Source organism: Cynocephalus volans, chromosome 1, assembly GCF_027409185.1.
Source record: "Cynocephalus volans isolate mCynVol1 chromosome 1, mCynVol1.pri, whole genome shotgun sequence".
Taxonomy (NCBI): Eukaryota; Metazoa; Chordata; class Mammalia; order Dermoptera; family Cynocephalidae; genus Cynocephalus; species Cynocephalus volans.
In genome coordinates this window covers 44,488,110-44,632,288 of record NC_084460.1, presented here as the reverse complement: position 1 = coordinate 44,632,288, position 144,179 = coordinate 44,488,110, and the positions used below count along the sequence as shown (strand labels likewise).

General features: G+C 43.2%; 2 protein-coding genes and 1 non-coding gene across 3 annotated transcripts; 2 read left to right on the top strand and 1 right to left on the bottom strand.

The window, feature by feature from the left end:
- Positions 1-13,983: 13,983 nt before the first annotated feature.
- On the top strand, positions 13,984-24,692 carry SPATA2 (spermatogenesis associated 2). The gene is made up of 3 exons (XM_063099108.1): positions 13,984-14,084; positions 19,798-20,236; positions 21,350-24,692. Exons 2-3 carry the CDS (start codon positions 19,901-19,903, stop codon positions 22,574-22,576), a joined length of 1,563 nt encoding a protein of 520 aa, XP_062955178.1. The 5' UTR covers positions 13,984-14,084; positions 19,798-19,900; the 3' UTR covers positions 22,577-24,692.
- Positions 24,693-35,859: 11,167 nt separating this feature from the next.
- Positions 35,860-118,555, bottom strand: SLC9A8 (solute carrier family 9 member A8). Its single transcript, XM_063100574.1, has 16 exons — positions 118,482-118,555; positions 116,197-116,378; positions 106,983-107,063; positions 87,193-87,251; positions 73,660-73,743; positions 69,511-69,612; positions 68,258-68,292; positions 62,966-63,109; positions 57,406-57,544; positions 55,650-55,755; positions 48,438-48,554; positions 45,765-45,847; positions 42,996-43,107; positions 40,041-40,261; positions 37,720-37,866; positions 35,860-36,677 (listed from the first exon to the last, which is right to left on the bottom strand). Exons 1-16 carry the CDS (start codon positions 118,505-118,507, stop codon positions 36,570-36,572), a joined length of 1,746 nt encoding a protein of 581 aa, XP_062956644.1. The 5' UTR covers positions 118,508-118,555; the 3' UTR covers positions 35,860-36,569.
- Positions 36,970-37,087, top strand: LOC134365738 (small nucleolar RNA SNORA36 family). Its single transcript, XR_010022162.1, has one exon. It is a non-coding gene; the product is annotated as a small nucleolar RNA SNORA36 family (small nucleolar RNA).
- Positions 118,556-144,179: the final 25,624 nt, after the last annotated feature.

The window sequence follows — 144,179 nt, the reverse complement described above, 5'->3', positions numbered from 1 at the left end:
ACTATACTTTTCTAAATTAGTCAGAATTTATGTCATTATATATTGTTGCTACGTTTATAAACCTGTGGGCAGATAATTTCACCTTGTTTTTCAAGATTGCCAAACTGCTGAGTCAGGAGGAATTCCTGCCACTAGGCACCGCTAGAGGGCATATGAGTATCTCACAGACTCTCCTGGCCCTACCAGATAAACACTGCCTCCTTTATCCTTTCCTGTTTCCTAAGTGTTTACTGCACCTGCCCATTATCGCTTGCTGTACTTGGCCTGGAAATAAAAGTGGAAAAAGACAGTCTCAGCTTGCAAGGAGCTTTAACGGGGGAGACACTGGCATGTAAATATTCATTCAACCAATAACTTCTATGTGCCAAGCAAGCACCCTGCTAGGTGTTGGGGATACGGCAGTGAAGGATCTGGACACACACAAGAACAACCCAGGGGTAGAATCACATAAAAATCCTGCCTCTAGAAAATCTCATTTCATCAGTTACTCCACCAGCTCATTGCTTTTGCACAGTGTTTTACAGTTTCTATTATATCAAGGGCCAGCCACGTATTGAGGTAAAAACAATGATGATCTACTAAAATCTGGCAAGAACTATGACCAAATAATGGATATTATTAAGAAGAGTGATTAAAATAAAGACTTTTAAACTTGAAACATAATTGATTATACATATCCGTGGGATACAGCATTGAATATCAATACCTACATGCAATAGAAATAGGGATTTAAATCTAGCATCATCAACAAGAAACTGCACTCCATGCATATATTGTGACTTGAGACATTGGCTAATGGTAGAATGAAGTCATCCCAACAAACAAGACATTTTAAAACTAAGCATCCATATGAAAGTGGAATTTCTGGGTCATTTGGTAAGTGTGTGTTTAATTTTATTAGAAAGTACCATACCAAACCATTTTTCAAATATTTCCCACTGCCACTAACAACATATGAGTTGCTTCACAGTCTCACCAGCATCTGGTGTCAGCCACTTTTATTTCTGCCATTCTCGTAGGTGTATAGTGGCATCTTGTGGTTTTAATTTTCATCATGATGAATGATGTTGAGCTTTTTCATTTGCTTTTTGGCCATTTGTATGTTTTCCATTGCAAAGTGTCTATTCGAGTCTCTCTTTTTTAATTGGGTTGTCTTTTTGTTCTTAGTTGTAGGAGTTCTTTATCATGGTATCCCCAAAATCTTAGTCCAATTTTGAGCTTAAAATACTTTTAAAACTGCACCAAACTTTTACACACTTTGTGTATTCTGAATCCAAATCCTTTATCAGACTTATGTATTGCAAATATTTTTTCCTAGTCTGTGGTTTGCATATTCATTTTCTTAATAGTGTCTTTTTTTAATATGCCACACTGTAAACTTTTTTATTATGGAAAACTTTAGTCATATATAAAGTAAAGGGAATAGAATGGTGTATTTACATGTACCTATTACCCAGCTTCAATAATTATCAACTCATGACTAGTCTTGTTTGTTCTATATCATTATTTATTCCTCCCTCTACCCGCCACCTGCATTTTTTTTATTAATATCATTTTTTTATATTCTATGATGTTGTGGAGCAGTTGGGAGGGAGGGGGAGAGGAGAAAGGGGAAGGAAATGTGATGGAAGAAGGAGGAAGGAAGAGGAGCGGGAATGAGGCTTGTGGCACTCCGCTCATTCCCACAGGGGAGACAGCAGGCTTCCCGTGGTGGCTTGGTCATTGCCAGGCTGGGTGCAGATGTTGGGGGGGTGGCAAAAGCCCTCGCCCCCTACCTCCCCAGCTTGGGATCCTGGGACCCTTCTTGCTGCAGTCTGGTGGTTGTTGCTGGGCTGGTTGCACGTATAGGGGGGGCATGGCTGAGGCCTGAGGCCTCCCACCACCCTTGCTTGGGAGAGCCTGGGGCACTTCCTGTGGTGGCTTGGTGGTCATCGCTGGTCTGGTTGTGCAAGTCGGCACCTGCATTGTTTTGAAACAAATTTAATCACGTCTTTTGATGAGCAGAAACTTTTAATTTTGATAAAGTTTGATCTATTATGTTTTTCCTTTTATTGTTAGAGCTTCACGTCCTAACAAAAAACCTTTATCTACCCCAAGATTGCAAAGATATTCTCCAAGGTGTTCTTTTAGAAGTTTTATAGTTTTAGGGGCCGGCCCGTGCTCACTCCGGAGAGTGTGGTGCTGATAACACCAAAGCCACGGGTTTCGGATCCCGTATAGGGATGGCTGGTTAGCTCACTGGGTGAGCATGGTGCTGACAACATCAAGCCAAGGGTTAAGATCCCCTTACTGGTCATCTTTAAAAAAAAAAAAGTTTTATAGTTTTAGCTTTTATGGTTAGACCTATAATCCATATTTACTTAATTTGTGTTTATTTTTTTCTTCTTTTTTTAAAATTAAAAAAATGTTTTGGTCTTATTTTTGTTTGTTTGTTTCTTTTTTCATCTTTACTTAATTTTTGTTTATGATGTGAGGTGTGGATCCAATGTTATCTTTTCCCAAAACCATTTATTAAAAAGTCTACTCTGTGACCCCAAATTTTGCCCAAGAAAAAACTTTGGAATTTTTACCTATTAGGCCTCATGGCTAGCTTAACATCAGCACAGCCAGGTTAAGCAACTTTCCCCCGTTCTCCCCCTCCCCTTTCCCTTTTCTGCTCTGGGAACTGAGCAGTGAAATTCCTCTCCTGGGAAGGGGTAAACATGACCATTATCATCAAAGGAACATCTTGTGGACTGCAGGAACAGGCTTCAGGCTGGAGTGCTTAGGCTGGAGCGCTTTGCACTGATACAGTAAGAGCACTAATTAGAAGCCTATGCCCTAACCGACCAGGTGTTAGCAGACTACAAGGACTGTGTCACTTTGCGTACCACTGATTTCAAAATTGTCCATTACTTTGCGAGAACCCTCAAAGTTTTATAAACCTCTGCTCTCCTTTGTTTGTGGGAATTGATCTGGCTCAGTCTCCCCTCCATGCTAGTGGAATAAAGCTTTTTGATTGAAATAGCACCTGGCTCAGGTCTCTCTCTCCCTTTTCTCCATCTTGCCGAACCTAACATTATCCAAGAGAAATGTAAACACATGTCCATAAAAAGATTTGTGCAAGAATGTTCATAGTAGCTTGTACAAGAATGGTCAACTAGCTCCAAACTGAAAACCACCCCAAAGTGTGCCAACATGTGAATGGATAAACAATTGTGGTGTATTCATTGGAATACTACTCAACAATAAAAAGGAACAAACTATTAATACTTTATACTACCATGGGGCTAAATCTCTACAACATTGTGTTGAGTGAAAAAAGACAGACCCAAAAAGTTACACAATGTATGGTTGGATTTTTATGAAGTTCTAGCCAAAACTAATCATGGTGAAAAATAAGAACAGAGATTGCCTCTGTCATGTACTTGACTAGAAAGGACACAGTGGAAATTTCTGGGGTGTTGGAAATATTCTATTTTTTTAATAGGGATGATGTATGCATTTGTCAAAACTCATTGAATTATAACTCTTAGGATCTATGCATTTCACTGTATGCAAATTATAACTCAAAATAAAAATTAAAAGGCAAACAAATATATAATACATGTAAAGAACTTGCTATGGAGTCTAGCAAATAGTAAGCACTTAATAAAAGTTATCTGCTATTGTAAAATTTTTAATTATGTACTTTTAAGTAAGAAAAAAATACATCTTAACAATGCCCCTTTTTTTTTTTTTTTCCAGTTCAAGGTCCTATCCAGGATAGCATCTTGTATTTGGTTGTCAAATCTCTTTAAATTTTTTAATCTGGAACAGTTCTTCTGTCTCCCTTTGTCTTTTGTGACCTTAATATTTTTGAAAGATACATCTTTTAAAATTGTGTGTATGCATATATTTCTTAAGGTCCATAAACAATGGGAATTGTGATTACTTATGTTTTATTGTGAGTTTATGCTCAAATTTTGTATTGATAGGACAGATGATTGAAAAAATTGGGGGACCAAATTTTATAATTTTATATTATTTTATAATATGCTTGCATGTACATTTTCCTATTTGGAGAACTACGTTATTTGATGTGTAATGCTGAGGAAAAGTGGAGTTGCTGCTAATTGCCCATAGCACTTGTTTTCAGTAGCAATCATTGTTTCCAGCAATGTACTTTGGTTGCAGCAGCAGAAACTGACCTCAGCTAACTTTAGCAAAATGAGAGAAAAGCTGTAGTTGCAGACTTGGGAGGGACAGGTACCAGTGAGTTCTACACTGGAGGAATTAGTTCTAACTCTTTTCAGTCTCTGTGTAATCTGCAAGCATCTGATTGGCTTGGCTTAAATCATATGCCCATGCCTTGGGCAAGGGTGCTTTGGTTGACAGAAACTCCAGGGAATAGCCAATGGAGGCAGAGTGGCTTCCCAAAGCAAGATTGAGATGCTATTATCAGAGGAATGGGGGATGGACACTGGATTCACAAATAACCTATGTCCACTGGTAGAGGAGTTGGGCTCAGGAAGCTCCACTAAAGCTTCCATGCCCACAGCTCCTTCTGAGCAAAGTGGGGCCACAGGTTCACACCATATGATTCAAGTGCCCAGGCCACAGATGATTGGACCAAGACCCAGGGCCTAATCTAAGTTTACCATCTTCACCCACCTGGACTGTTGCAGTAGCCTCTTCACTGGTCTCTGTCTCCCATCCTCATCCATCTTCCTCCCTGTTTTGGTGCTTGCTTCCCTCTGGTACCAGTCTGACAACCACACTCCAGCCACACCGGCCTTCCTTCTTTTCCCCAAGCATACCATGTTCATTCCTGCCTCAGGGCCTTTGCACCTACTGTTTCCTCTCCTGCATGCCTCCCCCTAGTTATCTGTGCAGCTTTTTATACTTCTCAGGTAAACAGCCACCTCCTTAGAGGGGCCTTCCCGAAGCACCTATGTGAAGTCACCTTCCAAGCATGCCCATCACATGACCTGATTTATTTCCTTTCCAGGCTTTATCAAAATCTGTGGCAATCTTGTTTGTTTGTTTGTCTGCTTGGTTACTGTCTCTCTCCCCACCTCTAGCACATAAGCTCTCCCACAGATTGGATTTTATCTCTTCTTGCTGCCCACCCCTGGTGCCTGGCACACAGGTTCTCAGTAAAAAATTATTGAATGAATGAATGAATCAATCAATGATAAATTAGGCAGTTTGTCGACAAACTCAGCCTTCAAGCAGATAAACCAATCAGCCCAAATTCCTCTCTCCTTTTTATTTTCCATGTTCTCTCCTTTCGAAAGGTGGAATAGCAGCAGGAATGATATCTTTTTCTTTCTTTCTTTCTTTTTTTTTTTTTTTTTTTTGGCAGTTGGCTGGTAACTTTTTTCTTTAAAAAAATTTTTTTTATTGTGATAAAATATATATAACATAAGAATTGCCATTTTAACCATTTTATTTTTTTTTTTATTTTTTTATTTTTTTTAAAAGATGACCGGTAAGGGGATCTTAACCCTTGATTTGGTGTTGTCAGCACCACGCTCAGCCAGTGAGCGAACCGGCCATCCGTATATGGGATCCGAACCCGGGGCCTTGGTGTTATCAGCACCGCACTCTCCCGAGTGAGCCACGGGCCGGCCCCATTTTAACCATTTTAAAGTGTACAAGTCAGTGACATTCATTATATTTACAATGTTGTACAACCATCGTCTCAATCTGTTTTTTTAATTTTAGCGTTTACTTGTACATATTGGTGGGGTACAGTGTGCTGTTTCAATACACGCATATACTGCACAATGATTCACTTAGGGTAGACAGCATAGCTTTGTACCTGTTAGTCCACTGCTTCTCCTCCTCCTCCCCTACACTCCCGGCCTCTGGTAACCATTACTCTACTCTCTACTTACATGAGAACCATGTAAGTAGGAAGTATTTCATTTTATTTTAGATTCCACATATGAGTGAGATCATGTGATATTTGTCTTTCTGTGCCTGACTTACTTCACTTGATGTGATGGTTTCCAGTTCCATCCATGTTGCTGCAAATGATATAATTTCTTTTTATAGCTGAATAGTATTCCATTGTGTATATCTACCACAATTGTTTTATTTATTTATTTATTTTTAAAAGATGACCGGAGGGCCAACCCGTGGCTCACTTGGGAGAGTGTGGTGCTGATAACACCAAGTTCGGGGGTCATGATCCCCTTACCAATCATCTTTAAAAAAAAAAAAAAAAGATGACGGTAGGGGGATCTTAACCCTTGACTTGGTGTTGTCAGCACCACGCTCTCCCAAGTGAGTGAACTGGCCATCCCTATATAGGGATCCGAACCCGTGGCCTTGGTGTTATCAGCACCACACTTTCCCAAGTGAGCCACGGGCTGGCCCTCAATTTTTTTTTTTTTTAAATCCATTGGTTTTTTTAAATTGTTGTTTTTAAATCCATTCATCTGTTGATGGGCATTTAGGTTGATTCCATCTCTTGCCTAACGTGACTAGCATTGCGATGAACACGGGTGTGCAGGTGTTTTTTTGATGTATTGATTTCTTTTCCTTTGGGCATATACCCAGTAGTGGGATAGGTGGGTCATAAAGTAGATCTACTTTTAGTTCTATGAGGAGCCGTCATACTGTTTTCCACAATGGCTGTACCAGTTTACTTTCCCACCAATAATGCAGGATTGTTCCCTTTTCTCTGCATCTCACCAGCATTTGATAACAGCCATTTTAATTGGGGTGAGATCCAAATTTTTTTCATCACCCCAAACAGAAACTCCACATCCATTAAGCAACAGCTCCTATTCTTTTCTCTCCCCAGCCACTGGTAACCTCTAATCTACTTTCTGTCTCTATGGATTTGCCTATTACAGACATTTCACATTAGTTTTGTTACTGGCTTCTTTCACTTAGCATAATGTTTTTTTATTTAATTTCATTTTTTTATTGTAACATAGTTGATTATACATATATGTGGGGTAGCATAATGTTTTCAAGGATTATCCACGTGTAACATGTATCTGAATTTCCTTCCTTTTTGAAGGCTGAAGAATATCCCATTCTATGTCTATATAACATTTTGCTTCTCCATTCATCTGTTGATGGACACTTGGGTTGTTTGCAGCTTTTAGCTAATGTGAATAATGCTACAATAAACCCTGGTGTACAAGTATCTGTTTTGAGTCCCTATTTTCAGTTCTATTGGGTATATGTTTAACTTTTTGAGGAAGTGCCATGCTGTTCTTCACGGCAGCTGCACCATTTGACGTTCCTACCAACAAGGTGCAAGGGTTCCAGTTTCTCCCCATCCTTGTCAGCACTTGTTATTATCCTTTTCAAAAAAATTTTATTATAGTTCCCTAATGATTAATGATGTTGAGCATCTTTTCATGTGCTTATTGGCCATTTATATATCTTCTTTGGAGAAATGTCTATTCAAGTCCTTTGCCTATTTTGTGATTGGGTTATCTTTTTGTTGTTGTGTTGTAAGAGTTCTTTATGTATTCTGGATATTGTATGTCTCCTTTTTTTTTTTTTTTTTTTTTTTTTTTTTGGTGGCTGGCCAGTATGGGAATCCAAACTCTTGACCTTGGTGTTATAACACCACACTCTAACCAACTGAAGTGTCTGGCCAGCCCCCTGTAACGGATATTATAAAATTCTGCTCTTTTGAGCAACATAAATGCAAGGTTCCCAGGACTGACCAGAATGACATCAAGTCCAATCCTGTTTCCCAGCAGTCTCAGGCTGACTGTGCACCCCAGCCTGGCAAACCCTGTGACTCTGAGTCAAGAATAATCATAGCTACCTTGTGTTGAATATTCATTCTGCACTTGGCACCATGTATTAGCTCATTTAATCTCTCAACCATCCTCAGGGGTACTATTAATCCCATTTTACTGATAAAGAAATTGAGCCCAGAGAGGTTAGATACCTTGTCCAAGGTCACCCAGATAGAAAGTGGCAGAGCTGTAATCTGAATTTAGGCCTTTTGGCTCCAAGTCTACTTAGTTTATTATCCTAGGGATAATGCTGCTATATAACAAGGACAACCTGGGTGTGGCTTTCCCTTGCTTGCTTCAACAGAGTGGGAAGTACAAAGACGTTTGCTTCCAGCAAACAGTCCTTTGAAACCAGGAATTTGTAACCTACGGGTTACTGTTTTCAGGTGCAATTAAGAATCATCCAAATGAGATGCTGAGCTGTCCACATCCAACCCCATAAGCTATGTCTCCTTGGAAATGGGCTGGGCTGGGCGGACCCCACTAATAACAGCCCTCGGCCAGCTGGGTTACCTTTGGACTTGTGGGTGACTCCCGCTGGAGACATGAAGACTTTTAAGCAATTGGCAGTTCCGTTTATATTTAATTTAGGGGAAAACGGGGTCGGGGGGGGAAGAAAGCCTTTTTTACTGATTGTGAAGAAGCCTGACAGTACCAGCTTTCACTTCAAGATGTGCCTTCTTCCGAGTTACAAACCTCCCCCAGACCCTGCCTCCACCCGTGGGAGGTCAGAACGAATTCTGAGCTTTGGGAGCCAGACAGAATCTGTAGCACCCAGCAAAATCATATTACACAACAACAATAATCCTAATCATGGATAACATTTGCTGAAGGCTTTCTCCTTCTAGGCGCTGGGCGAAGTTCTTTCTGTGTATTATTACCCCATTCAGTATGCAAAATAACCTTATGCAGAAGGTACTATTATTAGCCCCTTTTTACAGGTGGGGAAACTGAGGCTTAGCGAGGCAATGCCACAATGCAGCCTGACTCCACATCATAACCGTGAAGATAAACTGCCTAACACAATTAAAACTATGCTCTCAGACTACAGGGAAGATCCTGGAATGAAATCAATAAGAAATAAGAGCTAGTATCGACAACACTGTAAAAATTTCATTGAATCAAGAGAAATGTAATAAGCAACTATGGGTAAAGTGCCTCTCTAGGCTCCTGGTCAAAGGGGGAGTATAAGAGGACTGATAATGATAGCAAATGCTGATGGAGTACTTACTATGTCCAGGGATCCCATGGACTATCTCATTTAACCTGCATTTTGGCAGGTACTATGGAAGAAACTGAGGTACAGTGAGTGTAGGTCATTTTGTCCAAGGTCACATAGATAGTAAGAGCCCAGGCTTATTGGCTCCAGAGTCCAGTCTCCTGGAGGGCGGAAGAGAGATGGATTGGCTTGCCCAACTCATGGGGCTACTGAAAGCAGTACCAGGAACTTCAACCCCAGGTCTCACTGGCTACAGAACCATTTCTGTTCCACTGTGGCATGTTTCTGGGGTTCAATGACAATTTCTTTTTTGGCATCTGGCCAGAACGGAGCTCTGAACCCTTGACCTTGGGGTATGACACAGAGCTCTAACCAACTGAGCTAACTGGCCAGCCCGCTGATGCTGATATCTTATCCACCATCTTTTGTTGCCTACAAGGCTTTGGTCTGGACAGCAAGGGCTGTGATCATCATCCTTCCTGCTCACAAACCTTCAGCTGCACCCAGGTACCCACAGGTACCTGACTCATAGCTTGTCATTTGAAGTCCTCAGAGACTGGAATGATCTCCCATCCCTCTGATGTCCCATTCTGCATCCGTATCTCTAACCAGCTGAACTGCTTGCTGTTTCTCATCCATCCTTACTGCAGGGGACAGAGCTGGGACCCAGGGCCAAATACAGCCCTCAGACACGTTCCTCTGAAAATCATGTATTTTATTTTATGTTCAGTATCAATATGGGCTCATAGCTTCTTCTCCCCCTACCGCCACACTAAGGTATTATAATCTATTACTATCATATTAATTTTGGTGCTCAAATTGTCCCAGGTTTGGTGAGGAGGAATCCCTGCAACCTGGCTTTTGTGTCCTTCTGGCATGTCTCATCATGCTTTTGGCACTTCCTTACTTTCTGGCTTAATAAGATGTTCCAGGCTCATGTCGTAATTTCCCTGCCCCATCTCTGGGAATCAGCCATTTCTCCAGAAAACCCTGGTTCCTTTTAGTGGAGAATGGTATTTAGAAAGCAAGATCTGGGTGCTAGGTGCTTGCTCCTACAGGGGTGTCATTTCTTCTAGGCTCTCTCAATAGATAGAACTAGGAGGTATATTTACACATTGTCTTTATAATTGAGAAATTTTACTTTAAAATCTGGATTTCTAGCTCCTCTTCAAGAACCCGAATATCTGGCCACGTCTGGTGAGCTGGGAACTTAGCAACAACCAGATGGAGCATTGTAGGGGTTCAACAATATTTTTTTTTTCACAGAAGTATTTATTAAATGCTTACTGTGAACCAGGTATTATATTAGGCCACATTACTACTAATTTCAGGTAATACGGTCGTCTTCCCTTGTCCTTGGAGGATACTCTGCAAGACACCCTGAAACCTTGGATAGTATTGAATCCTATATATACTACATTTTTTCCTATACATACATACCTATGATAAAGTTTAATTTATCAATTAGGCACAGTAAGAGATTAATAACTACTAATAAAATAGAACAATTATAACAATATTCTATATAAACATTATGTGAATGTGGTCTCTTTCTCTCAAAATATCTTATTGTATGTAATATTTTCAGCCACAAGTAACTGAAACCATGGAAAGTGAAACCTCTGATGGGAGGATACTGTGTATAATATGAAGCTATTGTACTTTAGTACCTCCTATGAGGCAATTGAATTTTTAACTTCTTGTTCTTGCCTTTCATTTCTTTCTTTCCTGCAGCTGGAATGAAGTCTGGATATTCTCACAAGTCCAAATCACTCAAAGCCCAGCTCAAATGCTACCTCTTCCTTGAGGCTGTCCTCGCTCTACCTTGTCAGAGGTCACTTCATGCTCTAAGCTCTATGTCCCTCTTACAACATTTACCACCTTCTAGTCTGAATGGTAGGTTTTCAGTTCATCCTATTCCTATTTCATTAATGTTCTCTTTCTGATAAGGACACATATAGTAGTGAATGTATAGTAGCTTATCAGCCCATCCTTGAGGGCAGGGGCTATGTCTGTCTTGCTCACAGTTGTGCCCTTTACATCTAACATCAAACCTGGCACATTGTAGGCATTCAGTGAGAACTCTGATCAGAAACATATACAGTTGAAACCTCTATTGTGTGGTGGACAGTGTATATATGTCAGGTAGTACTGATATAATTGTGAGCAAAACAGGTAAGAGTTCTGTTCTCATGAAGTTCACTGTCTTCTGGGGAAGAAAGATATTAATAAAGATCACATAAATATGTATTTGTGGAATGACTGAAAAAACAGGTATTTGTGTGTATTACTGTCTCCAGCTGAGTTTATACATATGTATGCACCCTTAGAAAATATATAGTACTAGTTGCTATTTTGTTTTTCCTTCTCACAGTATGTCTTTTTTCATTCCACAGTACGTCTTGCAGTTACATAGGTTTGCATCATCCTTTTTAAGTGTTCTGTAGTACTTGTCATTATGGATATACCATTCCCCTGTTGACGGACATTTAGAATGTTTCCAGCTTTTGCTTTTGCATTATAAACAATGATGGAAAAGGTCTCTTTGTGCACTTGCATGTGTTTTTCTGGTAGATTCTGAGAAATTCAATTGCTGGGTTATGGGGTAGATTTTCTCTTTCACTTTTTGTTCTATACACCTCTGTATTGTTGGAATCATGTGTTACTTTTGTGATTTAAAAAAAACTAAAAAATAGAAAGAAGTAGGTAGGTTGCTCATGTTGTTGGCTCTTAGGAAGTAGAGGTGCCTAATCATTGTCACATGACGTTACATAATCTGCTGATCATTATGCAATAAAACCTGAAAAGGATGCTCCTGTGATTTCCACATCACAAAGCAGAGAAATCACAGGCCTTCGACTGTGTTTAAAAGATAAGAAATGTGACTCTTCAGAGACTTTGGGTCTTTTCTGATAGGAGATGTCACCAAGTCTCAATGACCAGGATTTCCTACTGGTAAAACCCTTCTTAAAAATCTGTCACAGAACCACAGAGCTGGTAGGGACTTTTTCAGCAGTCTCATGTGAAAATGCAACCTTGTAATGGTCACCAAAGGAGCGTTTTGAGTTGTTCTAAAGGCAGATGTATTTCAGGTGGGACAGTTTTTCTCACTTGCAATTTCTGTGAACATCATCACTCTGTAGGTGATTGAGAGAGGAGCTTAAACATGATAAAGTACACAAAGACATTGAGTGGGTCTCAGGCAATGACAGATATAGTAATCACCACTGTTTGAATAGCAGATTGTGTTTTCTAAATGATTCCCCAGTATTATGTCAATGATTCTTCAGCCAAGCCCCACCAATTTTAGCTGGGGTCATCAAGGCTCAGAGAGAACCCTGCAATCAAGGAATATTTGTTGGGCACCTCCTCATCAAACATGTGCAGAACTCAAGGGAAATAGAGATGAATAAGGAGCTCAGGGTCTGGTGGGAGTGTAAGGTTAAATACTCATCTATATACAATCCACTGTGGTAAGAGGTGAGATAAAATTATGTAAGACAGTATTGTGGAGAACCAGAGGAAGAAGGATCCTTACCTGGAGAAATCAGAAAAGGGTTCAGAAAGGAAGTGAGGACTGAACTGGGGCTGGAAGCCAAGAAGGCAAGGAAGGGAAAAGCGAGGGGAAAGACATCTACACTGAGGGAACACCATACAGAAGCACAGAGGCCAAAAGGGTGAAAGAACATGGTAGCTGCAGGGAGCCAAGAGTATGTTGTAGGAAGAGAACCTGGCATGGAGTGGGCCGTGAGCCTTCAATAAACGTCTGGGGTAAGTCAGAGACAGAATGAATAGTTCAATTGCAGATATGTTGAACAAAGTCTTGAGCATGTACTAGCACTTTGTAGGCACTAGGGATTCAATGGTGAACCAATGAAAGGCAAGTCCTCAGGTAGCTCACTGTCAATGTGGTGGGTAGGGGTATAGAGAAACCCATGACCAGTGAAGTGACAAGCCACCAGGATTGATGCCAGTGTAAATCATCCAAGTATCTTAGGTGCCTGGTGCAAAGTCGCAAAGCAAGGTTTATTCTTCCCCATCTCTGGCTTCCATTTAGGGTAGCTGAGGACAGAGAGAGGTCATTTCCTTTGATTTAACCAGATTTAAAAAGCAAAATGTATTTAGTTCTTTACTATATGCTAATTACTGTAATAAGAAGGTTCCACATAATTATATATTTTTTGTGTGTGGCTGGCCGGTAAAGGGATCCAAACCCGTAACCTTGGTGTTATAAGTCTGTGCTCTAACCAACTGAGGTAACCAGCCAGCCAGGGCTTCCATCTATTAATATAATTAATCTCACAAGTTTCTCCTGAGGCAGGTACTATTATTATTCCATTTTACAGGTGAGAAAGCTGAGGCACAGAGAAGTTAAGTAACTTATCCAAGGTCACACAGCTAGTAAGTGGCAAAGCCAAAACTGGGACCCACGCTCTTAACCACAGCTTATAACCGGTAACATCTTTGACCATCTGAAGGCTGGATCTAGTCTGGCGTGATCCTGGCATCTCACTTGCTCTATCAGCCTTGGTATTTCCGTCTGTAAAATGGATCGAGGGATCCGACCGTGAGATCCTGCTCGCTCAAGCGCAGTCAGGAGCGCAGTTAGAAAATCATCCTGACAAGGGGCAAGTCTGGGAGGTGGAGGCCGGGGTTGGCTGAATCAACGTTTGTAACTCGGAGCCTCCACCTCCAGGCTCCAGACGGGTTTCCATGACAACCCGGCCAGCCACCATCCACTACCCAGTGGTGCGTCACTTCCGGATCTTTTATTTCCGGGTTCCGGCAAAGGTCCTTTAGGCCCCAACACCGGGTTCCACGGCTTCTGTGCTCGCTCTTCTGCACCTTTCTCCTTCCTCCACCGCCGATTTGTAGTCTCCAACTGCCGCGGGCATCGACCTCTTCCCGGGTCCAGCGCGCAGCCGCGGTCCGGCCTCCCTTCAGGCCCTGCTACGGGGGACGTCACTTCCGGGCCGAGTGTTTCCGGGTCGCCGCTGGCCTCCGGGTACTGGTCTCGGTCTTCTGCAGCCGGCCGGAGCAGCGAGAACCCGGGCGGGCCCGGCTCCCGCGGCGGCCGCGCCTCCCGCTTGCTTCTCTCAGCCGGGGCGTCCTCGACGGCAGAGTCAGGGGTGAGTGAGGGGCGGCCGATGGCGGAAACTGCCTTCGGGGCTTTCCCGGGCGGAGGGGGCGCCGGACACGGCGGGGATCGGCGGGCCCTGGAGTGGGGTCCCTTCGCAGCCGGCGGGGCTTCGGGCGGTTCCGCTTCTTTGGTGCCTCCAGGACCCCTACCATGTCCTCAGGATTTTCCTTCCCTCGGGGACTGCCTCACAGGCTCTTGGGACCCGCCGAGAGTGGCTCAGGGCAGCTGAGGAAGAACACCTCCTTCGGGGAGTAGCCAAGTAGGAGGACACCCCGATTCCACCGTGAGGCAGTTACCGCGCAGTGGTCCCCAGCCCAGGCTCTCGCGGCAGACCTGGGTTTGTACTCACTGTGACCTTGGATAAGTCACTTCATCTCAGTTGACTCATTGGTTAAATGGGAGTGAACCTGCTTGCTAGGACTGTACTGGGGATGAAATGAGATAATGCAGGTGAAACACGGTCTCTGGCACACAGCAGGTGTCCAATAAATGATAGCTCCTGTTAATTCGTTTAGAAACCCATGGGGAGGGCCTGAGTTTGAGACTGGGGTGTTTTTCACAACTGATATGGTTCCAGAGGCTGTAGGAATTACCGAGCTGGGAATAGCAGTCGCCAGTTTCTGTCCCCTGCAGGGAGGGGAAACAGCTTCCTCAGAGCCCCCCTTTGAGAGCGGCAGCTGCCCCTAGGGAAGCCCGCTTTCAGCACCGCTGAGGTTATTTTCACAGGTTTGGAAGGCTTCTGAATGAATTTCCCCGGAATCTAGAAGCAGCGTAGGGATCTGGTGTTTCACAGCCAGCGGAACGTGCCTTGAATGTGTCTCGGGAGCTTCCTGCTTGGAATGAGTGCATAGGAGTGGGGTAGGGAGGTAGAGGGGGTTAAACTGCCTTCCCCTGCTCCTGTTTGGAGGTCGACGGAACTCTGATCTGGCTTCAGCCAGACCAGGGATGTGTAAACCTGTGGACAGGGGCAATGCTGCGACTAAAATAGCTTCTGCCTGTGCAGAGAGGAGGCGCCTTCAAATGCTGCTTGGGGAACGTTTCTGCTTGAATGGGCCAGCTGAGGTAAAGCCAAGCTCACGCTTTGCTATCCAGAATCATTTCAATTCCATTCAGTGGGACTTTAAACATACAGGTTTCCTTTTAGATGTTTTAAAAATAATAATTTAAAAAGCCACTGTCACCCTGACTGTGCAGTATATCAGTTTCTCCTCACTGACTTGCTTTTCGAAGGGGACCTGGATTGTGGGTGAGGGAGGTGCTGACCAGGGAGATCAGCTCTGGGCATCTGTCTGACTCTATTTGGGATATTCACAGTGCCTTTTTTTTTTTTTTTTTCTCCCACTGCCAGACTGGCACAGCTTGGCGTTCTTTGGGTTGCTTGGAGAAATTAACAGCTTCTGTCACTGGGCTGTCTTGGTCTCCTGTAACCACGATTTTTGCAGAGAGTATGTTTTTTGTTGTTCTTGCAGACTGCTGGGAATAGATTGTTGGCTCTGTGCTGAGAAAAGACACGAGCTATGACCAGCGGTGGCCTGTATTCTCAGAAAATGTATTCAGCAGGAATGATGTCAGCTGCTTCACCACTGGCCAGTCTCTGGCCAGCCTCTTTCCATGGCCCTTGAGCTTACGTCATAGAGAAATTTGTGGCTCTCCCAGCCCCATTCTGTGTGGGAAGATGGGAATTTTGCTACTATAGGAATTTTTACCACTGGACTCTCCTTGCTTTGCTTTGTCTAACTTAGCCAATCCCTTTCAAGTAGAGCTGTCCAGCAGATGCATCAGAATGGCTTTGCTTAAGAGTTGGGGTTTTTGGCGTCCGACTTACGTTCAGATCTCAAGTCCACTTCTCCCTAGCTTTATGACTTAGTGCAAGTGAGTTGGCCTCTCTGAGCCTCAGTTTCTTCTTTATCTTGGGGCTAGCATGTAGATTTCATAGAGCAGTTAAAAGAGGGTTCTCACACACTGATCCCTTGGTAAATGGTACTGATCGTAACAATGAATAATTATTAATTAACGATACTTAATTAATTAATTGACTCTTTATAGCTCTGTTGGGCAGGTTCCTTAATGGCTGAGCCTTGGTTTCCTCATAGTTATTGTAAGGATTAAATGGGATGATGCAGTTTAAGTGGAAAGCCCAATGCCTGGCGCATAGTAGAACCTCACTAATTGTTAGTTTCCTTCTCTCTCGCCTTAATTATCTTTCTTCTTCTTCTTTTTTTTTTTTTTTTTTTTTAAATTCTATATAAAGATGACCAGTAAGGGGATCTTAAGCCTTGGCTTGGTGTTGTCAGCACCACGCTCAGCCGAATGAACTGGCCATCCCTAAATAGGATCTGAATCCATGGTCTTGGTGTTATCAGCACCACTCTTCCAAGTGAGCCACAGGCCAGTCCTTTTATCTTTTAACATTCACTTTCTTTTGCCTTTTTCCTCACCTCCCTAGGTTGGTTCAAGGTTCTTCTTAGATGGGTTTTCCATCCTTGTTTTTAGCATTTGGAACACCACCTGGGCTCTGTGGATTCCTTTTCCTTGTTTGTTGTTTGCCAGCAACAAACAAGGGTGTGGACTATGGTGTGATTACAGAGCAGCAGACACTGAGCTGAAGAGCTGAGCTTGAGGGTGGCTGACTTTGTATAAATCAGCCTCTTTGAGCTAAAGGCAGACTTCCTTGGAGAAAAATCATAGCAGTCTTTAGAAGGCTTGATGTCCCTGTTTAAATGGTTTTCAGATGTACCAAAAAACAGTCCTTTAGGCCAGAGGCAAGATGGAAGCTTCTTTTAGACAAGTAAAAATGGTAAATGCATATGATATCTGTTAGCAAGAACCGCAATTAGTATCTTCTTTTGGGTTGCAGTATATTTTTATTTTTTAAGAGAACATACATACTTTGGTAGTAGATGATAAGCTCTTCCAGCTAGAATTGAGGGGAGGATATGTCTTCTTCACTGCTGTCCTCTACTCTAGCCACCTTTCCGTATTCCCCCCACTGTACCCAGCCCAGGGCCTGGCAGAAGGTGGGTGCTGCAGAAACTTATTGGACATAGAAATCATGGGGTGGTTAAAGGAACACCAGTTTCAAGTCAAGGCCAGGCCTGGAATCATGGGTCCACCTTCTATTAACCTTGAACTGCTTGCAGTGTATCATGCCGTTTTTTGGAGCCTGTTTCTTTCTCCAGCTGATCTCCCAGGATTCTTGGGAGAAACTAAAGAAGTGGCATCATGAATGTTCATCCTTTGCATCATTCATGTTACCTATTTTATCAAACACCTACTATATGCCAGGCTCTGTGTTAGGTATCGAGGTGAACAAAACAGACACAGCCCTTGCCTTTGTGGAGCTTATCAATGGGGAGAGACAAAAGAGGAAGCTAGTAAATGAATAAGTAAAGTTGATAATTTCAGATCATGGTTATCCCAGGATAATGTGACAGTGAGGGACTGAGAAGGTGGGAGTGGTTGGGGAGGTGGGTGGTCAGGGAGGGCCTCTGAGGGCTGACATTTGAGCTGAGGCCTGAATAATGAGAGATGAGCCAGTTATGGGAAGAATCAGAGAAAGAACATGCAAAAGGAACAGCACATGCAAAGGTCCTGACATAGAAATGAGCTTGACATGTTTGAAGAACAGACAGAAAGGTCTGTGTGGGTGGAGCTTAGAGGGAAGGGAAGACTGCTATGAGAGGTGAGCAGGGTGCGCCACGTATATAGCCTTTGACCTTGGTTGGGAAGTAGAATTTCATCTTAAGTCTATTTATATTTGCCTCCTGTGCTCTTCAGGCTTATTTGTCCCTGCAGCACTGGGCTTTCTCAGCAGGATAGTGGGTAGGAGAAGGTGGCCGGTCTGTGTCCCTGTTTTGCTGCACATCCTACCTCTCACCCCACCAACTGTACCCCCAGGAGTCTCCCAAAAACCATGGAGAAGCCAGACTAGTGAGTCGTTGAGACATGGATGATTTTATTGACCTCAGGATAGTTACCAGCCTCGTAGGCCTTTAGGACTTCCTGAGCAGATCTGCTAACAGACTCCACAGATCAGTCCAATCCCACTGCAGCTTCTTTCTTGGCCCCTTGCCATCTCCCACAGTCATTCAGCACATGCTATGTCCCAGGCACTGTACTGAGGTTACCTTACTGAGCAATGGTCACAGTCCTGCACCCACGGAGCTTCTGGACAGGAGAGGAGAGTGTGAATATGCATGTTTACCACCCTGTTGGAGATATTTGCCCCTCTCTGATCTTAATGCTTGGCATCTTGAGGGTATGGCATCCTCAGATCACAAGAATGGGTGTCAAGGCCTTATTTGGAGCCAGCACTCTGCGAAGAGCTTTATATCCTGATTATGTATGATTGTCACACCAACTCTGAACTCTAGGTACTATTATTATCCCCCTTTTACAGATGAGAAAACTGACACCCAGAGAAGTGGAGTAATTTGCCCCAGTAACCTACAGAAGCAGACCCAGCTTTCACACCCAGGCAGCCTGGCTTCGAACTCCATGTTTGTAACCCTACACGTGTTGCCTCCCCTGGCCCCGGCACTGTCCCTCTATGAGTCCAGATTTGCTCCCAGCATCGTGGCACGTGTACACGTTCTACTAACAAGTGGCTAGGCAGATGACAAGATTGTATAAATCCTGTGTGTCCCAGCTCAGAACATTTCATACTCTCTCAGCAGGGGGCTGTAAAATGATCTTAAGGTAAAGGGAAATGCAGGCCCTTAAAGTCAGCTAAAATCACTGTCCAGGGGACAGTAGCCAGTGTGGTCTCTTTTTAAATTGTAAATACAGTCACGTCCCTCTCCCCTTTGCTTTGAACTCTTCAGTGGCTTCACATTGCTCTTTGAATAAAATATAAAATTCTTAATGTGCTCTTTGAGGCCTTGGGGATCAGGATTCTGCCAATGCCTGCTGCCACATCTCCTGCCACTCTCCTCTGCTCTTGCTGCTTTGGCCTCACTAGCCTTCTTTCTGTTCACATGCCAAGCTCCTTCCTGCCTCAGGAAGGCAGGGTGTGGTAGCTAAGGGCATGGACTTTGGAGCTGGACTGCCTGAGTTCTAATCTCAGCTCTTCCTCTTCAGAGTTCTGTAATACCAATCAGCTGCCAAAAAAAAAAAAAAAGAGTTCTGTAACCTTAGGCAAGTTTCTTCTGTCTCAGTTTTTGCATTGATACCATGGGAATAACAGTAGTACCTGTCTCTTAGGATTGTTTCAGAAGATTGAATGCATGAGTACATGTCAAGAACTTGAAGCACATGGCACGTGTGAAGTGCTCTGACAGTGTTAGCTCAGGGCCTTCCTGGCACCTCTACTGGTACCCTACGTTTGCCTCTTTGCCTGGCACATTCCTCATCCTTCAGCTCTAACTGCCTCTGCCTTGGGGGACTTTCCTAAACTCCCCCTTCAACCCATAAAACCACTTTAGGTGCCCCTATTGTACTCACGCCGACTTTTCCTTCATGAGTGTTAATCACAGTTTTCATTTGTGAGCTCAGCGTCAAGGACCTTATCTGTCTTGTTTCCACTGTAACCTTGCACATAGCATGTCTTCTGTAAACGTGTTGAACGAACGAACAGAAAGGGTCCAGGGCTGATGGTGCTGGCATAGCCTAGGCTGGTTCTGCTTCTTGTGCTGCCTCAGCTCTCAGTGTTGGCATGTGGACCATTTTGCAGAATGATGTGCTTTTTGTTCCTCTCTTTCCAGAGCACCCCACTGGTCCAGATGGGCAACATGTCATTGCTTTCAGTGATGTCCCTGCCTCTAACCCTGAAGCCATGGATGATATGACGTAGCCCCCCTCAATCGGATGGGGAAGCCCAGTTCAATGGATACAAAATATAAGGATGACTTATTTCGGAAGTATATTCAGTTCCATGAGAGCAAAGTGGATACCACCCCCAGCAAGCAGCGTCCGAGCAGTGATGAATACCTGCGGGTGGCAGCCTCAACCCTGCTCAGCCTGCACAAGGTGGATCCCTTTTATCGATTCCGGCTGATCCAGTTCTATGAGGTGGTAGAGAGCTCCCTGCGTTCATTGAGCTCCTCCAGCCTGCGGGCTTTGCACTGCGCCTTCAGCATGCTTGAAACGGTGGGCGTCAACCTCTTCCTCTACCCATGGAAGAAGGAATTCAGAAGTATCAAGGTGAGGTCCAGGGAACTAGCCCTCCATACTGGTCTTCCTTCTCCCTTCTTGCGCCTTCCAGTTCATCCTGAGAGGGGTTACACCAATCTGATCACATCCCTCCTCTGCTCTTAGGCCCTCCCGGGTTCCCCACTGCCTTTGAGATAACAAGCAGAGTTACCCCATAGCTCGCCACCGTGCCTGTCTCTCCAGCGTCATCTTCTAACTGGTTCCCTGCCCCTGGTGCCATATCTTAAGCTGAGGTCAGAAAGGCAGGCAGCACTCTTGGAGCCCAGGGCAGAGGGCTTGGGAAGTGCTGGCCTACGTTTGAAAGGGCTCCTCTGGCTGTTGTATGGGAAATAGACTGTAGAGAGCATGAGTCAGGTGAGGAGATGGTTAGGAGGCTGTTGCAGATGTCCGAGCAAGCTGAGAGATGGTTTGGACTAAGTGGTGGCAAGTGGGGGGGGGGGGGGGGTTGAATTTGAGAGAGAGAGGATTCGTGGCAGGGAACACAGGAGAGTTTCCACCAAGTCAGGCTCTTAAGTCTGACATATCATTCAGACCTTCATGGAAATGCCAGAAAGGCATATTCTCAGTGCTTATTGGATGTTCTTCCTATAATCTGATCCCCTGTATTCATCCGCCTTCATCCTGGCTTCCTCTTCATATGGAGCAGAGCCTTTGTGCTATATGTAGCGAGCTGGTGGTTTTGTTCCCTCCATTTAAAAACAGAGCTGAGGGCTGGCCCGTGGCTCACTTAGGAGAGTGTGGTGCTGATATACACCGAGGCCATGGGTTCAGATCCCTATATAGAGATGGCTGTTTGGCTCACTTTGGAGAACGTGGTGCTGACAACACCAAACCAAGGGTTAAGATCCCCTTACTAGTCATCTTTAAAAAAAAAAAAAAAAAAAAAAATGGGGCTGATGTGTAATTTCCTTGCCCCACACTCTAGGCTGTTAGGAAGTGTTAGCTTCTGCCTTCTGTAGTGAGGAGCTACTGAGATCCTGCCCTTCCCTTTCCTCTCCCTACATGTTCCTCTTCAGACTTGGGATGTCCTTTGCTTTGACACAGTCTCTATTGTGTTTTTAAGAGAAAACACCACCTCTTTTTCTGCCCTCTTCCTTCCCCTAGACATACACGGGCCCTTTCGTTTACTACGTCAAGTCAACATTGCTAGAAGAGGACATCCGAGCCATCCTGAATTACATGGGCTATGTGCCTGAGCTGGGGACTGTGTACAAGCTCAAGGAGCTTGTGGAGACCCTGCAGGTGAAGATGGTCTCCTTTGAGCTTTTTCTGGCCAAGGTTGAGTGTGAGCAGATGCTGGAGATCCACTCACAGGTGAAGGACAAGGGCTACTCTGAGCTGGACATCGTGAGCGAGCGCAAGAGCAGCACGGAGGACGTGCGTGGCTGCTCAGATGCCCTGCGGCGGCGGGCTGAGGGCAGGGAACACCTGACAGCTTCGATGGCCCGTGTGGCGCTCCAGAAGTCAGCCAGTGAGCGGGCGGCCAAGGACTACTACAAGCCCCGTGTGACCAAGCCCTCGAGGTCAGTGGATGCCTATGACAGCTACTGGGAGAGCAGGAAGCCGCCACTGAAGACCTCATTGAGCCTGCGGAAGGAGCCTGTGGCAGCAGACTTGGGGGATGACCTCAAGGATGAGATCATCCGCCCATCCCCCTCACTCCTGACCATGTCCAGCTCCCCCCATGGCAGCCCAGATGACCTTCTACCCCCCTCCTCTAGCAATGGCCTTGGCCTGCTGCGTGGCACACACTTCTCCACTCAGGATGACGTGGATCTGTACACAGACTCGGAACCTAGGGCCACGTACCGTAGGCAGGATGCTCTGCGGCCAGAAGTGTGGCTGGTCAGAAACGATGCCCACCCTCTCTACCACAAGCGCTCGCCCCCTGCCAAAGAGTCTGCCCTATCCAAGTGCCAAAACTGTGGTCTGTCCTGCAGCTCCTCCCTCTGCCAGCGCTGCGACAGCCTGCTCACCTTTCCTCCAGCCTCCAAGCCGAGCGCCTTCACCAGCAAGGCCTCTGCTCACGACAGCCTGGCCCATGGGGCATCTCTGCGGGAGAAGTACCCAGGCCAGACTCAGGGCCTCGACCGGCTGACGCACCTCCACTCAAAACCCAAATCCTCCAGCACAGTCACCTCCCGCTGTGGCTTCTGCAACCGCCCAGGTGCCACCAACACCTGTACCCAGTGTTCAAAAGTTTCCTGCGACACCTGCCTCAGCGCCTACCATTATGACCCCTGCTGCAAAAAGAGTGAGCTGCACAAGTTTATGCCCAACAATCAGCTGAACTACAAGTCCACCCAGTTCTCCCATCTCGTGTATAGATAGACTCGACCTTGCACCTTCCCACTACAAGGGCTACACCACTGACCTTTCTGGTTTCATGGTGAAGAAGTTTTAATGCGTTGATCTCAGAAGCAGAGTCCTGCACTTGACCACGTAGGTTGGGGGTATTGTGGGCTGGCTGCACCCACATGGGAGTTCACTAAGGAACTCAGATATTTCAACTGATGGCTGCTTTGTCGTCTGACAAGGGAGAGGGTGGCACTTCCGTTCAGATTCATTTTTGCTAATCTCTCCACTCCCTGTTCAGTTGGTAGTTGGTTTTTGGTTTTTTTGGTTGTTTTTTCCTTTAAAGAGGATTTCTATCTCTGGGATTCTCACCATGCCTACCCCTTCTGTGAAGCCAACTTGGACTGGGAAGGGCCCGTCAGGTCACCTCCACATGCGCACCTGCTGCGGCGAGCTAGAGGCCTGTTGGCTTGTGAAATGAGCCCTCCTGCCACACCTGGCCTCTCCTAATGGCTCATCCCTTGGCTGCCCCCTTCCCAAATACAAGGATCCCCAGCTGGACTCCCTGCTCCCTACCTTTCCCGCCTCTCCAGTGTCAGAGGTGAACCAAGTCCAGTATTAGCTGAATGTCATCTTGTTGCCACTACAGCTCAGTCAGCCCATGGCGTTTGTGAACTTTGCTCCAACACACTGCAGTGTGCACTTTCCCCAGCAGGAGTTTTCCCTCTCTGTTGTTTGCACATGCCCTCTTACTGTACCATAAATAGATATTCTTGAGATTTATTTTTAAATAAATATTCAACTTGTCGTGTGTTTCAAAGTGGTTAAAAAGTTAAATATGTAGCTGTTTAGAAAAATGCTCTGCGTTCTTTAGTCTTCCACAGGAGGGGCTCACACCCTTTCGCGTTGTATCCTTCACTTACTACAGCCCAAGGGTAAAGTGGAGAGTTCGGGGCAGAGGAGGAACAGAGATGATGTCCCTTTTTCTTGAGTTGGCAAAGAGCCACTGTCTTCCCTACAATAAATATACACCTACCTCCAGTGTGCACTTAGGGGGTTAGTGTGGGCGTCGAGCTCTGTGCGCCTGCAGACTGTAATAACCTAGTGACGATTCAGGGACCTCACCCTTTGGATCTGCAGCCCTGGTCTTTGGCGCTTGCTGAGTGTGCTTGCACTCCATTTCTTAAGTCTCGTTTCAGAGGGAAAATCATTTGGGATTCCCACCATCTCTCCATCTCAGTCCTCTTCTCACCAGTTTCCAGGACTCATCTACAACAACATTTGCGATCTTTTTGCACTAAAAGCGGACACGAGTCGGCATGCGCCCATCAGTGAGACAGCAGATGCTCAGCAGAGCCTAAGCACTTCCAAACCTGAAGGCCCCTTCAACTCCTCATGTGAATTACCGACCCCTGGATTTTCCTTTTGGGGACACAGAGCAGGAGTGGGGCAAGAGTTCGAAAACAAAACTGCTTCCTTGTGAACTAATATATTTTAGCCATAAGTATTTGTGATGTACACAGTGTTAAGGGGTTTACACGCAGTGGGTTTTTCCAGGAGAAAGGTATTCAGCTCTTGAGCAAGTTAAAATCTCACTGAATCCTGAAGCCACTGTGAATCTGCTGATGTTCTTCCAACTAAATCAAGTGATTTTAAGGTTTTCCAAATCTTCTATGGCTTTTTTTAAATCTGTCTGGTAGATCACATGTAGATATACAATGTGTATATAAAGCTGAATTTCAACCAACTTTATTATTAATACCAGCCTATCCAGGCATCCATCTGTGATGTTCTTCTTTTTCACATTTCCGAACTGGCAATGCCTGGCCCACTCCTGAGAGCTCTAGTTTTCTTGTTTTCCATTTCCAGATGGTTCCATCATTACAGTAACTTAACTCTTTTAACCAACCGTGATGCCACGTAACTTACACAGTGGACAAAGACAGGATTGACTAACTCATCCTAGGAGGAAAAAGTCCAGTGATCATCACGGAAATACTGCGCTCGTAGACTGGAATAGGAAATTCTGTGACCATGCTCCTTGGTGTGTATGTTATTGTATGAGGTTGCTGTGATTGAGATACTTAAACATGTACTAATTTAAAAATGCAGATGTTTTGCATTTGATTTCTACCGAGAGTTGAAATGTTGAGAGATGAATAAAAACATAATAAAATGTCTTCCATTGTATTGTTAAATGAAGTGTTTCAGGTTTTATGTACCCTTTCCCTGCTTCTTTGAAGTTTGGGTTGCTTGGTGGTGGTGGTGGTTTTTTTTTTTTTTTTCCTCAAGTCATATTTAGTTCTTTAGTGACAGGACTCAAATTTTCTCCCCCATGAAACTGACAAGTAATAGCCATCAGTTGAGTGCTGTGCTACGTGCCAGGCAGTTTATACATTGAGACTTTACATGCATGATTTCATTTAATAGTTTCCATCATTCTATGAGATAGGTACTGTTATGATCTCCATCTGTGCAAGAATGTGCAGCTGAGGTATAGAGTTCAGCCATGTTTCCCAAGGGTTGGAATGCGTATTCCAGGAAAAATGGTTGGTGATGGTGTCTGAGAGGCGTTAAATAACATTGAAGGATGTTATAAAAAGTTAATTCCATTTTTAATTCTTCCCATCCATTTAACTGTCTTGAGGAGGTCAGTTTCGTGTTACCTTGTCTTTAACAAAACAGGTGTCAAGCTCACAGCCTTTAACAGGGTCTTAACTAGTTACCTTCTATCTAGGGCAGGCCATGCTACTTTTCCATTTACAGCAGTGATAGTAGATTTCTTTTAAGAATCAATTTAAGGGCTGGCCATTAAGCTCAGTTGGAGTGTGGTGTTGATAACACCAAGGTCTGGGACTCAATTTCTGTATTGGCCAGCCACAAAAAAAAAAAAAAATCAATTTAATGTGTGCTGTGGTTTGAATGTCTTCAAAGCTCATCTTGAAACTTGATCCCCATTGTGAGTATCAAGATGATGGGAAATCCAACTATGGTATTTGAAAGGTGGGGTCTTTGGGAGAGGATTGGATCCTGAGAGCCATGCCCTCGTGAATGGACTCATCCATTCATGGATTGATGGATTAATGGGTCAATACATGATTGCTGATTGTGGAGTGGCACCGGTGGCTTTATCAGGAGAGCCAGTGAGCATGTTAACATGCTCTTGCTGCCCTCTTGCCATTTGACGTCCTGGGCTGCCTCGGGGCTCTGCTGAGAGTCCTCATCAAGAAGGCCCTCACCAGATGTGTTCCATCGACCTTGGACTTCCCAGCCTCCAAAACTAAGAAATAAATTTCATTTTCTTATAAATTACACAGTTACAGATTTCTGTTATAAACGACAGAAAATGGACCAATACCAAGTAGTTTTACAAATGAGAGTTAGCTTAAAAGCAAAATGTATGGCAGAAATCTTGAGGGTAGTAGAAGAGCAGCTTTAGTTTGGGCAATCTTGGTTTTAAGCACCAGCAGGGCCTCTGCCCACCCTGCTGACCACTGTGCTGTGTTGGCCCCACGAGGCAGCTCAGCTGTCTGGAAAGAGACTGAACAGATTTCTCCATTTCATACACTGGCTGAACAGGTTTCCCCATTTCGTGCATCCAGACCAAGGCCCAGGTGCTGGGATTGCATTTAACTACAGTGTAGCCAATGGCACCGCCATCCTGGCTGTCAGGAACAGCAGCTTGCTAGAGATGAACACCCAGCCTGAGAGTGCAAAGGAAGCCAGACATTTGCTCCCACATCCGAATGAGAGCAGTGACTTCAGAGCAGATTGCTTAATTTGTATATGCAAATGACAAGCATATTTAAACATCAGGCCCACCAGCTGTACAGCAATAGCTCTGGTGCCAGTTCCAAGCACCAGTTGGTAGCTGATTACCCCACATGCCTGATGACCAATCTCGGAGGAATGGGAGCCACAGCAGACACATAGATTGAACCCTGATCTCCATTCAACCCTTCTCCCTTGGTAATGGAAACCCTGAATTTTAAATCTATGGCCATCCAGAATAAAGACTGCATTTCCCAGCCCAGTTTCCCAGGAGAGGTTGAAGTGGAACTGCTGGATCATATGGTAATGCTATTTTTAATTTTTTGAGAGGCCTCCATACTGTTTTCCATAGCAGCTGCATCATTTTACAGTGCACAGGGGTTCCAGTTTCGCCACATCTTTGCTAACACTTGTGTTCTGGGTAGTTTTGTTTTGTTTTTTGTTTGTCTGTCTTTATAGCGGTCCTCCTAATGGATGTGAGGTGATGTCTTGTGGTTTTGATTTGCATTTCTCTAATGATTAGTGATGTTGAGCATCTTTTCATGTGCTTGTTGGTCATTTGTATATTTTATTTGGAAAAATATCTATTCAAGTCCTTAGTCTATTTTTTAATTAATTAATTTTTTTGGCAGCTGGCGGGTACAGGATCTGAACCCTTGACCTTGGTGTTGTAACTCCGTGCTCTGACCAGTTGTGCTAATCAGCCAGCTCTCTTTGTATATTCTGGATATTAATTCCTTATCAGATATATGATTTGCAAATACTTTCTTCCATTCTTTAGGTTGCCATTTCACTCTGTTGTTTCTTTTGATGCATGAAGTTTTTAAGTTTGATATAGTCCCATTTGTCTATTTTTTGCTTTTGTTGCCTGTGCTTTTGGTGTAATATCTAAGCAGCCATTGCCAAATCCAACGTCATGAAGCTTTTTCTTCCCTATGTTTCCTTCAAGGAGTTTTATTGTTTTAGGTTTTACATTTAGGACTTTAATCCATTTCAAGTTAATTTTTGTGGGCTGGCCGGTTAGCTCACTTGGGAGAGTGTGGTTCTGGTAACACAAAGGTTACAGGTTCGGATCCCTATACAGGCCAACACCAAGAAAAAAAGATCCTTGAGTTAATTTTTGTATGTGGTATAAGACAGGAAGTCTTTGTTCTTTTGTGTGTGGATATCCATTTTCTCCATTACCATTTGCTGAAGAGACTGTCCTTTCCCCATTGAATGATCTTGGCACCCTTGTCCTCGATAATCATTTGACCATATATTAAGCGTTTATTTCTGGGCTCTCTATTCCACTGGTCTATATGTCTTAATGTAAGTACCACACCATTTTGATTATTGTAGCTTTGTAATGTTTGGATGTCAGAAAGTGCAAGACCTCCAGCTTTGTTCTTGACTTTTTCAATATTGTTTTGGCTATCCCTATATAGGATCCGAACCCGTGGCCTTGGTGTCATCAGCACCGCACTCTCCCAAGTGAGCCATGGGCCGGCCCATGTTTGCATTTAAAAAAAAAACAAAAAACGTGAAATCTGAACAAAGTCTATAGATTGTACCAATGTCAGTCTCCTGGTTGTGATATCATTCTATAGTTGTGCAAGGTGTCACCACTAGGGGAAACTGGGTGAAGGGGTACATGGGACCTTTCTGTACTATATTTTGCAACTACCTGTGAATCCATGATTTGTTTTTTAAGTTAAAAAAAATAAAAAGAAACTCCCCTCATCTCTTTGACTACCGGTGGTATAGCTTAAGAAAGGCGGGATACAGAGGGCCGAGCCCGTGGCGCACTTGGTAGAGTGCTGCGCTGGCAGCACGGCGACGCTCCCGCCGCGGGTTCGGATCCTATATAGGACTGACCAGTGCACTCACTGACTGAGTGCCGGTCACGAAAAAACGACAAAAAAAAAAAAAAAGAAAGGCGGGATACAGGCTCAATTCTTTCCCCTCTTTTTTTACTTAGAATAATGAGTTGATGCCATAGAATCCCCCAACAGTGGGGGAAATATATCACAAGTTATACTTACATCTTAAATAAAATTCAGGACCACAATTTTTTTTGCGGCGGGGAGGGGGTGTTGCTGGCCAGTATGACCCCTTGCTATTGGTGTTATAACATGGACCACACAATTTTTACTTAACCTCATTTATTTTTTTCACACAGAATCCCGGTTCTCAAGGACACAGGAAAGGCACTACTAATTTTGATTTTGTTACCTATGTCTAAACCTAATCTTCATCTGGTTAGCTCAGTTGGTTAGAGTGCAGCCTATAACACCAAGGTCATGGATTCAGATCCCCATACCGGCCAGCCACCAAAAAAGTAAATAAATAAAAATAAAGCTAATCTTGACTAATTGGAGGGAGTCATAGGCCTGGAGTGGCCCTTGGAGAGTTTCTTAGTCACTTACCACAGAGTGCTCCAGGAGCATCTGCAAGTTCACATTGTGAAGGGAGTAGGATTAGAATAACATGATGAATTCCTGGTGGCCCACTGCTCTGTTTAAGAAATGGAACATCAGGGATACGGCTGAAGAGACAGTGGAAGCCACAGTGGGTATGACACAGTTCAAATGGAGTTCACCTTCCCTAACCCGAGGAGCCTCTTGACCCTGGCATATTTTTTTTTTTTTTTTTTTTTTTAAAAGATGACCGGTAAGGGGATCTTAACCCTTGACTTGGTGTTGTCAGCACCACGCTCAGCCAGTGAGCGAACCGGCCATCCGTATATGGGATCCAAACCCGGGGCCTTGGTGTTATCAGCACCGCACTCTCCCGAGCGAGCCACGGGCCGGCCCTTGACCCTGGCATTGACCATTCTAGCCCTTCCTCACACTTCCACTACACTTGGCCACATCCCTAAGCAACATTGTTTTGCATGGTTGCCTATGTACTGCGTTCTTCTGCAGCTTGCCATCTTCATTCAGCTGTCCATCTTCACTGCTGTATAGTGTCCCATTGCATTACTGTGCCACAGTTTACCCACGTTCCTAGTGAAAAACATTTGCTTGTTTCTAATATTTTGCTACTACAAATATTTGTGTAGGTGTCTCCTCCTGTATGAGTGTGTCCATGAGAATTTCTCTAGGGCAGGGGTGGCTGAATGTTTTCTGTAAATGGCCAGATAGTGAATACTTTTTGTGAGCCGAGATGCAAAATCAAGGATATTATGTAGGTACTTATACAGCAAGAGAGAACACAAATTTCCATAAATGTTTTATTGACAGAATTCAAAACCTTATTTATACACATTGAAATGTGAATTACATATAATTCTCATATGTCATGAAATATTCTTTTGACTTTTTTCAGCCATTTGAAAATATGAAAAACATTTTGTGGGTAATACAAAAACAGGAGGCAGGCTGGATTTGGGCCACAGGCAGTAATTTGCTAATTCTTGCTCTAAGGCCTAAACCTAGGAGAGGAATTGCTGGGTTGAAGGATGGCAGGTGTTTTTCATTTTACTAGGCTTTGGCTGATGCTCTTCAAGGTGATTACATCAATTTGAACTCTTACCTGGTTCCCTAGTGCTCTTTTTTGTTTCTGTTTTTGCAGATAACTGGTATGGGTATCCGAACCCTTAACCTTTGTATTATCAACACCATGCTATAACTAACTGAACTAACCAGCCAACTCTTGAGTGTCTTTTTGAGAGCGAAGAAAGAGTTCTAGAAATTCCCCAAGATATTGCTTCATTCTCCTGCTGAGTTGGGTTATAGGCCCATTCCTCAGCCAGTCTCAGGCAAATCTCTGGGAATGGGACCAGCTTCCCCTCGAAGCATATGGTCACCCGTACTCTTTGACAGGGCACAGGGAGGAAATGGTGATTAGGGGAATCAACAGGTTTGTCACACTAGGGATTAATGGGTGTGTGTTTGAGTAGTAGTATGTGTATTTTTAAAAGCATGTTCTAACATTTCTACTCCTTTAACTCAGTTTTAGTCATTTTGAAATCTCAAACATTGAAGAAGGTGAAATTTTTATGTCTCTCTAAAAGTGACAAGATGCTGGCCTAATATTCTGAACATCTTTCCATGTCCTTAAATCTTTAACTGTTGGCAAATATTCTATCATCTTACCAATCCCCTATCAATGGAGAAAGAGGTTTTTTCCAATTTTTCCCCATTACAGATATTGCCAGGATGACCATCCTTGGAGCCAAATTTTTGTGCACTTCCATTTTGTCCTATGAGTGGAATTGCTGAGACATTTTCATTCAGGCTTTGATAGGTGTCACTATGGCCTCTGGAAAATTTGAACCAGCTGGCCCTCCCACCAGCAGATATGATGAGTGTAGGGCTCATCTTTGCCACAAAATAAACTAATCACATTTTTGTAGACTTTTTTTTTTTTTTTTTTTAAAGATGACCGGTAAGGGGATCTCAACCCTTGGCTTGGTGTTGTCAGCACCACGCTCAGCCAGTGAGCAAACCGGCCATCCCTATATAGGATCCGAACCCGTGGCCTTGGTGTTATCAGCACCGCACTCTACCGAGTGAGCCACGGGCCGGCCTTAGACTTTTTTTTTTTTTTTTGGTAAGCAAAGACCTATTTTCTTCCCCATGTGCATCAGGGTATCAGCCTAGAGCTGCCTGCGTGCACAGAGGGCCCTTGGTCCCTCTGTTCCTAGGACCAGGCTAGCGCCAGCTGATGCTATGCCCCCCAGGTTTGCCAGGCATCCTCACTAAGCAGTGAGTATGTGGCTTGCACCTGCCTGCTCTCCTGCACTTTGTGAAAAAGTTATGGCAATTTATTTTTTATGTTTTGGGTGACTGGCCAGTACAGGGATCTGAACCTTGACTTCGGTGCTATCAACACCACGCTCTAATCAACTGAGCTAACTGACCAGCCCAAGAACCTCCACTTATGGGCACATACTGTTGGCCAGCTCCCTGAGATGACTGCACTGGCTCTGACCCCCTGTCCTTTGTCTCCTGGATCTTCTCTAGGCCAGGAGCACAGAGCCATGCTGTCTCTTGGGGCAAGGGGCTGCCTTCCAGAGGTAATGGGGCCCACTCCCCAGGCCAGCTTCATCTCCCCTTGGCTCCCAGTGGAATGAGTGGGGGTGTGTGACCCTCCCCCCTCCTGAGCTTTCTGGCCTCTGAGGAAAATACTACTTCTCTCTACCCTGAGAGCTTTTTATAGCAATTGAGAAGGTTGAAATGTGAATAAAAAATACCCAGTTCCTTCAGTGGGAATGAGGTGCCTGCCCAAGATCTGTCCCGCTCCCGACTCCATGTTACTCAGGCTGACACTGCTCAGCAACACTCCATTCCCAGCCTCCCTTGGAGGCGGCCTGGGAAAACCCTGCTTTTTACTTACCATTGTCCCGACCCCTCTGGTGGTATTTCTCTGACACTGAGGCCAAGTGTCAGGTTACCACCTGACATCACACTTGCAGTTTTTATTATGGTAGAGAAATATTTCTTAGAACTCAGGTCTTCAGTAAAAGTGGGCAAAGGGAAGCCTACTGAGGCCTCCTGAGCCTCCCCAGGGGATGGGATGAAGGCAGGGTTGGAGGGAACTAGGGCCAAAACAGGTTCTGCCTGTTTTCGTTTTATTTACATGCATTTTGTTTGTGCCTGCTACCATAACAGCTTCAGATGCCTTCTGGAAGTACATGGGGATATGAATGAACTAATGCCCCAACCTTCCCACACATAATGCCACCACCTCCTATCAGAGGGTGTGAACAGGCCCCAACTCCTACAACAGTGCGGGTTTAACGGAAGAAGTTTCAACTTTTACCTTCTGGCAGAGGTCCACCGGGGGCTGATCAGCAATCCCAGGTGGTGGGAGACCAGGTGGCCCTGCCCACAGGCCTGGGAGAACAGAACTAGCAAGTGCCGGGGAAGATAGGCTCCTAGCACCAGTGAGGAAAAGCTGCAGCCTGGCTGAGGCCTCACGAGCTCGTTGCTGAGGGCCAGAGGCAGGAACAGGACCCAGGCCTGTCCAAGCCAAAGCCCACACTCCTAACCATGGTGCTTCACAGCAACATGTCTGCTGCTGGCCCAGAGAGGCTGGTTAGGTGTGTGACACAAAGCCGAGCCTAAGAGTGGTTGATCTGTGCATTTGCAGCCACGTGAATGTGAACACAGAAGCCAACTCTCATTCAGCAGCATTTATTTTTATTCCTAAAATAAGTATCCAGTGACATGACTTTTCCATCTGTTTTTTAACCCTTTAAAGAGTACAGTGAGATGAAGCAGGGTCCTCAAAAACAAGATAAAGCAGGGGCTCCAGCATAGCAGCCATGGGTCCCCCATCTCTGACCCTCCTTCCCCTCCCTGGTCCAAAGCTCCATCCAGAAGGGCAGCCAGTCATTTCCCAGGAGCCAGGAACTCACAAGCCTCTCACAGCTCACTTGGGGGAGATGAAAGAGTAAGCCCGACTTCCCTTAAAACAAAAACCCCAATACTTTAAAAAATCCTTCATTTTTACAAATAAAATGACGAAAAAGAATGTAAGATTCTGAGAACAAACGAAACTTTGCAGGAGCCATGCACTGGCATAACCCACACAGACACCCCAACTGTCCAGTGAGGAGTAAGGGGCCCTCCCCATCCCCTGGGCGGGCCTCCTTCAAGCAGGGCTGGGCTAGGGGCCCACAGGGCTGACAGGTGACCTTGTTCCTGTGGCCACCAAGGTGCATCTTCCAATCCAATCACATGGCCACAGCCAGGGAGAAGATCAACTCATGGGTAAGTAAGGCCAAGGTTTTCCCCACCCCCTGGGATTGTGTCGCTGGGGTGGGAAGGAGTAAAAAACGGTGTGGGACAGTGGGATAGGGGTGGGGCCGGGGATATTAGAAAACCAGCCTTCCTTCATTACGTGGCCAATGACAATGGAGTCCCTGAATATCTAACTGCATTCATTTCAGAAACGGCAGGAGCCTAAAAAGCAGGGAGTGCAGGCTCTTATTCTCTGGGAGGCTTTACTTTTTCTGGCAGCTATCTAGCCGGTATGGGGGTTTGAACCCTTGACCTTGTGGAGCCTTTACTGTGGTGTTTTTATCCAAAATATATTGCCCGAACTCTGGAGACTAGTTTCCTGGGAGAACACGTCCTTAATGGTTCTGGCTGCTGTATCAGGAACAGTGCAGATCTGGTTTCCTACCCACTGACCAGCAGGGGAAACACATGCCGGCATTTTGGAGGGAATGGGGGAGAGGGAAGGGGAACATTTCTCTTTTTTGCATCTAAAATCCTAACCAATGGCAGGTAACTGCTGCTGAGAAATTTGTCTTCACACTGAAATCAGGGAGCAGTTCTAAGTCAGAGGCCACCCCAGGTCACACCTGCACCTCTGTCAGCCCCCAGCCTGCCACCTCCAAAGCAGAAGTAGGGTCCTGAGGACTCTACCAAGCATGGGGCCCCTGTGGGAATGTGGAGCTGAGACTTCATGAGGCCGAGTCTTGCTGATGGCACCTTCAGTGAGGATTTTAAGAAAGCTCCCCACTCACCAATCTTTCAGCAATCCATCACACACAAAGGAAACTGCGGGCTAATTGGTGCCTCTCTGGGCTAACTTGGGCTGCCAGCATTCTGGGCCAGGCCCTGCCCCTTGGCTCCGGGCAGCATTCCCACTGTGAAAAGAGGTGGCTGGCTTGGGGTGGTGGAGGGAGGGCTTCAGTTCTGCCCCTGGTCTGAGCATCTGATGATGGAACTGAGCCACCTTCAATCTGGCCCTGGCCTAGCCCACGGCCAAACTTGATCTGGGGACTAAAGTCAGCTCCTTTCCCTGTAAGACCTGACACCCCAAGTCACAGGGTGTGGCTGTTCTGAGTGGTCCTACAACCACAGGGTTACAGAAAGCGTGCAATTTATTCCAAAAAGTGGTTCAAAAATCACAGAGCCTGCTGTGGAGAGGCTGCCGAGGGATCCTCAGGGTGTGGGGCCTGCTGCTGCACATTTCCAGGTCCACTGGCTAAAGGGCCAGCTTCCCCAAAGGTACTCACTGACTTTCCAGCCTTCATTGCACTAAAGTATAACCTCCTACATGCTAGAACTCTCCTGTCCCATGGCCTAGACCTAAAGGAAAATAAATACGCAGGACAGTTCAGTTAAACTGGATATTTTTATATCTTGTATGCACTTACTGCCCCAAACAGAATTATTAGGGCATTTTTTGGCAGCTGGTCAGTAATGGGATCCGAACCCTTGAACCCCTGACCTTGGTGTTACAAGGCCATGCTCTAACCAACTACGCTAACTGGCCAGACCCCCAAATAATAGATTAGGTATGCTAAAGGTAGTAGCAATTTCTGATTCTCGGATTTGAAAAAATCCATCAGGAAACTATACCCCATATGCCTTTAGCATATGACTAAGGCGAACTGAGAGGCTGCGGGAGTATCGGCCAACCCTCATTCATGGGAACTCTATCCCAGGTTGCTAAGCCCTCCCTCAGCCAGCAGGGGGCATAGGTGGCTCATAGGAGATCCAGGCTGGTACCTTCCAGGAAAGGTACCCATCCCCTGACCCCCAGCAAAACCTTGGGGCCCTTCCATCAAGCCCCCCATGTGCTCTTCTACTACAGGGTGTTTTCAGGTCTCAACTAAAAGTGGGAGGCCAGGCATGATGTGGCTGGGGCATCAGACCTGGTGATGAGGGAGTCTGAACTAAGATCCTGACTCTATTGCTTGATCTGTGAATTTAAGATTAAAAAAGAAAGAAATCCGGGCAAGCTATTGAGTTTGCAGAGCAACTCACATCTCTAAGATCAGTAAATCAGTTCCGACCTGGAGTGTGAGAATAATCAGGTTGCAGATCCCTGTCCCTAAGGCCCAGGTGTGGGCAAAGGTCCCCACCCTCTTGGACCTCTTCTACTTTGCCACTAAAAGGAAATGGTGGAGACCAAAATTATGCAAGGTCATGGCTTAAATTATGGGGTATCAACAGCCCATAGATGGGCAAAGTCAAGCAATTACAGGGCTTGTGAGAGGGCAGTGAGGACAGGATGCAAGTCAGTACCTCCATTTCATCTGAATGTGATTGGCAGTTCCTCACCCTGAGATAGTCGGGGAGGCCGGGACCATGGGTTGGGTGCCAGGGTGTGGGTGTTGTATGCATGTGACTCCAGACCACTGGAGTCCCAAGTGGGGGAGGGTTGGGGGGTGGGAAGGGAGCAGCACTGGGCACTGCTGGTCTGGCCCCTGCTCTACTGCTGTGGGGAGCTGGGACCCTGGCATGGGGGTCAAATGGGACCCAACATGGTGGGGAACTAGGAGAGGGGAAAGAGGATAGAACTCTAATTAGCAGTGATAGTGGCAGCATGTAAATGGACAGCAGACACTACAGAGCCTAGGAAAAGGGGCCTCTGATTGGACAAACAAGAAGAACCAATAGGGGAATCCTGGTGAGGGAGATCAGGGGTGATTACTATGCTCTCACTACTTTGTAAAAGTGCATGAATTTAAACTGAATCAAGACAGCAGTTGCTGGCCCGTAGAAACCCTGTATCTCTAGGTTTTCCCTCTAGAGGGTGCTCTGACCCCACACAGAACAGGCTCACTACCCCCAACCGCCCCCCCCCCCCAAAATCCAGGTTCCAGTGGGGCTCTGGAGACCAGTACCAGTGTAAACATTCGCAGTATGCCCAGAGAAGGGCAGCAGCTGCCTGCCACCTGGGGAGATGGCTGCGAGGTGCCAGTCAGAGATAAAAGAAAAAAGGTCACTTGATTTCTCTTTGTCTGGGAGTGCAGGGAACATCACAAAAGGGAGTGTGAGGTTTTCAGAATTTCTGGGCCCTGTCATTTAGGTCAGAATTGCTGCTGCTGAGGCCCCAGGCACCTTGATGACTCAAAGGCAAATAATGGCAGCTGGCTACTCGCCCTGCAGGGACAGACCCCATTCCAGCAGGGGGCTGTGACCAAGGTGGTGGCAAGGGAAGGGCACAAACCGCAAACAAGCACTGCCCTCGGGTGGGCACCCCAGCTGGACGGATAACTGCTCTGCTCACCTGGCTGCAGAAGCTGAGGGAAGTGTTACCTGGGACAGGTGCTCACTCCCATCTGTGGGCCAAGAAGTAACAGAGAGCAGAGGCCCTGCTCTGTGAGGAGTGGAGAGATGTTTCAGAAGCAGCCATCTGGCTCCAAAGACCTGGAAAGTTCCGGGTTAAGAAGACTCAGCAGCCATAACTTCACCCTACTTTCTCTGAACAGGCTGCCAAATGCAAACGCCTCCGGGAGGCCCTTGCTGGATATGTGTGGGCAGCAAATGCCCTGCCTGTCCAGAAGCCACAGTGGCACCCTATTCTGTCACAGCAGCTCCTGCTCGTCGTCCTCAGAGCCGGAAGGGCCCTGGCGCACCTCCTCATACCACTTGTTGGTGAGGGTCTTCATCTGGATGCGCCCGTGGTGGAGGTCCTGGGGCAAGAGACACAACCAAGCCTTCATCAGGGATCAGGACTGGGATGGGGGGGTCAGGGTCAGGGCCAGGGCCAGGGCCAAGGCCAAGGAAGGGACGGCAAGCTTCTTTGTACTTGCTTTGTACCTCGTGTGGGGTATGTTGGGAGGAAATGGGAGGCAAGGTGAATGGCCACTGGCAATTTCAGTATCAACTCCAGTTGGGATTTTCTTTGTGGGGGGTGGAGACAACAGGTGGGTGGAGGAGGAGGAGGATGGAGGATGGAGGATGGCATGATGTTAAAAAGCTGCTATTCACAGTGTTGAGTTCACCCTGCTCTGTTAGTTAAACTTTGCAATGCTGAAACTGGTTGGGGAAAATGATTGAATAGAAAATCTTACTCTATTCATTTATTCCCCAGCCTACAAAATGAAAAATAAAAAATAAAAAGCTGTTCCCCGCTTTGCCACATACTGGCTGTGAGACCTTGTGGGGGTAACTTCACCTCCCTGGGCCTGTCTCCCTGCTGTCAAGTGAGAGGACAGCTGCATCCATTGCATGGGTTGCTGTAGAATGAAGGAAGCAACATGGAGTCTGGTACAGAGCCCGGCTCCACGTAAGAGCTCACACACTCACAGCTATCGTGACTGCCCGAGGCAGCAAATGGGGCTCAGAAACAAAGTGGGGCAGCGCGGAAGAGCCCGACCCCCACTGCAAGGCCTGCCTCTGCCTGGAGGCCCGCAGTGCTCAGAGGGGTGGAACAGGAACCTGAGCCTCTGGCCACTGCCTAAGGCCTGGCGTGTCTGAAATTCCTCAGCTCAGAGTCAGTAGCTGATCGATGTCCTGAGTCCATCATCCAAGAAAACCAAACTGTGTTAACAACTCTATTATTACACTAGCACTAAATACGGCTGTGAGGAAAAAAACAGCAGATGCCGAGCCCACAGCACATCCAGCCCCAGCGGGAGCAGGCAGCCTAGCGGCCCACGTGCGCCTCCCCACCCCCACCCCTGCAGGTCCTGAGGGGAGGGAGGAAGGGAAGGGCGCTGGCCCGGGTCTCACCTCCTGAGTCAGCCTCCGCGTGAAGAAGGGGTTCAGGTACTTGGCATCCAACCACATGAAGCCTTTGAGGTCCTGCCGCCTGATGTAGTGGGCTTCATACTCCTCCTCGGTGAGCTCTGACAAATGCTCTGACTCGATGGTGTTGCCCTGAAGGAGGGAAGGCACCACCAGCCTGGCATCTTCCTGGAAGCCCCCACACTACCCAGGCCACCTAGCAGCCCTTCATCCATGGCCGCCAGTGTCTCCAATCCTAACTGTACTTCACAGTCAGGGCAGAGTCACTGTGGGCAGCAAACGGCCTCCCGGGAGCCCGCAGGGAGGCAGGAAGGTCTGCAAGAACATGATGGATGTCTGGCTAAGCCGGCCATGACAGCTACATCAGAAGCTCTGGCACAGGGCTAGGCTTGGTTTTGAAGCTCTCCAGATGATTCTTTCATGCAGCCAGCACTGGGCCCCGCCATCCTAGGCTATTTCATTACCAGCAAATTGAACAAAGGGGTTCCTTTTGTCACTTTTTGGCTGCAGCTCCACTAAATATGGCTCCATTTTGGCCTGGCTTTTGCCAATCAAGTCACTATAGGGAAGGGGAGAGGGAACAAATCCTGGGAGGGACTGGAGAGGGATAAAGAAAAGGATGCTTTGTGGAGGGGGAGGGCTGCAGGAGAAGAGTTAGGTCTCAGGTTCACGACGGATCCACGCTGTCCAGCCCCACACTCCAAGCAACCCCACCATCTGCAGGGACGAGCAAAGATGAACAGGATTTGAAGGCAGAGTGCATCTACTGCTCTGCTAGAGGAACTTCCAGGGAGGGACAGTAAAGTGTGCTCTGTCACAGTCCACTGGGCCTCCACCTGGAAGCCTGGGCAGGAGGTGCAGGTATAGGCAGTGGGGAGAGAATGGAGGGGAAGGGATGCTGTGGCTTGCATTGGAATCACCTAGAGGGCTTGTGAAACCACAAGATACTGGGCCCACCAGACCCACCTGCAGCGTTTCTGATACAGTAGGTCTGGGGTGGAGTCCAAAAACTTGCATATCTAACAAGTTCCCAGTGATGCTGGTGGCCCTGGGGCCCCAATTGAGGACCACTGATGTAGAGTGTGGTGATTAAGAGCTCAGGCTCTAGAGTCTGTGTGACCTCAGCTGTGTGATTTGAAGTCTGTGTCTCAGCATTCCCATATGCAAAATGGGTATGAGGAAAGCATCTGCTTCCTGCAGGTTATCAGGACAATCTGAGATAATGGAAGGCAAACACATTCATTGTGTCCGTGCCATAGAACAGTGCCTGTGTGTGTGATAAGCCCTCCCGGTTTGATATCCACCTGAAGGTCTGAGAGAGCCTATACCAGAGCTTTTGTTAAAAACAAACAAAAGAGTTAGTAGATAGGGAGCAGGGGGAGAAGGGCTGCCAAGAGTAAAAAGTCCTGCAGAGCCCAGGCCTGAAGGTCACCTGGAAGTTTCCTCCCAGCAGCACTGCACTGGCTGAGGGGCCCCCGTGTAGAAACTGGAGGCCAAGGTCCACCCAGCCCTGACACTCTGACATTAGACGTGGACCACATAAGGATCTCTGTGCCTCCAATGAATGATTAAAGTTACTGACAGTCTCAAATAAGGGAACTAGAAAAAGATGCATTTCCAGAAATGGGGGTGGGGATGCACGGGCGGATACAGGAAGGTGGAATGAAAGCCCAGAGCAGCCTCCGCTTCGTCAGAGAGCCGGGCTCAGCACGGGGCGCCTGAGGGCGAAGACAGGGCAAGGAAGGCACACGGGTGGGCAACCTGGTGGCAGGGGCAGCTACCAGGCAGGAGGGGGCTTGCAGGTAGCAGAGGTGGGCACAGGAGACTCCACTGGGCTCTGGGCACCCCCAGCCCCAAATCATGCCCTCCCCTGTCCTCAGGGGAGGGCACCTTTCATGGCCCTCACAGCCACTGCAAGCCACCCTCCCTTCCTCAGGGCCCCAACAGGAAGTTTCCAGTAAATGTTGGGGAAGGAAATGGTTTTGAAACCTTCCAGTCTGGGCCCTGATGCAGGGCTCAGCTAGCGGCTGGAGAGGCGCACTGCTGGGACAGCATGACAGGCCCAAGCTCCTGTGGCTGCACGAAGCTGCAGAGGGAAGCAGCCAGTGCCAGTCCATGCCCCCATGGCATCAGCAGGGTTCGAGGCTGGCAGATGCCCCTCCCCCACAGTCAGGCTTCAGAACTCCAGCTCCTTCTCAGGCTGGGCAACTGGTGCATGTGGAGCCACCAGGCACCCTCAGAACATGCCTCCCTCCCTGCTCCTGGCAGCAGCCCTCCGCCCCCACCCCCGTTGCCATGGCTCTCACCATCTTCTCCGTCTTGCTGAGGTTGACATCCTTCTTGTTCCTGCGGCGTGCCTTGGCATCCTCGATGTCCATGAGGCGGATGAGGGGCATGGTGCTGCCGCCCAGCAGCAGGATGGTGAAGAGCACGATGATGATGGTGGTGGTGCCAATGAGCTGCCGCTTCTCCATGGGCTCCAGGTCCAGGTGCAGGCTCAGGGCATAGGGGATGGCCCCCCGCAGGCCTGGTGACAGTGAGAGAGTAAGGAGGGAGCCAGGAGGCGGCAGCTTCACCACCAGGTTCTCTGGGGGTCTGGGCAGGGCCCGCTGGAGAATGCTCAGTCACTCTGAGCCTCTGGGGTGTGAGAAGAGCAGGCTGAGGAGATGTGGACACCAGGCAAGGCTCACCTCCATGCCTTTCTCAGGATGGCCCGTCCTGGCTGTGAGGCGCCAGGTGCGTGTGTTTGAGGATCCATCTGGCCTGCCACTCGTGTTTTAGAAATCACCTGACAGCCGCTGTGGGTGGAGCCCCCTGATGAGCATCAGGCCCTGTGCTAGGTGTCCTGCGTGCACAGGATCACCGGAGCTTCCCAGGAAAACCTGCGAAGCAGGTATAGCCTTCCCCACTGCAAACAGGTGAGGGCCACACAGCCAACACAGGCAACGGCATGAGACGCAGTCTGCCCAGTGCCCCTTGTATCCGAAGGTGCCACCCCCATGTAGCCCCCTGGCAGTACTGATGGGGGCTCTGGGCTGCTCTGCTGGTCCCCTGCGAGGCTGCTGTAACACGACCCAGCGGCATGGATGGAGCTCGGAGACAACACTTCCCTCTGTCAGAAATTTCCTGGCTTTTCTGGCACCAAATGGAGGGGAACGGGCTGTCCTGGCCCTGCACCTGGGGAGTTCCCAGAGCAGCTGGGAGGACAGACAGCAAACAGGACTTATGAGAGGCACCAGAAAGGGTGGGGCAGGGGCAGTGCAGACAGAAAAAAGACCTGGGCCAGACCTGAAGCCCCTTATCACAATGGGGCTGGGACAGTTAGGCTGCTGCAATGGTCCAGACCTGAGATGGGGGACAGTGGAGAAAGAGGGAAGGGGGTGGAATTTGGAGACATGGGGGGTGCTAAGTGACAAGTCAGCCTCTCTAAACCTGTCACAAGGGGCTGGAGGATTAAGTGGTATGGCATGTGTAATGTGCTTAGAACAAGGCGTGCACTCAGCAAATGCTTAGCACTGGCTGCCGCGCCTACATTTCATACCTATTTTCTTATTTCTGTGGAAGGGGCATGTTAGCAAAGAGGCCAGTTGGGCAGGGAGTTCAGTCCTAGACAGTGGGATGGCAACATCTCCACGATATCCAAGTGGACAGTCAGAAGTAGGAGTCTGGGTCCCAGAGGAGGGTCTGGGTCAGAGGGAACAGCTTTAGAGTGAAGGGAACTTGATGGAAGTTGAGGCCGGGAGACCGTTCAGTGAAAGGGAAGTGGCCAACCCAGAACAGAAGTGGGTCTGAGGGCAAGACCTGAGGAAGCCACTATCAGAGGGGTCAGCAGAGGAGTGGAAGGGGACGGTGGGAGCCTGAGGAGATGACAAAGGGAAAGAAAGGAAACCAGGAGTGGGGCCTGGAGGCCAGTGAAGAGGGGGTGCAGGGTGCAGGCAAGTGAGTGTGGCGGGAAGGTGGGCAAGGACAATGGCTGACCAGTGCCACCAGGTTTGGCTGCAGGAGGTCATTGGTGACCCGGGCAAGGCCAGGTCGGTGGGAGGTGAGTGAGAACAAGCGGAGCGCAGCCAGCTCAGAGAGGTCTGGCCATGTCTGACAGAGAAGCGGAAGCGCTAGAGGGGATGTGTGGCAGCGATTTTGGTGGAAGTTGTTGGTGTTTTGCTAGGAAAGAGGAGAATCTTTGACTGTTTAAATGATGATGGGAGGAGCTAGCAGAGACGGAGGCTGAGGATCCAGGAAAGACAGACAGAAATGCACCGAGGGAGGGCCCACATGGCCTGGGAGAGAACCGAAGCCAACAACCCCCCATCCTCCACAGAGGTCCCTGTCATCATGCCCCCTCTCCCAAACAGCTCACATAACTTTATAAAACACCTGCTACATTTCTTAGGTTCTCTTTGAGATTTTTAAGACCTTGGATCACTACTTTACAGAGTAGTTTTTTCCCTCATTGGCAAAAATGATTAAGAGAAAAATGAGTTTCTCTCAATATATATAAATATATGCATATATATACACACATGCTTCTTTTTTAAAGAAGACCTTTTGAAAGAAGAGAAGTCTGAAACAAACTTACAGATATGCTGTCACACAGAGAACATTATGAAGCATGTTGATACATCTCCACCCATGTGGAAATATTTTAATTATAATATTTAAACGAGAAAGCATAAAAAACTCTATGTACTGCCCGAAAATAAATTTAAAGATGCCTAAGGATCCAGTTCTTTAGGAGCCAAAGGTTTATGAAATCATTTCCATCCTTGAGAAAGTAGAGAAATGTGATTGAACAGCACTGAAACATTCAAATTAAACTATCATAACTTTGTGAATGAAGGGTAGAAATATCCAAAACCAGCCTGTAGTACAAAAGTTTCAACTTTCACCTTTGTTATTATGAGCCCATTAATTACGTCAGCGTAGAAAACACACAGGTGAGAGCCGAACCTCGTGCTGCACTGCCTCCAGTGGCCACGTGATCCTAAGCATGTCCTCTGCCCTCCTGAACCTGAGCTTCTTCATCTGTACAGCAGGCATGTACCACCTCCTTCACAGCACTGTGGTGAGGGGTACCATCTGTTAGGACCTTTGCCCTGGGCCTGGATTATAGTAGGTGCCCATTAAATGGGAGCTTTTATTATTTTTAGCTTATGAGGCAAGTTCATTTTCAAAGGGTTCTAGCAAATAACCACATGTTCTCTTTGCATATGTGCCTTTATAACATATTTTCTCTCCACCTGTTTATTCAAGATTTGACTTACCACTAAACCACATGATGAACATCATCTTCGGTGTGATTTTATGATCCCGGAAGAAATTCAGGAGGTAGGAAAGTGGGAAAATGTTTACTGCTCTGCCGAACAGTACAAGCACCTGTTAATAGCGACAAACTAAGTCTTAGGTGAAAACGTCTGGATCTTCAAGTTGAAGCTTGTTGAAGGTGATGCTGACCATGTAACACACCCAATATAAATGCAGTATTCCCCTCAGTCATAAAAGACACGAGTAACACAATGCTAGTCAGAGATCCACATGGGTGTGGAGATGCCAGTTTCTATGTGTCTGGGAAAGGATAAAACTTTGTACGTTATGTTTCGGTAGCCAGAAAAGAAAGGACTAATGAGATATCACAAGGGCTTTAGTAATGACAGCAGAACAAAAGAGAATACCAAGAGTCTGTGCAGAAGTATCCAGAGATTAATTTAAGGGCAACCTGACTCCGAAGGTGCCCCACTATGGGATAGACCTGCGCTAATCATTCCCAAGCTAGCTCTAGAGGGACAGACAAGGTGTTTCTGCCTCTCCCATGGTGGCACTGCTCCTCAAGGAAAGGAAGAAAGGCTGAGAGGGACCTCCTATGCACAAAAAACTGCTCTCTGAGCAAAGGAGCAAGTAGGTAGGTTCTACAAGGAGGCCACACCCATCCGGCCTAGCCAGTTCCTTGCCATGGCTTTTAGTTTCTAACCAACTCCAAAGACAAGTTAGTCTGAATAAAACATAGCATTATGTAAAGTTTAAATCTTATCTAAGTGGATTCTTAGGACTATTTATTAATTTACTTTCATTTTCTTCATCTTGGTTCTCACCATAACTAACTTGCAAAGGATGATACACACATGTACATCCTTTAGGTTTTAAGTTTATTTTTTTAACAAGTATGAACTGAGTGTGCTATAGGTAGTGTGCCTTGGATGATAAAGTTAATAATAACTGCTCCCAATTATCAAACACTTCTATGCCAGACAATGTGCTAAGCATTTTACATGCATTACCTTGCTAAATTTAAATCCTTGCCACGGTCTTATGTAGTAGGTATTATTGTCTGCATTTTACAGATAAGGAAACCAAAGAATAGAGGGATACAGAACTGGTCAAAGTTGACCAGGCAGGAAGTGGTGGATTTAAGTCTCAAACCCGTTTCAGACCCCAAAGCCCATGATATTGATCACTGAGTCTAAGGGTGGGAATTATAACCCATCTAAATAGCAGAGGCAGCCTCCACAGGCCGCAGGGCTAGCCTGGCCTATGTGCTTAGTGGAAACTGAGTTATCACCCCAGGGCATCCTTTCCTTTTTCTCCCAACCCACGGCTGAGATCATCCCCTCCCTGTTGCACACGCTGAAATTTAATCCTCCATTCCTACACTCATGTTTCAAGTTTGACTAAATGTGGCCCCTTTTACCCATTGATCACATTTAGAGAATACTATACTTTCTCTTGTTTTTTGGCAGCTGGTGGCCAGCACGGGGAACCAAACCCTTGACGTTACAAGGCCATGCTCTAACCAACTGAGCTAACCAGCCAGCTTTATTACATTTTCTGTAAAAGATTTTTGCTGCTGTTCTCTTGTTCTGAAACCCGAGTTTGGAGGACAGGATAACAGTGACAAACAGAAATGAGCTCTTGCTAGGGCTGGCATCTTATAAAAACAAAAAAAAGAAATGAGCTCTTGCTGACTGAGAGGTGGAAGTATCCAGATTGCAAGAACATCTTTTTCCTTAGGGTTCCTTATCTTCTCTGTGTCTCAGTTTCCCATACACCAAACAGGCAGGCCTTACCAGTCCGTACATTGTAGGTGACAGTGCTTTAAAAAATAAAATAGGTTTGCCTCCCAATAGCTGTGTTTTGTGAAGTGGAGTTGGCAATAAAAGTTAATTGAAGATAAATTATGGTAATTAAGCACCCATTCCATTCCCCTAAAGGATTTGATTCTGCTGCAAATGATTAAACTTCTCTTTTTTTTTTATTTTTTGGCGGCTGGCCACGCTGGCCAGTTAGGGGATCTGAACCCTTGACCTTAGTGTTACCAACACTACATTCTAACCAAGAGAGCTAACCGGTCAACCCCTTTTCCTTTTTTTAAGGTATATCTTTTTTTTTTTTTTTTTTGATGGCTGGCCAGCATGGGAAGGTATACTTTGTCTCCTACTGCCACCCTCAGCCCAATTAAAACACTGTTTCCCAAATCCTCTTGATCCTAAACATCACCTGGGATAATTTCTCTGGATGACTCTCCAAGGGATGTAAGGCTGGTGATCTTTACTTTAAATAAGTGTCCAAGGTCATGCTTATAAATAGACAAGTTTGAAGAAAACTGATTAAGAAGTTTAACAGTATAAATTATCCAGAAAAAGTAGAAAAGAAAAAGAAATCATCCCCAGTTCCACAATTACTGTGAACATATTTTTTTCTATACATAATATTTTTACATGTTTATCATCAATTACATATTGAAATCTGTTTTTACCACCTAACATAAAAACACATAAACTTGTACTTTTTAAAGGAGACCATAATATTCAAGGCCATTAAAAAACAAGCAAAAGTCCTTTTCCAGGAATATTTGTTCACTTAATTCCATCCCTTTCCCCCTTATTGTATGTTTGTGATTTTTTAACAGAAGAAACTTTAAACAGAAGTGTCTATGTAGCTGCTTATGTTAACAGTTAACAGTTACATAAGTGAATCCAGAACATGTGGTTATTGATCTACAAATAAGTAATTAAATAAAAAACAAGGAAAATACTTACTATGCACCAGATGACAAAGGAAATTTCAAACTTGTGAGGGAAACTAAAAATGGACAGGCCAAGAAATGCAAACACACATGTTTCTGAAACAAACCAAAGAATGGATTATTCAGCCCCAACTATTTTCTTCCAGTATAGCACTAAATTATTAAGCAAGCAAACATTCAGAAGTCAGAATCCAATAGTACACTATTTCCTGGAAAATCCTGCAACCACTTCTTGGTCAAACCTACACTTACAGTTTCTCATTCTTTTCTATCACACAAGCAAGTCTCTGCTATTCAGAATCTCTAACGTAATGAGTCAACTGTCAAATGCTTATGAAAATAAACACTCTCCCACTCGGGGAAGAAGATAAACATATGAATCTGCCCATTTGCTGAACACTGTCATTAGCAAGGATCCCAATAGTGGCAGAGCAGCAAAAATTCAGAGCAAATGACTGCAGATGCCACATGACAAGTGTGAAAGGGCCTTTTGTAAACTTCCTTGCCAGAGCGGACAAAGCCAAATGATTGGCTTCACATACTTAATGCTGCCACAAACATTAAAACATGGTTTAAACCCAGCAGGATTTGCAGGAAGAGATATATTTCCCAATCTTGGTTCTGCTCACAAGCCAAAAAGAGCCCTGACACTACTCTCTTATACAGTCACTTGTGTACTTTTAAGAAAAAGCACCTTATAAATTTCTTTCTTTTTTTGTTTTTTGCACCTTATAAATTTCTAACACTAGGCTCCCTGCTTAAACTGTGATGTCCCCTGGAATAGCCTAATAACTAGATAGAAGAAGACTGTATTTTCTTTTCTTTTTTTTTTTTTTACAAAAGATGACCGGTAAGAGGATCTTAACCCTTGGCTTGGTGTTGTCAGCACCACGCTCAGCCAGTGAGCGAACCAGCAATCCCTATATAGGATCCGAACCCATGGCCTTGGTGTTATCAGCACCACACTCTCCCGAGTGAGCCATGGGCCGGCCCCTAAAAAGACTGTATTTTAAAATAGTTGAACATCAGAAAACATGAGGCTATTTAAAAATATTTCAGCAATGTTTTTTCTTCAAACATCTAACCTTTTTTTAAAAAAAAGATGACCGGTAAAGGGATCTTAACCCTTGACTTGGTGTTGTCAGCACCACGCTCTCCCAAGTGATCTAACCGGCCATCCCTATATAGGGATCCGAACCCGTGGCCTTGGTAAGTGAGCCACGGGCCAGCCCTCAAACATGTAATGTTTTAAAAGAAGTCCACAAGCTGAACAGTATACTCACCCTTCTCAAAAAATTTTATCTATTAAATATTTTTGTGATCTTTCCAAATCTGCACATTTAGTCCACATTCAAATCTACTTTATGCTTTTCCCTGGCAGCAGAAATTCTAGTATTATGAATATATCATAGTTAATTTAACCAATTCTCTATGGATATTAGACTGTTTCTGAAATCACAGGCTACAATAAACACCCTAGTACACAGGCTAAATTCCTGATGGTTGAATTGTTAGGTCAAAGAGCATGTACCTTTTAAATTCATACAGAGGCTGCAAGTGACTCTCCAAAAAAGACGCATCGATGCACATGCCCACACACAGGGCTTGTTTTCCATACACCCCTGGTAAAAGTGGGTATTATCCATCTGATGGGTATGAAATAGAATTTGATGGATGTTTTGATTTACATCCTTTTGAGAGGTTCAGGGTCAGAATCTTTAGCCTTGGTTTGCTGAGGGGGGTGCTGTGGAAAAAATGCCCACCAGCCCAGGAATAAAGAGACCCAGCTTCCAGGCCCACTTCTTGGCCATGAGACTGTGGGCCAGTCATATGACTTCTCACCTGAGCTTCCCTATCTGCAGCAGTCTCTGCATGGCCTGCACCTGCCTCCTAGCACACAGCAGTATGGAACTAGCACTTCAAAATGAGGCAAGCCCCTGGGACATCAGGGGCAATGCTGATGATGACAGCTAGGACACAGCCACTTGGGAGTCAGCTTAAAGGGACAGTGTGAGAGTGGTTCCTTCATGCCCAGGTATAAACTGGAGATATGAGGGTATGTCTTGAGTGTGGCACGAACAAGAGTGCAAACAGATATTGCTTTAAAGAAAAAGTCATCGTGGTCTATCCCAGTCCAACAAATGACACCTCCACTGCAGAATCTCCACGAGTTATGGCCTTCAGGATGCTCTTGTGAACAAAGGGCTCTGTGGACAGGACTGAGAAGTGCTACTGCTACATCCCCTTCTTAGAAATTCACAATGCACATTAGCTAAAAAGTCTTACATTCCTAAACTTGTTAAACTTTATTTAACCCAGGATATCCTAACCTCTCTTCTTACTATGGAGCCTTTTGTATCTAACCCTCATCAATATCATTTCCAAGGAATACATTTTTGGAAATGTCACTTTAATACATTCAAAAGGCATGTCTCAATGTTCATAATTAGTGTTCTCATTATTTTTAGTCTTAAAATTATAGGCATCAAACATTCTATTTACTAGGTATCAGGTTACTTTATGGAATTTCAAGGCCACAGGAGCAAACAGAAGACTGGGGAATGCAGCATCTGGCTCTGAGGAATTCTGCTGCCAGGGAAAATCTCAACCGACTCCTAACATAGGGTGAGGAAGAAGGATGTGCTCTGGGTAGGCCTACAAGCAACCACACAGAGGCAGAACTCACCGCACAAGAAGGCCACGGTCCGGAGGGTTTGCTGCATGAGGATCTGGGTGACCGGGGAGAGGTTATGGTGCGTGTAGTGCGACATCACGATGCCTGAGAACAGGATGGCCATGATGCCTGGAGAGGGACAGAGGGTCAAAGTGCACAGATTAAGCAGAAAGAAAAGCACCTGCTACATGATACCCAAATCAGCTCTCACACTTCCTACAAGTCCCTGGAGCCGAGAGTATTGAGGATTCTAAGAAAAAGGAAAAAAAAGATAATACTTGAGGCCTCCCAGGGGCTTCAGAGAAATACCAATGGCCCCTTCGCTCTGGCAGCTTTATTACTAGCTGGGTGCCTTGGGCCAAGTTATTTCCCCTCTCCCAGCCTCAGTTTTCTCATCTGTACAGTGAGTCTAACAGTGCTCACTCATGGAACTGTTAGGAGGGTAAGTGAAGATGAGCCATGTAAAGTGCCCTTCACAGTACCAGGGCTGAACAGGTTATGAGCTGTCATTGTCATCCAAAGATATAAGGGGGCAGGTGAACCACTCTGTGGATGCAGAAAAGGAGCACAAGAATCTGGGTATGGAGAATGGGCAGATTTTGATTGTTTAAAACACTTTTCACTAATTTTGAGTTTTCTCATACTCATCATGTATTACTGTTATAATACAAAAAGGGAGATGTGTTATTAAAAAAGGTCATGTATCTTTTCTGCAGAGCTCTCCATGAGAGAATCTAGAACCTTCTTTGCTTACTCAGGATTCGAATCTCAATGTTTGTCCTCTGACCCTAAATAACTCCTGAGGTACTTTACACAGGTTCTTCTCAGTATATCCCTGCCTATGCAGCAGAAAATGCATCTCTATTTCATGTAAGGAAGCTGAGATTTTTACAAAGTCATCAAACAAGCTGCTTAGACACTATATTAATATACTAACTGCAAGTTAAAACTTTATAAAGCACTTCTGCCATTTTGTAGAAACAGGGCTTAACTGGCTGACTTTCCATTTATAAAAGGATGAAAATCCCAGACATACATCGCAGACTTACATTGCAGACATTTCAATTACTAAGTTTACTGTATACACAATACCCTATGAAACAGAAGAAAACCCTGCTCTTTGTATTGCCCAACAGGTGCCTGCTGGCTGAGTGATGGCAGCAGCTGGAACACTGTATCTCCTCACCCTCTTAGGAAATAGCAAATTCCTTCGCTCTTTCATTTCCCCTATAAAGGAGGCCAGACAGGGAGATTCCAGCAAAGCTTCTTGCAAGACACACCTGACAATATGGGCAAAGGGAAATGAAGGAAGGAGACTTTTTTACTTGTTCTTTGGAGCTCAAGAGTCATTCTGAATCACTTCTCTACTAGATAAAAAGCAAGCACATAATAACAGAAACCTCCAGTTTTTCTCTACATTCATTTGCTCTCAGTATGTTCCTTCAGGTGAATATCAGGAGGGCTGACCCTTCCTGATTCTGCAACAAAATGCAGGCACTGATGCCATCAAAAGGCAAGACCATGTACAACAGAAGGGGAGAGACCACAACCTGGTCTGGAACTCAACCTCAACTGTGAGACTGGGGGAGGGAAGGCAAGGCACAACCAACTTAAGTGTTTAGTGAATCAATCTCTCTTCCTCACTGTAAGTTCAATGTTAGATTCTGGCTTCTGGGCTTTCAAGGGGCTTTGTTTTGTTACCAGATGGCAGTTTTAGGTGTCTGGTCAAACTGTAGAAAAATCTTTCACCGAACCAAGTGGAGTCCACGTTGTGGTGCTCACCAAAAGAAAAGGAAGAGAGGGACAGACCGACAGAACATTAAAACACTAGGACTTTATTGTTAAGTGAAAGTACATGCAGACAGGTGCACAGGTGTCTCCAGGAGGGAGGAATGTGCAATGGATTCCTAAGGTGAGAGTTTATATGTTGGGCTGGGATGGGGGTGTTTCTCTACCCTAACTAAGGGGAGGAATATTTGGCTGTTGGGGAGGATCTAGGGTGATTAAAGCCTAATAGCCGATGCAATATCAGCTTCCTGTCAGGCGTCCTGGAGTTTCTAAAGTTTTTGGTCATGGGCACTGGGGTCTTTTTTCCCTTAACTCTTTCCTTTCTGGTTTAGTGTCATGGGTGGAAGGTCATATAGTGGTTGTCTGCACCTTTGTTCCTCATAGTGAGCAGGTGTGGCAATTTTTGTAATCTGCAAAGTTCCAGGTATAGCATGCTGATTGGTAGAGAGGTTAAGCTGTCATCAGCTCATGGGTTCATTAATTGCCAGACAAGGAGGCAGACAGTGCTGATCCAGTCTGAATATTTATAAGCAGCCTCCCTGGGGCGTGTCCCTATTCTGTCCTGCCTCAGATTTACCAGCCTGCTTCAAGAGGGACTATCAATTCATTGGCAAAGTTGAGACTGTGGCTCTTACCTTGATATAAAAGTCAACCCAAGTGGAGCCTGAGCCATATTGAGGTCATGATGCAAGTTTCCTTCCACTCTAATCATCATTCCACCCACAGAGAGAAGCTGTCACAGCCCACAGAAGTCCAGTGTTAAACACACACTCCAGAAAGCAAAGTCTCTGGGGAGTCAGACCTGACAGTGGAATGTGGAAATTCCCTTGGGACTGAACACTAGGAGAGCCACTGCCAGAGCCCTCACCTGCCTCAGTGCTCTTCGGCAAGGGAACAGGCTCAGCACAGAAGGGGTTTGGTTGGCTGGTTCAGTCCAGTGCACTAGACCAGGGGCTGGAAACTCAAAACTCTCGGGGGCCAGGCAATAAAAACACAAAGAATAATAATTGGAGAGGAGGGAAACAATCAGTGGGTGAGTGGCCCATAGGGGAAGAAAGCACAGCCTATTTACAAAGGCTGATGGCAGCCCTGTGGGACTGGGGACCTAGCACTGATCGGTCTTCCTTCTGGTTTTTTGAGAGATGCCAGAAATCTTTTCTTACGGGAAATCTCTGAAATTTTAACGATGGCAGCAAATTCAAATGTTTAAAAATGTGCTGTATAGATAAACACACCCCATCTGGAGGCTGAGTTTGGACCACAGCTGCCATCTGTGCACTTGCCCCACTGATGTTGGAAATGGGCCAGCTGAACAATGCAAGAGTGCTTTACCCTGGTTAGGGTGGGGTCAGGGCATCCCTCAAGTTCTAGAGGCAAAAGTAAAGAATCAGGGGCAGGAGAGGGTGCAAAAGCCTGAGGGACAGATCAAGTGTCTGCCCTATGTGCCCTCCCTGAGCACAGGGGACTCTTGACCACCCTCATCCACAGCAGCTGCAACCACAGGGAGAATGGTAGAAACTAGGCTCACTTTTTAAAAAAAATTTTCCCCTTGTCATTTAACGTCTGAATAGGCTCACTTTTGTAAGTGAAATAAAAGGCGTGGCAATTTAAAAATATATACATTAAAGAAGAATCCCCAACACGTTTACTTCTTAAAGAAGGCAAAATCAAGTGCTGGCCTGTGGCTCACTCGGTAGAGTGTGGTGCTGATAACACCAAGGCCACGGCTTCAGATCCCTATATACGGATGGCCGGTTTGCTCACTTGGGAGAGTGTGGTGCTGACAACATCAAGTCAAGGGTTAAGATCCCTTTACCGGTCATCTTTAAAAAAAAAAAAAAAAGAAGGCAAAATCATTTAAGAAAACAGGTAACAATGCAGCAAAAATATTCAGCCTCCTGGAAAGAAGGAAGGAAAAAAGAGAGGGAGGGAGGAAATCCATTTCTGCTGTGGTTAAATCCATTGTTTTAGATGTAATAAAGGAATACAGTAAAGGGATTCAAGTCTAAAAGGCAGTGAAAAGGTATCATGGACAATTTCCACTATAGTGTACCTTACTGTGGGTAAAATATAACATACTTCTTGAGGGTTGAGTCAAACCACATTCAGCCTTCTTTATTAATTACCCAATAATAAACTTATTTTGCTATAAAACATTCAGAGTCATCAAGGTATAGAATAAAAGAGAATCCCATTCACATTGCTTGCCCAGAGGTAACTACTATTAACATGTCAATATGCAGATTGCCAATTCTTTCACTAAGCAATTATGAAGTTTATCTATTTTTACCAGCATCAGCAGAGAGCATGTGCAAGTGCCCAAGCCACCTGGATCCATGCCCGCCTTCCCCAGGAGCTCTGGAAGCTCAGAGTCCCACCTGACACAGTGGGCCCAGCCACCCCAGAGGAGAGCAGTAGAGCATGTGAGGGGTGTGCGGGCTGCCTGGACCCATTCCCACCTTCCCTGGAAGCTAAGAGTCCACCTGACATAGCAGGCCCACCCACCCCAGTGGAAAGCTTGCGGGGAGTAGGCCGGCTGCCTGGATCCATGCCCACCTTCCCCCAAGAGCTCAGAGTCCCACCTGACCAAGCAGGTCTGCCCAGCCACCCCAGCAGAGAGGGTACTGGGAGCAAGCCAGCACCTACTACCATGTTCACCCAGAACTAAACCTACAATGCCTAACCCAACTATCAATATAGAATACTTCTATAGGTAAGAGTCTCTCCCTTCAAAAACTACTCCAAAAATTAAAAGAAGCAACTACACCACCAGATGTCCAGACATCAATGCAGAGCTACAAGAAGCATGAAAAAACAAGGAAACATGACACCCCTAAAAGAAGACAATAATTCTCCAATACCAGACCCCAAACAACAGGAAACCAGTGAACTGCCTTAAGAGAAATCCCAAATGACAATCTTTTTTTTTTTTTTTTTTTTTTTTAAAAGATGACCGGTAAGGGGATCTTAACCCTCGACTTGGTGTTGTCAGCACCACGCTCAGCCAGTGAGCGAACCGGCCATCCGTATATGGGATCCGAACCCGGGGCCTTGGTGTTATCAGCACCGCACTCTACCGAGTGAGCCACGGGCCGGCCCCCAAATGACAATCTTAAGAAAACTCAACATGATGCAAGAAAAAATAGAAATTACAATGAAGTCAAAAAAGACAATACTGACATGTATGAGAAATCCAACAAAGAGACAGAAACCATAAAAAAGAACCAAAAAGAAATCCTGGAACTAAAGAATTCATTCAATGAAACAAAAAATACAACTGAGAGCTTAAGCAATAGAATAGATAACGGGAAGAAAGAATTTCTGAACTAGAAGACAGGATTTTTGAATTAACCCAGATGAACCAAGAAAAAGAAAAAATTTAAATAATGAAGAAAGCCTACAAGATCTATCAGACTACCTTAAGCATACAAACATCCATACTATGAGTGTACTAGAAGGGGAAGAGAAAGAAAAAGGCATTGAAAGCCTATTTAATGAAACAATAGCTGAAAACTTACCAAGTACTGGGAGAGATAGGGTCTAACAAAAAGTAGGCAAACAATGCCCAAAGCTGAAACAGGGTTGTGAACAGTTTATGTTTCCACCAGCCAGAGTGGTGTGGCCTCATGGACATGATACATGAGGTAGAGTCCTCAGCAGGCTACTGTCTCAGTTAGTCATGCTACTCTGGATCTGCTAACAAAGTTTAAAAGTAAGCCTTGTCAAAAGGATTAAACTGATTCTAAGAGACTTAGATACATGCCAGAAGAAAAGTCCAGAACTCTGTAAAGGAATACAGTAAAATCTTATACTCAACAACATAACTTCACAATGACTGGCATCCATTTAAATTAATAATAGCAAGCAGGGCTGGTCAGTTACTCAGATGGTTAGAGCACCACATTATAACAACAAGGTCAAGGGTTTGGATCCCTATACCTGCTGCCAAAAAAAAAAAAAAATAATAATAATAATAATAATAGCAAAGAGCAGGAAAATATGACCTACAAGTAGCAGAAAAATTAATTAGTAGAACAGACCTAGAATTGTTAGAGACAGAAGGCTACATAGTACATAATTTCACTTATATGACATTCTGGAAAGGGCAAAAACTATGGTGACAATGCAGACGAGTGGCTGCCAGGGCTCAGGGATGGGCAGAGGGACTAAGTGCAGAAAGGCACATGGGACCTACATGGAGTGATGGAGATGCTCCACATCTTGACAGTGGTGGTGGTTACATGACTGTATATGTTTGCCAAAACTCAAGTAACTGTACACTTAGAATGGGTGCATTTATTATATGCAAATTATACCTCAACAAAGTTAATAAAAAAGAAAAACCATCCTGTTGCAGAGACCGAAATATTCTCTGCAATGGTGCCTCTCTTCCAGAACAAGGCCCCTGAAGGGCCTTCACTCAAAGGCTGGGGTGGGGTCAGACTGCTGAGTCATGCTCCAGACACGGTACGTGGCCTATTTCCAGGTCAATGTCCTTACAATTTACCGAACTGCGGACATGGGCCTGACCATCACTTGTGGGCAGGAAGACCAAGAAAGTCAAGCCTTGCAAACCGGGGCTGTAGATTGATTATAAGGAGGTGAGGGCTCCAAGAACCGTCATCGGGTGAGTGGCCACTCCTCCTTCAGCTGGGGAGCATCACCTTCTAGGACCACACCAAAGAGCCATCTCTGCTGCTGGGAGCTGTAGGCCCTCCTTCCCTGGGGTGTGTGGAAAAGGCTCTAGGGCCAGACCGTCCACGTTTGAATATCACTGCCACCACTTACTACCTGGGAAGCTTTGAGTTAATAACTTCACTTCGCAGTACCCACTCCATGGGGGTGGTGGGAGCATTAAAAAACTGAATACAGGTAAGATATGTCTAGTAAACTCCTCTGTTACATCATGCCACAGCCACACTTTGCTTGTCCCTCTACTTAGTACCTGGTTTTCTGGTTATCTGTTTTGCAGGGACCTGTGTAAGAGGAGGGGGTTATAAGCATTGGTTCTTGAGTCGATAACAACTACTCTGAATAACTCTTCCACCCATTCCAGCTGTGACCTTGGGCAATTTATTTAATTTCTCTCAACCTCAGTTTTCTCATCAGTGAAATAGGGACCTGCCCAGTACCTCCCTCCACAGGCTACCTACTTATGAGGGAGTCTCATAAGACCGATGGGGAACCAATGTGAGAAGGAAGGTAAAGAGAAAATGTGACCGTGACACCAATGTGACTGTTTGTGCCTCTGGGTCCAGCAAGGCCTAACTCCAGATGCATTCCTAGGGAGTCAATAAATCTCTTTTGTGGCTTGAGCTCTTCTGAGTTGTGACTTTGCTTCTTACAACTAAAAGTGACCCAACTGAGGGAAAACCTTCTTCATCAGGTAGGACAATGTGCCATCACCGTGGCATTTCTGGGCTTTCTGTCACTTACCCGAGAGTGATATTCCTTCTGCGAGTCCATAAGGCAGATAAGCAAAAATGATCATCATGCCAAACTCCAAGGAAGGTGTTTTCCTCAAGTCAATATGCTTTAGCACGTAAATGACAATTGTCAAGGAGAATCAAGGGACAGTTGATGGGAGATGTCACGAAACTTCTGCCTTCCAAATATATAAAGAAAACAATGGAGACAAAAGATTTTGAAACAACCCAAGGTTACAAATGAAAATATGTTATTATGGAACTTTTTCTTTGTAGGGAGAATTTTGCTGTAAGAAAGGGAATCTGACAAAACACTAACAAATGTGAACTCCTAAGACAAATGGTGTGGGAAAATTAAAATCAACCTAAGTCAACTCACTTAAAAATGCTTTAGAAGGCTGGGAATGTGCCTGGGCTCCAGACATGCTGAGGGCAGCCCATACTGCCAGGTCCCTCCCAGGGCTGTGTCACCCCCCCCCCACCTCCTCCAGCGACATCAGATGAGATCACTAATGGGCACCCATCTTGTTTTCTAGACCCTGGGGTTCAATGCGCTACTGAAGGACAGTCTTTACTATTCCTGGAGATTTCTCAACTAATCATGCCCTTGTGAAAGCAAAGTGTCTTCAGTATATTCAAATGTTCACAATGACTGTCCTGGAGCTCATAATACCCATTTACTCAGCTTCATTATAACAGATGCTTTTTTTTTTTTTTAATGAAAAGATAAACATGGAGGAAAATACTGAACTGGAAAAAGTTTTCTTTTACATTCTGTTTATTGGTACAATATGAGAAGCTCTCGGTCAAATTAGTAGAGTCTTTAGACTTCTGGACAAAGGAGCTGATGGGAAAATTCAATGAAAATGGCAGAAAAATATGCCTGTAACCAGGCAAAAGAGTCTTTTCCGGCCATCTGTGAAACAACTGCTCATGCAGGAGGGCCAGGAGGCCAGCTCTCTGAGACTCAGGCTTAGGCGTGTACAGACACGGTCTGGTGCCTGTTCCTATTTTAAACATGAGGAATTTTCTACATTAATAAAGGTGTTACTGGCCTTAACAACCCTCTTTCATTCTCTGGCTGAAAAAGCTTATGAGTTGTTAAGCATCAAAAATCAGTGCAAATAACTTAGGTGAAACACACTTTGAAAGTCCCTTTTCCAATTCCTCCAGATAAACACTTTCAGTGAGGTAAAGATTTTCTCAATTTTCAAAAAAAATTAATTTCCAATTTTTTGAATGTGAAAAATGAGACAGCAAAAAATGAAAATCATCAGAATATGGTTATCACACTATGGGAACTGAGAAGCCTCCCCCAAATCGTATTTGATATCCAACAATGTACATGTTTTTTAAGCTTTGAAGAGTGACATCCTAAATTTCACATGTTAAATTTTAATATCCTTGAGTTTAAATTAGAGTGTTTCAGGGCCGGCCCCATGGCTCACTCAGAAGAGTGCGGTGCTGATAACACCAAGGCCATGTGTTCAGATCCTATATAGGGATGGCCAGTTAGCTCACTAGCTGAGCGTGGTGCTGACAACACCAAGCCAAGGGTTAAGATCCCCTTACCAGTCATCTTTAAAAAAAATAATAATAAAAAAAAAATTAGAGTGTTTCTCCAACCAAAACTAAGCATAAAAATCCTCCTTCAAACAGAACCTTAGACTAAAATTCGCCCCCTTAAGGAACAGGAGAAAACAGCTAGACATGGATATAATCAAGAATAATTTCAGCCCTCAGTGTTCATCATATTAAAAGGATATCAATGCAGAAATTAAGCCACTGAGAGTGCCGAGCGCTGCTGAGCCAAAGAACATTTTGAGGAAGTAGCCAAGGGCTTGTATAAATGTTTGCCACCCACTGACATCTGACATATTTTTTCTTGTTAAACCTTCAGCTGTGCTAGGAAATAGAAGAAAACAGAAAGAAGTTAAAATGTAATAGATGAAGTTCTTAAAAATTAACTTAAAACTTATTTCTTGCTTATTCCCTCCCTCATTCATTCCATCATTCAGTCATTCAAACACTTATTTGTTCACCTATTTGTCCCAGGCACTGTGTTAGTTTCTGGAGCTTCAGAGATGAGAGCAAAGTCCCTGACTCCAAGAAGCTCCCCCTAGTCTAATGAGGGAGAAAAACAAGATGACAACGGATGACAATCTGGGGGAAGGTAAAAGGCTGTAGGAACACAGGATAGGCATCTCACTCAGATTGGTGGAGGTCAAGGAAGGTTCTTGAGGATATAAGGGCTGGCTTTAGACTTCGGATAAACAAGAGTGGCCCAGGTGAAGAAATGAGGGAAAGTGTCCTAGGCCAAGAGACAGCATGTGCAAAAGCAGGGATCCCAAGCACATGTAGCACCCTGTGGGGACATTCAAGTATGGGGTTAGCATGGCTAAAACACAGGCAGCAGAATGGAGGCGGGGAGGCAAGAGCCCAGGCGAGAGCAGTGGGCTAGGGCAGCACCTGTGGAGGGCATTGGCATTTCTCCCTGAAGGCCCGAGGGAGTCAAGGCGAAGTGTTTTCAGTGCAGGAATCCTGCGATAGAACTGAAATTGAGGCTATGGCAAGAAGCCAAATTAGAATGAAGCCGCCCAAAGAAGAAATGTCCAGAGGTTTCAGGAGAGAGGGAGGCTTAGGGAGGCATTAAGGAGGAAAAGTTGAAAGAACTTTCCTCTCACTATAAAGAACAAAGTAAAATGTCAGAAGCCATTAAAGTCAATTACTGGTTTTATCCCCAAAGGGAAAACCATTACACCATTAGCATGGAGCTGTTCTCATTAAATATCCTCCTCCTGTCAACTCTGCCTCCTGACTATCTCTCAAATCCATCCACTTCTCTCCACCCCTCCCTCTGCTTCCCTGCCAGGGCTGTGCCTCACTGATCTCTCTGTAGACACCTTTGTCTTCCTATAGACCAATTCCTTCTCCGCTCAGTGGCCTGAGAATGCAAATCTGACCAGGTTACAGTTTCCTGATGCTTCTAGGAGGAAGTCCAGTCCTCAGCATGACCTGGCTCCTGGACCTACCATAACTCTGACCTCATTTTCCTCCTCATTTAGAGTGGGGCCTCACTGTCACTGGCACCTCCCTGTAGGTCACCTGTCACCCTTCCCTGGCCCCAAGCTAGCTCTCCCATTCATCCCTCAGAACCCAGTGTCAGTGCCACTCCTGCAGGGATACCTGCCCTGACCCTTCACAGAAGCCAGACCATTTCTAGGTTCTCATGGTGCCTGCCTTCCCCTTCATGGCATGTGAAAACTGGTGAATCATTCCATGAGGACCACGCCTGTGTCTATCTTGTTCATGGCCATATGTCCAGGACCTAGAGCAGAGCTCAGCACACAAAAGACACTCAATATATTTTTGCTGAATCAGCAAATGAAACAAAGACTAGCCAACAGTAATATTCAGCTTCATTCATCAGCATTTCATGAATTTGTATCATTTTAGAGCAGGATAATCTCTGAAAAAAGGGTAGTTTGGTCAAATAACCTCAGGAAGCTGTTAGAGAAGATTCACAGCACAAAATAACATAACAAAGGTTCTGAGAAGTCCTGCAAAAAAGAAAGCAAACTCACTTCACACAAAGGTTTTCCACACTCACCTGACCACATGATCTTCCCCATTCTCTTTCTTTCCCAGCAGATCACAGGTTAACATCCTGCTTTGGGGAATGTGGGAGCTGACAAGGGCTGTTACTGGAAAATGCTTTCGAAGGTCACAATCACTTATAATTTCCCAAAATGAAACTGTGGACCACATGCATACAGTGTGCACCCCCACCCCCCATCACTACCATGGTTGGCTCCCAGACTGGTTTCCCTGCTTTCTTTCCATACAGAGGAGGCTGGGGCCCAAGTGAGTGAATAACTGGGTAAGGTCACCCAAAGGGTTAATAGCAGATCCAGAGCTGGACCAGTGGTTTCTGAACTCAAGATAAATAAAAGTAGAACTTGGATTCTTTCTGGCCAGGTAATTTTCTATGCTTTATTTTTTAAGGTCACATTTCTCATACCTTAAAGAATAAAAGACAATGCTGCTGCAGGATTCATTTCATGGGCTTAAGCGTAGCTAGAGAGAACAAAAGGTTTCCTCTACAGCAATTATTATAAGAATACATTGTCATAGTAACAAATCAAAGCTAAAAATAATTCAATTAAAGTTAATGAAGAAACAGAAGACAGCTTTCTGGCACTTATGAAGGTGACAACATTAAAAATGGGTTAATTCATTCTGATAGACAGTTGCAAACATTAAATGTGTCAGATCACTTTGGAAATGACTGTTCATGAAGTATACCCCTTAAAAACAAGAGGTTTTCCTTATAACCAAGGAAAGGTGACAACAGTTCCCTGGAGCTGTTTTTTTTTTTTTCTTTTATACTACCTAAAAAGGCGGGGGCAGGGCAGGCAGGACTACCATGCCCCCTTTCTCTCTCCTGTCTGAAAATGCCTACCAACCTTCAAGGCCTGATTCACATGACAACTCATCAGAGAAGCCTTCCTTAAATCCTGCACGGTGGCTGTGTCCCAAACCATACTCTTGGCACTGTGTTCTATGAGCATCTTTTGCCCACCACAGCCCAAGTCCATCCAAATCCAAATCCAACTGTCAAATCCAATCCATCATCTCTGAGCAGTGCCTGGCACACAGAGGGCCCTCACCAAATGCTGATGGCAGACAACCAGCCTTTAGCACGTTTGGAGAGAGTCCATGAAGCTGGTTGCTAGACCAGCCTGTGGCTCAGCAGTGGCAGTGCTGGTAGTGGAGGAGGGGGCTGAAGACTGCATGTGGGTACTTTAAAAAATTTGCGGAAAAACAGAATCAAAAGATAATATGAATCCTTCCATGAACTTTTTGTTTTTTGGTGGCTGGCTTATATGGGGATACAAACTCCTGACCTTGGTGTTACAAGGCTGCACTCTAACCAACTGAGCTAACTGACCAGCCTCTCCATGAACTTTTAAAAATACCCTCATATACGCATGTGGTCCACAGATTCAACAGTGGAAACTATCACCATAGGTGAGCTTGGCCTTCAAAAGTCTTTTCCAGTAAGAACCTTTGCCTACTTACCATGACTCCATCATTTCTCATTTTAAAAAGAAAATAGTTACTAACCTTTTGCCTTTTTGTAGCAAAGAGACCTGGAAAAATTCAGAAAAGGTCCTACCTCTGACAGATTTTTTTCTTTAAATAAATCAGACAAAGCAATTGAGTTTAGCTCCTAATGCATAAAAATAATTCATGATGTCACCTCTGAGTTGGGCAAAATTCCTTATCACAAATGTTCAATATGTATAGGCAGGATATGAGATAAAAGTAAAAACCAGAAAGCTAAGCAGCTTTCAGAGTAGATCTTAAACAAGAAAAAATACTGCCACCAGATTTTTTAAAGGTCTTACAGCATGATATACTGACAATTTCCTAATAAAGCTATAAAAATTTCTACCAAGAGAAATGTGAAAAAGCCAATAATAGGGAATTGGTTAGATAGATCACAGTAAATCCATATAAAGGAAAACCAATAAAATGATGTTATAGAAGAATGTTTTATCAACTCTGTTCAGTGGTAAAGTTACAATATAGTATTTGGGGTATAAGCCCATTTAAATAAAACATATATATACTTATACCAAATTGTTAAACACAATTATCTTTGAGTAGTTAACAATGTGTGTAATTGTTCTTTTTTGTGTGTTTTCTAATTTATGAAGAATATATATATTAATTTCAGAATAACAGAAATATTTTAAAGTTTTTTTTTTTTTTTTAAAGGTCTGTTGAGCACCTCTTGCAATTAAGCAATATTTGGTCAGCTCTTCCTGCAAAGATAGGTCAAACACAGGGCAAACAGGGTGAAACATTAACTGGGGGCAGGGTGAAAGAGGAAAGGATCTCATATTAACTGGTGTCAGATGCTTTTCATATAGTATCATAATTAACTATTCAGCCCTCAAATCCAATCCTAGGCTAAGGCATTATCACCCTCACTTTATGGTTAAGAAATCTGTAGCTCACAGAGGTGCAGGAGCTGGTCCAGAGTTGCAAAGCTATGAGTAGCATCATTGGGACTCAAACTCTGGTCAGCCTGACTCCAAACCCTAGCTCTTTCCCCTATAAAATGTCATTTATTCTAAGAATTCTGAATATAGTCTATAATAAAGCTTTTAAGAAAATGCTAACCCCCACAGAGTGGTTATGCTTTGCCAGGAATCTCACAACAAAGGAAGCAAGTCAGATTTCAGATAAATGGAAATTCTATTCTCTAACAGAACATAGATCGGCCTCCAAAATGCTCTTAGCTCATCTCTGATGCACTGCCCAGGGCTCTTTTCTCCAACTGCTTTGACTGTCTGTACCTTTTCTGCTTTATGGCAAAACTCTTTGGGTCTCCCGCCCACACGTTAACAACCACCATAAAATGCAGAGTCCAAGGAAACAGCCCCATATCAGATAAAAGCATTTAGGATGATCTTAACTGCATTTTCTTTTCCCAATGACTTCTTGACATCTTATGATTCGTCTTTAATTTCTCAGATCCTATCAACTAGGGCAGTAATACCAATGAATATTTTTAAAAGATTTGCAGTTTCCAAAGTAGCTTTTACACAATAGCATCTTTTTTTTTTTTTTTTCTGACCGGTAAGGGGGTCATAACCCTCGGCATGGTGTCATCCGCACCACGCTCAGCTAGTGAGCGCACTGGCCATCCCTATATAGGATCCAAACCCGCAGCCTCAGTGCTACCAGCGCCACGGGCCCAACACAATAGCATCTTAAGGCAGGACACGTATTAGTGTCACTACTTTATTTTACAGTTGTGAAAATGGAGGCAACATGCAACAGCTAGTGAGCGGGAGGGCAAGGCCTCTGTCTACTACTTTTGTGTCAATAAGGCTGCCAAACACTGATCTCTCAGCTGGCTGCTTCATCCATCACCTGGGGAGCTTATGAAATCCTAAGGTCTTGAGACCCATCCCAGACCAACTGAAGCTCTGAGGGTGGGGCCTGGGAATATGAATATCACATTTAGTAAGCACCCTCAGTAATGCTGATAAGAAGCTGGGCTCAGAAACCTCTGCTAAAAGGTAAGTCAAAAAATGGTGGACTCTCCTCTCCTACTCTGGCCCCTGACAATACTCCTATGGCACTTAAAGGCTCGTCAGGACAGAAAGATGAGAAAAGACAGCAGCTGAACCAATCAGAGGACAAGCAAATGTATATGCAGCTGCATGGAAATCTCTGACCCTTGTTACATGGACCTTTAGTTCTGTCACTTGAAGACAGCAGTTTGTTCTCTCACAGCCACACACTTACTTGGTCAGGACAATGGAGACTGCATCATTGAGAATACTTTCCCCAAAAACCAGCATGTTGAGCACAGGGTCCACGTGAAGCGCATTGAAAATAGCAATAGTAGCCACTGGGTCGACAGCAGATATTAAGGAGCCAAACGCAAAACTGGAAGAAGAGAAAAGGAAGGGGGAATTCTGTAATGCAAATAGCTCAGCCCCCATAGTAAAGCGTTACAGTTAAAGGCTATATTTAACTTTCACTGGAGCAGAAGTGACCACAGAAGATGGTGTGTTTTTTTTCCCACTTATCTGCTGATTGACATTGTGGGTGGAACAGTGAAAGGCCCACTCTAAAATGAGTTGTTAGGAATGGCCTGGTTTTCCACTGTCAGCACCGAGACTTTATTTTGATAACGATGGATGGAAGACTTCTGCTTAAATACCTTACACACTGTCTAGCCCTCTTGTCAGAGCAGCTGGGGCCAAATGGCCCATGAGCTCCTGGGTCTGATCTCTCCTCTGCCCTCTGCCATCAGGCCATCAGAGGGGCTATCTATGACCAACCCTACCCTCCACTCTGATTTGTAACATCTAAGAAAGTGCCAGAAGCCAGCAGCAACTCCAGCATGCTTCAGGGGATGGGCAGCTTGGGTGACAGACACCAACACTGATGCTATCTCTCAGCCAAGCCAGTGGGTCTCGTTGACAGAATCTGTGAAGATCGAATCACCTCCAACAAATATTTATTAATTGCCTGATATGTTTCAGGCACTGAGGCAAATAACAGCAAACATTTCTGTGGCACTTACCACATCCCAGGCACTGTCCTAAGCACCTTACATGTAGTAACTGAATAATCCACACAGCACCTGAAGTGGTACTACTATTGCCCTGATAAAATAGGAGAAGACTGAGGAACAATGAGATGAGATAACTTGTCCAAGGCCATTCAGCTAACAAGTGGCACAGCCAGATTTCAAACACAGGCTATCTGACTCAGAGTCAGTACACCTTAACACTATGGTGGATTCAGCAATATCCAGAGACTAAGACAAGTGTACGGTACACAGGAAATAAATCAGGGTGACGTGAGAAAGAGTAACCTGGTGGGGAGTGTGTGTGTGTGCATGTGTGTGTGCGCATGCATCACTTGGATTGGCCAAGATACCCAGGCACAGGTAACAAGTGACCCCTAAGCGGGGAGCGAGCTTGGCTGCCTGAGAAACATATGTGTGGCATCAGGGAGCAAGGGTGCATGGCAGGAGACGTTAGAGGCTGGAGAGGGAGGTAGGCCCAGATCCCCTATGGGCCATGTGGGCCGTGTCTGGACGATTTATTCTCTCAGCTCCTTGGCTGTTTCCCCCATAGTGTTCTCCAAGCCTTCTGTTCTCTCTTCTGCTATGCCTGGCACTGCTTTCTTTCTAGCTCAGCAGAATGGCCAGGTCTGCCCCCTCCCACACACAAGGCAAAACACGGAGACCAGGGCACAGCCCCACATCAGAATCATGAGCCAGAGACTCTCCGCCATCTGGGGCAGGGTGCATGCTCTGCCCTGCTCTATCACCAGTCACCCAGCAGCCTCTGCTCCTGTGATGGGAGTCAGGGAGAAGAGTGCTGATCAGAGGAAATGCCTGGCTGCCTGGCCAGTTAGCATTCTCTTTGTAAACGAATAATTTGGCCTTCTGGTTTCCATGGCGTTTCCCTGTGAGTGTGATTAATGTGAAATCATCCAGGAGGGGGTCCAGATCCCAAGCTGAGGACTAGTCCTCACAAGAAGAGCTCAGCTCAGACCTCAGTTCCCAGACTTCACCTGTCCTCATGGAGCTCATTACATGCTGGTGAGCTCCGAGGGGATGACACTGTGTTTTTGTCATGGGTGTGTTCTCACGATCTGTAGAGAGCATGGCCCAGAGACACTTGTGGAAGGCAGGCAGGAGGGAAGGAGAAAGGGAGGGAGGGAAGAATGGAGAGGGAAGGAAGAAAAGGCAACTCCACCTGAACACTGCCAACCTGGGAGGCCCTGTTTTGTCTGCAGCTGGTCTACGGCTGGTCCTCAGCCCTTGCATTGTACAGCAACATCACAAGGGGCCATGAAGGAAGAAGAACATTTCAAGAGTGTATCCTGAAGGGGTGCAAGAGGCAAGGGAACCTGGGAGCTGTACTGGGTTATGTGTCATGTGCGGACTGCTTGCAGCTCAGGTGGCCTCTCCCTCAATACCCAAGCACAGTGCAGTTGGACGGCCATGGTTGGCACCTACGCCCCCCTCCTTCCACTCCTGGTCTTGGTGACAGCACCCGAATTTTTCTTCCCTCCCCCACTCTCCATCCTTGTAGTCACATGAGGCTCTAGGTATGGGTGTGGGCCGCAAGTTTGGACAATGAGGGCCACTGCCAGGTATTTTACCAGGTCATCGGGAATAGGCTGGCCCTTTTGGCAGAGAAGGCTAAAGTGAGAGTGATGTGATCCTGGAGCCATCAGTGCTGCCACGTAGGGCAAGGGTTAAGCCAATCAGGGAGGAATGGAGCTGAGACCCAGTGAGAGGAGAAATTCCTAACATCTTGGGCCCCTGGAGGATGTCATGCCAGAAGCCATCATCCTGGGGACACTTTAGTTCTATGAGCCAATGAACTTCTCAAACTTTTTTTTTTTTTTTTTTTTGCTTAATCTGTTTGTGTTGGGTTTTAGCTGCACTGAAAGGGGACTGGCTTATATACTTTCCCACAGTCTTTCTGACATCCCAGACTGGAAATCAGAGAACAGGAACTACAAGATGAACTCATAAATAGAGAGAGGGATGTACAGATGGAAAGATACATTCTAAAGCAAATACAGTAAGAGGGTAATTGTAGAACCCAGGTGGTGGCTGTATGGGTGTTGACTGTCTGATGTTTCACCTTTTCTGTATGTTTGAAATTTTTCATAATAAAAAGCTGGGGGAAAATGCTTTGTATAAATCATATAACACACTTAGCTTTGGTTGGGAATATAAATGGGGGCAGAGTATTTCTGACAGTGAATACGAAAAGCGTGAAATATGAACTGCCTGAATCACTGAAAGGGCTGTATCCAAGGGGTCATTTAACCTGGCCTTCAGTTGTTACACTTCATACTTTGTGACCCAGTCTTTTAAAAGGCCAGAAACTAGAAGTTCAACTTAAAAATATATTTTCTTTATTCCATCACCTCAAAAGATAGCAACATCAACAAAATGAAAAGGAAATAGACTAGAGTAGTGAAGTAATTCAGGGTATCTTAAGAGTGAAATCTCAGGGGCCAGCTGGTGGCTCACTCGGGAGAGTGCGGTGCTGATAACACCAAGGCCACGGGTTCAGATCCTATATAGGGATGGCCGGTTTGTTCACTGGCTGAGCGTGGTGCTGACAACACCAAGCCAAGGGTTAAGATCCCCTTACCGGTCATCTTTAAAAAAAAAAAAGAGTGAAATCTCTCTCCAGCAGAAATATCACTAAAACAAAATCTGTGCAACAAAGTTATATTTTTGTGTTTTCTATAGTGCAGAGGTTGCAATAGGCAGTCTGTGGGTTTCATGTTTGGCCTGCATGGTGTTTCTGAAAAACTGAATAAGTTATCAACCTTTCTAAACTGGAATATTCCCTATAAAAATCTAGAAACCTGGCCTCTTTTGAAAAATATTTTTAGGGCCAAGCCCGTGGCGCACTTGGTAGAGTGCTGCGCTAGCAGCACGGCAACGCTCCCGCCGCGGGTTCGGATCCTATATAGGACTGACCGGTGCACTCACTGGCTGAGTGCCGGTCACGAAAAAACGACAAAAAAAAAAAAATTTTTAAAATATCTGCTAAGTCTGGGCCAATATTCCTACATAGTAGTTACTAGCTGGAGCTGAGAAGTGGCTGCCCCTGTTACGGTACCACCTCTAGACTCACACCTGGCCAGCTTCCCCTTGTTAGTGCTCTGCCAGGCCCTGTGGTTGTGTGAGTTAATGACCCTACAGCAGTCCCCATCATGGAACAGTCACTTTTGAATAGGAAAGGAAACGTCTGCACACGGGGAGAGAAACCCTACCTGCTCTTACCTGGCCTGTCTAAGGGGTAATTCTTCTCCTCTCCTCCACCTCAACATCCCAACCACTGAGTCAATTCAATTTCACAAAAATTTATCCAGCATTGTCTGTATTTCTAACCAGTTGCTTCCAAAATAGGTTGAACATTTGAATGCTGTGACACCTTCCTTTGCATCAACTGGGTTTAGGGCATTTCTCTTCACTTGAAAAATAGCTACAAAACATAGGACATCAGTTCTGCTTTATTTCCAGCTCCTGTGGAATAGGAATGCAACTTATGCTACTTGTTTATATATCAAAACTGTCTTACAACAAAATCCTCCAAATTTAGTGGTGTGGGAGTGGGAGGTGGGTGGAGGTGGGAATGGGATTGGACTTATCAGAGGCACATTTCTTATGAAAAGGCTTCCAAGATCCCAGTCCCAAAGTACAAAGTTGCTGCTAAAGCCTGAAAGCTTTGGCTGGCCCTGGGGGAAGGACCTGGGCTGACCACTTGGCCTTACTTCCCAGCTCCCCAGCCGTGCTATAAAACCAAACCGATGGTGGATGCAAAAAAAACCGAGCAAGGTTGCATGCTTACAGGACTTCTCAGAGAGGGGAAACCAGGCTGCACTCTGCTTGGGCACTTTTCAGCACTAGATCTGGTACCTCCCAAGAGATAGCTTGCATAGGTTGCTTCTTGCTAAGCCGACTGTGGAAATTCCTGGTCGGGGATCCCAGATAGCAGCTCACTGGATGGTGCTCACTGAAGTAGCTTCAGATTGAGGGAGAAATCCACAACAGAGCCCTAGGCCCTGCCTGCTTTCCCCATCCCAGCCCCTCCCTAACCTTGGTAGGAATCTCAGAGTAAAGATTCCACCTTGCCCCCCACTTCCATCCCTATCTATCAAGAAGATAACTTTTCATTATGGCTATTGAAAAAACAGAAATTAGTTGAAGATATTTCTTAATAATAAAAGGACAATGGTACAGTGTACGTGTGTATGAGGGCAGAGCAGCTAACTGACCAGAGCTATTACCTCCAATGCTTAAACCAAATTAATTATTTCAATCAGCAATGTTCTCACTAGGGACTTTCAAAAGTCCTCAGTATAATTTTGATTCATTTCAGAGACATAAATTAATTCAGAATAAATTCTACAGCAGAAATTACAAACAAAAGAGAGAGAGAAAGAGAGAATACAGAAATACCACACCCAGAAAGCAATGTGGAGAAAATTTTCCCCAGTTTGAAAAGCAGTCACATGGGTGTTACAGGATGAAGGATTTACCTGTCTGTCATGTTGAGTTTAGAGATTACATCAGCCTGTAAAATAAAACATACAAACACACAGACACAAAAAAAAACCCTGGAGAACAGCCAAGATTAAAATGTCCATTAGTGCTTTATTACAAACTAATAAGGACATTAATCTTCAGTCCCCAAACCACTTGAAAAATAAAGAAAACTCCTAAGTTTTAGTTTAAGCATGCATTTGATCAGCATACAACAAAAGTAGGGAAAAGAATGCTACGTTTTCCAAGCTCAATTAACTGCAGTTTTCTTCTCTAAAGTTGATTCCTATTTGATACTAGAAGCTGAGCAATGAAGAAAGTTGCATGACAGACAGATTTATTCTGGTCCCATTGAGGCAGTAATAAAGGTGGAAATCAGATGGAATGGGCGTTAGCTAGAGAGAGAAGAAAACAGCTGACACACATGACAGAAATCTGCCGGTCACCCAGATGCCTGAACCTCAACTTAGATTTCAGAACTGGGGCAGGCAAATTTCCTGCAACTGACAATGAAAAGGAAAAGAATTGTACTGGACATGCATAATGCAAAACTACAGATACTACCTTCCTAGATATGTTGGTCTAAATTAGTTTGAAGCCTGAGTACAGAACTCCCAATTGATGCCACTGGGAAGTGGTTTAGCAATGGTAGAAAATCTGGAGTATATAATTCTACAGGTGGATAGTTTAGAATTGAGTGAACAGATTCACAATCATCTCTGAGGGCTGGCCAGTTACCTCAGCCGGTTAGAGCATGGTGTTGTAACACCAAGGTCAAAGGTTTGGATCTCTGTACTGGCCAGCCACAAAAAAAAAAAAAAAAATTCAGAATCACCTTTGATTTTAAGATGCAAACTTTCATTCAAAAAACAGCATTCAACCCCAATTCAGTCTACCTGACAACATAACCTACACTGTTACAATGTGAAGATCTTGATGGTATATACTATATATTCTGCTTTATTTTTTGGTATTCCAATTTGAGACAAGATTGGTTTGCAAATAAAATCGAATACTTGGGGGATTATAGAAAAGATTCACTCAATTCCAGACACCAAAATTCTTGGGGCACTTAGAAACAATTTAACATGCCTTGACTGTGCCTCATGTAAGTAAGTTGGGATATCCTTGCAGGAGGGCATTTACCCTGAAAGTGAAACCCAGGCCCCATAAGGTATCCTACCCCGCCTCCCTGCACTAGCTCTAAGAATATAAGATTTTCAAAGTTTTTCAAAGATGTTTTTCTTACCTGACCCAGAAAATAAATTCCTCCACCTACTACAAAAGCGGAGATCGCCGTACCAAAAACAGCAAACAGCGTAATGGAACCAATATTCTGAAAGAAGTTACCCTGTTGGAAAGAGCAGAAATCAGAGAAAAGATCAGAAAAGCCAGTCTGGTCATGAAGGCATGGCTGCAGCACATGGCCCTCCTCGCATGTTTGATTCTCGTGAAGGGTACCATCACTGCCCTGTTGGGCAAAGTGGAAATCTGGGAATCCCCGTGCACCCCCACACCTACCGTAGTGTCTTCTTGTGACTCACATCTGCCTGTTCCTCTCCCTCGCGCCGTCTCTCACCTGAGCCACTGCAACAGCTTCTCACAAGTCTCCTCAACTCTTCCTGGCCCTCTTTCCCTGCACTCTCCAGGTGCTTCCAGAATGATCTTTGTGAAACACAAATCTGATTGTGCTACCTTCACCCTGACCCCCACCTTCCACTCGAAATGCAGCAAAAATATGAACTTTAATCATCCTAAGATCTCAGGACATTTCAACTCTTCCTGAGGGAAGCCTTTCATTGGTCCCTTAACCAGCTCAGATCCTATTCTATGCTTTCAATGCACAATGACCCTCTCCTCTTAGCACTTGACATGGCTGCAACTTTACCTTTATTTATGTAACTATTTGATTGGATCCATCTTTCCCAGGAGGCAGCAGGCTCAATGGGGTCAATGACCACATCTGCTTTGTATAGCACAGTCACTGGCATAATGCCTATCAGGTAGAAGATGCCCAATAAACAGGTACTGAAGGAATTAACTGTGTTTCGTGTTGATCAAAGTCCAAAATCTATACAATTATAATTTTTTACTTAATTAAGATACAAAGAATCTTATTGCAAAGAATATCAAAGTAATAGGTTATACTATCAGAAACCCCTTTTTGCTGTCCAGGTCTTTTAAACAACTTTATTTCACTCTATCAGTATCATCATCAAATATGAGAGATAAATTACGTTTCCATCTATATTTCACAGCATTTAAGAGAAAATATTCAAGTCCAATAAGCATGGTGACATCTTTCAAATTTCCATAAAATTAAGGAAATTAAGTTGTTTATTAGAACTCTATGGACTCCACTTAGGAACCACCACCAAGGAGCCTTGATGATCCTTCATTGTGGGTGTGGACAAGGAATCCCATCTTTTGTTCAGAAATTGGACACCTGGAGAGTTGCTGTCTTGTTTTTTTGGCAGCTGGTGGGTAAGAGGATCTGAACCCTTGACGCTGGGGTTACAATACCATGAAGCTACAGTTTTAAAGCTCATTTCAAAAGAGCTTTACAGCTCAGCTCAGCTCAACTGACAGCCCCACTAAACCTATCTCCTTCAGGAAGTCTCTTTGCAAATTTGATTTGGCTGCCCATGATCTGACATTCTATTCCTTTGTTTGGCACATCAATCTTTAACACACAAAGAATTTTAAAATGAGGTAAAACACAATGATTTGTTTTTTCTAAATAAAGAGCTTTCATCCATGAGTTTTTCTTTGCAAATAGCTGCTTTATTTTGTTATATAAAAACAGATTAGGGGCTGGCCGGTAGCTCAACTGGTAGAGTGTAGCTCAATCAGCAAAGCAGGGTGCTGATAACACCCACTATCAAGGGTTCAGATCTCCTTACTGTCCAGCCACACACACACGAAAATAATAATAATAATAATTAATTAATTAATCAAATAAAAACAGATTAGACTAATCAGTCTGTTTACAGGGATCTAATTCTGTTATACTTTATGTAGCTGCTTAATATTAATCTGGATACTGAAAATTTACCCAAATTCAAGTTACCATGCTAAAAGAACTCTGCTACATAAAGCAAATTAATCTGTTCTCTCTGACAAAATTAACATCCTATTCTTTATATGACATTTACAATTTAAAGTGACAGCTACCCACTTAGTACGTATCAATTGATGACAATCTTACAGAGATGCATTCCAAGTCTAAATTTACATAAGCAAATACAGCAATATTAAAACAAAACATTAAGAGGCCTGCCTATGGCTCACTTGGGAGAGTGTGATGCTGATAATACCAAGGCCACGGGTTCGGATCCCATATAGGAATGGCCAGTTAGCTCACTTGGGACAGCATGGTGCTGACACCACCAAGGCAAGGGTTAAGATCACCTTACCGATCATCTTTAAAAAACAAAAAACAAAAAAACATGAAGACAACTTCCTATCTTTTTGGGGGAAGGGCAGGAAGTGGACAAAAGTCTCTGAACTGGCATTTCCAACTCACGTCAGTCCCTTTCACATAAACTGTCAAGTTTTCTGCTTTAAAGTCATCTTCAATGTTTTTCTAAGAAACTATTAGAAAATAAAAACATTACATGCTCTAATATTCAAAATGTTATGTTTTTAAGTAAAATCAAACCAATTTCCTCAGCACTGTATTGAAATATTTTCATAATCTGCTTATAATTCTTTAAGATTTGTTTACAAAATGGAAGAGTAAAGAAATATTGATCTTCAATTTCTTTTTGTTTGTTAACAATTATCTGATGGCAGCATGGTCTGTAAGACTTGGGAACTTTTTTTACATCAAACTTCCTTTTCACTTTTTCTTTGGAGAGATGCACAACAAAATAACAACTTTTAAAGAAAAATCTGGACTGAACATCTTAGACTATTTCTGTTTTAGTACCCAAGTGGAAAATTAAAGATTTAATTTGTATATTTTTAACAAACTCTCTTGACAAATTTAACTCAAGTTTAATATTAATATTATTAGTAACAAGAAGAAGCGGCATTCCATTTATTTAGTGTGGTGGATAGTGCTTTGCCTACATTCTTTCATCTGGTGTAGATCTCAAAGCAAGCTGAGGGGTAGAGTTTTTATGGTTTTTTGGGGTTTTGTTTTTAATGTCTACTCTACCATAAAGGAACCTGTAGGGGGCAGCAGATGATTAGATCTATGTCTCTCTGGCTCCAAAGTCCAAGCTCCTTCCTTTCTCCAAAGCTTGGCTTAACCTCCACAATTTTTTATCATATTCCCAAAAATAACTTTTGTATTACTATAAAATATATTTTAAATGCATTATTTTACATTATTACAAAATAATACTGTATTACTAACATTTTAATTTAAGTTGAATCGCCTTATTTTAAAACTTAAATACATTTAAAGAAAACTCACAAACAAGGAAAAAACATACACACACACACACAACCAGGTTTAGCTTTTTTTTTTTTTTTTTTAAAAAGATGACCGGTAAGGGGATCTTAACCCTTGGCTTGGTGTTGTCAGCACCACGCTCAGCCAGTGAGCGAACCGGCCATCCCTATATGGGATCCGAACCTGTGGCCTTGGTGTTAGCAGCACCGCACTCTCCCGAGCGAGCCACAGGCCGGCCCCACACAACCAGGTTTAAAAGTGAGAAGCTCCCCACTAGGCAGAAAGAGTCGCACCAGGAGCTAGAAGGCAGGGACCAGCAATGCCAGCCTGGGAAGGAGAAGCTAGGCCAGGGAGAGGGTGGGAAGAGATGGAGGCTGGGGGATAAAGGGCAATATCAGCTGGGGATTGAGGCCAGGGCAGGGCATAGAGAGGGATACAAGGAAGTCTAGATGAGCCTAAGGAGGGAGAAAGTCCCCACAGGGTGAGCTGAGAGCAGCAAAAGTCCTGGGCACATATCCCCATCGTCCCAGGACATAGCATGTGTCCTCTTAGCATGTGTCAGTCTGCGTCCAACAAGAGGAGTCAACGTATTGTCCATGTGCCACTTAAAATCACTTTGGACTGGTCAGTTAGCTCAGCCAGTTAGAGCATGGTACTGATAACAGCAAGGTTCAGGGTTCTATCCCTGTACTGGCCAGCCGCAAAAAAAAAAAAAGAAAGAAAGAAAAAATCACTTTGGCCTTCTCCCTGGGCAAAGTACCCCTCTAAGGAAAACACTGGCTCAATAGTGTTTAACTGCCTAAAACTGTTAAAGCAGCCACTGGATCACATTTGCCTCTCCTCAGAAGTCAGGGACCACAGTCCTGCTTGCACTGTGTACCTTGGGAAGCAACAAAGCCATCACTTCTAAATTAACACCCAAGCTTTTAAGGAACTTGCCTCATAAGCACAAGAAACCATCCAGACAAAAGGCACTAATGTATGCCTGAGTCTTACCTTGTGTAATGAATATCCGGACTCAAAGATAATAGGTGGAAGCAAGAGGAGGAAAAACATATTTGGACGAAACATTTCTTCTTCCTGTAAATATAAAATGGGTATTTTCCGAGGCATGTTTTTTGTGTAATTAAGAAATAAATTCATCAATGAAGAGCTGAAATAATAATTCTCTTAGGGCCTGGCCCAGTGGAAATGTTTAAATGACTACCTAATACTACCTAATATTAAAATCAAGCAGAAGGAGGGGGGTTAGGGAGAAAGTGGGCACAAAGCACAAATTGTACACAAATAACGAGTCAACAGTATATCCCCGAAATATGTATAATCAATTATGCTTCAATTAAAAAAAAAAAAATCAAGGAGAGACCAAAAAAAGAAAAAGAAAAAAGAAATTACACTGCATTTTAAAAGGTAGGATAAGCAATTTTAAAACATGACCAGAAAAAGAAATAGCACAATTAACTGCTTCCAAACACATGTAGTATGCTTTTTATTCTAGTAAGGAAAGAAAATTACAACTCTGCCATTTTCCTAAGTGTGACTGTGAAGAAACAGTCCCCACTTCATGCCCTTGCGACATGGGATGTGGCTATAAAGCGAGCCCTTTGCTGTGCTTTCAGATTTGAATATTAAATGCCATAATGAAAGGTGTTTCTAGGATATGGCTGTCTTTGACGGGATGAAATAATGAGAATTTCATTTTTCTCTTCTTTTTTCTTTTTTTGAGAGAATTCCATTTTCTATATTAATATATTTCTCAATTGTTGGTGGGATTTGGGGAAAATACAAATTGATCCTCAAGCCCAAAATGGCTACATGACTATTTAATACTGCAAAATCAGGCCATTTTTCATATGAATATTTCCATGTCACAATCCTGACAGTCTGATTTCTTGTCAAAATCTCTATTCATCAGAATGTCAAAGTATATTCTTATAAATGTATAGCTGTTACCATAAAAACTAAAATAACATTCAAAAAAAGGCTCAAAATAGAAGTAAATGATAACTTCTGAAAATGCCTTATTAAGTCCTAAAATAACAGCATGTACAACAAGCTCATGACTCAGATGGGGACTACATAAAAAGAAATAGGCTGAGCACTGTGTTTTGTGGGGCCACCTATTCTCAGGATCTGTGCAGTGGAATCACTGTATAGATCAGATCCTTTTGGAGTTTTAAAACCTAAACTCCTCCTGGGAAAAATAAGAACCCAACTGTAGTGGGGTTACATATTGTCCCCCCACCTCCACCCCCAATTCATGTCCACTAGGAACCTCAGAATGTGACCTTATTTGGGCCAGCCCATGGCTCACTTGGGAGAGTGTGGTGCTGATAACACCAAGGCCATGGGTTAGGATCCCATATAGGGATTGCCTGTTAGCTCACTGGGTAAGCATGGTGCTGACAACACCAAGCCAAGGATTAAGATCCCCTTACCAGTCATCTTTAAAAAAAAAAAAAAGAACGTGACCTTATTTGGAAATAGGTCTTTGCAGATATAAATAAGGATGGAGATGAGTTCACACTGGATTAGGGTGGGCCCTAGCACCAATAAAAGTATACTTGTAAGACACACAAAAGGACTCAGAGACATGAAGAAGACCATATGGAGACAGAGGCAGAGATAGGAGTTTTGCTGCCACAAGCCAAGAAATTCCTGGGGCCATCAGAAGCTGAAAGAGGCAATAAAGGATTTTCTTCTAGAGACTTTGGAGGGAACTTGGCTCTGCTGACACCTTGATTTCTGACTTCTGGCCTCCAGAACCATGAGGGAATAAGTCTCTGTTATTTCAAGCCACCCAGTTTGTGGTAATTTGTGACAGCAATCTTAGGAACCAAATATACCACCTTATAGGGAAACTGTGTCACAGAAATGTCCCAGGTTCCTTTTGGCAATGTCTCCCCTCAAATGGGCAGAAGTGATTTTAGGTGGTACTTGAGTAGTGTGTATCAAATACCACTGACCTCAAAGATTGAGAAAGTCAGGCCCTTTTGATCCTTTTTCAATCCCAAATAAGTCAAAGACACCTTAGTTTGGCACTACCATGTTCAAAGCCTCTCTCCAGTGTGCTAATCTCCCTTGACAAAGAGAGCAGACCTGGCCTCAGAGGCTTCAGCAGACATCTGTAGTACTTTGGTTTTTATCACATTTATTTATAGGTTTCTGACTTAAAACAGAATTTTAACAATTCCTTTAAAATAAATGTATATAGTATTCCAATGTTCAGAGCAGCATTATTCAAAATAGTCCAAAGGTGGAAACAACCCGAGGTTCCATCAACAGCTGAATGAATGGTTAAACAAAATGTGGTATTTATATACAGTGGAGTATCATTACGCCACAAAAAGAAATATAATTCTGATATGTGCTATAACATGGATAAACTTCAAAAATATTATGCTAATTAAAATAAGCCAGACACAAAAGGGCAAATACTGTATGATTCCACTTGTATGAGGGACCTGTAGTAGTCCAATTCATAGAAAGTAGAATGGTAGTCGCGGGGGGGAGGAATGGGGAGTTGTCACTTAATGGGAACAGAGTTTCTATTTGGGCTGATGAAAAAGTTCTAGAAATAGATAGTGGAGATGAGTATACAATACTGTGAATGTATTTTATCCCACTGAATTGTACCCTTAAAAATGGCTAAAATGGTAAATTTTGTGTTATGCATGTTTTACCACAATAAAATATTTTTTAAAAAACTGCTAAAAATGTAGACCGATTAAAAAGTTAGTTGATAGAAAAAACAGTATTAAGCATATGACAGGTAGAAGGCAGTCCCAGAAGGACAATTTGAAAACAGAACTTCATGGAAAGAAAGCACTATACCACGCTCCTTCATTGTTTTTCTTATGTCCCACTGCTCTTGCAGTTTCCAGACAGGTGCCCTGCTTCTCACTTTGACTTTCTACAAACACCTGCTCCTCCAGGAAGCATGCCCATTTATCCCAGCCTACAAACCTCACCTTTTTCTGAGATCAAGCACTGGTTGTCTGGATAACTTTTTAGGCACTTAATCACATCCATCACCCAACTCTGGTTCAGTTGTCTATACTATTAAATACATTACTATTACTTTATCTTGAAAAGTAATGTTCATTGGAAAATAAATTTAATAACATTGGTGCACATAAAATTTAAAGTGAGAGATAAACTCCCATCCCCCTACTCCCACTACTTAGAGAAGGGGTCACAAATGCAAATGTTTCTTGGGGCCACACTGTACGACCATGAGAGTAGCCACTGCAGGGTGTCTCTGACTGCTGCTTTTTCAAGAGAAGCTAGAAGTTCAGATTTTTATGTGGAATTTCCGACTTTTATATAGATTAGTAATATTTTTAAATCAAACTAAAATAAAATAAAACTAAAAACTTTTAATTCTTTTAAAATCAATTCAAATTTTGATCAATTGATTTCTAAATCAAATCAAACAAAATGGGTTAGTGGGCAATATCTATACATCAGGTTATATCCGGGCCTAGGAGTAGAGAAAGGGTTTCCAGTCTGTGACCCCTGCCCTAGCACAGCCCACTGTTAGGGTGGTTAAATTTAACCGACGTGCAGGAAGGCAGAGACACCAAATACAGTGTGTTCTAGTGGCCCTTCCCCAACCCCCTTCCCACCTGAGGGGAGTTCAACAGAATTCATTAATTCATAGAACATTTCATGAATATTATTTATAACAGTGTCAAGTTGTGTTTTAGGTCAGGCTATAAGGCTTGCTTTGCAAATTTTATACTCTGCAGTTTGTTTGTTTGTTTGTTTGTTTATTATCTATTTATCTATTTATTTATTCATTTTACTTTTATTTTGTCAATATACAATGTGGTTGATTATTGTGGCCCATTACCAAAACCTTCCTCCCTCCTCCCTCTCCTCCCTCCCACCCAACAATGTCCTTTCTGTTTGCTTGTCATATCAACTTCAAGGAACTGTAGTTGTTATGTCTTCTTCCCCCCCCCCCCCCCCGCCCCGGTTTGTGTGTGTGTGTGTGTGTGTGTGTGTGTGTGTGTGTGTGTGTGAATTTATTTATTTATTTTTAGCTCCCACCAATAAGTGAGAACATGTGGTATTTCTCTTTTTGTGCCTGACTTGTTTCACTTAATATAATTCTCTCAAGGTCCACCCATGTTGTTGCAAATGGCAGTATTTCATTCGTTTTTATAGCTGAGTAGTATTCCATTGTGTAGATATGCCACATTTTCCGTATCCACTCATCTGATGATGGACATTTGGGCTGGTTCCAACTCTTGGCTATTGTAAAGAGTGCTGCAATGAACATTGGGGAACAGGTATACCTTCGACTTGATGATTTCCATTCCTCTGGGTATATTCCCAGCAGTGGGATAGCTGGGTCGTATGGCAGATCTATCTGCAATTGTTTGAGGAACCTCCATACCATTTTCCATAGAGGCTGCACCATTTTGCAGTCCCACCAACAATGTATGAGAGTTCCTTTTTCTCTGCAACCTCGCCAGCATTTATCGTTCAGACTCTTTTGGATTTTAGCCATCCTAACTGAGGTGAGATGGTATCTCAGTGTAGTTTTGATTTGCATTTCCCAGATGCTGAGTGATGTTGAGCATTTTTTCATATGTCTGCTGGTCATTTGTATATCTTCCTTAGAGAAATGCCTACTTAGCACTTTTGCCCATTTTTTAATTGGGTTGCTTGTTTTTTTCTTGTAAAGTTGTTTGAGTTCCTTGTATATTCAGGATATTAATCCTTTGTCAGATGTATATTTTGCAAATATTTTCTCCCACTCTGTTAGTTGTCTTTTAACTCTGTTAATTGTTTCTTTTGCTGTGCAGAAGCTCTTTTGTTTGATATAATCCCATTTGTTTATTTTTCCTTTGGTTGCCCGTGCTTTTGGGGTCGTATTGATGAAGTCTGTGTCCAGTCCTATTTCTTGAAGTGTTTCTCCTATGTTTTCTTTAAGAAGTTTTCTTGTTTCAGGGTGTATATTTAATTCTTTAATCCATTTTGAGTTGACTTTAGTGTATGGTGAGAGGTATGGGTCTAGTTTCATTCTTCTGCATATTGATATCCAGTTCTCCCAGCACCATTTGCTAAAGAGGCAGTCTCTTCCCCAGTATAGGCTTGGTGCCTTTGTCAAAGATCAGATGGCTGTAGCTGTGTGGGTTGATTTCTGGATTCTCTATTCTATTCCATTGATCAGTGTGTCTGTTTTTATGCCAGTACCATACTGTTTTGGTTATTATAGCTTTGTGGTATAGTTTAAAGTCAGGTAGTGTTATGCCTCCAGCTTTATTTTTTTTGCTCAGCATTGCTTTGGTTATGCGTGGTCTTTTGTTATTCCATATAAATGTCTAGATAGATCTTTCCATTTCTGAGAAAAATGTCTTTGGAATTTTGATGGGGATTGCATTGAATTTGTATATCATTTTGGGTAGTATGGACATTTTCACTATGTTGATTCTTCCAATCCAAGAGCATGGGATATCTTTCCATCTTCTTGTATCCTCTCTAATTTCTCTCAGCAGTGGTTTGTAGTTCTCATTATAGAGATTTTTCACCTCCTTGGTTAACTCAATTCCTAAGTATTTTATTTTTTTGGTGGCTATTGTAAATGGGCAGGCTTTCTTGATTTCTCTTTCTGCATGTTCACTATTGGAGAATAGAAATGCTACTGATTTTTGTGTGTTGATTTTGTATCCTGCTACTGTGCTGAAATCATTTATCAACTCCAAGAGGTTTTTTGTAGAGGCTTTAGGCTGTTCAATATATAGGATCATGTCATCTGCAAACAGGGACAGTTTGACTTCATCTTTTCCAATCTGGATATGCCCTTTATTTCCTTCTCTTCTCTGAATGCTCTGGCTAGTACTTCCAACACTATGTTGAATAGGAGTGGTGAGAGTGGGCATCCTTGTCTAGTTCCTGTTCTTAAAGGAAAAGCTTTCAGCTTTTCCCCATTCACGATGATAATGGCAGTGGGTTTATCATATATGGCTTTAATTATGTTGAGATACTTTCCATCTGTACCTAACTTATAGAGGGTCTTTGTCATGAATGAGTGTTGAATTTTATCAAATGCTTTTTCAGCATCTATAGAGATGATCATGTGGTCCTTGTGTTTGACTTTATTAATATGGTATATCACATTTATTGATTTGCATATGTTGAACTAACCTTGCATCCCTGGGATGAATCCCACTTGATCATGGTGAATAATTTTAAGCATGTGTTGCTGTATTCTGTTTGCTAATATTTTAGTGAGGATTTTTGCATCTATATTCATCAAGGATATCGGCCCGTAGTTTTCTTTTTTGGTTATATCTTTACCTGGTTTTGGTATCAGGATGATGTTTGCTTCATAGAATGAGTTTGGGAGATTTGCGTCTGTTTCAATCTTTTGAAATAGTTTGTAAAGAATCGGTGTCAATTCCTCTTTGAATGTTTGGTAAAATTCTGCTGTGAATCCATCTGGTCCTGGGCTTTTCTTTGTTGGGAGCCTTCTGATAACAGCTTCAATCTCCTTTATTGTTATTGGTCTGTTCAGATTTTCTACATCTTCATGGCTCAGTTCTGGGAGCTTGAGTGTGTCCAGAAATTTATTCATTTCCTCCAGATTTTCAAATTTGTTGGCGTATAGTTGTTTATAGTAGTCTCAAATGATTCCTTGTATTTCAGATGAAATCAGTTGTAATATCACCTTTTTCATTTCTAATTTTTGTTATTTGAATCTTCACTCTTCTTTTTTTTTGTTAGCCATGCTAATGGTTTGTTAATTTTATTTATCTTTTCAAAAAACCAACTTTTTGATTCATTGATCTTTTGTATCGTTTTTTGGGTTTCAATTTCATTAAGTTCTGCTCTGATCTTAATGATTTCTTTCCGTCTGCTAACTTTAGGTTTGGATTGTTCTTGTTTTTCTAGTTCTTTAAGGTGAAGTGTTAGGTTGTTCACTTGCCATCTTTCCATTCTTCTGAGGTGAGCATTTAATGCAATAAATTTCCCCCTTAATACTGCTTTTGCGGTATCCCACAGGTTTTGGTATGATGTATCATTATTTTCATTAGTTTCAATAAATGTTTTGATTTCCTGCTTGATTTCTTCTTGGATCCATATGTCATTAAGTAGAATGCTGTTTAATTTCCATGTGTTTGAATAGTTTCCAGAATTTCATTTGTTATTGATTTCTAATTTTAATCCATTGTGGTCTGAGAAAATACATGGGATATTTCCAATTTTTTTGAATTTGTTGAGACTTGATTTGTGACCTAATATGCGATCTATCCTGGAGAATGATCCATGTGCTGATGAGAAGAATGAATATTCTGAGGTTGTTGGATGGAATGTTCTGTAGATAACCGCCAAGTCCAATTGGTCTAGAGTATTGTTTAGATCTTGTGCTTCTCTGCTGATTCTTTGCCTAGATGATCTGTCCAATATTGACAGTGGGGTGTTCAGGTCCCCTGCTATTATGGTATTAGTGTCTATTTCCTTCTTTAGGTCTAATAGAGTTTGTTTTATAAATCTGGCTGCTCCAACATTGGGTGCATACATATTTATGATTGTTATGTCTTCTTGATGGATCAGTCCTTTTATCATTACGTAGTGTCCCTCATTGTCTCTTTTTGTGGTTTTTAGTTTAAAGTCTATTTTGTCAGATATAAGAATAGCTACTCCAGCTCGCTTTTCTTTTCTGTTTGCATGGTAAATCTTTTTCCATCCTTTCACTCTTAGTCTATGTGAGTCTTTATGGGTGAGGTGGGTCTCCTGAAGGCAGCATATAGTTGGGTCCTCCTTTTTAATCCAGTCAGTCAGTCTGTGTCTTTTGATTGGGGAATTTAAGCCTTTTACATTAAGAGTTGTTATTGAAAAGTGTTGATTTATTCCTAGCATTTTACTGATTATTGTTTGGTTGTCTTAGGTGTCTTTTGTTCCTTGCTTTCTGATTTACTGTTTGTTTTCTGTGTTTGTTGGTTCCTTAGGTTGCAGATAGCCTTTTTGTTTGTTTGTTTTCTCTTCATGAATGCCATTTTTATTATACTAGTGGGTTTTGATATTTCTTGGGTTTTTATGGCAGTGGTAGTTATTTTTCAGGAACCAAACCCAGTACTCCCTTGAGAATTTCTTGTAAGGGTGGTCGTGTGGTGGTGAACTCCTGCAGTTTTTGTTTGTCTGAGAAATATAGTATTTGCCCTTCATTTTGGAAGGATAGCCTTGCAGGGTAGAGTATTCTTGGCTGACAATCTCTGTCTTTTAGTATTTTGAATATATCATCCCATTCCTTTCTGGCTTTTAGGGTTTGTGATGAAAAGTCTGATGTTAGCCTGATTGGTGCTCCCTTATAGGTGATTTGACACTTCTCTCTTGCAGCTTTTAAGATTCTCACTTTGTCATTGAGTTTTGCCAATTTGACTATAACATGTCTTGGAGAAGACCTTTTTGGGTTGAATACGTTTGGAGATCGTTGAGCTTCCTGGATCTGAAGATCTGTGATTTTTCCTATACCTGGGAAGTTTTCTGCCACTATTTTGTTGAATATGTTTTCAATGCAATCTCCTTTTTCCTCCCCTTCTGGGATACCCATGACTCGGATATTTGAGCGCTCAAGGTTGTCTGATATCTCTCTCAGATTTTCTTCAATGCCTTTGATTCTTTTTTCTTTTTTATTGTCTGCTTGTGTTATTTCAAACAGCCCATCTTCAAGTTCAGAGGTTCTCTCTTCAACTTCCGCAAGCCTTCTGGTTAAACTCTCCATTGTGTTTTTTATTTCGCTGAATAACTTCTTCAGTTCGGTAAGTTCTGCTACACTTTTTTTCAGGGCATTGATTTCCTTGTACATTTCCTCTTTCAGGTCCTGTATACTTTTCCTCGTTTCATCATGATGTCTAGCTGAGTTTTCTTGTATCTCATTCAGTTTCCTTAGAATTATCACTCGAAATTCCTTGTCAGTCATTTCAAGGGCTTCTTGTTCTATAGGATCTAGAGCTTGAGAGTTATTATCCTTTGGTGGTGTACTTTCTTGATTTTTCATATTTCTGGTATTTTTTCTTTGATGTTTATTCATTGTGGCAGGGGGTTTCACAGTCCACAGGTTTGACACTATTGACTGACGAAGACATTGCTGTGGTTGCCAATTTGGTATGGCTACCTCAGTGACTGCTCAGTTGGCCACTAGTGCCTTGCATGTGTGGTTTTCTCGGGTCTTGGGCCTCTCTGGGGAGCCACCTCTCTGGTCAGCTTGGACTCTGCTGGGCTGCTGGATCACGGGGCGGTACCTCAGGGTGTGTGGTCTCTGCTGAGCTTCCACCTCCTGTGCTGGACTTCTCCCTGTTCCGTGCACTCTGGCCCCGGCTGCTGGGATGTGCCGAAGCACCGCAGAGCGTGTGTTCTCTGCAGAGCTTCCCCTTCCCCTGCAGGATGTCTCCCTGCTCTGTGCACGCTAGGCTGGGCTTAGGATGGAGCCGGGTGGCAGTGGTGAAGCCTACCTGCTGCTGGATCGCACGGTGGCAGTCCCCCCACAGGGTGTGTGGACTCTACGGAGCTTCTAACTCCCTTGCTGGACATCTCTGTGCTCCGTATGCATTAGGCTGGGCTGCTGGATTGCGCCGCAGCGGTGTGGTCCCCGTGGAGTTCCCGCCTTTCCTGCCGGACGTCTCCCTTCTCTGAGCGCACTAGGCCGGGCTGGGAATAGAGCCGGGTGCCTGCGGTGAAGCCTACCTGCTGGATCATGCAGTGACGGCCCCACAGGGTGTGTGGTTTCTGCAGAGCCTCCGACTCCCTTGCCGGACGTCTCCCCACTCTGTGCGCACTGGGCTGGGCTGGGAATGGAGCTGGGTGGCGCTGGTGAAGCCTATCTACCGGATCATGCGACAGCGGCCCTGCAGGGCATGTGGTCTCCGCGGAGCTTCTGCCTCCCCAGCAGGATGTCTCCCCGTTCCATATGCACTTGATGTTATGTTTTTATAGTTTAAATCGGTTGATTTGTGGGAAAGAGTGACGCTAGGGACCATCTATTCTGCCATCTTGACCGGAAGTCCCCTATACTCTGCAGTTTCACAGGTAAATTATTCCTAGCACTTAGGAGCTGCATCAAAGTAGGAGGGTGTAGTGGATTGAATTATGTCCCCTCAAAATTCATTGAAGCTTGAATTGTGTCCCCCAAGTTTTATGTATGAGAAACTTAGCCCCCACTGTGACTGATAACAGGGTGGAAAATCCTATTATGGTAATTGAAAGGTGGAACCTTGAAGAGGTGACTGGATTGTAGTGCCTAGTGAATGGATTAAAAATGGTGGTCAGGGGTGTGGTTCTGAGGTCTTTATTCTATTTATTTATATATTTATATTTATATTTATTTGTTTATTTATTTATTTATTATTTATTTTTTAATGTTTTTTTTAAAGATGACTGATAAGGGGTTCTTAACTCTTGCCTTGGTGTTGTCAGCACCACGCTCAACCAGTGAGCAAACCGGCCATCCCTATATAGGATCCGAACCCGGGGCCTTGGTGTTCTCAGCACCACACTCTCCTGAGTGAGCCACAGGCCGACCCTTCTGAGGTCTTTAAAAGAAGAGAGTCTGTCTCTCTCTCTGCTCTCTCTGCTTCCGCCATCTTGCAATGTGAGACCCCTGGGTCCCTGTCGCCACTGCCAGATGGACTTTGGACTTCCCAGCCTCAGAAACTGTAAGCAATAAATTTCATTTTCTTTATAAATCACCCCGTTCCATGTATTTTGTTATAAGCAACAAAAATGGACTAATACAGAAAATTGGTACCAGAGAAGTGGGGTGTTGCTTATAATAAGTACTTGAAAATGTGGAAACGGCTTTGGAACTGAGTGATGAGGAGAGGTTGGAGGAGTTTGGAGGACTCAGAAGACAAAAAGACAAAGGAAAGTTTGGACTGTCTTAAAGACTGGTTACATGGTGGCAAGCAGAATGCTGATAGAAATATGGACTGTAAAGACCCTTCTAAGGAGGTCTCAGATAGAAATAAGGAGTTTTTCAGAAACTTGGGTAAAGATCACCTTTGCTGTGAACTGGAAAGTAACTTGGCAGCATTGTGTCCATGTCCTAAGACTTTGCGGAAGTTGGAACTTAGGAGTTGTGAACCAGAGCATTTGGCTGAAGAAATTTCTAAGCAGCAAAGCATTAAGGAAACTGCATGGCTACTTGTCACAGCCTACTCTGAGTTATGGCAACAAAGGCATGACATAAAGCCAGAATTTAAAAGAGAAGCAGAGCATAAAGATTTGGAAAGTTTGCAGCCTGGCCATGTGGTAGAGAAGCAGAGAGCATGCAATGGTGCAGCCCAGTGACCCTTAGCTAAGAAGATTAGTGCAAAAGAAAGGAAATATCAAGAGAAGGATAAAAAGGCCCTGAAGGCATTGCAGAAGCCTCTGGGGCCAACCCTTACATTTCAGGCCCAAAGACCTAGGGAGACAAAATGGTCTTGGGGAATAGGCTTGAGAAGTCCTCCACGGGCTCACTGCTCAGGGCCACCTCGGGAAGCTGCCTCCAGCACCAGCACCCCAGCTGCTTTAGCTGCTCCAGCTGTGGGTAAATTGGCCCCAGGTGTGGCTGGACATGCAGCTTTGGAAAATACAAACTGGAAGCCTTGGCAGCATCCACATGGTGTTAGATCTGCAGGCTTGCAAAATGCCAGAGCTGGGAAGGCTTGGGAACCTCCACCACGATTTCAAAGGATGTATGGAAAAGTCTGGGGGCCCAGGAAGAGATCTGTTGCAGGGGCAGATTCACTGCATAGAGCCTTCGCTAGAGCAATGCCGAGCGGAAACATGAGGTCGGAGTTGCAACAGAGAAATCCCATCAGCACCATGCCTAGTGGAGCCGTGAGAGTGTGACTGCCACGGAGACCCCAGACCTGTGGAGCTACCAGTGTGGAAGGACAGCCTAGGAGAGCTGAAGTATGGCCTGTGATCAGGAAAGCCATAGGAGCAGAGCTGCCTGAGGACTTGGGGACCCAACCTCTGCACCAGCGTTCAGAGGACATTGAACACGAAGTCAAGTTACATGATTCACCAGCAATAAGATTTAATGTCTGCCCTGCTGGGTTTCGGACTTGTTTGGGACCTGTTTCTCCTTTCTTGTGGCCTATTTCTTCCTTTTAGAATGGGAGTATGTACCCTATGTTTGTCCCACTGTTGCATCTGGGAAGTACATAACTTGTATTGATTTCACAGATGGGACTTTGAACTTTGGACTTTTGAGCTGAAACAAGTTAAGACTTTGGGGGTAAAATAATGTATTTGCATGTGAAAAAGACATGAGTTTTGGGGGCCCAGGGGCGGAATGTAGTGGATTGAATTATGTCCCCCCAAAACTCATTGATGCTTGAATTGTGTCCCCCAAGTTTTATGAGAAACTTAGCCCCCACTGTGACTGTTAACAGGGTGGAAAATCCTATTATGATAATTGAAAGGTGGAACCGTGAGGAGACGATTGCATTGTAGGACAGTGCCTAGTGAATGGATTAAAAATGGTGGTCAGGGGTGTGGTTCTGAGTGCTTTAAAAGAAGAGGAGCGTCTTTCTCTCTCTCTCTGCTCTCTGCTTCTGCCATCTTGCAATGTGAGACCTATGGGTCCCTGTCGCCACCACTAGATGGACTGTAAGCAATAAATTTCATTTTCTTTATAAATCACCCCATTCCATGTATTTTGTTATAAGCAACAAAAATGGACTAATACAGAGAGGATCGAATGTGATAAATTTTAGCCATATAATTCTTAATTATTTTGAAATGGACCTTACTTTCCTCCACAAAATCAAGTTTGTAACACATTCGTTAATCTCTCTGTACTTAATATGGATGCTCAAGTTTAAGGTGAAATTCAAGTTTCAATTAGTCCTCGTAACCCAAGATGATGCTCATACCCCAACAACCATTGTGTAAACACAAAGGTATGTACATCAGCAAACTGAGGACAGGGTGGTATGTGGAGAAAACAGTGACTATACAGGCAAAGAAGTATGGATGCAAGACTCAATTCAGCCACTTTCTTTCTAGCTCGGTGACATTGGTTATGCCCCAACCTCTCTGTGTCACTTTCTTCACCTGTAAAACTGGGGTGATGATAATACCTGGTCAAACTACTTCACGTGCTTATGAGGATAACATAAGCTAATGTGTATGAAGTACTCTGTAAGCTCTACAGTACTGGACAAATAAGTTTTATTATCCTCAGCTGTCAGAATTCTGACAGTGTTTAATGTTTAAAGCTAATTAGTATTTTCCCACCTATAAAGTAGGTTAGTCTAGGATTACAAAAATGCAAATAACAACAAAACATGACATTAATTACTCCATGTTCACTTGAAACAGTGTGAGATTTATGTTTCTTCCAAAAACTCAGATGGAAAGATATCAACCTGAGTCTAATAAAATGTTGAAAAATTAAGGGGACAATAAAGTTCACTGATAGTCAAGTAATGATAAAAAAAAGCCAGCATAACCATCAGTGTTACTGAAATTAAGAACAACCAAAAACTGTGATTATGTTAGAAATGAACAGTTGGGCAAACCTACCTTCCAATTTGCCAGTTTTTTAAACTCTATAATTTTTATAACTGCTCCCATGAGAATACCTAGAAGAGAAAATATAAAATTTAACATACATTTAAGATATGAGAAAGATTACTCAGGTTTATCATTCTAGAGAAAACTGAATATTACTCATTATGTCTCCAAATGGTTTTTATAGAGTTCTGCAAGTTTTATGTCTGAAAACGTAAGAATGGAAATTAGTGTAAAGTTTTATGAGTCACATGAGTTTCTCACTTGCATTTCGGGCAAACACACTATAATGAAATCTACAAAAATCTGGGGGGAAGAAAAAGTTTTACAAACTAAGACCCAAGAATACTCTGCCTGGTATGGAAGATTGAATGCCTGTCATTTTGCTACATCCGCCCATTTTCAATGGGTGAAATGACAGAAAGTTTACAAGCTAAGTTTGCCCTATACTGTTAATTCCTACCATTTTCAAAAACAAACACAAGATCACTTTCTCAGACTCAAATGGAAGCTCTATGTCCAATATTCAGTTAGGGATAAAACCCAAATGCTGAAAATAACCTAGAGTAAAAGTTCTGTGAAATTCCTGGAAGAAACCAAACCATCTCAGTTCAGGCATGTTTCCATAAGGCTGACAGGCTCATTACTCTCTCATAAAGTACCTACCAAAAATAATTCTTGAAGAACGGTCATGGGTACAATTTATGATTGCTCTGTTACTTACCAGATAAATGATTCTTAACCCTGTTGGCCCATCAAAATCACCATGGGAGCTTTTTATAATATAGACACCCAAGCAGAACTCCAAACCTACTAAATCACAATCTCTGGTAGGGGGTGACACAAAGCAAGCGTCAGACCTCTGCCTTAAATGCTTAAAGATGAACACATCCCCTTTCCTATAGAGGAAGGAGCTTGCCCTATCCACAACAGAGAAAGCTCAGGCTAACTGGTTTAGAACATGGTGCTGACAATACCAAGGTCCAGAGTTTGATCCCAGTACTGGACAGCTGACAAAAAACAAACAAAAAAATAAGTCTAAAGAAGTACACATTATTGGGTGGGGCATAAGATTAGGAAAAGGACCTGCACTAACGCCAATTGCTGGGGGTGGGCCTTTAAGGAGGGGGGACAGAGGATAGTTTGAGATAAACAGAAAAGTCCATTTTAACTTTATAAACCACTATACTATTTGAATTGTTATATATTAGTAAAACAACAATAAAATTATTTCGAAAAAGAGAAAGGGATCAAGACAAAATACAGCTCAGCTATAAAGGGAGTCAATGAACACGTTTTCGGAACAGTAGTTCTACATTCACCTGGCAGTGACATAAGCACTGATTCTAATCCCTCTCCTGCTTCAGTTCCCCAATAATTCCTTTTTTCTTATCTTTTCAAGTCATATACTACATTTTAAGGAATTTTAAAACTTTTTATTAACCAAATAGTTCATGAATGCTATGTAAAATGTTATCTCTGCTATATCCTAGAATATTCAAATATTCTAAGAGAGAATCTTAGTTCTCTCTCTTCCTGCCCCAAGGTAACGAAAACCATCCTGATATATTTGGGGTATATTCTACCAGACCCTTCTCTACCCTCTTATGTGTATATACATATTTAACCATACAGTTCTGGTACGTGTGTGTGCATGTACATGCATGGGATGCCTGAGGATATTTATGTAAAATTTATGGTATTGTAATATATTGTTCTACTACTTGCTATTTTGCTCATGTGAAATCTTAGAGGTCTAGTCAGAGATTATTACAAATTGATCTGCTTCATTCTTTTTTTCCTTTTTTTTTTTTTTGTAGCTGGCAAGTACAGGGATCTGAACCCTTTACCTTGGTGTTATGAGCATACCTCATTCTTTTTAACACTCCTCACCACAGCATAAAAATGCCACAAATTGAATAGATATTTCTCTAAAGAAGATATACAAATGGCCAAGAAACACATGAAAAGATGTTCAACATCTTAAGTCATTAGGTAACTGCAAATCAAAACCACAATGAGATACCACTTCACACCCAACTAGGAAGGCTATAATTTAAAAAATTGAAAATAAAAAGTGTTGGCAAGAACATAGAGAAATTGGAACATACATTGCTTATGGAAATTTAAAATGATATAATAGCCATTGTGGAAAACAGTTTGGCAGTTCTTCAAAAAGTTAAATAGCATTACCATATAACCCAGCAGTTCCACCCAAGAGAAGTGAAAACATATGTCCATATAAAAACTTGTACACAGATGTTTGTAACAGCATTATTCATAACAGCCAAAACATGGAAACAACTCAAATGTCCATCAACTAATGAATGGATAAACAAAATGTGGTATATCCATAAAATAGAGTATTATTCTGCAATGAAAAGTAATGAAGTACTGATACATGCTGCAATATGGATAAATGTTGAAAATGTGCTATGTGAGGGGCTGGCTAGTTAGCTTAGTTAGAGTGCAGTGTTGTAACACTGAGGTCAAGGGTTTGGATCACCTTTCAGCCAGCCACACACAAAAAATAAAATAAATGCTAAGTGAAAGGAGCCAGACAAAAGACCACAAATTTTACTATTCCCTTTATATGAAATGTCCAGAAGAGGCAAATCTTTTGTTTGTTTTGGGCAGCTGGCCAGTATAGGGATCTAAACCCTTCGCCTTGGTGTTATTAACACAGTGTTCTAACCAAGTGAGCTGACTGCTCAACCACATAGGGCTATGGAGAAGTTTGGGAATAATAGCTAAAGAATATGGGATTTCTTTTGGGGGTAAAGAAAATATTCAAAAATTGATTGTGGTGATGGCTGTACAACTCTGTGAATATAATAAAAACTGCTCAATTGTACATTTGAAATAGGTGAATCGTGTGGTATGTGACTTACATCTCAACAAAACTGTTGCTAAGGGAAAAAAAAAAAACAGGTTGTATGATTCCATTTATATGAAATGTGCAGAATAGGCAAATTCACAGAGACAGAAGGTAGATTAGTGGTTTCCAGGGGATGGGGGAAGGGGGACACGGGGATTGACTGCTAATGGGTATGGGGTTTCTTTCTTTCTTTTTTTTTCTTCGTTCCCCCTGCCCTCTCTTCTGGGGTGTCTTTCTGGGGTAATGAAAATGTTCCGGAATTAGAGAGAGGTAATAGTTTCACAACCCTGTGAATATACTAAAAACCACTGAACGGTACACTTTAAAATGGTGAGGTTTATAATATGTGAATTACATTTCAATTTTTTTTTTTAAAAGTCACAATCTTTTTAACCATTCCCCCACTGATGGCTGTCTCCAACTGTTTGCTGTTAACAGTGGTGCTGAAATGAACATGATTGTACCTGCCACTTTGTGTAAGAGTATTTCGCTAGGGCAGATCCAGAGACTGAATGGCTGAGTTATAAGGTATGAGCATTTTTATCTCTGAAAGTGTTGCCAAATTATCCTCCAAAGTGGTTGTCAACTTACACCTCCACATGAAAGCAACCCACACCCTCACCGACACTGGAGAGTCATCAGACATTAACATTTCTGGCTATATGATGGACAAAAAATTGTACTTTAACATTTCAATTTGTATTTGCATTCAATTTGCATTCAATAATCATTCCTGATTACTAGAGAAACTGAACCTCTTTCCATGGTTTCAGATCTCATTTTTAAAGCTAGTGTTTTTCTGCTCTACTAAAATCTCAACTTTCTTTTTTCCTTGTAGATGTTATACCAAATTTTTTGTAATTATACTTAATAAAGCAGTTACATTTGAAAATCAGTAATTATTCTATTGCCTATATTATTACTTATGAAGTGCTAGAAAGCTTTGTGAAATACAATGTGACATTATTATTATTATTACTATTATTTGAGTAATCCTTTTGAGAATGGTCCTAGCACTAAAACTATGGTGCAGCATTAAATTGGCAAACTACTATTTTAGCTCTTGAGACTGGGGCTCAAAGTTAGGTCAAATCTCCCCCAAAAGTTCATGTATTGGAAGCTTGACCCCCACTGCAACAGTGCTAAGAGGGTAGGAAATCTAAGAGGGTATCTGAGAGGTGGGGCCTTCAAGAGGTGATTAGATCATGAAAACTGTGCCCTTGTGAATGGACTGATCCATTCGTGAAGTAATGGGCATAGTTCTAATGATTTTAAAAGTAAAGCAAATGAGATTAGTTCTCTCTTGCTCAGCCCATTCTCACCATGTGACACACAGGTTGCCACCAAACCCTGTGAGAATCCCCACCAGGAAGAAGGCCCTCACCAGATGTTTTCCCTGGACCTTGAACTTCCCAGTCTCCAAAACTGTGAGAAATCAATTTCATTTCCTTATAAATTTTTTTTAAAATTAAAAAAGTTAGGTCAAATCAATCTACTCTATAGGAGAAATTAATTTATATCACACAACTGGCCACCAGATGAAAATAATGTCCTAGACACAATTCTGTATATTCCTATCAGTAAAAAGAATTTGAGTGTGCACACTCAAGTTACAAATTTTTATTTATTATTAATCATATAAAAGTGCTACTGTACTTAATATACTTTTAAGATACAGACAAAAACAGAAATTGTAAAAGAGTGAGATTAAAAATAGAGACACAAATTCTAATATTTTCTTTTGCCCCAGTGGATGTTCATGCACACACTTCATTATGGATACTGCTAGATTCATTCAAAGCATCAAGAGCTGTTAATGATCATGTGCTGAGCCCCTTCTCCCAGGATTTGTCACTTTAAATTATTTCTAATCCTCAAGAGATTACTGCAAGTAGGAAGGCTCAGATAATTTAAGTAGCTTGTCTGAGGGCATAGGGCCAGCACCTCAGGATGCACAGTCCATCTTCCTACTTAGGATACTAAAGACACAGAGAGACTGCACTCCTGTGGTCTATCTGCACTCCTGCTGTGAGCTGCTAATGTTCATGTCTCTCCCAGAGTGCACTACTGGGCTGTCCTCATCACTGTAAAATATGAGTGTTACTGATCAGAAAGGTTACAGGAAAAATGCTTTAAATGTATTAATAATCAGGTTACAAAAAATTGAAATATGTAGGCTGGCCGGTTAGCTCAGTTGGTTAGAGCATGGTGTTATAACACCAAAGTCAATAGTTTGAATCCCTGTACTAGCCAGCTGCCAAAAAAACAAACAACAACAAAAAAAACAGTATGCAGAAAGAACACGATCCTAGTTCTCTCAAAAAAATAAATACATTTATTTGTACTGTGTTAAAGAAAAATACACACACACATCCATACTGTGTGCCAGATACTGTGCTAATGGGCAAAATATACATTATTTTAGCTCATTTACACAACTGCCCTACAAGGCAATAAACTGTAATAATACAGATGATAAAAATACTAATTGCAACAGCTAACAGTTATGATTACTTAGCAGTTAGGCATTAAACTAAGTGGTTTCCATTCATCACCTTGTTTATTAAAAGCAATACTGTGAATTGTTACCTGCATTTTATAAATAAGGAATCTGAGGAGAAGGCCCAGCATCACTTAGCTAGTAATTGGCAGATCCAGAACTGCTTTAAAGATGAATTATTTTATTTTCATTTAATTATGTAACAGATGGACATGATACAGACTTAGAAAGGTACAAAAGAGAATTTAAAAAGTATACAGTGAGGACTTAAATCTCCCTCCCATCTCTGTTTCCTTTTCTCTTTCCCAGAGGCCACCAGTGTTACCACTTGCTTGGTAACACTGTATATTTCTTCTGAGTGTCTGTACATTTATAATCATATATATACATATGCATATACATACCAAATAATTTTTAAGAAAATGGTAGTATATTCTTCTGATTTTTTAATGTAACATTATACCTTGGAAACCATTCCGTAACAATACACCTTGAAGAACTTCCCCATCACTTTTGTTCTGTTAATGGCTGCAGTGAACTCCACTGTATTAATGTGCCATAAATCAATATATCCCCCAGTAATGGGTACTTAGATGTTTTCCAGGCTTTTGCTATCACTGCCATTCCAATCTAAGTAAATGCATCCTTTCACATGTATGAAGGTATCCATAGGAAAAACTCCTGAAAGCGGGATTGCTGGGTGAAGGGTACAGGCACTTTTAATTCTGTAAAGAGATTACCAGTTGACTTCTGTGGTAACGCTGTGAGGTCCCTCGCAAACCTCCCACCCTGGGCCACCACACCACCCCCCAGCTGCTGTTAAGTGATGGCTACTAAGTGCTCACAGCTGTCCCCTTCTCCAGAAAACTGCCCTTAGCTGTTGCAAGGCACCTCATCGTGGAAGCTGGAAGCTGAGCACGTCTTACACCAGCTCTAGCCAGTGACTGACTGATAGGGGCACAGAAGCCCAGTCCCTTGCTTTAAGGAAGGACAACTCTCCCTGTGTTCTTGCCCAGGGCCCTCCCTCACTCAGGCGAGACTTAACCTGAGATCAAATCTGTGTTTGGTCTTTCTCCTTCCCTATTTTCCTTTACTTCTCTCCTCACAGATTTATTCCTGAAGAGCACCCCCCTCAATAAATTACATGTCCCCAAACCCCTGTCTCAGACTCTGATTCTAAGACTGCTATCAGGAGTGGAGTGGTCACAGGAAGCCAACTTGAAGGACGGGATTCTGAAGTTTGATCACTCAGCAGCTGATGGCAATGAGGACCCCATCGTTGGTGGCAGGTAAAGTACCAACAGTCCCTCATGTGGGATAGCAGTGCAATTGTGAAGACTTCACTTGTGTTGGGCTGGGCCAGATACTGTGGAAGAAAACACACTGGCTCATGCAATATCTCTGGTGTTGGAGAGGTAGGGGGGAAATCATAATTATATGATGGTGGAATTTTGTGGTTGTTGCTGAATGCCATTGATGCTTTTAAAAGAGAAATGACAGGCTCAGACAACCACCACCTTAAAGCAAAGGATGAGAGTGAGAGGGCCTCCTTGGCAACATTAAAAGAGGCCCTCATCTCCCACAGCTGGCCAGCATATAGAACTGAAGACTGAGCACAGGACTTAACCATAAGAGTGGCAAATCTTCAGAGAAAGCTGAACTCAGGAAGGCAAATCTCCTACGTCTTCTATTATGCCCAGATAAAAACTCTCAGACTTGGGACAAGGGTACCTGGGGAGATGAACACGAGCACCTGTAACCTTCAGATTCTGGTGGACCCCCTAGACCTGCAGAAATGGCCCCTGCCTCCTTGTTGGAATATAGAACTCCCCAGGCCATTTCAAAATTACATAGAAGCTCCACATGAGGCAAGTGCCTTACAAGACAAGGATCAGCCCTCATTCCCCCGATGCCCAACCACCAGACCAATGACTAGGGTCAAATCGTAGTAGTGCTGGGCCTGCTAAGGGGGGAGAATATATACCAAAGGACCTGGAGGACACCACTAACAGGTACAGACCACAACTAGGAGAATGTGCCTGGGAATGAATCCTGAGGTACTGGACAAAGACGGGGAAGCAAAATATAAAGCAAGATGAGAGAAAGCCTGTTAATCTGGGAACCCACGACATAGGATTTAATATTGTGGTGAGGGATCCAGGACATGGTTTTAATCCAGTGCTGAGATGGCTCCTGGAAGCTTGGGAAAAGCAATGGCCCACATTAAATGAAGCAGAGATACCAGAATAGTGTTAAAAGGTTCGTGTACTCTATAGGACTAGAAAACCACGAGGTGGCTACACTCCTCAGGAGGGCCTACAGGACTCTATTTCCCAAGTGACCAGGAATGCATTGGTAAAGGGGCACCAGCATCACTGAAAAACCTAATGATGGCTGTTCTCTGTAGGCCAGGGTTAGCAACAGGAGATGCTGTCACAATACTGGACTTCCCAGTAGCACTGGGGATGACAGAATTCTGGAATTGCAGAGGCAAAATGGCAACACTTAACCAGAAAAGGCATGGCACCAAACGGGTGTGGACCCACAGGGACCCATAAAGATTGCCAACAGAACACAGTGGTCTGAGGGGCAAGATACATAAGCAGTTAGCAAGAGTATTGCTAAATATATATAACCAGAAGGGATTGAGAAAGGATGAGCAGAAAGTTAAGGTCAGTCATCCCGATAAAAAATCACTATCTGTTGCTCAATTTCCATACCCGAGCCAGTTCTTGGACCCAGAACCCATAGATGAAAAGAAAAGTCAGGTACATGAGAAAGGACCCTGAGATACCACAGATGTAAACATTAATGATTACCCAGTCCTTTTCCAAAGAGACCTACAGCCATTCAGTCAGATAACTATACACTGGGGAAAGAGGAATACTGGGGAAAGAAGAATACTCAGGACTTTCAAGGGCTGTTAGAAACAGTGTCCAGGTTGATACAGATACCAAGGCACTACCATAGCTCCCCGCTCAGAGCAGGCACATATGGCGTCAGGTAATAAGAACAGTCCTGACCTAGCAAACAGTGGCCCACTTGTCAATTCATCTAGTTGGTGGTCATTTCCTCAGTTCCAGGGGCATACTTAGCAGTTGACAGAACCATAACATTACTTCCTTGACCTATCAAGTAAGAGCTATCATAGTAGGAAAGGTCAAGCAGAAGTGCCTAAAACTGTCCCCTAACACTTCTGGCCAAATTAGTGAATGAACAACAAAGCATCCTGGAGAGAATGGCAGAGATTACTTCCACCCGCAAATACTTCAAGAACATATGGCAGTGGTCCCCATTTAATAAACCAGTTTGACCCCTGCAAAACCTGAATAGATGGCGAATGACAGAGCACTAATGTAAACTTAACCAAGTAGTTACACGGAAGTGTAGCTGCTGTGCTACAGTTCAGCTTAGGTCTCTTTAGGGAAGAGCAAATTAGCAGTTTCAAGTCTTGGTGTGTGGCTCTTGATCAGTAAGATGTGTTCTCCTCCATACCCATACCGGCAGAAGCAGCCGGTGTCCCCATGGGACAATAGGATACATTCATGGTCTTGCTCCAGGACTATGTTAACTCCTGCTTTCTGTCATAATACAGTATAAAAGGACTTGGACCATATGGATATCCCACAGAGCAACACACCAGTCTACTACACTGATGCTAATTTTGATATGGTGAGAAAGAAGTACAGAGGAGATGCCTTGGTAAGACATGTAGCTTCAGAGGACAGAAAATTTCAGGGCCTGCCCATCAGGCTTGAGTTTTTAGGGCTCAAGCAAACTGGGGCATATCATGACATTCTCTCTAAGAAAAGGACAAGACACTGCACCTTCCACCTGCTACCACTAAGAAGCACAATGCTTGGGATGCTTCTTACAGATTTTGGAGGCAACATACCCCACACTTAAGAAAACTACTTCTACCTATTTATTTGGTTCATGGAAGGCTGATGGTTTGAGTGAGGCCCAAAAGAAAGGCCCCTGTACAGGTCTAGCTGCAGTTCAAGCAGTCCCGCCACTTTGGCCATCTGATCTGGCAGACCCCATGGTACTGGAAGTATCTGTCATAGAAAGGGGTGCTGTGTGGCATCTCTGGCAAGCCCCAAAAGGAGGGTCACTCAGCACAGGTCTCTAGGGTCTGAAGCAATGTCATGCCACTCACAGCAGAGAACTACATCCCATTCAGAAAGCTGACCCTGGTATGCTACTGGGACCTGGCAGAGACAGAGTATCTGAGCATGGGATGTCAAGTGACCATATGGCCAGAAATGTCCTTCATAAGCTGGGTTGTCATATCTACCAAGTTATAATGGCAGGTGGGCCCAGCAGCAATCTAACTGTAAGATGAAAGTGTTACATTAGAGATCAGGCATGTGTAAGTCTAGAGAGCACAAGTACATTGCATGGAAAGGTGACCCAGACTCCTACATCATCTACCACTGTTACATCAACACCTCTCCCTCACCTCCTACATTCACCTTCACAGGGAGTTCTTTACAACCAGCTGACAGAGAAAGAAACCAAAGCTGGGTTCATGAATGATTCAGCCAGTCTCTGACCTTGACCATTTTAATTTTAGTGTCTGTGCTATGGACTCATGAACATAGTAACTACAATGGCAGAGATGGAAGCCATGCATGGGCCCAACAGCATAAACTTCCTCTCACCAAGGCTGATCCAACTACTACCATGTTGAATGTATGACTGGACAGCCACAGAGACCCACACTCATCACCTGATATGGTACTATCTCCTGAGAAGAGCAGTCAGCTGCAGGAAGGCAACTTGATCACATCTTGGAAAAGGTGGCAATTCATCCTGACTGGTACTGACACATATGCCGGCTGGTATGTCTTTTGACTAGTACCACTATCCAAGTGACCACAAGTGTCTGGTCCATCAGCATGGGATCCTGCATCACAATGTGTCAAACCAAGAGACTCACTTTATGGCAAAGGAGGCACAGCAGTGGGCACATAACCATGGATTCCATGTAGTCCTACACCATACCACATCATCCTGAAGCTGTCAACCAGCCAAAGTGGTAAAATGGCCTCCTAAAGATGAATCTGAGACTTGGAGATAATATCCTGTGAGGATTGAAGCCAGGATACATATGCTCCTTAGCCAATGGCTGTTATAGGCTGGTATGTCCCCAACAGGTAAGCATGGACACAATACACAGTGGGTAGAAGGAAAAGTGGCCCAACTCAACATCACTCCCAGTGACCAACTTGAGAGTGGGGATTCCTACTTGGGGAATTTCTGCTTCCTTAGCCTGGAACTTTAGGCTCAGTGAATCAAGAGGTCCTGGCTCCCAGAAGGGGACATTTCTACCAGGGCTCACAAAGACTCACATGGCTGCTGCCTGGTCACTTTGGACTCCTTGTGCCAACAGACCAGTAAGCCTAGAAAAAGGCTACAAAACTGGCTGGGATAATGGACCCTGATCATGAGGAGGTAGGTCTGCTGCTATATAATGAGGCAAAAGGAATATAATTACTGAAGTAATACTTTGTAACCAAACACAAATTTTCTGAAAATAGTTTACATAACTTAGAGACCTTAAAAATGTTTTTAGCATGTTTTGTCAGCTGTAATGATAGAATCAAGTTACACTATAATTAGGTAATTTTGAAAATCCAGTCCTTGATTCTGCCACCTATTCTAAGACAGATATACCCCCAAGATACTCTAACAGGGAAATCTGCCAGGGAGATGGGAATCAGTATCCATCTCTTGTTTGTCTCTCTGTTTGGGAGGGAAAGACTGTTCATATGTTTTGTTCTTAAAGTAGCTCACTTTTTTAGAGGAACGTTATTCCTTTCTAATCAGCAGATGAAGAGAAAATTTATGTGCTAAAAGAGGAAATACATAGAAATCAGCCCAAACGCAGCAACTTTCAGAATGCAATTATTTAACAACTTTCTTCCTCTTTATTTTAAAATTTAGACAACCACACTATTCTGGCATATCTGAAGATTGAAGTATAAAATACAACTTAAAGATGATAAAATGCTGAACCAAAAGAATATGACTATAAAACTAGGGAAGATTCCAGGCAAAAGCACGATTCCAAAGCAAGATTCCAGGCAAAAGCATGAAGTTATTATACACTGAACACACATTTAGCTAATGGCTGCAAATAGCAACAAGCTACTGCGAGAATAAATTGTCACCTCTGATCCATATTTCTGACTGAGCTAGCAACTCTTTCTTCAAATACAACAGCCTAGAAAATCCTTAGAGTCTAATATGGTCACCTTGTCAATTTGACAACCAATTTTGGCCTCTGCCTCTAAGACAGCTGCTCTTAATACCAATAAATGAAAACCTGTCTCTTCTCTAATAAAAATCAAAGCACCTCAGATTAGGGCAAAGTTACCTATGAGACAGTTGAAGCTCTGTTAATGCTAGTTAGATTCTAATAATCTACAAAATAATAAAAAGTATTACAGTTACATTTAGGATTGTCCTGTGATAAGTTTTCATATAAAAAATTTTTTAGAACTTAAGTACAACTAGAATATAATTACTGTATCTGCTTTTTCCAGAATTACCTTTACCTTACAATAAAGAATTTACCTTTCAATAACTCAGGAATTGAGTTTTTTCCACCATCTTCCACTCAAAACCCTCATTGACAAAAAGAGCACTATTCTTTTCCTTTTAAGCAGCTGACTAGTATAGGAGCACTAATTAAAAAAAAGAAAAGAAAAGAAAAAAAAAATCCTGTAGTAAAAAACAAGAAGGAATTAATATAATTAAAAGCACAAATGTGGTTAAGAAGGTTATATATGATAAGGGGGGCACTTTTGTGTATCCTATTTACTCAATGATTCAATCAAATCTACTTCACAAGTTAAAGCATGGTTTTTCTAACTATCAGCAGTATTAATGCTAAACTTTATCATTTAAAAGTCAAATTTCTGCTCATTGGTTCAGATCCCTCTACTGGCCAGCCGCCTCCCCCACCCCCCAACTCCCACCCCCCTAAAAAAAAGAAAGAAAGAAAAAAAAAAGTCAAATTTCCAGCCCTTTACTTTGCACCATTCTGGACTTTTCTAACTACTAAAATAAAGCATGATTGTGGGGAAAAAAAAAAAATCTACTCCTGTTTTTTCTATATACAACAGAGGATAGTGAGCAATAAGATTATTTCATTCTTATTCCTTACAAATTTTAGCCCAAAATATATAAAAAGTGAATCAGTGCTATATGGCCAATAAAAATAAATGCATGAACTCTGCTAATACATGGAAAGAATAGAAAAAAGAGAAGAACACAAAAAATGATATAAACTCAAATTAAACCACATAAAATTATCTAATACATACATACATGTCTACACATGGTTTGGAGGAGAATGAAGATGATTAAAATAGTTGGAGCTGTAAAAGAACAAGATTTTTCTTTTTTCTGTATAGTTATTACTGTGCTTTTCTTTTTTAAAGGCCCTGCTGTAGACTGGATGCTCCCCAACCTCATTGAGGCTTAATCCCCACTGTTAACTGCTGATGGTGGGAAATCCTATAACTGAAAGGTGGGGCCTTGAAGAGGTGATTAGATTGTAGGACCATGCTGTAGTGAACGGATTAATAATGGTGATCATGAGTGTGGTTCTGAGGGCTTTAAAGTGTGAATGAGGAGGTTGGTCTCTCTGCTCCATCATTTTTGAAATGTGATAACCTGCCGTCACTGTCACCACCACCAAGGCCTTCACCAGCTATGTTCCCTGGACTTTGGACTTCCCAGCCTCAGAAACTTAGAGCAATAAATTTTGGGGTTTTTTTTTTTAACAAATTACTCAGTTTCAAGTATTTTGTTATAAGTAACAGAAACAAACTAACACAGAAAATTGGTACCAGAGAAGTGGGGTGTTGCTTATAACAAATACTTGAAAATGTGGAAGTGGCTTTGGAACTGGGGGTTAGGCAAAGGTTAGAGGAGTTTAGTGGACTCAGAAGAAGACAAAAAGATGAGAGAAAGTTTGGAACATCTTAGAAACTGGTTATGTGGTGGTGAGCAAAATGCTGATAGAAATATGGACTGTAAGGGCCAGCCCGTGGCTCACTCGGGAGAGTGTGGTGCTGATAACACCAAGGCTGTGGGTTCGGATCCCTATATAGGGATGGCTGGTTAGCTCACTGGCTGAGCGTGGTGCTGACAACACCAAGTCAAGGGTTAAGATCCCCTTACCGGTCATCTTTAAAAAAAAAAAAAAAAAGAAATATGGACTGTAAAGACTGTTCTAAGAAGGTCTCAAATAGAAATAAGAAGGAGTATATTGGAACCTGGGGCAAGGATCACCCTTATTGTGAACTGGCAAGAAATTTGGCTGGATTCTGCTCATGCCCTAGGACTTTATGAGAGTTGGAACTTAAGAGTTATGAACAAGGGGCTTCAGGTCAAGATAGCAGAATAGACAGTCCCCAGCATCACTCTCTCCAGCAGATCAACTCTTGGAGGGCAACGACAGCCAAGCTGGGGCCGCTAGAGCTCAGGGGAAGAGCAGGAGACACCTACAGAGTGCATGAAGGCGGGAGAAGCCATGATGAGAGAAAGAAAAAACCACTCTGACCATTTCAAGCCCCGGCCATTTCCAGGCTGGAGCTGCTGAGCACATGGAGCAGGAGCCAGCAAAAGCTGCAGCTGTGCCCTTTGGATGAAGTTGCTTGGAGATGGCAGGAGAGAAGAGAGCCTTGGTGACCTCCAGGCCAGCAAGACCACCAATAGGGTTCCCATGACTCACACAGGACTGAGGAGCCACAACAGATAAAAAAAAGGAGCCACTCAGTGGCCAGTGAATTATTACAAGGGACTGGAGCACAGCCCATCCCATGGGAAGTGTTGGGAGCATGGGCAGTGGGGAAGACAGGCCCACCAGGAGAACACTGGAGCACAGCAAGGACAGCTGATCTGCCTCCCAATCAGCATAGGACCACTCAGAGGAGACTGGTCAGGAATATAGAATTGCATGGGGTGCAGTTTGATGAAAAGACTCAGGCCCAGACCAGAGTTTCTACACAACCCAGGTGCAGGGGATTTTGCTAAACCTGGGAGTACCTATAAAGTTAACCATTAAAACCTGAGCTGCACAAAAAGCCTTCCCCAGGGAATCAGCAGCAAAGCAGCAATTTAGCTCAACCATAGAGCTCAAGTACTGGTCCCCACAGGAAGCTCCCCCACTTTAGAAGTAAGCAAAGGACAACAAATTAGTTCCAGCGCAGAGTTTAAGTGGTGGGAACAGCAAATAATCCAACACAGAACTGAAAGAAAAAACAGAGTACCCATTGGGGCCTGCCCAGGGTCCTGAGGCATGGAGTGGGAACCACCAGCAACTAGGTAAGGAGCATGCCAAAAACATCACCTCCATGGGAGTGGCCCACCACAGCCACCACAATAACCATGGCTGCCGCAAAAGCAGCTAGACTCCATAACCACCATGCAGGTGGTCCGCCAGCCACTGGAATGCACTGACACAAGGAGAGTCACCGGCAGAGACCAAAGAAAAGAAGAGGCTGTCTCTCCACAAAGCCCATTCCAAAGAGACAGAAGAAGCATCTGCTCTATGATAACATTGGGGGACCTGAACACACATCTCAGCATTGGACAGATCATTTAGGCAACAAATCAACAGAGTAACCATTACTCTTTCAGGAGAGAAGAAATTTAGTGTTATCAGAGGGGGGAGGGGGATGGGGGAGAGATTGGACAAGGAGCATAAAGAGTAAGTACAATTTGTAACAATACTTATGCAAGTAATATTGATTTGATCAATATATGTCAACATTGAACCCCAAAAATATGTATAATCAATTACACTCAATAAAATTTTTTTTTTAAAAAAAGTTGTGAACCAGAGTATTTGGCAGAAGAAATTTCTAAGCAGCAAAGCCTTGAGGAACCTGCATGGCCAACCGTAACAGCCTACACTGAGATATGGCAGCAAAGGCACAACATAAAACCAGAATTTAAAAGAGAAGCAGAGTGTAAAGATTTGGAAAATTTGCAGCCTGGCCATGTGGTAGAGAAGCAATAACCATTTTCAGAATAAAAATGCAGTAGTGCTAAAACAATTAGTACAAAAGAAAGGGATTACCAAGAAAAGGGGAAAAAGGCCCTGAAGGCATTGCAGAAGCCTCTGGGGCCAACCCATCCATTTCAGGCCTAAAGGCCTAGGGAAACAGAATGGTCTTGGAGAATAGGCCTGATGTGCCCTCCATGGGCTTGCTGCCCAGAGCCACCTTGGGAAACTGTTTCTAGCACCAGTACCCCAGCTGCTTTGGCTACTCCAGCTGTGGCTAAATTGCCCCCAGCTGTGGCTGGACGTGCAGCTTTGGAAAATACAAGCCAGAAGCCTTAGTGGCATCCACATGTTGTTGGGTCTGCAGGCTTGCAGAATGCCAGAGCTGTGAGGGCTTGGGAGCGTCCACCCTGATTTCAAAGGATATATGGAAAAATCTGGGGGCCCAGGAAGAGATCTGTTACAGGGGCAGAGTCACCACAGACAGCCTTCGCTAGAGCAATGCCAAGCAGAAACATTGGGTCAGAGTTGCAGCAGAAAAACTCCATCAGCGCCATGCCTAGTGGAGCCATGAGAGTGAGACAGCCATGAAGATCCCAGACCTGTGCATCTACCAGAGTGGAACACTAGCCTGGGAGAGCTGAAGTGTGGCCTGAAACCAGGAAAGCCATAGGATCAGAGCTACCCAAGAACTTGGGGACCCAACTCCCACACCAGCATGCAGAGGACATCAAATATGGAGTCAACATACATGATTCGCCAGCTTTGAGATTTAATGCCTGCCCTGCTGGGTTTTGGACTTGCTTAGGACCTGTTATCCCTTTCTTTTGGCATATTTCTCCCTTTTGGAATGGGAATACATACCCTATGCTTGTCCCACCATCATATCTTGGAAGTAGATAACTTGTTTTGATTTCAGAGATGGGACGTTGAACTTTGGACTTTTGAGTTGAAACATGTTAAGACGTTAGAGATGAAGTGAATGTATTTGTGTGTGAAAAGGACATGAATTTGCCGGGTCAGGGGCAGAATGCTATAGACTGGGTGCCTGCCTCCCTCACCTCATTGAGGCTTAATCCCCACTGTTAGCTGTTGACGGTGGGAAATCCTATTATGGTAACTGAAAGTTGGGGCCTTGAAGAGGTGATTGGATTGTAGGACTATGCTGTAGTGAATGGATTAATAACGGTGGTCAGGGGTGTGGTTGAGGGCTTTAAAAGGAGAGTACATAAGGAGCTATCTCTCTCTCTTCTCTCTCTGCTTCCACCATCTTACACTGTGAGACCCCTGGTTCACTGCTGCCACTACCAGATGGACTTTGAACTTCCCAGGCTCAGAAACTGTAAGCAATAAATTTCATTTTCTTTATAAATCATCCAGTTCCATGTATTTTGTTATAAGCAACAGAAATGGACTAATACAGGCCCAAACTACAGAATTCCAGAAAGTATGGAAAGTATCCTGAAAGCTTTGAACACGAGCCAAGGAAACCTCTTTAGAACTTCACAGTTTTTATTTTATTTTATTTTAGGCAGCTGGCCAGTACAGAGATCCAAATTCTTGACCTTGGTGTTATAGCTCCGTGCTATAACCAAGTTAACCTGCCAGCCCTAGAACTTCATGTAAATGCTATGTTTTCACAAAGAATGAAAAAAGGCTGGACACTCATTTGGAAATTCAATAAAGTAGGAGGGAAATGTGCTTTTAGAGTGCAGGTGGTCCTTTTCTATACCAACAATTTCTTAGGAACTCTGAACACTTAGCCATAAAGCAAAAGGCCAATAATGTCTCTAAATGATTGCAGACTAAAAAGTAACTTCAGGAGCTGGCCAGTTAGCTCAGTTGGTTAGAGCATGGTGTTAGAGCAAGGTCAAGGGTTTGGATCCCCATATAAGCCAGCCACTAAAAAAATAAAAATTAAAAAAAAAAAAAAGTAACTTCTGATTAGAAGAGGTAGGCTAGGAAAATTAACCCCTAAAAGAAAGAAAAACACACTTTCTCTGGCAGCTTGATCTGGATTCTTTTTTGACACAAAAGTTGGAAATTTTGAAATGGTAGATATCTCAATATTTTGTTATACTTTGATCCAGTTAGAGAAAACAGTTTTCCTTCAACTTCTATCACTTTATGAAATACAGAACTATTTTGATAGCTTTGTCAGCATTTCCAAATTCTAATCAAATGTCCTCTAATATATAAAAAAATACTTTCTGAACCCTGGCACTCTTTCCCTGGAAGTGCTCTTAGCTTTCCAATCACCTGAGTTAGCAAACAAGTAGTGAAAGCAAGGCTTACTTTCCATCACTTCTCTCAAGACCAGGCTATACAGGCTACAAATACTTCTGCAACAACAACGAAGAAATGAAACTCGCAGATGGAGAACTTTGGCTGACCCCAACACCACTCCACTCTGTCCCCAATTTGGAGGTGGCCATGGGGTCAGAGTTCATCCTACAACTTCTGGTGACAGAGGGAAGAGGAGGCCATCTTTTCCACTGCAATTGCTGCTGTAAGGGCTTACCACATAGAGAGAGCCTGCCTGAGAGTGGAGCCAAAAAGAGGAGTAGCACTGTTGAGAAATGGAAAACTGCATCCACAAGACTTGAAACTTTCTCTTGTTCTGACGAGAGAGGAAAACATTTTCCAGGACCCACCACCCCAGCACACTTCCTCTTGGTGTCACTGGCCAGAACTGGGTTTCACACTGCCTCGCTGCCTTCACACCTCTCAACCAATCATTGGCAAAGGAGAATAGAATTACCATGATGACAGAGACCAATCTTGACTTGGAGGAGCCCATCTTTCTTGAGCACACTGTGGCAGGACACCAGGTCAAAATAAGATTCTATTTTCAAGGAAGAAGGGGGAAACGATTCTTGGGTAGTCAACCAACAATGTGTGCTGTAAGTCCTAATGTAAGCATCGGCGTTCAGTTAGCAGCAGTTACCCAAACATTCAAGAGAGAGTAAAGATCCTGACATTCCAAACCAAATTAAAAGAACTATCAGTTTAATTTCCATGTGCATGATACCTAAATAGACACCAACTATAATTTTTATTCTTAAAAAAGTATGAAACTGTTGGCTCCTATCTATGGTCGCACAAAAAAAAAAAAAAAGAAAGAAAGAAAGAAATTATGAAACTGATCACAAAACTGTAAATTCCTTGGAATGTTTTTTTAAGCCTTTACTGAATGCCCCAGAATAATGAGTCTTAGCTATGTAGGTATTTCCAACGTGCCTAATAGCAAAAAAAGAATGTTAATAAATGAGTCTTCCATTCTTAGAGCTATCTTGTTGTCTATGTTTGTTAGAATCTGCCAAGATTACAACTAAAGAATCTGCTAAATAGAGAACAGTAATTCTTTGAGCAAAACTGGTTTCCAACTCTATACTGAAGATCAATACTATCTAGGGCATGTTCCTTAAAATACAGCATCACCTGAAGGTTATAAGGCTTAAATGAGGTGGTAATGTAAAAGTTCATTTGCCAGAATCTGGCACTTAGTAGTACTGTGAAGACTAGGAAAGATACAGGAGGGAGGGAGAAACCAGTGAATAGTCTGAATGTTCATTTCCACAGCTATATTTTGAAAGAATTGCTACTCCACTAAACAAGATCTACAAAGCAAAGAAAATGAAGTCATAAAACATCAGTGGTGATAAGGAAAAATTAAATATCAGTAGGCAAGCGGAAACTAGTACAAGTAACAATACAATAAACTGATAAATGCTTTGGATGTTAGTAAAACTTTATTTTCTGTGCCTGAAAGCATCCCCACCACGTTAGCCATGAATTCAGTACTTACTGAAAAGTCCCTGCTTCCTTCACTAACCACTTCAATGAACTTGCACATGCTTTCACATCTGTTATTACACTGATTCATTCACTCCAACTAGAAGCTAATTATCTTAACAGTTGCCACAGGAAACAAAAGAGAGACATCTAAGTGGGATAAAATGAAATGATTTCTGAAGACTTTATGTCTGACTTTGATACTGAGTCATTTCTCTTTCGTAAACTGTAAAGTCAGAGTATCCTTCTAGTTGTAAAATTTGATGAGTCTATGAATTAAGTGTCAATTACCTGCCTTAGTTGAGTGGATATCAGCTAGCCTAGCAGCAGAGGTCAATAAGCCCCAAACACAGTTCTACGAGAAGTAGAAGGCCCTATGAAGGGCCTTTGAGCTGTATCCATGAGCTTCTACATGATGTTCAGAAGGTCACCACCCTTCTCTGAGCTGTAAAAGGGATCATAACACCCTTATGGCAGGTTGCAGTGAGGATTAAATGAGATCAGGTATGTAATGCACCTCTTGTGGTTCCTGGCACTAAGGAGGCACTCAGAAAATAGTAGTTATTGTTACTGCTTCTATTATAGGATCACCAATAAGCACTTACCTAAAGAAACAACAGCAACACTCTCTGGCAAGAAATGTAATCTGTATCGGATCAGTAAATGCACCAATATGATGCAAATAGCTGTGGGAAAAAAATAAGACATTGTTAAAAAAGTCTGATTTTGAATGATAAACACCAAGTTCAATGAAGTGGTTACTTCTAGGGGGCTGTCAGAAAAATGGACAATTGGCAATGACCCAGTGAACTTCATTTGTATTTTTAATTTTTTATTTCTTAACCTGAAGGTAGATTTATAGTGTTTATTATATCTTCTCTATACTTCTTTTTATGCCTGAATTAGTTCATTTTCCAATAGTTATGCTGGAAGAGCAACAGAAATCTACTTTTTTTCATAAGCTGTTAAACCTTATACAACCATTTAAAATTATTCAAATTTCTTGATTCTGAGAAATGGTCCTCAACTCTTTTGAAGTAATCATCAACTTGAAAACTCTAAATGGTGAGGAGGAAGTCAATAAAAGTAATCACTTTTACATAAATATAATTGCAAAACAAATTATGCCGACATGAAATATTTTGACACCATGTGACTGACTCTCTTTTAATATAGAAAAAAGCAAGGGTGTTTTACAAACAGGAAAAAGTGAATACTATGATTTGGTGACAAGAGCATCAAGAAGATCTGAAATGGGACACTCCTGCTCCCCGGCTGAATACGGCTGGGTACTGCCATTCCCCCTGCTTGAGGGCTTCCCATGAGCCAGGAACTATGCTGAACACTTCCCATACACTGACTCATTTAATCCCCCAATTACCCTCTGAACTAGCTGTTATTACCATTATCTCCTTTGATTACAGATGAGAAAACTGAGGCTTTACAGACGTCGCACCACTGGTAGGTGCTGCAGTGTTGAGTCTGATTCCAACCCTGTGCTCTTAACCATGGTTCACACACCCCACCACCTCGCTCCCAGCTGGCTGCCTTCAATCCTCAAACTCCAAAACAGGAATAATGGCTGACTTTCCTCACAGAGGTGTTGTTACAGAAGAAAAGAAGATGTAAAACTATTTGAAAGGAGTGTTTCTGGACAAAAAAAAAAAAAATGAGCATACTCTCACATAAACCTTTCCTATATAATTTCACGGTCCAAATGTCAGAGTACATGTCTCTTTTTTTTTTTTTTTATTAGGCATGTAGGTGGTATACCATTTCATCAATCACAGTATTATTTTAATAGTACTAAAAATAATTTTGTTGTATTTTTTTAAAAGAAATGTTTAAACAATCTGCATGGCTGTTAAATGGCCATCACAACTCACAAAGATAAATTAGATTTCGTCAATGCCACCAAAAAGAACCAGGTGGCCAGAGAAAGGAAACAACTGTAAATATAGAAATTTTGTCCTCCTTTCATTCTGTGCTTTAAACTATCAATCTGTGGTGTTATTTTAATATAAATATTTAATCCCGTTAGAAATATCCTACATTAAATACTAGGAGCAAGAAAAAACTCTGGGCTGGCTGGTTAGAGCTTGGTGCTAACACCACCAAAGTCCAGGGGTCAATTGCTATACTGGCCAGAAACCAAAACAAAAAAGAAGAAGAAAAAGAAAAGTTCCAATGCACAAGCACAATATGTGACCAATGAGCATGCCTATTGTCAGGAAAAAAAAACAAAAAAAAGGTACGTGAGCATACAAGTAGACAGAAAATAGATCTAGGGAGTTGAGTTAGTTTCTGCTCTTCCCTTGTGCCATGCTGGATTTTAAAAAATTAATTTAAAGTGGGACTTCCAGGAAGATAGCAGACTAGAGTTGCTCAGGGTGCATTCCTCCTGCAGAAGAAGATCGGAATGCGCCCACTGGCGCTGCAGTCGCCAGAGCCATTGTCTGGTCCCTGAACCATTGCCCATCACAGAGCAGCTCCCCATAGAGCAGCAGTCCTGCAGGTGGCCCATCGCTGTAGCAATGGACTGCACAGGCGCGAGAGAGGCAGCTGCAAACACCACATCATTGCTGCTGCCACGAGTTAACCTTGCTGCTGCCAAGGACGCTGCAGACACAAGTGAGGCAGTTGCAGACACTGCTGATGCTTCCACCCCACTGCTGCCAAGGATATCACTGATGCCAGGGAGCCAGTTGACACTACCAGCGACACTGCCATGGCCACAACATAACCCCACTGTTGCCAAGGACACTGGAGACGTGAGGGAGGCAGCCACCACCACTGCGGCTGCCACTACAGACACCGCAGACACGACAGAGGCTACTGCAACCACCAGTGCCACTGCTACCCCAACAAGGTAATCCTGCTGCCACTGTGGAGACCACAGATGTAAGGAAGGCAGGTGTCGCCTCTAGCACTGCTGCTGCTGCCCCCATGAGGTATAACCCCGCTGCCGCTATGGACACCACAGATGCAAGGGAGGCAGTTGCAGGTGCTGGTTCTGCTGCCACTCCCATGAGGTAACTGTGCTGCCACCAAAGACACTACAGACACCAGGGAGGCGGTTGCAGCCACCATAAGATAACCCCACTGCTGCTGTGGACACCATAGCTGCATGAGCCGCTACTGTGAACACCGTAGCCAAGCAGGGAACTTGTCCAACTGCCACCACCAACACCACCAGGCAGCCACCACTGTTGTGTGAGCAGCCACCATCATTATGTGAGCAGCCACCACAGTTGTGTAAGCAGCCACCACCACTGGAGCCACCACTGCCATGTCGGCAGCATACCAAAGCCACCACCACCACAAGGGCGGCCTACTACCACAGCAACAGCCACAGCACCCGCTGCCACTGTAGCAGCAGGTGGACCACTGACTACTCAATTGAATTGACATAAGGAAGGTCACTAGCAGAGTCCAGGGAAGGAGAGTAATAGAAGAAGTAACTGCTCTACCCAATGACCAGACATTAATGTAGAGATACTAAAAATATGAAAAATCAAGAAAATCTGAGTCCACAAAAGGAATACAATAACTTTCAAGAACCAGACCCCACAGAGCAGGAAACCCTTAAAATGACTGAAAAGGAATTCCGAGTAAAAATCATAAGGAAACTCAACGTTTACAAGAAGACACAGTTAGACAACACAATGAACTATGCAATGCTATTCAGGATATGAAGGAGGAAATCTACAAAGATTAATACTTTAAAAAAGAATGTACCAGAACTCATGGAACTGAAGGAGTCATTCAATGAAATAAAAAACACAACTGAGAGATTAAGCAGCAGGCTAGAGCAAGTAGGTGAAAGAGCTCTACAACAAGAACTACAAATCACTGATGAAAGAAATTGAAGAGGACACAAAAAGATGGAAAAACATTCCATGTTCTAGGATTGGAAGAACTAACATTGTGGAACTGTCCATACTACCCAAAGCGATCTATAGATTTGATGCACTCCCCATCAAAATACCAATGACATCCTTCACAGAAATAGAAAAAAACAATCCTAACATTCATATGGAACAACAAAAGACCCCGAATAGCCAAAGCAATCCTGAGCAAAAAAAAAATAAAGCTGGAGCCATAATACTACCTGACTTCAGATTATACTACAAAGCTATAATAACCAAAACAGCATGGTACTAGCATAAAAACACACGTGGACCAATGGAACAGAACAGAGAACCCAAAAATAAACCCACAAACCTACAGCCATCTGATCATTGACAAAGTCACCAAGAACACACATTAGGGAAAAGACTGCCTCTTCAATAAATGGTGCTGGGAAAACTGAACATCCACATGTAGAAAAATAAAACTAGACTCATACCTCTCACCATATACCAATATCAACTCAAAATGGATTAAAAACTTAAATAAAGGACCCAAAACTATAAAACTCATAAAAGAAAACATAGGGGAAACACTTCAGGAGGTAGGACTGGGCAAAGACTTTACAAATATGACCCCCAAAGTATAGGTAACAAAAGGAAAATTAAACTTATGGGATTATATCAAACTAAAAAGCTTCTGAACAGCAAAAGAAACAATTAACAGAGCAAAAAGACAACCTACAGAGTGGGAGAAAATATGTGCAAACTATGCATCCAACAAAGGATTAATACCCAGAATATACAAGGAACTGAAACAACTTAAAAGCAAAAAGACAAACAGCCCAATTAAAAAATGGGAAAAGAGCTGAACAGGCATTTCTCAAAGGAAGATATACAAATGGCCAACAGATACATGCAAAAATGGTCAACATCACTCAGAGTCAGGGAAATGCAAATCAAAACCACAATGAGATATCATCTCACCCTCCAGTCAGACTGGCTATTATCAAAAAGACAGAGAATAATAAACGCTGGCAGAGAAAGGGGAACCCTCCTACACTGTTGGTGGGACTGTAAATTGGTGCAGCTATTATGGAAAACTATATGGATATTCCTGAAACAACTACAGATAGAACTGCCATACAATCCAGCAATTCCACTGCTGGGTATATACCCAAAGGAATGGAAATCATCATGTCAAAGGGATACCTGCACTCCCATGTTTATCGCAGCTCTATTTAAAACAGCCAAAAATTGGAACCAACCTAGATGTCCATCATCAGACAACTGGGTAAGGAAAATGTGGTATATTTACACAATGAAATAATATGCTGCCATAAAAAAATGATGAAATACTGCCATTCGCAGCAACATGATGAACTTAGAGAAAATCATGTTAAGTGAAATAAGCCAGGCAGAGAAAGAGAAATACTGCATGTCCTTACTCTTAAGTGATAGCTAAGAAATAAACAAATAAATTTTAAAAAGAAGAGAAAGACACAACAATCACAAAAATACACTGAACTTTCAAAAGGAGAACAGAATTGAGGTTACCAGAGGTGAGAAATGGGGAAGGGAGAGGGGTAAAGGGCCACAAAAAACACTGTATGTTATATTGTATACTGCTGAGTATACTAACTATCCTGATTTGAGCATCACATATTGTACACAGATATTGATATTGAACTCTGCACCCTACAGACATGTACAATCAACTATGTTACAATAAAAAAAAGAAAAAAAGAAAATGAAATAAAAAATTAATTTAAAAGTTTATTCTCATACATAAATCAAACATCTATTTATAGCTTTAAGAGCAAAAGGGAAAACCGTCTATTGATAGAAAGAGATAAATATGAGATTTATTGAAGCCAGGTAATGGTCTTCAGCCATTAAAAAGGATAGGTCTAAAAAGACAAAAATATTTGCAAACCATATATCTGATAATGGTCAAATAAATAGAAAATATAAAGATTACAGAACTCCTACAACTCAACAACAAAGAAACACTACAATTGAAAAATAGACAAAGGACCTGAATAGACATTTCTCCAAAGAAGATATACAAATAGCCAATAATCACATGAAAAGACGCTAAACATCAATAATCATTAGGGAAATGCAAATCAAAATTACAGCGAAATATGACTTCACACCCACTAGGATGGCTATACTTTTAAAAAACACAAAAGCAGAAAATAACAAGTGTTGACAAGGATGTGGAGATACTGGAACCCTTGTACCACAGTACAAACTTGTGGAAAACATTTTGGTAGTTCCTGAGAAAGTTAAACACAGAGTTTAACCCAGCAATTCCACTCCTAGGTAAATATTCAAGAGAAATAAAAACATACATCCACACAAAAGCTTGTACACAAATGTTCATAGCAGCATCCTTCACAATAGCCAAAAGGTGGAAACACCAGTTGGTTAGAGCATGGTATTACAACATCAGGGTCAAGGGTTCAGATCCCCATACTGGCCAGCCACCCCTCTGCCAAAAAAAACAAAAAACAAAAACCCAAAGGACAAAAACCCAAACCAAAAGGTGGAAACAACCCAAATGTCTATCAACTGATGAATGAATAAACATAATGTAGTATGTCCATATATTGGAATATTATTCAGCCATAAAAAGAAATGAAATTCTAACATATGCTACACTACGACATGGATGAAAAATGAAGACACTGTGCTAAATAAAAGAAGCCAGCACAACAAGCCACATATTGTATGATTCCATTTATATGAAATATTCTGAATAAGCAAATTTCTAGAGACAAAAAGCAGGACAGTGATTGTCAGGGACTAGGGGAAGGAGAAATGGGGAATGACTGCTTTTAACGTTTCCCTTTGGGGTGAGGAAAATGCTCTGGAACTATATAGTGATGATGCTTGCACAGCATTGTAAACATACTAAATGCCACTGAATTGTACACTTTAAGATGGTTAAAATGGTAAATTTTACGTAATGTGTATTTTACTGTGATAAAAAAAGAGAATGCGACAGATATAGAAAACACCAACACAGAAAGATCTCCAAGACATCCTGTGTAATATGAAAAAACAAGCTATAGGACTCATTTATGTTAAAACAAACAAACTCCAAAGTCTGAACATGTATATACCTGTTAATGTATATTTGCTTATGAATATACATATGTATATACAAATACAAGCATTTGTTTTCAAGTATACTTGGAAAAAACAGCAAGAAAGAACAAAAACTTCTGTGTGGTATGGAGGGTGTGTATACCGTAAGTTAATGTGCCTCCAATATTTCATGCCTGAAGTAGTAATTATGAAAAATATATTAAAGCACAGACTTGTCCATTTTAATAACTCCATTAAGTTTAATGGTCCATAAAATGTGTATGTCAAATGATGTTAATAGTTAATTGTAAGTCAATAACAATGACTCATTATTGTTTCTCATAAGTCAAAGATCAGCAAGGGTTAAATGCAAGTCAACCGATTTCAAGCCTCTAAAAGTCAAAAGTAACCACAGGGCTGGCCAGTTAGCTCATCTGGTTAGAGTGTGGTGTTGTAACACCAAGGTCAAGGGTTCAAATCCCTGTACCTGCCAGCCACCAAAAAAAAGAAAGTACCCAGAGTGTTAGCATCCCTTCTCAACAAAAGGGGACACATGTCATCCTGTAATGTGCTTACAAAACACAAAAGTTACAATTTCATGTGAATTAATTAAAATAGTAAGCAAAAGTAGCAAATAAGTTCCAGGTCAGGAGTTCTGAGGTCTAGAATAAAGTACAGACTGATTTCCCTCAATTCATTATAGTTCGTATAGTTAATGAGTTAGCAAGTTATCTATTATTAGTAATTTTTTTTTCATCTTATCAAATTTACATTGTTTGGACATCTAACCAGCACTAAACAATAATATACATGAACAGAGGGAAAAGTGCCTTCATATTTACTTAAAATGAAAGCCTCATTCCATTCTGCTAGTGCACACCAACCTACTCATCATGGAGATACCAACTCATAAACTGTGAAGAATCTGATTAGGTGAAAATAAAACCCACCTAACATTAGTGTGACTCTAGAGTCTAAGTGTTATGATCTATTTGAAGAGAAGCCAATCCAGGAGAAATACACAGCACTATTAAATACAGTTCAGCCCTTTCTAGCCCCAAAGATGTATCAACACGGAGCAGGATTTTGCCTAGATTAAAAAACACATTACTGAAACCTGTTTTATAGTCTCTGGCATAGCTAATTTTAAAGGCTCTACACCCTGAAAGTTACTTTGAAAGTCTTACTTATACTTTTCACCCCACCTTTAAACAGGTGATTACAAAAGTTTCTTCCAGGCCTCCCATTTATATTCTCTTATGTATCAAGCTGACAGCAATGTAAAGACTAACAATACTACTTAATCCCAAAGGAAGACTTCAGCTACTAAAGATTTCTTAAGCAAGATGAGAACTGCTTTTCTTCTTTGTATTCAACTACTATCACAAAAGAAAAACAAAACAAAAGAGTCCTTGAATGTTGAAGTAATCCCCTAAAATAGAATTCAACTATTTACAGGGTAAAAAACTACCAGGGTATATTAAATCTATATGGGATATTGTACACTTCAGGCTTGTGTATTTTTTCAGTATTAAATTTAAAAGTTTCTAAAACTCTATGACAGACAAAGATGAGTCTTAAAATTTCAAATAAAATGACTACATTATTAAAATTCTTTGACCATTTACCAGAGTCTGAAAATAAATGTGAAAGTTACACTTTTCCACAAAAAACAGTTCTAACAGACATCAAAAAAAACCTAGTTCTTCCTTTCAACCTTCTGAAAAGATCTACTCTAACTAGAAGTATGACTTTGGTATCATTAAAGAAAAGCAGAAAATGTACCAACTTCATATTCAAACAAGAGCTTGGACTTGGGTCAAACTCTAAGCTATTTCTTCCTTATTCAACTAATCAAAAGTGGCTGCGTAGTTTCAACTGGATTTCTTTTGTCTAAAACAGTTGTCTACCGTCTCCTGTCTCTGAGAGGCATTTAAGTTTTTGCTTTTTATCTAAACCTCTTGACTGATGTCTAGTAACATGGATATCCATTTCTAGTTTCCCAATAACCAGGTATGTCAATCTCTTCACCTCCCTGGGCCTGAATTTCCTCACCCATTAAAGGAAGAGATCGAACAAAATGAGATTTTAAGTCTGTGAGAGTGAATCCATGTAAACAAAAATATTACATAAGTAAATAACACAGGCTGGCCAGTTAGCTCAGTAGGTTAGAATGCAGTGTTATAACACCAAGGTCAAGCAAGGGTTCAGATCCCTGTACCAGGCAGGCACGCCCCCCCCCAAAAAAAATAAGTAAATAACAGTACAGGTAGTACTGATATATACAAAAGTCATGGCCATGATTAATGGGAATGATAAAAGTTGAGGAAAACAGGATGCTGGGGCAAGGGTTTCTGCTCTTTCATAACAGCAAAATCTTTAACTAAATAAACTTTTACATGGAAACCTAATTGACATAATAGACAAAATGCTGCTTTGGTTAAAGCTAGGGTCAAGAGGTTGGATACTCCCCCATTTTACTCCTCCTGCTACCACCATCTACACACACACACACACACACACACACACACACACGCACACGCACACGCACACGCACGCACGCATGTATGAGCAGAATTTAAAATCCACTAAACTAGGTGTTCAAGATTCTTTCTAGCTCAAAAATTCTTTAATTCTTTCATTCAAGGGCTAAGTTATTACATTAGGGGCTCTTTCGAACTGCTAAGCTCTATGATTTTATAAAGAAAAGGGGTGTCCTATTATGATGTTACGAACTGGTCATTTTCCCTTAGTTTTTGAAGTGAAAACCAAATGAGAGGAAGATTTGACAAAGAAAACAGTGGGGACTGGGTTAACCATACAGACAGAGCACACAAACACTCGAGATGGCAGCCAAGGGCATCTCTGTATTCACCTAGGACGAGGAGGGTGAAGAAGATGGTCATGCCGCTTGACTGCTCCTCTTGCTGAGCCTGTTCCCCTGTCTGCACAGGAAGGATGGGCTTGGCAGGGGTCGGAAGCACCAGCTTTGTTGTAACAACCAGGGTGGTGTGAAGGGTGACATTGAAACTCTCATGTGTTGTATTGGGGAACATGCTAGAGGATATAAAAAGCAGCAGAATTAGATAAAAGAGAAAAGGAGTATCAACACCCACACCTCAAACCAGAAAGAGAACCTGGCAAAGAGCTTTAGGGGATTCACAAGTCTTCCAAGAAATAGGCAGGCCTTGGAGAGAAACTGATTAAGAAAATGCCTGCCTGTGCAGTACAAGGGTACTAGCGGCACTGGGCACTCCTGTATGCAGTCACTTAAAGGGCAGAAACAAGGGGGAATCAGGGCTGGCATAGAAATGAAATGCTGCTCTGTGTCACTTAATGGGGGATTTTAAGGGAGGCAGGCTGGAGTCTCATACATTCCAAGGTCCAAAACTATTTATTTAGGATCTTTATTTCTCCAGCTTACATTCTTTTCCTTGGATTATTTCTGCCAAGTTGAAGAATCACCTGAATTTGCCCAGTGGTTGATCTGGTCAGAACACCCTACCCTACCTTACAAAATCCTTCTCAGATTTCAAAAGACTCTAATGTTAACCTCCTCTGTAACACTCCACCGCACCCCAATTCACATACCCCACCTCTTTGTTCCCACAGCTCTCTCCTCACATTGTGTTGGGATTGTGAACTAGTGCAATACTGATATAATAATAATTGCAATTATGATTATAACAATTAATATTTATTAAGCAATGCTTCATTCCAGGAACTAGATAATATATCACTTCTCACTTAATAGGCATCACATGCCTGAGGTGAATACTATTACTTTCCCTTTTTGACCCATGAATAACTTAGGCTCAGACAGGTTGTGTAACTTGGCTAACATCTCAGTCAGTGGCAGAATCAAGCTTCAAACCCAAATTAGAAATCATTGGGCTACACACCTCTTTTGCTTTGCGCTGCTCAGGCCCAGTTTAGTGTCTGGGACAGAGCAGATGCTCAGTAAATAAGCTGACTAGGGCTAACTAGTTAGCTCAGTTGGTTAGAGAATGGCACTGATAACACCAACGTCCTGGGTTAGATCCCTGTCCCAGTCAGCTGCCCCCAAATAAATAAGTACATAAGATGGCTAAATGAAATGACCCCCATCTGGCCAAGAGACAGATCTGAAAAGTTATCAGGTGAGGGAGTCCAGTATCAATCAAGGGATACCTTGTTAATCTTCACATATTCATTCCACAAACTCAGGGAATCTATAACATGCAACAGAATGTGCTCTACATGCATGGACTAACAGTGGTACCTGCTCCGAAGTACCTGGAGGACACAGACCCCCCTCTCTATCTCATCTGGTACAGCTAGCCTCACTGCTCTCTAGACTCCGGCCATCTGCCTTTCTTCCTGTCACTCAAAAGCACTAAGCCCTTTCTTGATTCAGGCCTTTTGAACTTGATGTTACCTTCATTCCTCCTTCTGGTTATTCAATTCTCAGCTTGAATGTCACTTCTTCCTGAGTACGCTCCCTCACCCTAGCACTATTCCATTTCCTACAAAGCACTTAATCACGATCTTAAACCACCTTGTCTATTTATGGTCTTGTTTTCTCTCAGAGTGGAAACTCCCTGAGAGCGGCTCCCGATTGCCCTCTTTATTTTTCTTGGCGGCTGGCCGGTACGGGATCCGAACCCTTGGTGTTACAAGGCTGTGTTCTAAACAACTGAGCACACCGGCCAGCCCCTGGTCTGCCTCCTTTATCTACCCAGAGCCTGGAATTTAGTCGATGGCCAACAGTTAGGATGAATGAAACTTAGTGTAGGAAACAGACATGAAAACTGATCGTTACAGAGGAGGCTGCGACCGACTGGGGGGGGGGCGAACTGAAAGACTTCCTGGAGGAGGCGGAGGAGTGCTCAGTAAACCTCAGATGACCGAAAACTGGAAAAGTGAAAGATAGGTTGCACTTTCGGGGCCGGCGCTGGGCAGCCGATCCCCAGGCCAGGGTCAGACCTCAAGGAGAATGCAGGGCCCGACTAAGCCCAGGCCCGCGCATCCCGCCCTCCTTGTACGCGCCGGCATGGTCGGTCCTGGCCAACCAGCACAAGGGGCTCCGCCTTCCAGGGCCGGAGGGCGGCCTGAGGAGTTCGCTGTCACCCGCCGGGGCCCAGCCCTGCCTCCTCCGCCGCCCGGGAAAAACCCACTCACTCCTCCTCCGCCATCTTCTCCCCCATCCTTCGAGCTTCCAAAACCAACGAGTTCAGAGCCGCGGCCCACTTTTGCTTCCGGCTTCCGCTGGAGGCGCGAGCGAGCCGGCGAGCGAGGGGCGGGGCCTCGGCCGTAAGAGGGCGGCTCTCTGTTCTTTCGTCTCGTTGGCCCGAGGGTGGGACGAGGCGCGTGGGAGGACCTTTCTGGGGACTTTCAGGACTCCTGTCCGGCTTGCGGCACGTGACCATTTGGTCCCAAGATTTTCCGATTTTTCACCACCGGGCGGGGACGTTTTTGGTGAAACTCCCGTGAAGTCACTGTGACTCACCCTGAGGGCGAATACCCTCCACCCAACGCCCTGGACTTCGTTCTGCTAAGAGTTGGGAAGACTCCGAGGCTAGACTCGGCTGTGCCAAGGAACTCCAGTGGGGACAACTATCCCAGTGTGAGCCTCAAGCTACAGGAAAAGTCTTAACTCAGCTGTAAAGAGGAATAACAACGTGGACTTTGCAGTATTGTTCAATATTCCATATGTAAACATTTCTTGAGTTCCGATTATATGCCTAACATTAAAATAGGTGCTGATGATCTAGAGGCGGATCATTCATTAATTTGTTCATCGACTCAACCAATACATAATAAACACCTCCTGTGTGCCTAGTAGTGGCCCGTGGGGTTGGGGTACAGGAAAGAATAAGGTAAGTAAGTTTGGAGAGGTAGGTGGGACTCATCAGGAAGGCCAGTACCCTATTGTAAGGCTTTTGGATTAGATTTGCCACCTCTGCTACCGTCTTCCTTCGTGGTCCAACCCACCGTATCTCATCTGGATAACTGGAGCAGCTCCCTGAGTGGTCTCTCTGACTCCACCATTGTTCCTCATGGTCTTCTACACAGCAGCCAGAGTGTGATCCTTTAAAATTCCAGTCACTCCTCTACTCAAAACCTCCAGTGGCTTGCAATTTCATTCAGAGGGAAAAACCATGGAGAACCTACAGGACTGAATCCTGCCCCCTCTACCTCTCTGACATGGATGCTGGTCTCCCCTCCCACACAATTTCCACCACTGTCACCATGTCTTCTTCCTTGTGCCGGAAATACACCAGGAACACTTCCGCTTTGGCACTTGCTGGGCCCTTTGTCTAGAATTTTCTGCTCCTAGGTAGCTCTTTAGCACCTGCCTTTTCTACTTTCAGGCTTTTGTTTAACCCTTACATTAGGCCTTCCTGATGCCCCTAGTTCCCTGACCACCCTATTAAATTCAAGGCCACCAATCTTCCCTGAATTGTTTTTCCACATGACACCTAAAATATTATACGTTTTACTTGTGTTTATTGTCCATCTCCCTCCATGAGAATGGAAGCTTCACGAATGCAGAGATTTTTGTGTTTTCTTCTCCGTTTTATCTTCAGTCTCTAGAACAGTACTTAGCACATTGTAGACAATAATAAATAATGATTGAATAAATAAATAAATGAGAATTGGGAGTCACAGAAGGGTTTTTGTTTGTTTGTTTTAAAAGATGACTGGTAAGGGGACCTTAACCCTTGACTTGGTGTCATCAGCACCACACTCTCCCAAGTGAGCTAACTGGCCATCCCTATATAGGGATCTGAACCTGTGGCCTTGGTGTTATCAGCACCACACTCTCCCAAGTGAGCCACAGGCCGACCCCATAGAAGGGTTTTGAACAGAGGTATGACAGCAGCTTTGTTACTCATGGGAAGTTGATTGGGGGTGGGGGTAGGAGGAGGCAAGGATGGAAGCCCCAAGACCAGCTAGGAGGGCTTTGCAATACTCTAGGTGACAGATGATGGAAGTTTCGATGAAGGTGATACTGTGCAGGTGGCAGGAACTGTTGGACTCGGGGTGCATATTGAAGGCAGGGTTTGCTGATGGGTTATGGCATGTAAAAGAAAGGAGTCAAGGATTAGGTCAGGGTTTTGGCCCTGATGAACTGAGTGGAAAAGAGATCTGTCTAGCTCAAACCCTGAGTTCTCCACCCTCCGAGACCTCTTATGACTATTGTCAAAGCTAACAGAGAATGTGATTCGGATCTGCCAATGTTTGCTGAATCCTTTCTGGGGGTGTGGTGCTGGACTATTGTTTTCTTAATTGCTTACATGTCTTTGAGGCAGATACTATTATCCACAGACAGAAGCACAGAGAAGTCAAGCCACTTGCCTGCAGTCACACAGCTAGCAAATGGTTTAGCTGGGATTCAGGTGCAGTCTGTGTTTTTAACCAGCAGCCCTATTGCTCTCCACTGCCTCAATTTCTCTGGCTCTCAAATTGGGCTAATCAGGTTACTTTCCTCCCTTAGCACAGAGCCTGGCAGGAATGAACTGGCCCACAAAGGACTGTAAACTGGGTTCTCTCCAGTCACAATTGTTAACTGAGGGCTTGTTGCTCTCACTCCTCTACCAGCACCAAAAAACTCCACCTTGCTGGAATTCAGGGAGGGCTGACCCTCTCTACCCACTGACCCATTTACTGCCCTTGCTAGATTCTGCTGTCAAGACCAGATCAGGGCTTTGTGATGGCCATAGGGTTCTTGGCCTTGGCCTCCTCTGGGCCTATCACCAATCACGAGGCTGCAGAGCACCTGCTCTCAGGCCCGTGGGCGAGTCCCAGGTTCTTCTCACTTGTTCCCGGGAATGAACATAAAATCCCTGGTCACTGCCCCAGGAAGGCAAACAAAGCCATTCAACACGCAGTTCCTGGGCTCCTGTGCTGTACCAGGGAAGGGGCCAGCCTAGGGCGCAGCAAGTTCTGGTGCCAGGCACTCCTGTCTCCCACCCTCAGAGGCTTAGGGCCTCATCACACTTTTTGCAAGCCATTAGAGGATTAGAGAGGAGGTTCCTGCCTTTGTTTTCTGTTGTCTCTGTCTGGACTGCTCTGCCCTCCTTACTTCCAGTCTTCCTCCATCTTGTCATTCAGGTCAGCTTAAATGTCACCTCCTCAGCAAGGCCCTCCCTGACCACTCAGTCTAAGGCAGGGATTGGCAAACTTTTTCTGTAAAGAGTCGGATAGTAAATATTGTAGGCTCTTTGTGCCTTGTGATCTCTGTCACAACTCAACTCTATAATGTAAAAGCACATAGAACATATAAGTAGATGTAGCTGTGTTCCAATAAAATTTTATGGATACTGAAATTTGAATTTCACATTATTTTCACATCACAAAATGCTATTATTCTTTTCATTTCTTTCTTTCTTTTTTTTTTTTTGGCAGTTGGCCTATAGGGGGATGTGAACCCATGACCTTGAGGGTTATAAGGCTGCGTTCTAACTAACTAAGCTAACAGGTCAGCCCTTATGAGTTATTTTTCAACCATTTGAAAGTGTAAAACCAGGGCTGGCCGGTTAGCTCAGTTGGTTAGAGCACAGTGCTGATAACACTAAAGGGCCAGGTTTCAACCCCTGTACTGTCTAGCTGTTACCCCCACCCCAAAAAAGTGAAACCATTCTTAGCTCATAAGCCATATGAAAACAGGTGGCAGTCTGGATTTGGCTCGTAGGCTACCAGTCCCTGAGCTAACATCTTAAACATAAAGAAGTGTTTCTGAAGCACTTGTCATGATCAGATATTTTTTCCCTTCTTCCCTCCCTTCCTCCTTTCCTTCCTTCTTTCCTTCTGTCCTGAGCTTATCCATTTATATCTAGGATATAAGCTCCCTGAAAGCAAGGATCTTTTCTCTCTCCTGCCTTTTTCTGTCCTTTATCTCTTTTAACGTTTCTTGAACACTTACTCTGTACCAGGCATTATTCCAAGCACATTACACTCAGTCATTTATTTAATCCTTATAACCCTGTATGGTAAGAAATCTTATTAGTCCAGTTTTACAGATGTGGAAACTTGAGGTCTTGCTCATCATTATTTTCTCAGAGCTTAGAAAATACTGAAGCTGTCAACAAAACAGGGTCACCAACAAACTTTTTTGTGTTTGTGGTGGTGGCTGGTCGGTACAGGGAACCGAACACTTGACTTGGTGTTACAACACCATGCTGTAACCACTGAGCTAACAGGTCAGCCTCTAACATTTTTAAATAATTTGACATTTTATAGTTTTTTAAAAAGGGAATCAAGGCAGTTACCACGTATCTCAGTCAGCGTTCAATCAGAGAAGGAGAACCAGTAGGAGATACATATTAAGAGATTTATGGCAAGAAATTGGCTTAAAAACAACAAGAATTTATTGTCTTATCATTCTGTAGGTTATAACATGTTGGCAGCATTGCATTCCTCCTGAGGCCGTAGGGCAGAATTAATTTTCTTGCCTTTTCAGCTTCTAGAAGACATATTCCATGGCTCTGTAGCCTATTCTCTATGTTCAAAGCCAACAGTTGCGTCACTCTGTCCTCTGCCTACAAAGTCTCCTCTTCTGACCTTCACTCTCCTGCCTTCCTCTTTTCCTTAGAAGGACCCTTGTGATTACATTGAACCCATCCAGATAATCAGAATAATCTCCCCATCTCAAGATCTGCTGATTAGCAACCTAATTCCATCTGCAACGTTAATCTCTCCTTGCCATGTTAAATAACATATTCACAGGGACCAGGGATTAATTAGTACATGGACATCTTTGGAGGGCCATTGTTCTGCTCAGCACACCATAGGAAAAATAATATCTGCGCTGGACTTCCCTTCATTTATTTTTACCATTTAGCATTGTTTTATACTGATTTACACAGGGGAGAGAGTTGAGCATAATTTCTTTTCATTTCTTTTTTTCTTTTTGGCAGCTGGCTGGTACAGAGATCAAACATAATTTCTTTAATGCCTATGACTCTAATGTTTTAATCTGGCCCTGGCCACTTAGCAGGTAAGAGGCACTAGAATTACTAGGCAGAAATGAAAAACTTAGGCTTGTAGAATTCAGTGGAGTCGGGTGCAGCAGATATATCTGAGTTTGCGGAAAAATGTAGATTCCAGCCCTACCACAGACCTACTGGATCCCAGGTGCAGAGCCTGGGAATCTGAATTTCTACTTGCCTCTCCACCCCCCATCCCCACACCAGCAGACTCTTTTGATGCCTGCTCATAACTTCTTGCAGGGTCGTAATGCGAGCACTTGTGACACTCTGCCTAAGGACTTGATGTGGTTTACATGTCCCCCTAAAGGTGTGTGCTGGAAACTTAATCCCCAATACAACAGTATTAAGAAGTGATTAGGCCAAGAGGGCTGTGCCCTCATGAATGGGTTAATGCCATTATAGCGAAGTGAGTATGGATTTGTTACTGCGGAAGTGGGTTCGTTCTTTATGAAAAGATGAGTTCAGCCCTCATTTTCCTCTTTCTCACTCTCTCCTTCTCCATCCTCTATGGGATGACAAGCAAGAAGGCCCTCCTCACATGCCCGCCCCTCAGTCTTGGACTTCTCTGCCTCCAGTACTGTGAGAAATAAATTTCTTTTCTTTATAAATTACCCAGTTTCAGGTATTCTGTTAGAGCAGCAAAAACAGACTAAGACAGGGCATCCTCTCAGCATGGCACAAGCCAGATATGCTGAGGAGTTACCACTCTTCAACCAATGACTGGACTGGCGGGAGTTGGAGAATAAATCACCCCACTCCCCCACCCCTCAGTTGGAACAAGTCTGAGGTGCATGATTTCTTTTGTTTTTTTGTTAACAGAGTTGATTATACATATCTGGGGGTACAGAGTTAAATTTCAATACCTGTGTGCAATATGTGATGCTCAAATCAGGATAATTAGTTGATGGAGTTTGGATGTGTTGTCCCTTCCAAAACTCATGTGGAAATTTGATCTCCAATGTGGCGGTGTTGGAAACTGATTGAGTCATGGGGGCGGACCCCTCCTCAATGGATTAATGCTCTCCCTGGGGGTGGGGGGATGAATGAGTGAGTTCTCGCTCTATTAGTTCCCGAGAGAGCTCGTTGCTTAAAAAGACCCTGGCACCTTCTCTCTCTCTCTTGCTTCCTCTCACCATGTGATCTGCTTGTACCCGCCAGCTGCCTGCCACTTTCCTCCATGAGTAGAAGCAGCCTGAGGCCCATGCCAGATGCAGCTGTCCCAGAATCTTAAGCCAAATAAACCTCTTTTCCTTATAAATTACCCAGTCTCAGGTATTTCTGTTATAGCAACACAAAACGAACTAAAACATTAGTGTATTCAACATTATGCAATGTAATTGTTTTCTGTGGCCCTTTACCAATTCCTCGCTTACCACCCTGTATGAATCCATTTCTGTTGCTTATAACAAAATTCTTGAAACTGGGTGATTTATAAAGAAAATAAAATTTATTGCTTACAGTTTCTGAGGCTAAGAAGTCCAAAGTCCAGGAAACACATCTGGTGAGAACCTTGGCAGGGTATCACATTGCGAAAGTGGCAAAGCAGAAAGAGAGACAGACTCTCCTCTTCTTTTAAAGCCCTCAGAGCCACTCCCCTGACCACCATTTTTAATCCATTCACTACAGCATGGTCCTACAATCTAATCACCTCTTCAAGGCTCCACCTTTCAATTACCATAACAGAATCTCCCACCCTCTTAACAGTCACAGTGGGGACCAAGTTTCTAATACATAAGACTTGGGGGACACAATTCAAGCTTCAGTGAGTTTTGGAGGGACATAATTCAATCCACTACATGCTCCTTGAGGTGCATGTTCTAAACTAGTTCCTGGAGCTCTGCGGTGGGATTAAGCTCCAGCTGCCCACAATGGTGACCTGCTTGACAACACACCTGTATTGAGTTCTTTCTCTTCCCAGTCTTAATTCTCCATTCCTGTTTCTGGGCAAAACAAACTAGGACACTCCCCTCAAGAAGTTCTTAGGGTAATCACACTTGGTAACCATCACTGAAGATGATCCTGTTAATAAATATCCCCCATGCTTATTGTGTGGCAGTCCCCATCGCTGGCATGGGGAATGGAGAGATGAGTCTAGTAAGCCCTCTAGGGAAGGAGGAAGTGGGATTTCAGCAGGTGGAGAGAGCACCATTTTAAGATTAGCCAGTGAAACTTTGGGAAAAGATGGCAGCACAAACACGAGTTTCTACTTTCACTATCCTCCTAAGCCCTACTAGAGTGACAATAAAGAGATTTATTTTTTAAAGACATAAACCCTCATGGACTAGAGAACAGAAGAGGAGACAGTAATAAGATTTTGGGCAATATAAAGCAAATGATTAATGGGTAAGTGACTCAGCAGAACCTGGAAAACTAAATCTTCAGCTAGCAGTAGGGAAATACAAGGCCAATCTGTTTCTCTTCCGACCCCCCACCCCACCAAGCTTCCAGAAGTCTCAGGAACTGGTGGTGCCAGGTACTTCTGTAAGTAAATTGAAATGGGGAGAGGGGAGGGTTGTGGTACAGAGAGAGGAAGTGAAATAAGGGATTGACTAAAAGTCTATTGGAGAAGCAGTCAGACTTCCAGATCCTGCCAGGAACATCATCTTGAAATTTCAAAATACAAAGAACAAAGACACTGCAAACTTCCAGAAGAGAGGGGAAAACAGGTCCCATTGATAGCATCAGAATACCTTTGGACTTCTTGACCAAAACTTACAAGAAGGCAATGGAGGGCCAGCCCATGGCTCCCTTGGGAGAGTGTGGTGCTAATAACACAAAGGCCATGGGTTTAGATCCCTATATAAAGATGGCTGGTTAGCTCAATCAGGAGAGTGTGGTGCTGACAACACCAAGCCAAGGGTTAAGATCCCCTTACCAGTCATTTTTATTTAAAAAAAAAAAAAAGGCAATGGAGTAATGCCTTCAAAATCTCAAAATTCTGAAGGAAAATGGTCTCCATCCTAGAATTCTATACCCAGCCAAACTATCTCCAAGGAAATAGAAAGAATAAAAACATTTTCGGACATGGAAAGTCTCAACATTTCTATCTCCCACACACCCTTTCTCAGGGAGCTGCTGGAGGCTTTGCCACCCCAAGAAGAGGGGGATCAAACAAGGAAGGATAAGACCTGTGACCCAGGAAACAGAAAACCAGCACACATGACCCAGGAAACAAAACCTAGCATTGGAGAGAAGCAGACAGGATCCCTGGATGAAAATAGAGGGAGAGCCCAGGATAGTAGCTGTTGGATAACCAGTGCTGGTGTCAGTAGGTCCGAAGACTCTGGAGGTTTCTTCCAAAAGGTAAACAGATAGAATTTCTGATGCATTGGAAGGTAATGAGAGGACACTTGGACCACTGGCAAAGAATTTGGAGTTGAACTGATAACAAATACTGAGAAAATTAGGCAAAGGGTGGATGGAGGGGAACGAGACTCAAGGAAAAATGAAAAGTTATGCAGGAAAGCAAAGATCACTGTAGTTTACCATGAAGCTCAGCTGTGAATGGCATTTACATACTTAACAATAATATAAGTAGTACATATTGATCTCACCAAAAATTAACATATTGAGAGGATGGAGGGATGGGAAGGGATTGTATGTGCTGGGGAAGCAGGTGTAGGGGAGGAAGAGAGCGGAACCCTCATAGCCTAGAGTGGGAAAGCAGATTTTACTGAACACTGAAAAATCAAGAAGTGATGATAGAAGCATGTTATTTAGGGACACGGGGATAAATACACAAAAATATTAGCTCAAAGTGGTCTAAGTGGTTGTCTTTGGGGAGGGGGAAAAGGAAGGAGGGTGTGAAGTGGGGATTTCTGTTTTTAGAAAATTTGACTCTTCAACTTATGTACATGCATGACCTTGATACAAAAAAAAAATCTAAAACCATAAAATAAAGCAGAACAGGAATAGTATATACTAAGATGTTGTTTTGATCATGGTAATCTCTGAATTGTAAATCAGGGGTATTTTTTTTCCTTTTTGCTTGTTCGTATTTTTTATAGTTTTTTCCCTGCAAATCACATATGGTTTGAAATAAGAAAAAATGTGATATTGTTTAAAGGGAGAAAGAAAAAAGGTAAGCCCAGGAGCAGCCTGGAATCTAGCTTCCATCTGGAACCAGGTCTTAGGGTGGGGACAGTGGGGAGGCTACCAAGAGGAGAGGAGGAAGAATTGAAAGAGATCAGTGACTCATAGAAGAGGGAGGTAAGGCAACGTCAAGACAGAAATATCAAGACACCCACGGCCTTGACCTCCTGTGTTTAAATACATATGACGAGCTGGCATATTTCTAGTTTTTGAAAGATGACCAGCAGTTACCAATGTTGTTAGTCATAGGCACAGTGTCAAAGGGCTTTACTTCCCTTCTTTTCTTCTGCTCTTACCTGCCTACTATCTGCTTTACGTGGCAGTCCAAGAGGTCTTTCTGAAGCCATTATCAGATCAAGTTACTCTTTTTCTCAAAATCGTCCCATGTCTACCCATTTTACTGTGAACAAAAACCAACCTGTTTTCAGAGGTCCACAAGGCCCTGTTTGTTCTGCTTCCTGCCCCTGCAATGGTCTCGGACCCTTTCTTGTACCTTTCCCTCTCTACCCCAACTCGCTAGGCTCATGCTCCTCTCATGTATCTGCTCCTTGAATGTGCCATACTAGTCTCCACCTCAGGACCTTTGCACTTGCTGTTTCTTTGCCTGTCTTCTTCTAGATTCACATGTAGCTGCCTTCTAGTCATAATTCAGGTTCCATCACAAATGTCCCTTCCTCAGAGGGGCCTTCAGGAACTACCCTGACTGAGGTGAAACCCCCACCTATCCCAACCAGTTACTCTTTCTTCCAACATTTTACTTTCTTGTCCTCATGGCAATTTCAGCATGTGAAATTATCCTGCTTTGTCCTTTTTTAAAATGTTTTAAAAATTGCTATTAAAATATAATTCATGTAACAAATTCCACCATTTTAAAGTGTACAATACAGTGGCTTTTAGTACATTCTCTATGTTGTGCAACCACCACTACTACCTGATTCTCAAAAATTTTCATCAACCCAGCAAGAAACTCTGTACCTGTTAGCAGTCACTAACCCCTCCCCCACCACCTGGCAATCTTTAATCCATTTTCTGTCTCTATGGATTTGCCTATTTTGAGCATTTCATAGAAATGGAATCAAATATGTGCCATTTTGTGTCTGCCTTCTTTCAGTTAGCATGATATTCTGTTTCTTTTTAAAATTTACTTCTTTATTATCCATCATCCCCATAAACTCTCAGGGGCTCTAGTACCTAGAATAGTGGGTTTGGGAAACCAACATGGCCCATCCAATCAACAGATTTCTGTGCGTTCATCTCAAAGATTGAGGCAGATCCATATCTATGACCCTAGAAAGATATCTGTGATCACACTGTTCAGTTAAAAAAAACTACAGAGCAGTATTTATTCAACAAATATGTATGGAATACTCAGCCAGTCTGTTCAAGGCACTGGGAACACAGCAATGGCAAGTGGAGGAAAATCCCTGCCCTGATAGAGCTGACAATCTGGCAGAAGAGAATGACAGCGCACAAGAAAGAAAAATAAGGTAATTTAGGTAGTGAAAAATGCTAGGATGCAAGAGCACGTGCTGGAGGTGGAGCTGTGATTCAGACGGGTGGTACTGAAGACCCCCCTGAGGAGGTGGTGTTTGAACTGAAAATGTAGAGTGTTCCCATTTTTGTAAAAATATACTTCTACGTGTGTGTATATGTCTGTTTATTGTAAGCATAAAGAAAAACCCTGAGAGATACTCATCAGATGGTTTGCACTTCTAACTCTAAGATGCTTCTGTTCAATTCTGTGCATTGGCCTGGGCGAAACTCTTGGGATACCAAGATGATTCAGGCAGGCATGGTCCTGCCCTCAGAGACAACCTCCTTTTCTAATTCCCCACCTCAGCTGGGCTGGACTGGACTCCACACACATCATTGAAAGTAATAGAACCCCCACCTCAAACTAACTTTGTTCAAAGAGGGGAATTTGTTGGCTCATATAAGAAAAAGTCCAGTGGCAAGTATAGTTTAGGCACGGCTGGATCCAGGAGCTCAATAGTTTCAACAGGCCTCTGCCTCTCTCCAGCTCTTATCTCTGCTTTCTCTCCTATTGGTTCCACTTCAAGCAGGCTCTCCCCATGAGGTGACCAAGAGGGTCTCCAGCAGCTCCCAGCTTCCATCCTTCTGGCTCAGCAATTCTGAGAAAAGAGAGAGCCTCTTTCCCTGGCAAACTTCCAGAGCTGCCTTTCACTGGTCTAGTTCAGATCACATGGTCTCCCTAAACCAATCATATTGACCTGGGGGATGCAGGAATCCAAGTGAGGATAATGTGTTCACTCCTGGAGCTAGAAGGGAGTCTTCCTCGCCTGAACTGCATCTACTGAGGTTGGGAAAAGGTCACCCAAATTTCTACTGGGAAGGCCAAAAAAATGCATTATCAGCACATATTGAGCATTAACTATTGCCACACAATAATGATATGGGACAGGAGCGCTTATTCCCATTTTACGGAGTGGAATTGCAGCTCAGCAACTTTCATTAGGCTGCACAGCTAAGAAGTGGAGAAAGTGGCATTTGATTGGAGTCTGTCTGATGCTGAAGCCCCCAAATGATGATGACGATGTTAAAAATAATAATGATGATGATGATGGTAATAAGAATGGCTGTTTGTTGAGCACCTACTGTGTGCTGAGCTTTACAAGCAGGATGTCATTCAATTCCCCCAGCAACCCTTTGAGGCAGGTGGGGTAGACAATATAGCTGACTTCCTGACATCAATCCCAGCCCAGCCACAGGTGAGTTAGTCAAAGCTAATCATGGGACTTGGATCACCTTGCCAGAGACTGGTTTAGGAATGGGCATGGTTCACACATCTGGCCAATGTGACGTGAGAAGTTTGCCACAGGCTTCAGGGAAAATTCATCACTCTTCTAGGAGAGAGTCTGGAAGTGAATCAGTTTCCTACCAGACATGAAAGAGGATGCCTGTGGCTGTGATAAGCTCCTGGCAGTCACCCTGTGATCACAAGGAGAACCAGAGGATGAAACCAACTCTGTGGCTAGAGAGATGGAAAGAAGCTGGGTCACAGATGCTATCATTGGGTTGCTGAATCTACCATTCGGTCCTATAAACATTCTACGAGGAGAGTCAGGATGTACTGTTCCTGTTAAGCCCGTTTGAGTTTTATTACCTTCTTTTTTTTACCAAAGGCATTCTAGAGGACTCGGTGTGTATTTTTATTGTCCTTATTTCACAGATGGGGAAACTGAGGCTCAGAGAGATAAGTGAGTTGTCTGAGGTCACACAGTGAGCTGGGCTTTGATCTAGGGTTTATCTGACTCCAAACTCACCACACAGTAATAGCCTTTCTTCCTCTAGATGCCTTTTAAGCAAGGTGACATTGAATCCCTGTGAAGTCTGTTATTATCCCCATTTTGCAGATGAGAAACATCTGTGGGGGAGGGGAGGCTGTTTAGCAGAGAGGCTTGTGCGGCCGAGACTTTGCTTTCAAGACTTTTGCTTCCGAGGCTTTGCTTTCAGTCTTCTGATTCAGAGCCGGGAGCCAACAATCATCAGATGGAAGGGGATGGTATGGAAGCGGGGTGTAAGGAAATCCTGTGGATTTCCTTTGGAAATCCAAAATGCTAGAATCTTATTCTGATCCAGGAGGATTGGGAAATAGAGCTCCAGAAACTCATTTGTCCTCTCTCAAGATTGGCTCTTAATTAATTTTAAATTTGAGTTAAAAAAAAAAAAGACTTAGTAAACACATCACATTTTAGAAAAAATTGGAAATATACGTATGTAGTAAGATAACATAATTCAAAAAAAAAATCTCACCAGTTCTCCAGCTGTACAATATTTGGCAATTATGCTCAAGTCCTTCATGCCTCTGTTTCCTTTGCACAGGGTTTTCAGGAAAGCTTCTCTGAAGAGGTGGCATTTGAGTTGAGGACTGAAGGATGAGTTGGAGCCACCATGGGAAGAGTGTTGCAGGCAGAGGGAACAGCAGGTGCAAAAGCCCTGAGGTGGGAATGAACTTGGCCAACTGAAGAGACAGGAGGACAACCAGTGGAGTTCATGAGAAACAAGGAAGGGAGAGAGTCAAAGGAGATGAGGTCAGGGAGGTAGACCAGAGTCAGATCACAAAAGGGGAAATGAGTTGGGGGTCAGGGAGCCACTGCATGTGCCCACCACAGGTGCAGGACAATAATTTAAGCAGAAGGTTTAATAATTAGCATAAGGCTCCTAGGAAGAAGGGAGGGTGAGAGACACTGCCAGTCTGGTACATTTTTACCAAGTGCTCACTCTGTGCCAAGCCCTGCCTCAAGCCTCCAGAAGTGTCTGCTTTGAAGATCAGAAATTCAGGGGCAGCCAAGTCTATAAAGAGGCATTTTTCCAAGCGGACACTTGATTGGCCAAAAGATGGATGGAAAGATCTTCAATGTCCTTCCTAAGCAGGCAATGCAAGTTAAAACACTCAGAGACATTTCACAGCCATGGTCTGGCAGCAATTTGAAAATCAGAAAATACCAAAGTTTAGAAGAGTGGTTAACAGCCCAGGCTCTAGAACCAGCCTCTCTGGGTTCGTGCCATGCTCTGCCATTTCTAGCTGGGTGATCTTGGGTTAGTTACTTCACCTTTTTGTGCATTCATTTCTCCATCTGTTCAATGTGGATGATAATAGTCCTTACGTCAAAGTTTCTTGGGAGGGTTAAATGAATTATTTCCTGATAGATGTTTAGGAAAGGCACTTGGCACATAATAAGTGTTATAGGACGTGGTGTTATTATTTTCACTGGTGAGGAAATGGGGAAACCAGAATTCTCACGCATTGCTGCCCAGCAATTGAAATGCACAAGCCCTGTGACAGTGATCCCACTTCCAGGTATCCACCCCAGAGAAGCTGTAACATGTGCAAAGATGGGTGTGGCATCTTCACCCATAATAAGCCAAAAGTGGACTGGACTGAATAGGCATCAGTGGGAAAGTGGGTAAAGAAATTGTCCCATATTACTACAATGGAATACCAGTGAGCAGTCAAAATGAATGAACTAGATCTAAACTGATCTTAAATATATAATGTTGAGTGAGAAAAGGAACTTGCAGAAATAAACAATCAATATGATACATTTATGTAAATGTTAAAGCCACAAAACAATATCATATATGTAGTAAGAGCAGGCGTGATATTGAAAGATTTAACAGCTGGCATGACCTGGGCCCTGACCAGTCAGAACAGAGGCTGCCCATATGGATCCCAACAGTGGTCCATATTCCCACTGCTCCTCGGATGTGATTTCTCCATGCTCACCAGCTCTTCTACCCTTGTCACCCCTGTCCTGTCCATTCTACACATTATTAACTGTGTGACCTCAGGCAAGTTGTTTCATCTCTCTGTGTTTCAGCTTTTTCATCTGTAAAATGGGACTAATAGTAGCAAAAGCTAACACATACACAGTGTTTCCCATGTGCCAAGCACTCTTTTTAATCTTCATAATAATCCTTTGTTGTAGGTTCTATTATTGTTCCCATTGCACATATGAGGAAACTGAGGCAGAGAGTGGCTGAGTAATTTGCTCATGGTCTGTAGAACCCTACTTACAGGATTGTTGCAAATATATACTAAATGATACATGTTAACAGCTTCAAAAAGATCTGGCACTGAATAAGTACTCAATAAATACTTGCAGTTGCTATTATGTCACTGCCCTGCTCATAAGTATCCAGTGGCTCTCCACTGCCCTTAGGAGACAGTTTGAACTCCTCAACATGGACTACAAGGTCATAGTCTGTTCTCTTCCCACCCCTTTACTTTCTTCCCCGTTTCCCCTTATTCTCTGTTCTCTGGTCAACTGGCCCTCTCTCAATTCCTCCCACACCCCTCAACTTCCCTGCCACTGGGCCTTTGTGTATATTTTCCCTTGCCCAAAGTGCTGTTCCCTCCTGTTCTTCTTTAATCTGGTTAGTCTCTAAACCCCTTCACAAGTCATGTACAATGGCACCTCTTTTAGGAGGTCCTGTTAGACTGGTTGAGTCTTCCTGGTCAATGTTCTCATAACTGTCTATAATATCCCTTAAGTAATACTTATCCCCTCCTGGAATTGCCTCTTTGGTGTTAGTATCCCCCTCTCAATGGTGAGCTCTTGAAAAGCAGGCGAACTTTTCTGACTTCATCATTGTTGTAAGCCTATGGCAGGCATTACACATTGGCTCACTCAACACCCATCTCAATCCTCTTTAGTGTGCCTTCCTGTACAAGAAAGGCTAGAAAGAGAAAAACTACATTTCCCAGACTTTCTTGCAACAGGAGTACCTTATGTGGCCCAGGTTCTCCTGATGAGCCTTCAGGGCAGAAGCAAGCAATAGGATGCCAAGTGGTGTAATCCTCTGGCAAGCACAGTGGTAGAGGAATCTGGTCCTCTGGGGAGTAGGAGAGGAGTACTAACAGCCAGTCCCTAGTTTCCTAGGACCTGAACAGAAGTGGCAGTGGCAGCAGTGATGTTTCTGCTGGAACAGTTCAATAGTGAAGGTGGGTGTTTCTTCTGGTTTTGATGCCCTTGACTGCACTGTTTGCAGTTAACATCCAGGGTACTACCTAGTACCGCTAATAAATCCCTTTCTGCTTAAGCTGGCTCTAGTTGATTTTATTCTCTGCAATTAATAATGCCTGACTCAAGAACTCGATAAATATTTGTTGAATGAATAATAAATGGTGACCTCTTAGAAACCTCTTTGTTCTCACTGCTTTTATCTCCAGGAAGGAACATCTCAGTCTGAGTCTACATACATCACAGGCCCTGAGATAGTAGGGTTCTTTCAAAGTTCGAGGACAGGAAGATGACATGGAATGTCCTTATCACTGGAAAACAGAACACCAAGGCCTTGTAGATGAAAGAGAGTCCAAGGAAGGAACTGGGGCTGTCTCCTGGGCCTCAGAACGATGGGCTCCGGCAAAGGTTGGTGTGTGAGAAAAAGGAAGTGACCAGGGTGAGTCACTAAGCTGTCCCAGGGCCATCCAGGGGGGGTTCTCATTGGGTCCCTTTCTTCTGTGCATACCAATAAGTTACCTCACACTGTGCATGTACTGCTATCCAGCTGTAAAGCAGGTTGGAAAAACATAGTTAGGAGGCAGAAATTTTTTTTTTTTTAAAGATGACCGGTAAGGGGACCTTAACCCTTGGCTTGGTGCTGTCAGCACCCCGCTCAGCCAGTGAGCTAAGTGGCCATCCCTATATAGGATCCGAACCTGTGGCCTTGGTGTTAGCAGCACCACACTCTCCCGAGCGAGCCACAGGCCAGCCCTAGGAGGTAGAAATTTTTAAAAAATGCTTGAACTTTGTGTCGCCCAGAGCAATTTTAGCTATGTATGACAGAAAACCAATTTTAGGAAATGCTTAGGTTGGGTTCCTGCAGAAGCAGATGTGAGACAAGGATTTGTGTAGAAGTAGTTTATTTGGGAGATGATCCCAAGAAGCTCTGTTGGGGGAGTAGGAAATGAGACAGAGAAGGGGGAGAAACCAACATAAGGTGAGTTACTGAGCAGGTCATCACTCCGGGCAGCTGGAGCTCGACCCCACTGGGGAACTCTAGGACACAGAGTAGAACGCACCTCAGAATTGTCCACTTGAGGGGCAGGACCAACTCCTGTCAATCACTGGTTAAGGGATACTCCTAGGGGAGGGTGAACCCTCCAGCATTCTCAGCCCGTATGTGCTGAATGTGTGTGGATGACAAAGCCCTCAGGCAGAGAGCACAGGTACTGAGAGTTGGAAGCCATCTGGTTGCTGTGCGTCAAAATGATGAGTGCCAAGGGGATATGGGCAGAGGACCAGCATTATCTGTTACAGTGACTTAAGCCAAAAAAGGAACCATATTGGCTCATAGAGAATTACATGCTCAGGGATATGTGCTGGCTTCAGTTACAGCTAGATTCGGGGATTCATAAGTTATCAGGAGTCAGTCTTTCTTTCATGCACCCAATGGCAGCCACCTTTGAGCTTTAGACCCTCATCACAATAGCCTTGCACAGAAGAAGGAAAATGATGCTTTCCCATTAACTCCAGCAAAAACCCAAAGGCTGACTCATTGGTCCACTTGGGGCACATACCCATCTCTGAACCAATCCCCGTGGGCAGAGGAATGAGGTGTGCTGATTGGCTAGCTTGGGGCATTTGGCCTTCCCTGGAGCCAAGGATAAATGGAGTTGGCCTCACATCGACAGGGAGTTAAAAAGGGGGCTCCTAGGGAAATTGGGGTGCCATGATAAGAGGAAGGAGAATTGATACTGAGTAGACAAGACAAAGAGGACAGATGTAGTCCAAACCTCCCATGTGCAGATGAGGAACCCGCACCCCAGCTAGGGGAAAGGACTTGCCCAAGATAATTCATTTAGACAGCAGCAACTCAGCTTCTTCACCCAGAGTCTTTTCTCCAGGAGCTGGTGGTCTCTCAATAAATGGGGTCTGTTTAACCAACACAGTCCCTTTAGTGTCCCTCCCATCCTGGCTTCTTCTCCCAATCTATACCCTATGTGACTTTAACATATATCTTTCTGCATTTGTTGAAAAAAGATTTAAAGCCCCACTTCCCAGGCAGAGAAAATGAGAAGTTAAAAAAAAAAAAAATGGTGTAATGCAAAGGTTGGCAAACTTTTTCTGTAAAAGGTATAGGAAATATTTTAGGGTTTGCAGGTCACATAAGGTCTCTGTTGCATATTCTTTTCCTCCTCTTTCTCCTTTCGTCAACCCTTTAAAAATGTAAAAACCTCTTCCCAGTGTAATGGAAGAACATAAGACGAGGATTCAAAGTGTGGGAGTGGGGCTCTGGCACTTCCTAGCTGTGATTTGGAGCAATTCCCTTCATCTCTGGGCCTCTCAGCACCTCAACTGTAAAAGAGAAACCATACTCCCTTTTCATGAGGCTGATCCAAGAAATAAAGACAATTATGAATATAAGGTGCTATATATTAGAATAAAAATTAAAAGCGCTGGCCTGTGGCTCACTTGGGAGAGCGTGGTGCTGACAACACCAAGTCAAGGGTTAAGATCCCCTTACCAGTCATCTTTTAAAAAAGAAAAAAAGAAAACAACTCTCTTGTTAAGCCACAGTTATCTTGGGTCTTTAATTTGTATTCTTTTTTTTTTTTTTAAAGATGACTGGTAAGGGGATCTTAACCCTTGACTTAGTGTAGTCAGCACCATGTTCTCCCAAGTGAGCCACGGGCTGGCCCTTGTTTTCTTTTTTTTAATTAAGGTAAAACTCACATAACATAAAATTCATGATTTTAACTATTTAAAAATATGCAATTAAATGAGGAAATAAATTTTTTATTTCTTTAAAAAATCTTTCTTGGAACTATGTGGGTGTCAGTGCTCTGGGGCCAGGATGGCAGGGCTTCATGGTACATGGTGTGGAGCCTGGGCTCCTTCTGCCTTGTCGTTCTTCCATCTCTAGGGAGACATCCTTGTCCACGTGGTCCAGGACGGTTCCCAGTACCATGCATCCCATTTCAACCAGCAGGAAGGGAAGGGCATTTCTCACTCCTTTTGAAGAGCAGGACCTTGAAGTGGGCCATGTGGGTATGTGGGGGAAGAGCTTTCCATTGGCTGTAACTTAATCATGTGGCTACACCTAGCTGCAAGGAAGGCTGGAATATGTAGTAAAGCCATGGGAAGCCACATGCCAAGCTAAAACTCAGTTGTACTCTTAGTAGGAGAGAGAAAGCAAGAACAGATACTAGGGGATTATTGGCAATCTTTGCCCAAAGTATCTGACTCAGAGAAGTTCTACAAAAGGTAACTGCTGTTGTTGTCCCTTTGAAAAACTCGGTAGATATAATTGAAACACACGCACATAAATACTGGGTATCAATATCATCCTGCACTGGGATTTGGAAGCAATTACAATAGGGTTTAAATCTTTATTTCATGCCTTCCCAGGCTGTGTGAAGTTGGGTAATTTATGTAACCCCTCTGAATCCTGTTTTCATCATTTGTCAAGCAGGGATAATGGTATATAATGGTATATTATCCCTGCTTGACAAATTATATTTAGGGAAAATCAAATAAGATGATGGACATAAAGCTCAAGTACAATGTGCAGCCCAAAGAAGGTTCTTAGTAAATGGTAATTTTATTGATAAGTTTATGGTGGGTAAGAACATGACCTTGAAGATCAGACAGTTCCGGGTTCAAATAGACTTCTTCTTGCCTGGGCAAATTATTTAACTTCTCTGTGCCTGTCCCTTCGTCTGTGAAATGGAGGCAATAACTGTTCCAGTCCTTTGGACATTTGAGGCTTGAAAGAATGACACCTTGAAATCTGTCAAGCAAAATGAATTATTAGATTCCTTTCCCTCTTTGAACTGATGGAGGAAAAGGCAGGGTAAAAGGCTGTTGCTACAAACATGTGACGTTAGTAGCAAAGAAATCACACCCCAAAGAATTAGTGCTATATGATGCCACTATATAAAGTTCAAAAATAGGCAAAAGTAATCACGGGTGTTGGAATCAAGATAATGGTTGTCACTGAGGATGGTAAAGACTGGAAGGAAGCTTCTGGAGGAAGGGGGCTGGGAATGTTCTGTTCCTTCATCTGGAAGCTGGTTACCCTAGTGTTTTGCCTTTGTGAAAATTTATCAGGCTGTCTCTTCTGTGTGCACTTTTTTGTATGGATGATACACTTCAATAAAAAAGAGCTTCCCTCAAAAAGTCTCTGTGGTCTGTTGGAAACCGGCAGTAGCTGAGGGGCAGGGGGTCATAGATGGGGGCATCCTTCCTTTCCACTCACCACAGTTTGTTTCAATTCAAGGCACAGGCGTCAGCTTCCCTCCAAATGCTTGACTTGGCGCCCACCCCTGGAGCCTTTAGCCACAAAGTTCCCTTTGCCCCTGTAATGTGGCTTAATTACCACATCCAGGTCCAGTCTGGTGCCAGCCAGCCTGACTGTCCATGTTATCAGCTCTGGTACTGTGGGAGAGACTTGTTTAGACAGGGAAATTTCAATAAGTAACCTTGAGCAAGAACATCAGATCAACCTCAGATTGAACTTACCAGTGGGGTTGGTGCTATTCGTTCTCTTACTCATTAATTCAAACAACACTTTTTGGGCACCTAATATGTACATGGATCTAGGCAAGGCTCATGGCTGGTACAAAGATGCTTCATTCATTCATTCATTCATATATGCACGCAATAAATATTTATCGAGCACCTACTAGGCACTGTGCTTGGTGCTGGGAATGCACCATTGGTGTAGAAAATAAACATGGTCCCTGCTCTCCTAGAGCTGACTTATTAGTGGAGGGAGATAAACAATTAATAAACAAGTAAATTCACAGTATGTTAGATGGTATGAGTGCTTTGGAGAAAAATTAAGCAGAGACAGGTATAGGGAGTGCAGGACATGTTTGGGGTTGTGGGTTGCAATTTTTTACAGATTTTCAGTAAAGAACTCCCTGAGAATGTGAAATTTAGGCAAAGACTTGAAGAAGACGAGGGAGTGGGCCATTCAAATACGTGAGGAAAGACTGAGAAGGAGCATCCATCATTAAAAAAATATTGACCCATCATCATTAAAATAATACCTATTCTTGAAAGAAAATTGTACCCAAGAAGAATGCCCTCCAAGATAAATTGTTACATGAAAACAAAAGAAACAAACAAATCCAAGGTGCAGAAATGTTTATTTTTTTAATTTTACTTTTTTTGTAATTGAAGTGTTTATATGAATTAAAATATATATAATATTTTATAACCATCATAATGAAGATTGCTTCAGGTAAAAATCATCAATGGATACTAAATCTAAGGGAGTAAATTGATGAAGAACAAAATATTTAAATGGTCTTTGTGTGCCCCCTCCTCCCACACACATGGATTACTTAGTTTCAGGGAGAATGACACCTTCACTAGCAGATCAAAATCAGCATCACCAATGAGGGGCAGATGGACCTCACACTTCTCCAAAAGTAATACCCTGAGGATACAACATCACTTAAGTCATATTTCAGCCAGGGATGCATAACCTGAATCAAACTGGCGCAGATCGTATTCTCCACAGACAGCCACACCAATATGTATCCCATCTCAAATGCTCTTCTTGCAATGTGCCACTGACATGCCTCATCGAGAGATGGGGTCCATGTTTCCTGCCCTTGAACCCAGGAAGAACTATGTAATGTCCTCAACTAATAGAATGCAGTGAAAGTGCCACTGCGTACCTCCAAGGCTAGGTCATCAAAGGCAATATGGCTTCCTCCATTCTCTCTCTCTCTCACTTGGATGCCTGCCCTTCTATCCCTGCTGCCATATTGTGAGGAAGCTCAGAATACATGTGTGGGGGTTCTGACCAACAGCCCCAGCCAGCATCCAGCATCAGCTGCCAGACAGATGAGTGAATAAGCCTTCATTAACTCCAGCTCTTTGCCTTTGAGTTTTCCAGCTGAGGTCCCAGATATCTTAGAACAGATAGATGACTTCCCCACTATGCCCTTTTTGAATTCCTGTCCAACAGGAATTTGGGAATAATTTGTTACACAAATCCTAAATGAGGAACATTCTATGAAGAAACTGGCCTCTATTCTTCAAAAATGTCCATGTCACAAAAGACAAAGAAAATCTGAGGAATCGTTTCAGATAAAAGAAAACAAAAGAGATATAATAACAAAATGCAAACATGGTCCTGAACTGGATCCTGTACTAGAGGGGAAAAACGCTGCAAAATATGTTATTGCCACTATTGACAAGATTGGAATATGGATGGCAGTCTTTTTTTCTTGGCGGCTGGCCAGTCCAGGAATCCAAATCCTTGACCTTGGTGTCATTGATATTGCGCTCTAACCAACTGAGCAACTGGCCAGGCAGAATATGGATGGTGAAATGAAAGTACTGTATCAAGGTAAACTTCTTGAATTTGCTAACAGTGCTGTGGTTACAGAAAATAATATCCTGTTCTTAGGAAATATATGCTGAAATACTGATGGGGAAATGGAGCATGATGTGTACAACCTCAATGTATGTAACCATTCTCAAATGGTTCAGAAAAATAAGTATTAATAATAACAAAAATATTCACATGAAGAAAGAAAAAATACTAAAATAAACATGACAAAAATCTTAAAAATACATGATCCTGGACAAAGGATATATAGGCCTGGAATTCTCTGAATTATTCTTGTAACATTTCTATAAATTCAAAATTGTTTTGAAATCTGTAATTGTGGTTGTGCCTGGGGATGGGAAATGGGTGAGTAAAGGAATAGGGGAGTAAGGGAGACTCATTTTTTTCCTTTTTGTACTTTTAGAAAGTATGACCTAGTCAAATAAATAAATAAATAATGGAAAATAAAATTTCACTCTTTAGACACATATTCTAGGCACAGTGTTAAGTCAGTTAATGCTTGAGATGATTCTCATTCATTCCTCTCAACTCTACCCCCTGCACTTAGGAGGAAACTGAGGCTCAGAGAAAGGAGGCGATTTACCCAAAGGAGAACCCAGAGCTAGGAGTTAACCCAGGTCCATCTCACTCCAGAGGCATCGATGCTCAGTTGGCAGGATCTTTGCCTATGAGGAGAGGAAATTTCTTATAACCTTCTTCACTGTCTAAAGAAATAAACACACTAGCATCTGGTTCTTAGCTTTGTGGGTGTGGATTGTCCATTGTAAAGAATAATCCGTGGTGTAGCTATGGAATCAGCTAGTCATTCAACAGACATTTATTGAGAATCTTTACAAGGCCCAAAGGTAGATTTACCACGATGTACCGGTGCTGGGTGGTGTTGGGAATTCTACAGTGTTCTGGAATGAAGGCAGGGGGTACATCCTCTGTATTAGCACTTCTGGTAAATTTTCTAAAGAGATATTAGAAGGAAGGATCCCAACTCTCCAAGTGTCCAACAATTTAAGATGAGTGATTATTTGGCCAATAAATACTTTCTTACCTATTTCATATTTTTAGTGTCAAAGGACAAAAATCACAACAAATTTAAAGATCTCAACTGGCTTTATTGCAATTCTAGAATCGGGCAAAACTTCATTCCATAAAATAGAATAATGAGCAGAGCAGAGAAGGTAGATTTTATAAACAGAAAAGGCCAAAGAAAGTAGAAATGAAGAACAAAGAGCAGATTGGTCATTTCAAAGTTACTTTCCTTGTAAGGTGGGGACAGGGAGACAGAGCAATAAAAAATAACTCATTATTTAACCACCGGTCACTTCAGGTTATCCTCTTTGTGTAAGGACTAAAGCAGAGGGAACTTCATTAGCATGCTTACTGAAGATTTAAATTAGTCTGTGTGGGAAGCTGGCTGTTATCTCTCTCTCCTGATTTCTTGGAAGATCATACTACAACTTAGTTTAGGTTTGGTGACATGGAACTTAGCAGTGGTGACTCCATTTTGATTTTTAGTCCAGTCTTTTGGGGCCTAGTGCAGGAACTTAGTCCAAAACAATGGCCTCTGATAATTTTTATTTAACAGTAGTTTTGGATTCTTCTAAAATTGCATGAACTTCAGGACCTATAACCCTCGATCCACCCCTGCTGGGCCAGACCTTCTATCGGATGCCAAGGGTCAAAGAGCAAGCCCAGACTCTGCTGGGGCTGTGCAATTGCAACACAGTGACTTATGCCCTGATGGAAGTAGAGACACTGTGGGTGGCCCTGGTCGTGTCACTCAGGGAGTCTCTGGGCTCTCTTTTCTTCTTTTCCTCACAGTTGCCTCCAAAACTCCTATTTGACCAGCAGTTGATATTCTTATTACCTGCTCTCCAGCTGTCCCCAAAACTATGTGGGGTTACCACATCGAACTGGCACACCGAACTGGCATCGGCTTTATCTACAGTGCTGTGTGATACTATCAGCTGATATAATGAATACTAGGCACCATTCTAAGCCCTTTACTGAAGTCATTTTATTTAACAACCCTTCCAGGGAGGTATGATTATTATCTCCATTTTACAGGTAAAGACATTAAGTACTTTGCCAAGGTCAGATAGCTGGCACCTAGGTAAAGCAGAGTCAAACCTGGGTCATGGGGTCTATAGTCCCCCAGTACTATGGACATCTGTGGCTTGGGTCTGCCCAGAATCCCAATTTTCTTTTGGGAACCATTCCACCCCCACAGACCATGTGGTTTGGGTGGAGCTGACCACAAACCTGGCTCTAGGGTGGGTCACATCACCCTGTCCTGGCCCACCAGAGCAGCAAATCATCCTGGCCATGATAATTAATTCAAAGGTGAATTAATAGGCAAGTCAATATGAATGAACCTTCCCTCAGACTTTACTAAAATTTTGAGGAAAAAGGTCCTCCCCCAGGGTAGCCAGGATGGTAAGAGCTCAGCAGCCCAGAGCTGCCGAGGCCATCTTTGTCACCTGCTTGAAAAGGAAGACAGCACAGAGCAAATCTGAGCTGAGACAGAGCAAGATGAAGTCCCATTGACATTGCTAAAGCTCCTGGATCCAGCTATGCCTGAAATACCCCTGGACTTTTCAATTAGATAAGCTAATATATTCTGTTCCCCTCCCTGCTTTTTTTTGTCTCAGGCTAGAGGAGCACATAGCAGGAGCAGATATTGAAACATTGGTTGTGGTTTAGGTCATGATCATGGCACACACACACACGCCCCCCCCCCCATTATTATCATTTAACTTTTTTCTGTAACAGTTTTATTAAGATATAATTTGCATACCATGTAATTTACCCATTTAAAGCACACAGTCCACTAAAAAGAAAAAATAAAATAAAAAATTCAAATCTCAAATGACACTAGAAAACAAAATACAATACAGTGTAAAATTCAATGGAGTTTTTTTTAAATATTCAGAGTTGTGCAACCATCTCCATAATCAATTTTAGAGCATTTTCATCAACCCCAAAAGATATCCCACATTCATTAGCAGTCACTCCCCATTTTCCTCCAAATCCCCCCACCCTAGGCAACCACTAATCTGCTTTCTGTCTCTATAGATTTGCCTATTCTGGATATTTCATATAAATGTAATCATATAAAATATGTTCCAATATGCTCATCTGTCTTGTAGCATGTATCAGTACTCCATTTCTTTTTATTGATGAATAAGCTTCCATTGTATGGATGTACCACATTTGACATATCTACTGATCTCTTGTTGGACAATTTGGGTTGTTTCCACTTTAGGTTTTCATGAATAATACTGCTATGAACCTTCATGTACAAATTTTTTGCCTTGACATATATATGTTTTCCATTCTTGGGGATTGTATTAGTCCATTTTGTGTTGCTATAACAAAATACCCGGAACTGGGTGATTTATAAAAGAAAATGAAATTTATTGCTTACAGTTTCTGAGGCTGGGAAGTCCAAAGCCCATCTGGTGGTGGTGACAGTGACCCAGGGGTCTCACATTGCAAGATGGTGGAAGCAGAGAGAGCAGAGAGAGGAGAGAGAGAGAGAGTGAGAGAGGGAGAGAGGGGGAGAGAGAGGGAGAGAGACTGACTCTTCTCTTCTTTTAAAGCCCTCAGGGGGCTGGCCAATTAGCTCAGTTGGTTAGAGCGCAGCCTTATAACACTAAGGTCATGGGTTTGGATCCCCATACTGGCCAGCCACAAAAAAAGAAATGAAAGAGTCAGACTCCTTAGTTTATAGGAAAGCATAAGATAAATAAAGGCTTGATGGATCATTAGCAAAGGCTCCAACTTCTTTTTTTTTTTTTTTTTTTTTATTATTATTTTTTTTATTTTTATTTTTTTTAAAGATGACCGGTAAGGGGATCTTAACCCTTAACTTGGTGTTGTGAGCACCACGCTCAGCCAGTGAGCGAACCGGCCATCTGTATATGGGATCCGAACCCGGGGCCTTGGTGTTCTCAGCACC

Coding starts and splice junctions, on each gene's coding strand:
- SPATA2 (XM_063099108.1), top strand. CDS start 19,901: ATGGGGAAGCCCAGTTCAATGGATACAAAATATAAGGATGACTTATTT. Junction 20,237..21,349: donor AGGAATTCAGAAGTATCAAG/GTGAGGTCCAGG, acceptor TCCTTCCCCTAG/ACATACACGGGCCCTTTCGT.
- SLC9A8 (XM_063100574.1), bottom strand. CDS start 118,507: ATGGGGGAGAAGATGGCGGAGGAGGA. Junction 68,293..69,510: donor GAATTTATTTTCTGGGTCAG/GTAAGAAAAACA, acceptor TTTATTTTACAG/GCTGATGTAATCTCTAAACT. Junction 48,555..55,649: donor AGAAGGAATATCACTCTCGG/GTAAGTGACAGA, acceptor GTCCCTCTCCAG/GCATCATGGCCATCCTGTTC.